The following is a 118,771-nucleotide window of genomic DNA, read 5'->3' on the forward strand; positions in this document are numbered from 1 at the left end:
AAATACTCAGACACTGGTATAGCAGGACACATGAGGAACCCTATCTGCAGTGGGGTCACAGCAGGATTCCTAGAAGATATGGGAAAATCCAGGCAGCCAAGAGCCTTAGCAGAAAGAAATGCCTTCCTTATTTTGTTGATCAAAATGGTTTTCCCCATCACAAGCAAGGATGGGCTGTTCTTTACCTTGACATTAAATCCAGCAGCTCTAGTACTTGTAAAGCAGTGTCTGGACTCTCCTGGGATTCCAACTTGTCTTCTGTTCCAGGCATTTAGAGGGATTTTTCCACAACACTGTTCTCCTTCATTTGGTTCTTCTAGCAAAGGAAAAGCATTTCTACCTTGACAGAATCACCAGGCACACATAACATTTTTCACTGTTACAAGATTATTATTTTTACAATGTAATGATTGTCCTTGTTTTGGATTTGCTACTGAAATATACTTATCCAAATTAATCACCATGGTTTTAATTTCAGTAAATTTTTATTTACCAAACTGAACTAAAAGGAAAACAAAAACTAGATGTATTTTTAAAATGGGTATCATTAAAAAGCCTATTAAATAGTAGTTCATGAATATCCATCTTCAGAGAGCAGTTTTTGACTTGCAGAAGTGATTGAGCAACTCAGTATAATTTGTAACATAAAACACTATTTGCATTTATTCTCTCTGGCTATTATCTATTTAATATAACCCTCTTTCAGCTCACACAAGGACATACACTTTTATACTATGTAAAACATGGAATTACATAGGCACTTCACACAAAAATAACTGGGAAAGCATTTACTCTAAAGAAAAAAATTGTCCTAAATCAAATTTTCTGATGTTGTATATCCACACTGAAGGTCATATGTAATTCAACTGCAGTTCATCTGAGAGTACTGCAGATGTCCTTATCTCTGAAAGGATTTGATTTTGGCATAATCCCATTAGTGGTAAAGAGTGCTGAAATCTGCTCTAAAAACAAGGGCCAAGTCTTCAACCGTATTTTACAAAGAGAAGTCTGCATTAGAAAAAACAATACACACACTCAGAAGCTGATGCAGTTTAAGACAAGTTGCAAGGAATAACATAGACTTGAAAATAAATGGGGATATACTGAAAGCTATGCTAATATCCCAATATTCTTATCCTCTCATACTTCTGCAATGACAATAATTAAACCATATAAAAATCAGATAAGAAAATTATTTAAATACACTTGATTTTGAAAAAAAAAATAAAAATAATTTAAATACTTTGCTCAGCCACAGCTGGCAGAGCACAATTAGCATTCAATTGTAACATATTCATCTTTTCTCACAGGAATGAAATCTAGCATTTTTTTGTATTTTAATTTAAATTTACTATTAATTTGTAAACATTCTGCTTTGCCTCTTTTGTCAGGGTCCTTTGGAAAATCTTTTGGCCAGAACAACAGGCCATTTTTTGACCTGTTTTTTTTTGATGCGATTTGCAAGCTGCAACAGCAACGATTTGTTTTGGAAAAACAATGGATTTTTAAATAATAAATAGTTATTTATCCAGAGTCAATCCCAACTCTCTTTTAAGTAAGGCAAATTTTATGGAAAAAGCAGTATTGTATTTTTTTAGATTTCCTTAAGTGTTGAGGGCTGGAAAGCAAAGAGGAGTACTGGGGGGCAGAGGAGGGATTCCATCCTTGAATACTAGGGAAAAAGCCAAAACACACCACTCCTCATGAGTCTTGGTTTGCTATACATTGATACCACTGTAGATAAAAAACTACTTAAAAATCATCACATTCCAAAATACAACCACCCATACAGTCAGTGCAGCCGACATTTATTTTCTAATTATTTTAGAGTTTCAAGTTCAAAATTTAGATTTAAAAATAAATCACAAGTCGTGTCTCAAGATACTACTTTTAGATAGGAACTAAAAAGATGTCAGAAAGCATTTCTGTCAGATTACATTAACTGATGAAAACAAAACCTTATTGATGGGCCAGTTATCATCCAAGAACTCTGCATTTTACTTCTCAGTATTTTCTCCCATTTCCACATACAGGACTATTATCAAGATGTCACACAGAATCATAGAATCAATAGGGTTGGAAGGGACATCTGGAATGCATCCAGTCCAACACCCCTGCCAGGCAGTGTCACCTGGAGCAGGTCACACAGGAGCTCATCCAGGCGGTTTCTGAACATCCCCACCAGGGACACTCCACAACCTCCCTGGGCAGCCTGTGCCAGTGCTCTGCCACCATCATTGTAAAGAAGTTCTTCCTCATGTTGAGGTGGAACTCCTTGTGTTTGGCCACTGCTCCTTTTCTTGTCACTGGGCATCACTGCAAAAGAGTCTGGCACCATCCTATTGACACCCATGTTTGAGATACTAACATGCGTTGATGAGATCACCTCAGTCTTCTCCAGACTAAACACACCCAGCTCTCAGTCTCTCCTAAGAGAGAGACTCCAAACCCTTGGCCACCTTTGTGGCCCTTTGCTGCACCCTCTCCAGTAGTAGCGCCTTGTCATTCTTGTACTGAGAAGCCCACAGCTGGATATAGCACTCCAGATGTGGCCTCGCCAGGGCTGAGCAGAGGGGGAGGATCACCTCCCTCCACCACAGGCCACTGTTCCCAGTGCACCTCAGGATACACCTCAGGCCTTAATACAAAGATGCTCAACCAATCTTTTCTCAATACCTAAGCCTTAGGTTACCACAGGGAGAAATCCTTAAACAAATATGCAAGTCTGGCCTCATGATTGAACTGCAGTGTTTTATAACATTGTGATGGTATTAAATGGAAAGTCTGCAACTGAACAAGTGACAGTGAAGTTACCTGCATGTGATGAAAATCAATTCAGAATCTTCAACATTATTATGGAGTAGTAATAAGCCGCATATATGAAACAAATGCACATGCAAGATAGTAAATGAAGTGGCAAACATTTTTAAATAACATCTTTAATTAAAGTTTTTGCAAAGGCAAAATATTAAACTTAAAATAGGTCTTAGTACATCAAAATACTAAGTTCTCTAATCGTATTCCAAGCATGGCCTTTGAAACATAATATCCTGTATATCACAGAGGAGCAACCTTGATCTGCAATTGTACAGAATGAATTTTACAAACATAATAAATATATTTACCCCCTTACACATAACAGTATATGTACAACAGCAGTTGACAATAGTAGCTCAGAACAGCAAAAAAGGATAGTCCCCCACTCCATAATCTATTGGTACCCTATGCACTCTGGAACATGTCTCATTGGATGACTGTACATATAGCTAACCCAAGGTAGTTTTTCCTGTTTAAAAAAGCTCCTTTTTTCCACAACATCTAATCCACCAAATAATAATTAAAAAACACACTGCATGAACTGCCTGAAAAGAGTAGACGACATGGAAACCAATGTACTGGTTTTTACACATTTCCCAACCAATCACAGCAATGGGAAAACGAGACTTTAATGCCAGACACCAATACAGAACAATATGCAAGTTTCTTCATCTTGTATAGTCACTAATCTCAAAGTCTGAGAAGAACTCTAATATCAGATGGGGGTGCATGGGTTGTGTGGGATGGCACACAGCAAAATCCCACGGTGCTGTGTAAGGCAGCCCAGTATCAATCCAGTGTGCATTGCCCTAAAACCACTGTTCATTTCCTGGACATCTTATTGCATTCTATCAGGAAGCTTCTGCTTTGGGGGAAATTCTGGGGGACTTTACTGTTTTTAAGGAGCTTTTACAAATTGAAGAGATTAAATCAATATGAACATTAGTTAACAAGGTGTCTTAACTCCTTCACTGAAATGAAGAAATTTTACTCTGGTAGTGTCATGTGGTGACATAATTACTGCTAACTATCAATAGATGAAATTATTTTCACAGACTCAATGAAGTTTACTTTAACACTCCTAATTGTGCAGCAAAAAGATAAGAAAATATTTATTTTAAAAAAATCAGTTACATGAGGCAACATGTTTTTTGCTCTCCTCCAGAAAATGTGCTTCAGAATCATGTACCAATCCTGGAAATAAACTCGGACCACAACTGTCACTTTAAATAGTGTTGAGGAAACTGAATGATGTTTAAATCCAAGTTGTGAGTACAATGCAGGAACAAGGAGTATGAAATCTCAAAGAAATCTTGTTGCTAACTAGCAACTGAGGGGGAATAAAAACATATTTTATTTAAATAGTCCAATAAAGTTCCTTATGTGACTAAATTCTCTATTATCTCCTTAAAAGAAAACATTTCATTTTGTTTTTCACTTAGATGGTTTTAAATGATTGCACACACTAAAACCCAACAGAATTAGCACAAAAAAGGTTGCTTTTCTGATTGAAGCACTGCAGGAAATTTACTCTCTCAGGAATCATTGTCATACTGGCAAAACAGGTATTCTGCAAACTGAAAAGGCACAAGACTCAATTTTGCCCAGTTGCTCTACAAGTTTCCATCAGCCATCATGGTTATATTTCTGAAGTTACCTTCCCCATTTTTTTTCCATCATAAAAAAGGTGCTCCATTATCTGTGCAAATTTTAACATAAGCCCTCTTGAAACCATTAATTGTTTCCATAATACTGAACTATTTAAACTGGAAAAAAAAAGCACTATTTCTAAGGGGGGAAAAAAAAAAATCACTTATGAACATGGGAATCCCTTGCCCTCTGAAAGGAATGGTTTCTTTTGAACCTAATGAAATGGTCTGTTCAATCATATAGTTAAAACCATGATTAAAAATTCAAGTATAATAATAAAATTAAGCAAACTACATTCTTACAGCAAGCTGCTACAATAAAATGAAATTAAAACATGCTTTTTGACTTAAACAAAGGAACACTTGATGTAGCAATAAGAGCACAGTTTGGTATGTGCATGGTTTGACTGGCTTTCCCAAAACTTCACAGATATTTGTATTTGAAGATAAAACCTATCTGGAAAGCATAACATACAATTAGCTTGCAAGAGGCTGTGCAGGTTCAGAAAGCGTCTAACATCCTTCAGAACAGACTAAGCTTAATTACCTTTAAAATTCAGCTACCCCTTTAAATAGAGAGGCTATGCAGCTTCTAGTATATGTACGTGGGTGAGAAATATCACCAAGTTGTATGAAAACGAAGTGTTGTATAAGTAAACTGGATTCTAGTAGTACAAAAAGGAATCTATAGCTAAAGGGGATGTTTTTTTCCTTTTACTGGTTTAGTTGTGCAGCATTATGGGAATTTTTCTGAAGTCCACTACTTAAGACTTACTGGTAACAGACATGGAAAAGGTGAGGGAAAAAATTAGTTGGTATATTATTGATTTCCTTGCAGTTGTACACAGAAGTGTCAACAGTGGTAAAAAAATAAAATATCTGCGTTGTTCAAAAGAAAGCAAACACCAATTAGTTTGAGATACCTTGAAAGCCCCAAGCTAAAAATGCAGTCTAAATGATGATTCCACTACTGAAGAATCGATTAGAAGAATCATCAATTAACTTTTCATAAAGCTTGTGAATGTAGATGGCTTTCTAACAACCATATGGCTCTAGATATAGCCTACAGGCAGTTTTAGTCATTATCAATGAGAGCACAGGTGTACAAAATCACAGCAATAAAACCTTTACAATTTGTTGTGATTTTTCTACATACTACTGAGACTACAAATGCACTTGGAGGCAAATGAATCAAGAGAATGAAAATTAAAGCAGTTGTTATGCACTGCTAAAATACACTTGTCTTCTTAAAATAATGTTAAAGATGTCTCATTCTCAAGCAAAAAATAAAGTCAGAAATTATGTCTGCTTCTCATGGTCTTATCTAAGTCAGTAAAAATTATCTTTGTCGTGTTCTTTTCTCATCATCTTTTCAAGCACCCAACAAAATGCAAATTTTTTTTGAAATGGTGAGCCACATGAACATTCCTTCCTCAACAGTTTCTGAAGTATAATGCCCATTCCCTCTCCTCATTCAAAAGTAACTGCATTTCCAAAAGCAGGGTTTGCAAGAACGACCCTATGCAAGAAGGAAAGTTCTTCAACTTCTGAGGTAAGAAAGGGAAGGAGGGGGGAATAACTTTGTTGCTTTTCACAAATTGAACACAAAAAACCCCAAACAAACAAACAATAAAAAATGCAAGTGAAAAAAGTGACTACACAAGGTTTAGTGCATCTGACTGCTTGATTTGCTGTTACCAAGACAGCCTAAAGATACGCACCAAAATCTGTGTTCTCAGAAGCTGTGCAGCTCTCTTCATGAAATTACATGCCATCTGGAAACTTTAGAGATTAACTGCTGCAGGTAACTTCTGGCTATACTTTTTAGTAAAGCAGATTTTTGTTTAAGAGTTGCAGCCAGGACGTTAGAATTTTTATGTGATTTTCTGTATTAAAAATTTAGTCATTGCTGTGGTCTGTTGAATTACTTGTGGGTATTTGACTACATACATAGTAAGCAGGTAAAGGAATGCATTTACTATGGCATTACCTAGGTATTGGATTCAAAGGGTCTCCAAACCCTTTTAAAAATGTTAAAAAAAAAAAAAATAAAAAAATAAATCAAGGGAAACTTGTTTCAATTCAGTGATGCTGAACCACCACAAAACAGCAAGAATATAATTAACAAGTTAAGCAGTGCGACTTTAGTGGGGGATGAGGTGCTTCAAATTTGAGAAATGCAGCCCTAGATAAAACCTATCACATGAAATTAAAATAATTTTGAAATATAAATCATAATTTTACCATTGTGTAGCTGCTAGGAACAATAACCTGTTTATGGGGAACTGCATTGAAAACAACAAATAGATATAATAATTAATGAGCATATCAGAATTAAAAATATTTTCCTTATACAAGTTATTTAAAATTTAACACCTTAATTCTTACCCCTCTGTACAAAGCTTGCACGCAGTTTAAGTAAGATTCTGACCATCCTCACTACCAAAAGGAAGTGTTCAAAGCAAAGATTTGTACACACAATAAGCATTTTCAGATTAATGATCTATCAAAGGGAATAGTTCCTTCAATCAGTGGAAGAAGTATTTCAAAATCTTAAATCAAGGGCAGGGGGGACAAAGCCTTACATGCTAAATACCAGCTGTAGGTACCTGTATGTAGAATTTATAATTAAGGTATTCCTAACACACAAAACCAGCTCCCAGACAATGCTATAGCTGCTACAGTCCATGGCTTGCTCATCTGAAGTAGTGTCTTTGTTGCCACATTTTACCTTTGTTCCAATACTTTTGTTTATTTCTGATGTGCAGATACACATTTTGATTGGAGTATACATCCAAGTCTCAACCTTTCCTGTGTTTGTTTTTTTTTCCTTTTACAGGGAGTTCTTTTGTTTTGTCTTTTAAAACTTCACCATTCTGCGTCCCCAATGGCTTTGGAAAATACATAATCTCTTCCATTAAGATTCATGATGCCATCTTTGAGATGAAATTTCCATTTGTTTTTACTTCTGTGAATCTAAAAACAGGAAAAAAAACATTAACCTATTACTCTGCATCAGAAATAGGTAAGAATGCATAAGTAAATTATAATGGCAAGAAAAATAAAAATAACTGTTAGACATACATTATTAAATTATTAAAAATACTGAGTGCCACATCCAGTCATTCCTTAAATTCCTCCAGGGACAACAACTCCACCACCTCCTTGGACAACCCATTCCAATATTTAACAACCCATTCCAATATTTAACAACCCTTTCTGTGAAGGCATTGCTCCTGATGTCCAGCCTACATGTTAAATTTAAAACTAAACAAAACTGAACAAAACTCAATCTAAAGATAGATGAGTAAACTTTGGAAAAATTAAAACCGAAAAACAACACCCCCCACCACCACATACTGTAATAACAGAGCAAATACTTGCAATCTATTAAGAACTGCATCTGCTGCATCTGAAAGAGCAAAAGATCACCTGATACTCAAAGAAAGCAAAGGCTTTTCAGAAAGCTGAAATGCTGTCCAAAAGGAAAGTTTATCATAAACTTTCACAGATGGAACAAAGATGTAATTCTATACCAAAGATGATCTAGAAAAAGTTAAAATATTACACAAATCATAAAATCAGGAAACCCTGCTGCAATTTTTCAATTTTCATCAAGCATAGGAAGTCTCACCATCTACCTTTAGTGCTGTAGAAACAGTAACATAGCACCAAGACAGCTATGACCATATCACTCTACTATAATTATTTTTAGTACTGTTTTAGTACTGTTTTCACTTTAAGCTGAAAAAGGCAGTCAGTGGCAAAAGTCAGAAACAAGGAAAAGTCTGGCTGATATACACTATGCCCTACTGAATGGCATTCCACAAAAATCCCTCATAAGAAGCATTTCAGCTGCCATGAGGTTAGAAGGAAGGTCCTCAGGTGAACAACTGAATAAAGATGAGAAAACACAGGTAAGAACACAGTTTTTACAGGGAAATGAGTTCATTCCAGCAAAGACTTGTGCTGGTTGGAGTCTACAATTTAAGAGCTCACTAAGGATCTGAAAAATGACAATGTACTGATGATACAAAAAAACAATTACTGAAGAGCTGCAGAACGATGTTACTGCCCTGACTCATTGTGTAAGAAAACAATAGTGGCATTTACGGCATACGAAGATAGCAACAATGGAGAAAAAAATAAATTTCAATTTACACAGACCAGACAGTAGAAGTGGTGGGTTTGAACTAACAATTACAAGTCAGGAATGAGATTCCAATGTTCTAAGACTTTCCAGTGGGGCCGTAAGCATACAAGAACTATTGCAGAACACTACTAGACCAGCAAATAAATTGCCTGTGCTCCTCCCTAAACCTTATCTACCCTTACAAGTAAGATACAGAAAATCAAACAGATCTGGAGAATGAAAGTAAGAGCAATCAAATGTTTGAACAGTACAAATTAAGTGCAGGTCTGATTTCAAGGATATGACTGAGGAGGGTTATGATGGTCTGCAATATAATAAACAGTACCAAGAAAGCAAACAAGAAAACACCCTTTAGAGCTAGGAAGTATCATACAAAAATAGAGGGTTTAAAATTGAAGCACTCCTCCACACATCACACAATACATTTATGATACTTCATGTCATAAGGCAAAGTTTCCAAGGATTCAAAAATAATCAAACTGATTTCTAACAAGTAGAGGAAAAGATCCTCTGTTGAGAAAGCACCTTCTCTTCCTCAAGAGACAGTTCACAGAAGGATGGTAGCAAAAAGCTCTGCATGAGCACTGCTACCTGTTGGTTCTTCTGAACAGAAGTTTCAAAAGCACCCACCGTCAGCTGATGCAGGACACTGGGTAGGAGGGAACTGCTCAGACCTAAGCTGATTCTATGTATTTTAGAGGCAAAGAGAATAATGATTTCTTGAAAAGAGATTAAGTCCTTTCAGAGTATGTGGCACTGGAAGTTAATAATGGACACTGTTCCCTACCAAGTTCCAATTTCTACCTTTTAAGAGAGTGAGGATTTAAGAGTAGTTCCTGTTGCTCAGCTTCAGCAGCTCCCAATAAGCTTTTCTGACTGCTGGTTTGAGGTCCCTCACTATTCCTTATAAACTGCCTCAAAACAATTTTGGATTACAGTTTAGAGGAGACAGATAGCTGGGATGTAGGTCTTAAAATCTGTGTTTAATCTGATGGCAAGTCTAAGCAGAGTCTGGGCATAACTGAAGACTTGCTAACACAGCCATTCTTTGCAACATAGGAGCCTTTATTCAACAAGCTTACACTTTTCTTTTTCTGCTTTAAAAAGGACTCCTATTCATTTCGGCCCAACTAATTGAGTACAGGAAAAAAAAAAATCCACATTAAATAATCTGTGTACTATCTCAGCCAAAAGCTTCTGATATCGTCTAGACACATTTTAGAAGATTCCGGCACAGATGAATCCTTACATATTCCAGGGAAAAGATGATCCCCTGTAATGACTAAATTCTTGCAAGACAGTTCAGCAGAATTTAATGCAAAACAAGCACTAGCATTCCACACTGCCATTTCATATAGCACAGTGCATACCACAGAAAAATGATTTTCCTCTTGTAACTATCCTATCATCCAGAAAAGACACTTTTAATGATAAAGAAACAGTTTTCCACAAATCTAAATCCTGATGACTGTACATTTATTGTGGCTATAAACAGGAAAAAACTTAACAACAGTTCATCTCTCTTGGTCCCAGAAGACTGTCCTTTTATTAAATGGCACAAAAAGACACTACAAATAAAAATAAAATGCAGCCAAATTTTTATGAGCTTTACTCATTACCAAGTTTAAAACAAACATGGTACACAAACCTGTTTTAAAAACAATAGGTAATTCTCATTTCCATTCACAGATCTACCTGTACTTAACAAAGATACTACTTAAAAATTATAATTTGATACCAAGAACAGAGAATGTAAAACTCCTGGATTACTTTCTATAGATATTTACCTTATCATACTGGCACACAACAACATTTTCTGTATCAAACAATTCTTGTCCTTCCTCATCACTCACATCATCTTCACTGTTCAGAGGCTCCTGAAAGAAACACATGGAAAAAGTTATGATGGTTGGCAAGATTAGAGCAGTTACTTTAATTATTAACATGAGGCTACAGTGCTGCCTATGAACTACAGGACCCAAAATGCAGTTAAGACGGGCAACATTAGGCTTTCCAACAGAGGGCTGATGCTTCCTACCCTCCATCCTGAGAAGATGCTCTTATGAATTTAGTCTGGAACTTCAGTGACCAGGCCAGATTCTGAGCACTGCAGCCTTTTGTCACCACAACTATTCCATTCTTGCTCCTTAACTGTAAATGTTCATACAAAAGAACGAAGCTTTTCATTTTTGTAAAGCATCTAAGCAGTGACATAAAGGTGACATAAAACGTGAACAAGCCATGGAGTTGCATTTTTAAGGGCACATAAGAAGTGATGTGACCATAAAACTCCATGTCTTGTTCACATTTGATGTACCAAAACTGAAAACAAATCTCAACATACACACTCTTATGTGAATAATGAACACTTCAACAGCTGAAACAATAACTAATAAACACAGGACAACAAATATACTTCCAAATATATAAGCTAAAGGAAGGAGATGGTAGTGAGAAAAGGTCCTAATTCCATTCAAAGTAATGCTACGTTTGATTGAATTTAAAATCTTTAAGGAAGTGACCCACTCAAAGTAGCTGCTGAGAAGCAAAGGATGCAAAAACCAGAAGATTTCTGACATGCTGATTATGAAATCTTAGTTTATTAAAAACTCCCTCCAGAATACTAGTATTAAGGTCAAGGAACACTTAATATTTAAGAATGATGACTTATAGTTAATATTAAAACATTCAAACTGACACCAGTGCTGAATGATATAATGGAAAAGTGATATGAATTCAACCTCTAATTTGTAACAGAAAAACAGTGTTAAGACACCACTGTATATGTACCACAGAAAATCTGATTATTTACAAGTTTTACCTGTATATCTTGCATGGGTGATATAGACTGTGAATGTTCATACTGGCATTTTAAATGGAATCTAAAGTAATTGGAAAGGCTGTAGAGAAGTTTGGAAGCAAGATGCATTTTAGGGACAGATTTAGGGAGTACCAAGCTTCCTGTCTGAGACTAAGTATCACTACTTTTAACTTAGTAGTGTTTCCTCACCCTTTACCCCTTTTTTACAATTTCTTATTCTTGTGGGGCTTTTTGGTGCAACACACCAAAACTCAGTAGGAACTACTGGCTGAAGTCCAAAGCCAAGCCAACTACAAGTCCAAAGTAAGCACATACTATTAAGAATGCAACAACTCACTTTTGTTCCCGTCTCATTTTATTTATTCAAGGTAAGATGTGTTTCTAAAAGATGTGTTATAATCAAATATGAGTTCTCAAGCTTGCTTCTGTGTAACAGAAAGCAATGGAATAGCCAATGAGATACAGGCAGACCACACCTGTTGGTGCCATCTCTGAACCAAATACTGCTTTCCCTTTTGTCAGTCTTAACACCCTGCTTTTGTACACATTTGGTCCCAAGCAGAGTTGACTATTTCTGTTTGCTCATGAAGGTTATATGATTTCATGATTGACTTCTCCATACCATCAAAAATATTCCTATTGAAGTGTTTTAAATGGTGCTGATCACAGCTGATTTTTGCTGCACCCCCCACACCCTTCCCAGCTGAACTGTTTGCTAACATATACCATTTCCACAACTTCAATATTGGAAATAAACAATCTGAAGTACAAGGATTAAAGTTACATTCTCAAAACTACTTAAGTAATTGTATTATTTGATACAGATAGTTTTCTTTAAAATACCAACAAAAAAATTGAAACACAATCATAACATTAAGTTTACCTCTTCTACTTGGCCATCTTCACCCCCATCTTTTTCTTTCTCTTCTTCTTCATCATCATCATACTCTTCCTCCTCATCATCTTCTTCTTCAGAAGATGTGTCCCCTGTTCCATCAACTTGGAGAACAAGTGGTGCTTGTGGTTGTGCCTGTTGTTGCTGTGGCTGCTGCTGACCAGCTGCAGGAATCTGTGCTTGAGCTGGTGTAGGGGCAGCCACTGTTGTAGGTATAACTTGAGTTTTATTTCCTGTAAACAGGATCTGCTGAGGCTGAATAATCACTCCTGTCTGCTGGGAAAGCCCTCCAGGAAGAGGAGCCAAAACCTGATGGAATATCATTGTAAGTACCGTGGCTGCTAACGTGACAGACTACTACATCAGACTCAAAATAGCAATTAAAGTGTATCAATCTGACTTGAACTAATTAAGGAAGAGTTACAAATATTCCACCTATATCAGGCACAAAATATTAATTTTAATCACATACCTTCTTGCTTTACTTGTTAATTTTCTGCATTTTGCATTGCTATACTTGAGAAAAATTTTAAAAGTCTATCCAGTCTAAAACATGAGCACAACTACCACAACAGAGTTCCAAACACATCATTGGAATGTTCTAATTCAAGTAAAAGATTGTTTTTTAAAATCTTCTTCATAAAAAAATTGAACTCTTACAAACTGTTAGTCATGCTTAAACTGTAGAACTGTGACACTGAGAATGAGACTTCGCTAAATTCAATGCTAACACAGTCTGGACACACAGCTGACGTCATAGGTAATCAATCTTCCTAAAACATACAGTACTCACTACTAAAATAACCAAGGAGTGTCATTTCTAGGTATTTTGTTCAGAGTATTATGTGACTCAGAATAATTCAATTAATTTAAAAGTATGTAAACTAGGATTATGCACATAATATAACTCATTGGGAGATGCACGGAAGAAATTTTAAACTGCATCCTGTCATTATCTGGCAAGAACGAAAGTGACATTGAAAACAACATTTCAAGATTGTTCATCAAAAAAAACCCACAAAAAATAACAAAAAAACCCCTACTACACTTGACACAACTTCTTTTTTTTTTTTTAAATTACACTGTTTCTGAGTTTTGTTCTAGTTCAATTTACTCACAAAAATGCAAGTTCCTTTAGTAATTATCATGTTTTTTTCTTCCAAGTGTACCTATCAAAAAAAATTCCTTTACCTGCTGAATAACAGGTGCTTGTACTCCACCAGGCTGCATTTGGGGTATAACTTGCTGCTGTAGAACCACTGGCTGCTGTGGTTGAATAATATACTGAGCTCCATTTGCAGTTCTAACTACTTGGAGGATCTGGCCTGTAGTAAAGTAAGTATCATATAAATCAAATGTACAAGTTCACTTTTAAAATTATCTTAGTTTAGAAACTTGTTTCCTGGAAGAATACCAAGGTCAATTAAAAGAGAGAAACACCAAAATGATACACTTTCATCAGTGAAAAGACAGCGTATAATGTGCCAGAAACAAGGAACAGGGTTGCTTACTATCCAAATATGATCATGAGGTATGCAATCCAAAAATAAATTTACTTTTGCAGACCACAGATTAATCCTTTAACACAGCACAGTATTTTAAATAATAGCTCCCACCTATGAGCATACCTCCTGTTTTACGAGACAGATTTTAGTGATGGAAAGATGAACTATTGTAAACCAAAATAGAAGTACATATATTTACAATATAAAAAATTCTATCCACTGCTAACACCATGATATTTCCAGGGTCCTGTGGAATGATGACCCTTCCTCAGAATGTTTCCCTTCTGGTTGCCACATTGCAAGAAACTCCTGTGTCCATAATTTTCTTTACAGTATTATTTGCATCTATACTTACACTTATTATCCACCTCTCCTTTCTGTTCCCACAATGCCTGCACTTGATTTCCTTTTGTTATCCTTTAGCTTTGCCATTTTATACCCTTCATCACTTAACAAAATACATCCAAGACAAACATACACTTGGAAATAGCCTGAAATTCTGAGAAGTAGGAGCTAACATACACTCCAACATTAGTTTTTCACATTTCTTATAAGAAAGGTGGAGTAAGAAGAAAGAAATTAAACTAGATAATCCTGAACTTTATACATGTCCCTCAGATAGATTTCCTATTCTCCCTTCACAGCAAAATGCTAAGCCCTATTTACTGAAACAGTTAAATGTACCTGAAAGAAGGGACTTTCCCAGCCCTAGTCTAAGAAATTACTGTAAACGTTCAAAACTAAAGTATTACTACAAAAGTAAAAAATTTAGGCTGCAGATTATTTTGTGCTATAACAAATATAGATGTGCTTCCTTAAAACAGGGAAGATTCTGATTTTTAGAACAGCTGCACATTTAAATTTTACTTCAACTATATACCATTAAACATTATAGTGTTTAAAACAGGAGGGTTAAATCCCAGGTGATTCTGAGCAAAGGTGAAATACTCTAGCAAAAGTAGCAACTAGATCTAGAACATGGTATTTCTCAGGCCTTTCTTTATTTCCTACAATAGATCTATAATCAGGTTTATAAAATCAGCACAATATGAAAGTATATGAAATATCATATATGCTGCTCATGAAAGTAACATTTATACCCTAAATGCATGGCATAACAGAATTTAGAAACAGTAAATATGAAATAAAGTTATCATTGCTAGCAAAATGAGAAATTCCACTTTGCATGCTTATCAGGAACGAAAAAACCTTAGGACATTACTCTTCTGAAGTCACAGAAGTAGTGATCCTACTTTTATACCCAGCATAGTACCTGAGCTCAGATCATGCATCACAAAGTTCAGAAATACACAAAGGGGAAAACTCCAACACCAATCCTTGTGCATCCAGAACTTCTCTAAGTGGGGAAAACACACAGATTCTAACATACAACACCTTGTGGTTAGGGCAGTACCACAAGGTTCATAAGAAAGTGAATAAAAAGCGCAGGAATAAAGTAAAGAGACTGCACTACCTTGTTAGGGTGGACTCCCAGATCCTGCTTTTTAACAGTAAATAACAAGTAAGGCCCAGAACGCTTTCCTTTTAAACTCCCTTAAAACTGTATTTGTTCTCAATATCCAGAGAGTTACCTGAATTTGTAAGTATCTGCTGAACTGGAGTAACACCAGCGGGGAGAGCCAATGTAGCTGCAGTGGCTGCAGCACTCTGAAATACAAGAAAAGCTTTTTAACCACAAACACAATATTAACAGTATTTCATCTCACAACATGCTGCCTGAACATACCCAACTTTTTATTGCTATTTATAGTGTTTGCACACAAGTACCTGCAGCTATTAAAATGCAGGCATTTCAACTGTACATTATACTACATATAAATTATTTTATTTTCCCTCTTTAATAGTAAGAAGACTGAAGCAAAAATCACTAAATATTACATCCTAATGCAACTCCATGTGGTTTCTTGGTTTACCTGCAAGCTCAGCAGATCCTCTGCTTTCTCTGCTGATCTACCAATACAGCACAACACTGCATTGCTCATCTGGCAACTTTTGTTACACTTGTTCAAAGCAGCTGAGGCTATGGGCCTACAAATCTGAAGAAACATAAGGTACTGAAGCAATGATTACGTTCGCCTATCTTGTTTTCACAAGGCATAGTAATCAGGTTTGCACTTTTCTTCATTCTGCAAGTGATTTGCATGCCAAGTCCCACATCACACAGCTCCTCTGAGTGAATCTACACATGCTGTGTACTGACTGTTCACAGAATGGCTGATTTTTTTTTTTTTCTCTCAAGACAGCTGGTTCAAAGAGAAAGTGGAACTATCAATGAGCAATGACTTGAACCTGTAAGGAAACTGAATTCCAACACATTTATGGGAGCTCCAAACAGAAAAATCTGTATTAAATTCTTAACCTGCAGAGGATGATTGAGCTCTCTAGAGGCCTCTCCATTTCAAAGGTCCAACTTCAGGTACCTACAGAAAGCCTCCCTTCCCCTCCTATAAGGGAACTTTGACCAATTATTCTTCGTTACTGAAAGGATTTATACTTCACTACCAGGTAAAGCACATATTCCTGGTTTAAAAGAAACAGGATCTCCCCATACTGTCTAGCCAATACAGTAGCTACAGCTGCCAAGATTAGAGATCATCACACAAAACTAAACTTGCTTGCATGCATTCTCACATCCCAGACAAAGGCAGATGAATGGCCTCTCATTACTCTCTGCCTTCCAAAATATTCAAAGTCTGTCAGATCCACTCTTTTATATCAACTTACATGTCTCTAATAAACACAAACAATATTTCCAAACTGATTGTAACTCTTTGCTAAACAGTTGTTCTCTGTGGTATACAAAGCATCAACATTTTAACAGGAGTAGAATTTAAAAAGTCTGCCGTACTCATTTTTTTCCACACCTTGAGATAACTAAGACAGACAAAACACATTTAACTGTTGGACTTATACAAATCCTATTGAAATGGTTGTCAAACATAATAAAAGGGTGAATGTTTATGTGCTTGTGGCTCATGGGTAAACCATGCTATTCAAGCAACAAAGTTTAGGCTCTTTTCTGTAGCAAGATCAGTAGGTAATGGAAAAGTAAAACCTAAGAGAAAGCTGTTCCAGCTTCAAAACTTGTTGCACCATGGAGCTTTACTTCATGAGCTTTCACTATAGAAGTGGCAAGAATGTAATGAATTCTGGTTGTAATACACATTAAACTTAAATTAGGGGTGTCTTCAAAATTTTGCAAACAACTTATTTTTCTTTAAATTAAGCAAGGGTCTTTAAAGCAAGATAAGATAAGCAATACCTAGAGATAGAGAGTGCAAGAAAACTGTAAATGATCAGTTCTATATGTTGTTACATAATTAGTGAATCAAATTAATGTGACCAGCAAAGATCTATGTGAAATGTTAAATCATCTCTCATTCAACATAAACTTCAGTTTCAGCATATTTAATGCTTTTTCCTGCATCTAGAAAATACGTTATGCTTGCATCAGTTAATGGCGGTGTATTGGTATATGAGCACATCATGGAGACTCATGCCAGCAGTATTCCAATTTCTGATTTTAAAAAAGTTTTAGTTAAACATATTTAAGCAGAGGATCAAAGTAAATCCTAGATTTATTACCTGAACCAAAGTTATAGATTACTGTTTCTAGACTGTAAGTGCACCAGCAAAATTCAGAAAGGTGGCAGACAGGTTTACCAGCATATCCTAAATTATTTTCAAGCATCTGATGACTAATAGAAATTTGTATTTACTGTTTAATAAAAACAATTTACGTAATGACAGTGTAAGCCTGTATAAACTTCTCCTCTTACCATGCCTGATGCATTCATATGTGGTATCAGCTTGGAATCTGGCACAATAACCTGCTGCTGAGGTGCTAGAAACATAAAAAAAATAAATCAGCATTTAATGAAAAATACACAATCTGCCCAAATAACATCCAAGCCAGAGTAACTTAGAAAGTGTATCACCCAAATGTCAGCTGAGCTTCATCACAAAAACAAATACTAAGCAGTCTCTGGTCTTAGTAAGTTTTACTCTCAAGACAATATTCAACAGCAGCTCTAAGGGGTGATATGACTACTTTGCCTTCACAGATTCTATTTCAAGGGCTTCAGTTAACTATTCTGAATCTATGTAAAGCAAGACTGAAAATGTATTTCTGAAATTAAAGGTATTAGTGAGATGTTGACAAAATTTATGACGCCCAATATCAGAGTTCTTCAAAAACAAAAATAGTTAACTCTTAAAACAGACTTAAGCAAGGATTATTCCAAGATGAAGAGTAACAGGATGCTGCAGTTAGCCCGAGCTATGCACAGTCAGCACAGCTGTAAGCTCATGATCTTCACTGTCTTTCTAATGCAGCAGAAGCAGATGGAATGTGATAAACCACCTCTCCCACAAAACAAAGCAGTTTTGGTGAGCTAAAGAAAAGAGATAGCTAAACTATACCAACAACCTGATGATTACCTGGAAGTGCATATGCTCAAGTCCATGGAACAAGCAGGGTGCCACTGCTATTATCAGCGACAGTAAACTTGGAAGTGACAGAGCAATTTGAATTTATTAATCACTGACAAACTATTCTCCATCTAATCATTTAAACAAATGACACTTAAGAATATTAGGAATAACAGTTTCTGGAAAAGATTCTGGGGTAGGAAGCTTCACAACCTGTACAGATATCTGAGGGCATCTCCAACTTTCAGGGAAATTAAGGAGGGCAGAAGATTAAGGAAATCTCATGAACCTGTGCCAGGATCAGAGAAAGGACAGCAGGAATCACCATGGTGATCATCCTGATCCCCCCGGGATTGCACCAGATCATGTGAGGAACTACTATACCATCTCCACCATGGAATAGGGAAGTCAAGTAATTCATAAAGCTGCATCTCTGTGATGGAAGTGCTTTGATATCCTAATTTCATTTAGTCTCCGCGCTGCCATTTAGTCGTAAGCCGCACCAACAAACCAGCTCTAAGTGTGTTACCACGGGCGGGACCTTGCCTCCCCCGGGAGCACGGGGAACAACCTCCATGCTGCAGCGCAGGAATGCGAACAGCGCAGCGGCGGCTGCTCCGCCACGGGGCCGCCAGAGGGCGCGGAGAGCGCCGCCCCGCCGAGGCCCCGAGCCTTTGCAGCCCCCGTGCTTATTGACGGGCCTTCATCGCAAAATTAATTCTACCCCAACATACAAAACTCAGTTATGTCTAGCCAAAATAAAAAGTACTGTAAGAAGAAAACAAGCAACCAACACCCATCTTTCCCTCCCTGTCAAAAAAGCGCCCCAAAGCAACCACAAAAAAACCCCAAAACACCATGGAAAACCTAGTCACACTAGTTCCATACTATGTTGAATATATGGTGGTTGGGTTTTGGCTGGTTTTGGGGGGGGACAGCAAGGGGTATCAACTCATATCTATCTTTCGTGCCTATGACAACATAGGTTTTCTGATCCCTGAAATCTGACAAGAAAACTGAAGTCTGACTACCACAGATAAATATTTTATGTCACAAATTTAATAGACTGAAAATTCAATCAAGCCTTTCATAGGTGGCAGATATGTTTACTCAGCATACATGCAGTAAAATCCAGCAGTATTTCAGTTTTCAAATAAAATAATTGCTGAAAAAAAATTTCACTGAATTATTTATGAATACACAAGACAGTTGTTACAAGAAACAATACTGTTACGCCTAGCAAAAATACACCTTGGTACATTTACATCGACACAGTGTGCAATATTTTAAGACCAAAAAAAAACCTATAGACTATAATACAAGTCTTTTTCATGTCCTAGCATTGAGTTTTGCTAACCAATAATGGTCTTTTTGAAATAATCTGCTCCTAATTACCACCTCGTGACTAAACTGTCAACTGCTTATGTATATTGGCTTGAAATTAGAGCTGCAAATGGAATTCTGAAAGTTGTGCATTCTGAAAGCATGCTATGCTATAGGAGACCAAAAGAAGAATTCAGCTTTTTTCAAGACCTTCTAAAGAATATGACTTAAACAACAAATCACTTTTCACCAAGACAGCTTTCTTGGCCCATTGAATAGAGGTCAAGTAGAAAGACAGAAAGTTAACCATCAGACAGCATCCCATCCTAGATTTAGAATATGCTATGGAGCTGGACTAACTTCAAAGTGTTTTGCCAGAGTGTTGAGAGATTAAGTCTGACCTTGCTGAGATGCTGGAATAAGGACCTGCTGTGGCTGAGACTGCTGCTGCACAGTCTGCTGCGGCTGAGGTGTGTGATGGTGGTGGTGATGATGCTGCTGTTGCTGCTGCTGCTGTTGCTGTTGTTGAACCTGCAATAAAAGCTGCTGCTCTTCTGAATGGAAGCCATCTACAGCCTTAGACTGCATCAGCTTGTTCTCCCACAGCTAGTTTGGAAAAGGAAAGAAAAATATCTGTGTATAACTTTTACTCTACAGGATTTGTAACAATATAATGACAGTACTCTAAAACTGAGTTTCATTGCTTGTTTTGTGCAAAACGTTTTCAGGCAGATACAGGCAAAAGGTAATTCCACACAGTTAAGAAAAGGAATTAAACATCCCTTGTCAGTCCAAGACTAAGCTTTAACGTTCTTTCTTTCTTCCAAGTGTGGACGATTCACAACAACCCTAATAGTAGCATGAATTGAGACAAACTGATAACTTTAAATAAGACTTCAAGTTTTCCATTTCTCTATGTTCTTTCTTTCTTACCTCTTTAATGACAAAAATAATTTTTATTACTGCCTTTCTCAAGCCATTTCTTCTTGGAATTCCTCAATAAAAGTTGCTTAAAGACTACTGCTGCCTACAACAGAAGCTACCAGTGTATCTAAGATAATGCCTCTCTACAATAATTTATACAGTTTCTAACACTATCAAATTCAGCTTCTCCAGCCCTATGGTTCTTTATGTCAGCTGACATGTCTCCAAATAAAGACACGCATGCAAAAAAGCAGCTCTTGTAAAAAGAGCAATACAAGTGTTCTGTAATACATTGAAGTCTAAAAGAGTACAGGCACCCAGGACTCATGATTCCAAAATTTGCTAGGGCTCCCTTCCTCTTCAATACTTCACTTTCCTTCTTCTCTCTTTCCTCATTAATTTTTTCTGACATAAATTTGCAGAACACATCTGTGACATAAATAGCAAAGCACTTCTTTTAGAGAGCTCATGTGTTTCCACCACGACAGGTTATGGTCTCATGGGAGAAGTCTCCACCCATTTCTGTCTAGTCAAATTCAAAATTTGTCTTCCACTCCATCCATTTTTCAATACTCAAAAAATATTGTGAATGTGGGACACCATATTCACTGAAGAAGATGAGACAAAAAGTCCCCTACTTTCCCGGTTTCCTTTCTTTTTGCTGTTTCGTTTTGCCTTTTTTCCCCCCTTGCTTTTACCCTTCTCCTTCAAAGAGTTTTTTTTACTCCTGAAGAATTTGGAGAAAGCTATAGAAGACCCACTTGAGCTCAGGTTAACATCCTACCTTTATTTTGGATCTTTAGTTGAAACCCACTCCATGTAAAACAATTCTGAATCAGAGCTTCAGGCAAGCATGATGCATAAAAAGTGTGATTTGTTAGGTACCAACCCCCCGAATGACAATACTTTTGAAAATGACAAACCACACATGCAAAAATCTGAAAATGTATCCAACAATGTAACTCTTCTTCAGAAAGAGAAAAACATCAAGCAGTACAAGCATTTTATTTTTCCCGCAGAGAAACACTTAGAACTGTCTCTAAAATAAACATATTTTTCCTTTTTTTAAAGATGCAGTGTTTCAGGGATCTAAGTAACACTGTATTCAGATGACGGCTGCCAGATTAGGGAAAAAAAACAGGGTGAATAGATCTGTCTATACAACAGTGCAATTCAAATGATATGTAGTTATAGATATGCAGATTACAGTGCTTAATTAACTAAAAATTAGTATTTCCACAGTGAACAACAGTAGCCAGATTTGGAAACTAACTGCTGTATTCGTCTATTAAAAATAACTTCTAAGTTAAACTTACTGTTTTGAGTTCCATGAGAACTTGTTCATCCACTCCTTCATCCAGAAAAACTTCTCTGACATCATTAATGACATCTTCAATTACAGACCTGTACAATTTAGGCTTTAAAGAAACCAGTAACTAGTTAGCACTGTTTTGAAGAAAATCTGTCACTTTAACATTAGACTTCCCCCCCACAAAAAACTGCATTTCAGAATACACCACATGTTTCCAAGTGACTGAAATATCCAGGAAGGTATAAATCAGGAAGAACAGCTCAATCAAGGTGAAAAGGGAAGGGACTGCTCACGACATTCTGTGCCATAACTACAGCACCAGAGTTATCAAGCCACGAAAAGTGTTAAAACAAAAAAAAAAGGAGATTATTTTCCATTCAGTCAACTTGTTTTCTATTGCAAATGTAGATCCTAAACACACAAAAATGCTTGGATGTGGGCAAAATGCATTAAAGAGCATTCAAAGTTCCAATGTATATTAAAGACAGGAAACTTGTTTCTGCTTACTGGTTTAACAGGCACCAAGTATGGCTCAGAATGATCTTGAGCTGAAAAACATTGAAGGCTCAAAAAACTGGAAGAATTCATGTGACTGTCCTGTTCTTTATGTATTTGTTTTCAGAAACTCCTTAAGACAGGATATTAAATTAGACAGACTTCTGTTTCCAATCACTACTTATGCTTTTACATTTCAAATTTTTCATGGGGAAATACTAAAATTATATTATTCTACTGCTTTCACACCTAAACTATCAAAGAAAGCGAATTGTCAGTTCACTTTAGGTTGCCAAAAGAGATTCTGGAGCCTCCATTCCTGCAGACACCCAAAAGGCATCTGGACATCATCCTGGGCTCTAGCTGGCCCTGCTTGTGCAAGGCGGTCGCAAGGAGACCTCTAGAGGTCCTTTCCAACTTCAACCATTTTGAAAATTTTAAAATGAAGGAACAATTTAAAATAGAGAATTTAAACACTTAACATAATCAATTAAAGCACAAAATTTAATTCATAGAACTACATGAGAACTGTACTATGCACATGCTGTACCATTTAAATAGTACAGCTCGGATTTCTCTTTGTATGTATGAACCTCAATGGCGTTTTGGCTAGGCTTAAAAATCTGTGCCATCTAATTGCAAGGTAGCACTGCAAGCTGCAAATTATGCTTGATCAATCTTACAGCCTGTGAACCACATATACTTCACTGCCCAAGGCTGCTCCTTGGGCTGTGAATACACCAATTTTAAACTATCAGAAAGCAGCCACAACTTTCTCTAAACTGTCATTCTCCTCAGCCCCACTGCCTAACTCCCTTAAGCAATAAATCCCAAATGATGCCACACACACCAGATATACACAAAACAATCATCCTGTACTGGTGCAGTGGGTTTGGCACTCCAGGAAGGCTGTGCCTCCAACACACGCACGGGAAATCTGCACCAAACACAAGCAGATAGTCCAGAGGTGTGAGAACCACACAAATTTACTTAATGCATTGAAGGACTTATTTTATGCACAGACATTTTCTTAGTGCATTCCAGAAGTGTTGAATTTATTTTGGATATTCTAAGAATTGTATTTCAAGTGTTATGGAATTGTTATGCCTAAATTATGGAATAACATAGGGAGACTAGTAGCCCATGATTTATTAATCCAGGGAAAATCTGAGTGGTCAATAAGCACAAAAAAGAAGCTAAATATCTTTACTTTTAGATGCAAGGGAAAAAATAAGAAAATAAAATTTAAGAAAATGCATAAAGATTACAAGGGAATAAAAGAACATATTTGGAACCTGGAAATAAGCAGCCTGATGGCTGCTTAGTGCATTATGCCCTTACTGTTCAAAAAAGCTCCACACTGGGGCATGCTCAAGTTATTTTTTTAACAACCCCAGCACCTTACTCCAAAAAAGAAAAAGAAGTGCAAAAATAAACAAAAAAATCCCAACACAACCCAACATATCACTCTATGCTATTGATCCCATTTTAGCTCTAAGACATGCTCCTGCAAATCCAGTAGCTGAAATATTATCATTCATCCTTTTGTTACTGGTCTTAAAAAAAAAAAAAAAAAAAAAAAAACCACCACAAAACCAAAACAAACAAAAACAAAACCAAACAAAAAACCTACTAAAAATTTCTGGCTTCAAGTAACAGAGTAAGTCTGCCATCTCTGACAACTACATTTACAGCACCTATGTCCATACCTTAACTTCTCCAAAAGAAACAAAACATACCATAGTGCAACCTTTCTTATTCAGGTTTTAAATACCTGATCTTATAAACACTGAAACAGATTTTCAAAGCCAGACTTCTCTTGAGTGCTAGTATTTTAAATCTGTGTAGTACTCAGAACTACCAAGCACCACTAAAAGGATTATTTTTCCACTTAATTCATAACAGATGCAAAATGACATTCTACTTAATAGCATTAAGTCCTATTATTTCTATAATTAAAAAATTGCATGAAGCTTATACGATTCAACTAGCAGAAATACTACTTAACCTATTCCATATATTGTTCCTTATTACATTAAAAGCATCTGTTACTTAATGCCAAAACCACATTCTGCAAATAAACATGCTTAACCTCAAGCATGTAAGTTACTTTATTTAAGTCAAGAGAATTATTACCTGTATGCCTCAAATTACAATCAAAATTCCTGCAGGATAGAGGGTGCATTTTCCCCTTTGATCCTCCTCTCCTGAAATTACCTATTAGGTCTAGTTTTGTAATAAAATAGATTTTACACAAACAGGCCCAAATAATTTCCACCAGTAGCTACTTCCTCCTATCTCCACAGTCAGGTATTTACACAAGGTTTATTCACAAATCCTTCTGAGTCTATAAAGCCCTGTAAGAAAGATACCAACATTCCGATACAACAGACTGACTCCACAGCCCAACAGTCTGCTTGGGAACTTCCTTTTTTTCTCTAGGTGGATAAGAGGAAAAAAAACAAATTGAAGCAGTTACTGGTTTCTAGCATCCAGCATTAGTTTAGCAAGACCTCAGAAAGGCAGGTTAAGAGCACAGATGTTCACTCTGTTCACATTGCAGGATCCTTCTGCATTACTTCCAAAAGCCCCAAACAGGACAGTGCTGCAGGGGCGGAGTGAGCTGAGTGCCGTGTGTAACCAGCCCACCAGCAGTCTGTACATGCATGTATGCCTCTGCATGAGCCTCACAGTGCACGGCATCTCAAAATGGGTCAGAATTTTCAGACATTGTCCTAATCATACAGGAATATACATGATACACTCATGGCTCTGTGATTAGAAGGAAGAAAAGGGAGAACAAAACATTTGCATGCTTACAATGAAATAGTGTCTGATTTTACCAATACACATTTATGTAATAATCAGAAATACCCTGTCCAGTTAAAATTCTCTTTTGTACACTCCTACTGAACATCCAGCCTAGGTGGAACATCTCTCACACTGGGGGCAGCAATGCCTTCAAGAGACATTCACAGTGAAATTCTGAAAAGAATTCTAAAGAAAGAAATTCTAAAGAAGAATTTCTAAAAGAAAGCACACTGTACTATCTTCAGCATACACAAAGCGTTAGCTTTAAGCATTATTTAAATGATGCTGAAGCTGTTTATATAAGCCATCTAAGACTCTGGAGTCGAATGACAAAACTATTTGCATACATTGCTTACTCAAAAATTAAACACTGAAATACAATTACTGAATAAGCCTAAAGATGGCATAGCAGGTGTGCTTTTCAGTAAGTTTCTGCATTCAGTCAGAGAAAGCAATGAGAATAAATGGAAACTTTAAAGATTGCTATTAAAATAATTGTGCTTTCATCTGGTTTATATTAAAGTGCCTCCCTCATAAAGAGTACATTGCTGTAAATGTCAAGCTCTTTTAAGAGCAAAATACTCAAATCGCTCTTCAATAAACACTATTCCAAGCACTTACTACAGATTAAAGACAACAATTAAAATTCCTGATTTATTAGATAAAACCACAAACACATAGAAGAGATTTGGAATCTACTATTTCCCCCTCCAGGAACATAAGGGAATGATTATATTTTACTTTCTCTGTGCATCTTGAAAAGAAAACTCAAGTATGGTGACACTGCTATGCACACACTCCAAATCCAGGAGCAACCAGCAAGCTATTTTAAGAAATGCCACATGCCTTTAGGGGCTTACACTTCCTACATTCCTTCTGCTTCAAGGGTACAAAAACTGCAATCCTCTGTAATTATTATCACAACACTTGGGATTTCAGCAATTTGTGTTTCCAATAACCAACATGTTATGGGGAGAGAGACCACAGCATGCTTTGGACATCTGACAACAGTTTGTTCCTGGTTGCTTCTGCAGCTCTCTCTGAAACATTGCTAATCTTTCTCCCAGCCATGCAGTTACCGCTATAAGCCGGCCACATGCAGCCAGCAGAGCACAATGTAAAGGTAACTACTTCTAGTCACAATTACATCAAAGATGTGCATAAAAAGAGTAACATATATAATCTATATTGTAAGCATTGCAATTTGAGTTTAATGTTGTTGTGGACTTTTACAAATAAATTACCTTTATCACCCGTAAAATCTTATACTATATATAACTGTTAACATCTAATATTTGTCCTTTATTACAGAGAACAGATTTCTAGCAATTCAGATATGATCAGAGATGCTGACGTGATGCCATTGACACATTAGGCTCCAAGTCCAGCTTCCTACTAAAGTCACATGGTTGCAGCATTTCAAAATGTTCCAATTCATGTCTGGCAACCCTGGGGTAAGCAAGGTACCTTCTGCCACTGAATGAGATTCAATTGATAGAATTGTAAGATTTTACTACTTAATTGAAGATTAACTGAAAGCATCTGAAGCAGGCTCATTTTAAGCTTGGCTTTTACTATTCCAAACATTGACACCTTTCAAAAGAACTTCCAGTATAGAAATACAGCAAAAGAAAACATGTCTTAGTAAATTGTTAAGTCAAAAATATTTACAAGTCCTCTGGACTTTATTCAATGTACACATTTTTTGCTATTAGATACTACCTTGGTCAAGGAATAGAAGCAAAACCTCTAATTTACTACACAGAAATAAACCCTTTCTTACAATAAAAACACAAATCAAGAAGCTTATAAACAAAAGGACAACTAAGATTCAAATCACACACATTCAATATGCATCCTGCTAAGTACCTGCCCTGTGTAACAGCTGACTACTTCCCTAAAATTTTCTGATACAAAAGCTAACAAAATATCAAATCAAAAGTACTTCCTTGCAATTGTATTAACCTAACTCACAAATAGGTCACAAACATTTCAGATTAGGAAAAGAAAACTAAGATGCTTTACGTTTTATTTTGTATATTTTGCAATGTATTAAATACTGTAAAGAAATTAAGTAGTGAAAATTCCAAAACCACTGCTCTGCCTGGACTTCAATAAAATATTTGTACACTTCAGGCACCAGAAACACACAGAAATCATTGAGCAGCATCTGCAGCGTATGACCCATGCATAAAACTTGAATATTAACTTCACTTTTGGGGAGACAGCTGTAGCCAGACCTTGGCAAAGTGCCATAAAATAAATACCACAACCCTCCTTGATAGACTGGGTAAGAACCTTTTAAACACTCCTTTCCCCACGCAGCAGAAAAGCTACTCTGAAGATTTTACAGGAGCACAGGAGCGTGTGCAAGCTACACGCCAAGGACAAAAAAACCCAAACCCTAAACAAACAAAAAAACTCCACAGCAAAAGCCAAAACCATCCAAGCAAAATAAATTTTAAAAAATTAAAAATAAAAAATAAAATCAAAAAAAAAAGGAAGGAAAAGGTGAAACAGATTTAAATGCAGGAACAGACGAAAACTGTCTTTGTGCGATGCGTAGAAGCAAAGGAAAGCCCATTTACACGGGCTAGGAGACACCCTCGCCCCCGCAAAGCACCACGGCTCTACAGCCCGGGGGCGACGGGGACGGGCAGCGTGGAGGGAAGAGAAGCGATGGGCAAGGCCGGCCGGGATCCGAGGGACAAGCCGCCCGCCTCCCAGCCTCCGCCGCGGACGCATGCACCTCCCAGCCCGCGCTCCGCGGCTCGCTCCCTATTTAAAGGCTGATGTGGTGTTTAAATGGAGAGGCGGTGACGTGGGGCTGGAAAGCACCTTCCCATCCTAGCAGAGTCTATATTAGAGAGCGGCAATAGCGCTATATAAACAGGGCAGCCACAGGGAGGAGGAACACAAGGAGCAGGGAGGCAGAAAGGCAGGGGGAAGCCATGATGGATCTGAGAGCCACAAACAAGGGGGCCGAGCCCGCCGCCGGGACGCCGGGTTTGTCTCCTCCAGCGCTTCGGGGCGGGGGTCGCGGCCGGGGGCGCGCCGGGGAGCGGAGCGGCGGCCGGGGGGGCTCGGTGGCCGCGCCGGTCTGTGTGACTGCTTGTTGCAAACCTCTGTGAGTACAAGTGCAGCAGCGAGCCACCCGCCAAGGTGCAGAAAGCACGAGAAGGGAACGGGGGAGAGGTCTGGGCTTTTTTTTCTTTTTTTGTTTTTTTTTTCCTCTTTTTTTAAAATAAATACTGCCTCGCTCGCCAGAGTTGAGGGCTTTCGCTCGGCTTAGCCGATCTGGCCGGACTGGGAAAAGTGCTTTTCAACCATCGTCTCCTTCTTACAAAGCAACATAAAATGGCTCCAGCGGAGCCCAGGCGGGCTTCCCCGACACCGCAAAACCGAAACCTGGCTCGGGCGCCCCTTCCCCTCATCTCGGGGCGGGCGTTAGCGCCCGCGCTCCTCCAGCTCTCGCCCCTTCCCCGGGCGCCTCCCGCCGGCGGCGGCGGTGCCCCCCGCCCGCCGGCCCTTCCTTCCCTTCCCCGCCGGACCCCCGGCCTCCCCGCGGGGCCGCCCCCGGGCCGCCGCCCCGCGCCCCCACCGCTCCGCTCCCGCCGCCTCTCTCTCCCCGCCGCCGGGCGCCACAAGTTGGCTGCCGCCGCGGGGGCGAGGCTGCCCCGCGCCCCCCGCCGCCCCTGCCCGCCGGGGGGCCGGGAGCGCCCGAGGCGGGCGGCGGGAGGGAAGGGAGTGCGGGGGAGGGGGCGGCGGGCCCCGCCAGCCACCTCCGCCCGCGCTGCCCCCGGGGCCCCCCTCGTCCCCCGACCCGGTCCTTACCACGGGGTTTGTGTTAGTCGAGCTCGCCATGTCCCGAGCCCCCCGGGACGCCCCCAACCGCGGGGGGGAGTCGCCCCTAAAACAATAAACCTGCCCGGCTGCGTCCCCCCAGCGCCCGCGCGTTCCGCCCCGGCTGACGGGCGGCCCCGCGGCCTGTGCCGGGCTCGCTCGCGGCCCCGGGGCTGCAGCCGCCGCGCTGCCGCCTCGCCCCTTTATATAGCGCGAGTCGAGCGCTGCGCGAGCGGCCGGCGAGCGGGGGACGCGGGCGGGGGGGCGCAGGTACCGCGAGAGCTGCCGCGAGACCGCGCCGGGCCCCGAGGCGTCACGTGGGTCGCCCCGCCCTCGCCGCCATGACATTTATCGAGGCGGAAGTGGCTGCGCGCGGCAGGCCCTATCGAGGCGGAAGTGTCTCAGTCTTTCTCCGGAGCGCCGTCCCCGCCCGGCTTGTGACGTCACGAGGTGCGCGCGGCAGGCGGCAGGCGGCGGCGAACGCGGGACAGAAAAACGGAATCCTTTAGTTTGGAAAAGATCTGTGGGACCGTGGAGTCCAACCAATGACCGAACAGTACCGTGTCAGCTAGGCTAGGGCAATAAGTGTCACGTCGAGTTTTTCCTAAAACACCTCCACGGATATTGGCTCCACCACCTCTCTGGCCAGCCCAATGTCTAGTCACCTTTTATGTGATAAAGTTCACCCTGATGGCCAAACCCCACCTCCCCTGTCCTGTTCTGGTACTGGTTACCTGGCAGAAGAGGCCAGTCCCCACGTGGCTACAACTCTATTTCAGGTGGTTGTAGAGACCAAAAACCTGAGTTTCCTCCAGGCTGCACACCCCCAGCTCCCTCAGCTGCTCCTCATCAGCCTTCTGCTTCAGACCCTTCACCAGCTCCTTCACCCTTCTCTGGACATGCTTCAGCACCTCAATGTCGTCCCCGAGCTGAGATGCCCAGAATTGAACACAGGATTTGAGGTGCAGCCTCACCAGTGTCAAATACAGGGAGAAAATCAGTGCCCTGGTCCTGGCCACAGTATTGCTGATCCAGGCCAAGGTGCCATCAGCCTTTTTGTCTGCCTGGGCACACACTGACTCATGTTGAGCTGCTGTTGGCCTGGGCTGGGCTGTGGGGACCATGCCAGGGCAGAGCAATGGGAGAAGGGCTGGCAGCCCTCACAGAGGAGCTGGCTCAGGCCCTGCTGTCCATGATGGTCACCACCTGTGCCAGGCTCTGCAGAAATCAACATGCTTCACCTCAGTCCCTGAGACGCTGCTCCAAGGCAATTAAAAACCACAACTAATCACTACAAGGCAGAAATGCTCTTGTGGGCCCACAAGAAAGGAGTTCATGAGCCCCACTCAGCACTGTGAGCTCTGGTGCCTTCCCTCACAAGCAGTTGATTAAAGGCTGCCCAGGCCTACGTGCCAGTGTTGTGGGCAGTGTGCCACCACCTGGGCTGGGAGCTGAGGCTGGAGCTGGCCAGGAAGAGGGAAGTAGCACGACCTGAGAATTTACAAATGTCCTTACTCAGGGTCTCATCAAAGCCCACAGGTGCTACTGATCTGCAGCATTGCTCTTTTAACAATTCTTCGCTGAGTGAGTGGCAACAGGATCTCCTATCTCTGCAAATGGTTGTTAGAGCTCTGCCAGCTGGCTTAACTTCCATTTCCCCCACTTTATTGTCTTTTCTTCCATTCCCTCTTTATCTATGGTAACCTATGAGAGGCATGTGATATGGGAAAATCATCTCAACTCTGAATTTTGTTCCATCAGTGTTAACCATTCCCACCTTGGCTCAGTCCTTGGTACAACTTCTGAACTCCACTCATCCCTTAGAGCTCCACCTGTGTGAAGTCTACTCAAGCATAAATGAAATACAACCTTGAATTTTGACTTGGCACACACAAGGCATTATAGGTTACATCTCTTCAACAATTGTGGTGGTGTAAACTACATTTGTTATGTAACCTTCAGCCTGAAGTCCTCTCTGTTAAATAGCCCTAGTAACAGGTTTAGGAACTCCTGTCTAGTATCTTTTGATGGGGAGGAGTTTGTTAGTGTGCATAGTAGGTACAGGAGGCTTCCCTTCTGGTTCCTCAAAATCTTTTATTTCTACAGTAACACACACTACCTGGCCTGCTGGAGTGCAGACTTTGTACAGGGACATGACTGGTTGGTTTAGAGTGTGTCTGCTAATTAAGTCAGTATTCACTGTGCACATTGCTGGAACCCTGGCTAAAAGAAATAGCATAGTTTACAAAGTTCTACCATCCTCACCTGTCCAACCTCACCTTTTTGCTGGAGTTTTCCACCTGCATAGCACAGCCAACAGGACAGAAGAGGATTTGCCCACTCAGAAGACCTAATTCATAGTCTGATGAATTAATTACAGAGATTGATTGAGATACTGGTGTTACTTGACTTCTGATAGCAAGGTAGTAGTCTCTTGGAAAAAGTTTGTACTTCACTGTGAAACAAAACTGCCAAAATGACTGGCATGTTACCAGGAAGGAATCAGGTTGCCCTTCATACCACTTTTCTTTTCAAAATAACTCTACAGTTGTATGGCTACAGTTTCCTACAGGAACCCCCTCCCAGTTTTTCAGAGTGGCTTACTAAATAGATAAAAAATTAAACATGTGGGCATATTAGCAGTAGTGCCTCAGTCTGGTGTCATGCTCCTTTCCATATTTCATCAGATTGCCTTCCCAGAAGGCAAGACCTACGTGCATAGCCCTCTCACAGTTTCTCAAGCACTAATATCCAGTTGTAACACAGCACTGCAAACCTCTGAGTGCCTGTGAAGAATATTGCTGAACAAAATCAAGCCCTCATGAGAAATGCCCATTGAGTCAGACTAATGGTCCATTTAATTCATGGCAATTCAGCTGCTGCTTGGGGAGTCAAGCGAGTTGGCCACTTCCTGCAGTCTGTTCACCCTGGCTGCCTGCTGTATGGATGTTATGGGATTCTATTTAATTTAGCATTTTGTGAGAGTGGCATAACATACATGCTTGTGTACAGTGCAGGAGCAACACTGATAGTCTGGGCAGCATCAGAAGGCATAAGCTACATAACAGCATTGCTTTTACAGTTATCTGCATTTATCTGCCAGCATTCTCCTTTGTTTGCTGGATAAGCATGAATCTTCCTAAGTTTGTGTGTTACCTGGTCTGTCATCTTTCTCCCTGAGGTTTCTACCACTGACAGCTCAGGGTGGCTTCACCAAGTTTAGCAATTACATCAGCTGTATTGTTGGGTGAGCACTTCTGTTTTAGCTATTGGCCTGTCTAGACTTGAGCCCCGTATGAAAGTGGACATTACATTGGAACAAAGATGATGACATTTGGGTAAACTTTATCCTTCAATGCAAAAATCATACCAAATGTGAGATAGTGCAGGGAAAAAACCACTTGTGCACAAGATCAAAAGCTGATCCTTAGTGTGTTAGAGAAGAAAATAATATTAAAAAGTTTCCACTCAATCCTAGACACAGTTGTATTTATTTATCAAATGTTTGAGACAAAGACAAACCATCTTTTTAGCAAACATTCTGCACTCAGACACGCATTGAGTACCCTGAATGATTCCTGGCCTGTTCAGAAGCATCCCTTGCTTCTCCTCAGCAGAGCAAATTACTTACTACTGCAACAACAGCTAAATTAAAACAAGAGGTATAGGATATGGGGATATCTGTAGTTCATCTTCTTTGTAGTCCATCATGGAACTTGTGAATAGGCAGCTGCAGGGGGTGGGGAAGGAAGAAATGAATTTTCTTCCGTATGACTTTTGAGTTGACCACTCTTCCATTTTAAAGTTCTTGATAAGTACTAATGGGTTGCTCTACACAGCATATCTTTCAAGAACTCATTTGCAAAGGGATAACTGATATATAAGTATTTGCAAATGGGGGAGGCATGGGATACTCTTGAATCTAGAAAGTCAAAGACACAAAGTGTCTGTGATTGCCACAGAAAACCATCAGCCAGCAACTGAGCTGGAAGAAAGAACCAAAAAATCTTGATGTTAAGTTAAAATACATTCAATGTAAGTTGCAATCTTAATTTCTATTTTTCCTCTGTTGTTTAGTTGTTTTTTTTTGGTTCATCTGAAAACTGTAAAAAAAAATCTGAAACTACTCTTCTGCCCCCAAAAACAGATCATGAGTATGCCTGATCTCCTGCACCTGAAGAAATCACTACCAGAGAAGTATCAGCATGCATTCATTTTAGTTTGAAATCATGTCTGATCACACAGTGAAGAACAGAGTACTTAGGTGTTGCTGAGAACAGTAGTTTTTAATTTCCTTCCTAGTTCTTGAAACAAAATAAAACTTGCTTTCTTGATGGCTTGTGATTATGTCTTACTAGCTCCCCTTATCTCTGAGGACAGTGGTCAAGCAAGGAAAACAAAAATTGGTCTTAACTATATTACAGGATGACAGAATTATGCTCCCTGTCAGCACACCATCCAGAGTTGTCATTGTCTTGTCTACATTGCCAATCTGCTCTTGTACTGTTGAAGTGTCCTGCTTTAGGCATGAAAACATTTTCACCCACTATATTTATTACACTCTTACCTTAAAAGCAAGCTAAGCCATTGAACACTTCAGAAGGCTTTGGCAACACATTAGTATTATTAGTCAAAAAGTAGACCTTCTCACCCAATCTCTGAAGTGGCATGTTTCCAGAAGAGTGAGATACACATTTAAACTTCAAATTGCAATAGCATGTGTTAAAGGATAAAACAGGAACATGCACTAATATCTGAGGCAGTCTAAAAAATGTTCTTAAGCAAAAATACATCTTAAAGTTATGTTCACACATTGTGAGATTAGAGCTTATTTTCTCCTCTAAGTCTCTCTCACTGCTTTCATTCACTGCACCAAAGACAGAATATAACTTTAAATAAAATTTGAGAAATTTTGTTTGTTTGTGAGGGGTGGCTATTTTTGTTCTTTTTGTTTCTTTGGGGTTTTTAAGTGTCCATACAGAGCTAAAACCAAAAAATAAGTGGCCCAAACCACAATCCAAAATGTTGGGCACAGGCAGAAGTTAAAAGCAGACATATCATAATGAAGCTTTTCTGCATGCAGCAAACCCTCAAGAGTCAGAAGGGAGGCTGACACATAACAAAACTTACACAATATGACTTTCAGACAGTGTTCAGGTATTGAATAAAAATTCCCTAATTAAATGGTATAAATATATATATATATTAATTGACATTCTCCTAATAGCCTTGCTCTACCATGATCTAGTAGCTGGAAGCCAAAACAAATAAACATGTCCCTTTTGCCTTCAGCAACAGGTTTTCCAAAGAGGTTGTTTTTTAGCAAGGTACAAATGGAATGAAATAGCTCACATCACCCTTACTGCAAGGCCCCTCTATTCTTCTAGTGGGACTGCTCTCATATCTGGAATTCCAAGCACAGCAATATGCCTTACCAAAGCACACTAACACCACTTTTAAGGGTCTAGTATGCGTAGAATTCAACAGCCCTCCTCACAGCCCACAGAGAGCTAAACCTTCTCATCCTACAGCAGTGTATTTTGCATCTCATGGTCTTGCAGTGAACAGACAATGTTTCAGTGAAGTCTCATCTTTGAAGTGCTAGAACAGGATAGGCCTTCAAGAAGGCTGAAAAAAGTCCCTAAAATTCTGAAGGGTAGAGCTTCTCTGAAAGGGTGTGAAGTAAAAGAGTGCCTCTCAGTTACACATTAAGCTTTTATTTCATTATTAGATTTGTAGAGTCTCAGGTCTGCTCTACTCTTACTGAGTAATTACTGAAGCAAAGTAGGAAATACGAATAATTTTCTCTTTAATATAAACTGTTTACTGCCAGAATACACATAGTTTTTTATAACAACTTACATATACCCCTTTCTCATTAGGGCATAAACTGGACAATAAAGTTATGCACTTAGTTATCGAGTCAGAGCTACATAGCTACCAACAGAAGAAAGCAATCTTCCCTGTCACAAGCAAAATACCCAAGCTGCAACTTCACAGAAGACTGATGACCAGTAACTATTCATTACTGTAGCTCCTGTCCCCATCTATTTTCAACAGATCTCTCACCTCTTCAAAGACTGAAGGACAGCAGCACAAAAGCCAGAGGATCAATCAGAGATTTTCTTCTAAAGCTGCCACTAGCAGCTGCTTGGCCCTCTCCTGCCAATGCCAGGATTTATCTTCTAGCAGAATCATAGCTCCCTATCTGACTTATACACAAACTCCATGTCAGCTTTTGCAGAAACCATTCCTTTTCTAGAACCACTCGTGTCTTCTCTGCTTAGGAAATTGTCTTTTCTCAAGGAATCATTTCACACCTGTGCACCGTGGTTCTTATAACAGCTGTTTCTAGTAAATTATCAGCTACAGCTGGAGGAGACAAGTAGGTCTTTTCCAGGCTCTTGCCATATACAGCATTTATTTTACACCTTAGCAGAGGTTTTTGTGGACCAGGGATTGTGAGCTTTTTCGTGTTTCTGGCTGACAAAACTACACTTAATTTGTAAAGGCAAAACTTAATTGAGACACTGACTCAGTTTTTCTCACGACCCCCGAGTATTCAGTGATAATGAGGATTTCAGGCATTAGTACTTCCTTCCCATACCACTGTGCTTTTTCTGTTTCTGTGCCACCACGCTCTGCTTTTGCCAGTTCCTTGCTGTGGTTTTTTTTTTTTTTTTTTTTTTTTTTTTTCTTTCTCTCCTCTTGTGCTGGCTAATTTTTAACCTGGATCAGTTTCCTGATCTGGTTCATAGGGCAGCTCTACAAAAGATGTGTTTAATGCAACTGAAAGAGCTGACAGGAGTAGAAATAAGTGACCAGAGGAGGAAATGCTTCAAAACAACATTGTTGCCAAATGCTTTGTCATGTAGAAAAGTCTCCAGGCTTCCTTTTATTGAAGAAGAATTGGCCATTACTAAAATGCACACCCTGCTTGCTGTAATCAAAGTCTCATGCTTGTAGCAGGAAGATTGCTGGTCTTAGAGCACAGACCACCCCTTCATTTTTCACATGTGCATGTTTTACATAGTGCTGAAGTCTCCACAAACTGGATGATTCATAATTTGAATACAGAGTACCAATGCTTGAATGGCTAAAAAAAAGTCCCTAAAATTCTGAAGGTTAAAGCTTCTCTAAAAGGGTGTGAAGGAGTACCTCCAAGTTACACATTCTGCATTAGTACTGAAGTGCTTTTGAAGTAGTAACATTATTCACTCAGACTGTAACTCTTATGAATCACAGCTACTCAGCTGTGGTGATGTTTCAGCAACAGCCAAAATATTGCTGGCTCTGATCTGTGACACCAAACAGCAAAGAAATCAGATAAAAAAAGGCCAGACTTAAAATACCAGTTAGTGTCCTCATACACAATGTCCTACTTTAGTGATCCAAAGCAGAGCTGTATGTAGCATGCTGATAAATGTTTTTACTGACTACTGCCATATATTCCAGCCATCAGCTATGACATGCAATGGTCCACAGCAGAACTGAATTAACTTTAGCAAAGTTATTCTTAGTATATACAAGCATCAGAGGATGAAATATCCATAGAGAAAAATTTGGAGAGTGACCTATATAGTGTGCCATTGGAAGCCTTACATAGCTTACATACCTAAAATGGAGTCATTCACCTGGGGTACACCAGAATACAGATACACAGTGTGTAACTATGGCATGGTGCTGGTCTGTGTGAGGGATAACTGATTCCTCTGGGAATGTGTGTTTGTGTAGCCTCAGCTTCTCTGGCACAGCTGGCAGAGTGGAAGACGGTACACAGGCTGCTGCTGCCAAGCAGAGATGTGCTGTGATGTATTTTACTCAGTTGTTTTTCCTTCAGCCACATATTAATGTCTGCTAAAAATGCTGTTGTGCAAGGCAGGTTTGTTCCACTTTAGATGCTCACTGCCTCCCACTTAATACTTCTCTTCCTTTGTGCCCAGGTGAGTGGCCTGGCAATCCACACCGGCTTCTGGGTAGCTGAGAATTTCATAGAGGTGATTTAAGGGCAAGGAGTCTACAGCTTTCATGGAAAAACCATAGGTTTTCACTGTCTGGGAGGTGCTGCTGGGTATCATCTAATGTGAAGTGAATGAGAGTATCTTCAAAGCCAAAGTGATAAGGTCTCTATCCACATCAGTTACATAAATACATGAGTGGTCAAAACAAGTCCTTTGCCCTGCTGCCAAAGCCAGATGAAGTTGGAGATGAAGCTGGAGGATGCAACCAAGTGGTGCAGAACTAGAAAGACACTTTGTTTTAGACCTGACAAAGCAAGATGACCAGCAGTAGTGTTTGAACTGTACAGCTTATTCTCTTTCCATTACTTTAGACTTCTTCTGCAAATGTTCATGTCCCTCCAGCCCACTTTCTAGCTATGGCTTTCAAGATAAAACTCACATCTCTTTCTGAATGGTGTGTCAGGCTATAAAGTGCTATATTGATATCAGTGTAAATTGCAAAAGAATGAAGGGCACAGAGCAGGCACACTCAAGGTCAGCCACCCTGCAAATGCTGTAAGTCTGCTAAGGACTTTGAAGGAATAAGATGTTATGGTTTGGGGAAGCAATGAAAGGATATAATATCTGCATTCAGCTGGGGGTCTAAAATTCCAAGGCAGACATTTAATGCTGTCTTGACTTTCCTATCATCTTAGAAGTATAGTCCTTTATTTAACTCTTCAGACAGCTTGATTTCTTAATGTTTGAAAAGAACTACCTAATATTGAAATGGAATGTGACAGGAAAGAAAAAAGTAATATCCTAAAATCTATAGGCCATGGGTTTTTGTGTGACTTGAAAATATCATGTCCCCTGAAGTATATCTTAGTAGCTCCTAGGTGGAGCTCCTACATGTGGCTGACTTGAATCCAAACATTCAGACCCAATTACAAAACATAACCACCCTGAATTACCACTGATTTTATAAAAAATGTTCAGTTATTCCCACATGAATGTTAAAAAAGAATCTCTCACTGAGGTAGACAATTTTTATTTATTTTTTTTTTTTTTTTTTTTTTTTTTTTTTTTTTGTAGAGGAGAATCCAGACATAGTGGGGTTTTACTAAGTTTAAGGAGGAGACATATAAGGAAGACAACTATAAGGAACTCTGATCATGGCTGCACTGTGAATGTTTCTCTTCCAAGCTGAAAGTAAAAGAGGTAGCCACAAGGGGGAGGCAGAACTCCTACTGCAGTATAGTAACCCCAGCAAAAAACAAAGCAGAGAAATACACCTTCAAATTTTCCTTCTTTGAGCTAAAACTGTCCAGTAGCCCTTGCATTGAGAACAATGATTGTTTGCTGTAACTCCTATGAGTGTAGACTCAATGCATGGTAAATACTAAATGGTTAATGTAAGCTGAAAATCAGTAACTACTATATCATTTTCTTAAACCTAAAATTTAGGTAAGAAACTACCTCAGGAGAGATTGAAACTGATTGTCATGTGCTTTTTTGTAGATGGGAAGGAAAAACTGCCCCCACTATTCAAAGGCATATAGTTGTATTTGTGCCAGGCTCTAATACAGAAGGATCATTTTGTTTCTGGAAGAATAGTTTTTATAACAATTTGCTTCTTAGAAAATACATCATAAGGATGTATTTAAGCAGTTAAATTTCCATAGCAACTCAGCAAACAGGTAAGAAATAGCCTCAAATGGTTCTATTATTTATCCTATTAAGGATATCCTATTTATCCTATTCACTGGGCAACAGGCTTTCTAGATTCAGTGAGCTCAAAAGAGAAAGCAGCTTGGATGAAGGGAGAGGGTAGGTCTGGTGTCTAATTCCTGCTCCAAGGACTATTTCCATAATACACTCAACAGAATTTCATAAACTGCAGTCAAGGATTGACAAACCTGGTCAGTACTCTAAATCCTTCTTTTCAGTCTTTAATTGTCTCCACCTCTGTATGGACCCTCTAGGTAGCCGCAAACAAGGAGGAGAAAGGGATCCCAAACCTCTTCACTTCCCAGCCATGCAGTGTTCTGACAAGTGCACAGTTTTATAGTACACAATGCTCATTGTGAGCACAGTAGCAGGTTGGAATCCTCAAGACAGGGAGAGTAGGGGAATACCTGGCTTGAAAACCCAAGCTGAACTTGGCTGTATAGAACTGTGGTACTTTAGGTCACATGCAGGAACAGTTGGTGTTTGCAGACATCTTTCATGCATATTTATGAGAGCTTCTGGGAATTTCTGTACTTCCAGAATAAGGCAGCATCTGCATGGGGGTTGACCAGACAGGATTAGTGGGGTTGGCTGCCAGGACTTGGACAGAGCCACATTGGCTTACCTCGGGGCAGTGGGGAGCAGCTGTCTCTTTTAAGAGTGTCCAGAAAATAAAAAGGTCAAATCTTTTTGTCCAATTGGTCTTTCCATCAATGCATAATTGTTTATATCCTTGCATGCCTATACCACACACAAACAAATGCTTTTGTTTTTTATAGAAATAGTTAAACATTATCTAATTACAGCATTTTTTGTTGGAGGTATTTGAAGTGCATTATGGATATAAATTTAAACTGAATATGTGCATGACTGTGCAGACAGTTAAGGACTACTTGGGTGAAAAGGCTAGTCAACATCACTGAAAAATTAATTTGTCTGTTGTCCTTTTCTCAGCTAAACATGGAATCAGCTAATCAACTCTTACACCCAATTTTGAGATCCAACTGGCTTACAACAGACCAAATTCTGCACCAAATTCAGAGTCTTGAAAACCAGTGATACTCGTGATTCATGAGGCTGCTTGGTGCAGCAGGCCAGTAGTCCAGGCAAGAACCTGGCAATGACCACTAGAGAGCAACAGTCCCTTCACTTCTGAGAAGCCACAGAGTGTGAGCACACAGCTAAGTGCCTTGGTGTTCCAGTCTGTGGTTCACTTCTCCTGGTAGGGCCCATACCACAGACCCCAATTTACCAACAGAAATGTCAGTCAACTCACAATTTCATCATGCTGTGTCTGCTGCCCTGAACAATTTGAGAGCTGATTATGACAATGTGGTTCACATCCAAATCTAATCCTATTTGTTCAGAAGCCATCCAGTTTTTCATAGTATTCATATTAATTTTTACAGTATTTGTTCCTTTGTTCCCAAGATCAGTATTTGCAGACTGGCACTCCCCAAGTCTGACTTACTGTCAGTTGTACTGAGCTCAGAGAAATACTCTGAACAGCAGTTATGAGTATCTGATTTTATTTGGCCAAGAGAAGTGCCCAGCTCTTCAGTCTGATACAAGGAATGCTTCTGAGAAAAACGACAGACTGAAGTGTGTCTCAGTGACTGAGAAAAGGGGAAAGATGCATGAACTGACACATGGCTTACTGGACTTTGGAAGAACACAGACAATCATAGCAGAGGGCTCTATGTACTCTAGAGCTTACACTTACTTTGCAAACAGATGTTCTGATCACAGGAAGATACCATCATTTCATGTACTCCTGGTTTTAGTGGTCAAAGAAGAGACCACTGAGCAGAGGCTTCAATCCTCAATTACTTTGTTTCAGGATGGATTTGTTCAAATGCTAGACCATCTTCCATATTATGTTAGTATTACTCCAAACTGTTATGTGGCTCAAGTTCTAGGCCTGCTCCATTTCCTTTGCAGTCTATTGTTCAATCTGCATGATCAAATGAAGTAATCTCTTTTCTCTATGTAGTCCCATTACTTCTAATTTATGTTGTCCATTACTCAAACTATTCCCTTTCCTCTTTTGAATTCAAGAACCTCTGATTTATCAGAATATACAGCATGTACAACTTGAGTTTCACAGTGAAAATGTGGATATGTTGTTTTATCTTAACATTTATTTAAATTTTCATGTAGTTTAAACAAAACATGACATCCCGTTTCAACTGATATAAAGAAAAAAAAATAAACCACTTCTACGAAGTTTGCCAGTGTATAGACTTACTTATTTTTACAAAATAAGAAGGTAGGAACATGTTACAAAATAATAATTAAACCAATTAATGTCAATAGTGCAAAGAATGAATTGCAAGTATGAAAGAGACAGAGAGGGAAGGAAGGAGGGAGGGTAGGACGGATGGGAGGATGGATGGCTGGATGTGTGGGGGTGGCTGGCTGAACAAAACAGCAACATTAGGAACAGCTGTGCATGTTATCACACAAAATTTTGTATCTTAGACAAGTCATGATGTAGATTTAACTTCAGTGGCAGAAGAGGGTAAGTATTTAATCCATAAGTGATCTCTGTGCACTGCAAATTCTGGTGCTGGTCAGTTCTAGAGGTTAATATAGCTCTGTACACAAACTGCTAAGAGTCACTGAAGGAAGTTTTTCACCATCTGGAACACAGGTGACCTATCAAGGATTTGATTAGTACACTGAAGGGCCAAAGAAATTACTGATAATTTTATGCAAGCAAAAGAGGAAGCACCTCCAGGCTGAACTTTATACACCTTTTCCACTTGCTTTCATGCTCCTTTGCATGCAATTGCCCTCTGTCCTGGGAGGTGACTGTTCAAGAGGGAGTTTAAGCAGCTACTAAATAATGTGGACAGGTGTTGGACATCCTATCAAGTAACTGTCAGCCAGCAACCCACCAGAGAAGGAAAACTTTTTCTGCAGTGTTTATAATGATACTTCTGTATCTGACTCCTTCATAGGATGACTAAATTTAAATCTAAATAAAAGAAAGAATAAAAATAACATCAGTCAGTTTTAGGATTTCTCAGCTGAATTTACCCATTTTCCTTTTCTAGAGGAGTTTCAATAGCTAAAAGTAAGAGACATTAACTAAAATAAGCCCAGCTGCCTGGAGATATTGCTCATCTTTACCCCTTGTGATCAAAGACCCTTTATGTTTCTAGGCAAAATTCCATACAATACCTCAAGTCTTACCACAGTACAAATATTAAAACCATAATGAGAAATAGAAAGAGAACTGAAAGTGAGAAATGCTTCAGGGAGTAAATGTATGCTTACCTTGAATGCACATTTCCTGCATAGAGTGTTTGAGTACTACAAAGCTTTCAAATATACCAAAGGACAGATCTTTCTTAAAAGAAGTAGTAATCTGAAACTAGTCAGACAGATTTTTCCACATGATTTAAAATAAAAATAAAAAAAAAAAAAGGAAAAAAATCACCCCACTACAGGCACTGCTTGTATCTAAATAATTCCTGCTACTTTCAAACTCACAAACTTCTCAGATTTTTTCCCTTCACTCCAATCAACAGTCTATTCAAATTGCTGCTGTACTCACATGGGTGAAGAGCATATGTACACAAAGTACATATGTGTCAGTGTGTAACACTGAAAAAGTGGCACTATTTAATCAATAAAAAACAGTGGAGACCTCAGTAAGGGCACTTAGGATTCCAGTGTTCAAATTCTCAATGATCATAATGGTGCAGGATTGAAAAAATAATTCAGTTTAGATACCTGGTTGACAGCAACAATAGACTTTCTAAAGATTTTGGTTATTAGCAGTCTTTCGAAAATTCAAACTACTTACTACAGTCCTTAGGGAATAAAGAAATAAGATCTTTTGAAACTCTGGCTGAGGTATTAATCCTAAATTCTTGAAAATTCAGTGGCAGGTACCTCTAAAAACACTCTCCAGAGATGAGACTGGATTAAAACAGCTTTCATATAAACCAGAACACTTTTCCAGTTTTGCCTGAAGAAGTTCATGATGACTGGAAGAAGTACTTCTGTGTACAACTACATAAGAAAGATGAGAGTCAGGTTTTTCATTCATTGATTCTGAATTAAAAAAAAAAAAAATCAGGAATGAAGTGGTAAAGAAATTAAATAAATCCATAAAACTCCAGTATGTTTATCTTTCTGTTACTGAAACACAGAATGTTCTGTGGCACAAGTATGATAGAGACTGAATAGTTTAACAATTCAACAGTGATAGAAAATTATATTCATTTTATTTTCTCCCCTCTTTAGGTGCACAACATAACTTTGCTAACTTGTATTACTTATTTGTGTTTCCATGAGCTGAGGGGCAATAGGCAAAAAAATTAGACACTGAGCCTGCAGGTCAGAGTAGAAATTCTCCATTTCTTTCACAAAACGTTCTCACATTTCCTCGGTAACATCTCAGCACTGTTTCAGCTTGGTGTTTTGTCTTTTTTTATTTCTTGATGGTGGGTTTCAGAAACTGTACATTAGAAGCTGCAGTGGAAAGCAGGAAGACCACCCAGAAATTTTTTGACTGCCTTTGAACAGGAGTGAATTTTGTAGAGGAGTTGCCATGCAACTCATCCCAGCCAGTCTATGCCAGAGCTGAGATTCAGTCACAAATTCAGCCCTGTGCTCCCAGATATTTTACAAACTACACAAATTATCATTAATAATATCAGAAATTTTAATCCATTGATCTCAAAATTCTTCATAAAAATTAACAGCATTCTTCCATTTACAGAGAGATGTTGCAAATGTTTAGTGTGCTCCAAGGGGCATCCTGGGCACAGAGGGCTGCCTGCAGTGAAGTATTACAGGCTTGTCAGAAAGTCCTAGAAGGACTGAGAGTTTACATATTCACAATGGTGCACCTGTGTAAGTATGTGTCACTAGGATAATGCAGGCTTGAACTGTAGGTGTATATAAAAAAGGCATTTATAAGTTCCCTACAATTTAATTTAAATTCTACCACTATCAGTGTCAGACTCAATGAAATTAATTTCACAATTTATCTGGGATTTTAATTGTAGTAATTTTTATAGGAGTCATGGGGTAAATCAAGAGTGTATTAATTTTTTATATTAAATGTAAAATGAAATAAATGTATAAAAAAGCTTTCATTTTAATTCATTATGATTTTAAATTACATTGCCAAAGTTTTCCAAATGTGTATTTTATAGTCAGTAGTAACCTTTCAAAAGATAAATGATTTAATAAATTACTTACTTTACATTTAATGTTACGAGACAAAATATTACACAAGCCATAGAAACAACTAAAAATGGGTACTTTTAACACTGTTTTATCTGAAAATATGTGTAAATGAGTGATTTATGTCTTCTGCACTTTCATTTAGAAAGAGGTTTTAAGACTTGCTATTACTTCCAGCTAAGTGGGATAAAAGTGGAGATAGAAGTTTGTTAATTTTTGGAAAGAGATTTTGGGGCCCATTTAGTGGGAGTATTATAAAAATACAAGTTACTTATATTCTAGGTTCAAAACAGAACATGAAAACAATATTGTGCTGGACAGACTTCCAAGGATTTTCAGGAAAATAAACAACATTGTCTGTTAAAGTAATTGTGTTCTGACATTTTCAATAACCACCATTTTACCCATCCAAGAAAACATACAAAAAAACCCCAAACCCAAAACTAAACCCCCATGTTTTTCCCTTAAATATCTTTCTAGGCAGGAATGATCTAATCTCAGCAAAGTCCCTCTGGTATCTCCACTATTGTAATACACATTCCCTATTGCTAGCAGCCACGACCTTGTTCAGTCAAGATACCAGAACAGCTCAGACTACAAAGTAAAAATTTTAAGAAATTGCAGAGGCTTTCTTGTAACTTGTGCAAACCCTGTGAAAACGTGCACAGTGACATGTTGTCATTCGAGGGATGAGACAGGAAGGGCTGAAGAGAGGAACAGCTCTGTGATCAGCTGTCCTGTCTGTAGTTCATCTACTTAAACACAGAAACCATTCTTTTTGTCTGAGATGCAGTGTATGTTGGTTCTCCAGAATAATGCTCAGGGTTTTCACTCTGTGGACCATTTCAGAAAGGAGATTTTATATAATTTTTTCACTTGATCCTCCCTGAATTTTATTTGGCAGTTCAGAAGGATGCAATTCAGTCAATGGCCAAACCAAATGGCATTGAAACAAAATGCTTAATGAGGCAGGGCAAGACTGTGAGATAAAGGCTGTTTTCTGGTGTGGCTGTGATGGCTGCCAGACCATACTTGGGTGCAGAACCTAAATGATGAAAAGGCAGAAAAGGCAGGTTTGACTGTAGAACTGTACTTATGCTGTTCCAGCAAAAGCACGTGGATCCCCTCCAAACAGCCACTGACCACATTCTTCTCAAAGTATGGATCATCACAAGGAAAAAAATTATACTCTTCAGAGCGTTATTTCAAATGTAGCAGTCCCGAATTTTTTAAAATATAAATATCCAACCCCTGCAAGTCCTTTCTTCCAGGTCTGTTTGACCACCCCTCTTGGGACTTGCAGACTGATCTTCCTTTACTGTGTAGCACATTCATTGACATTTGCAGTACTTTCTCCCTTCAGATCATCATTCAAGCTTTTTTTCTGCTCTATTTCAACCTGGTAGAAGAAAAAGAGGAAGAAAATTTGTAATGAGAAAGGAAAACAAAAGATTCACAAATCTTCCTCAGTGGTGGTTCTTATGCTCAGATGAAGAAACCCTTGGTGAACTGAAAGGGTTGTGAGGAAAAATAGACTGAGGATTAGGGAAACTTGGATTTCATTTACTATAAGGATTTTCAGTCTAATCTAAGCAATACAATTCAGCAGTGTCATGAAATAATTTCTAGAAGAGATAATGTCACACAGAGAACTCCCATGATTTTATATTCATTACCATTCCCAGTTGTACCCTGAATACAAACCCAGAACCAAATCTGCAAATCGGTGGCTTCCTACGTGACAGCAGAAAACCAGCCTTAATTACAAATTCTGCAAAGACTGATGTATAAAGCAAAGAGATTTTTTAAAATTATTTTGAGTTTGAAGGTACCCATGAGGATCATCAAATCCAACTCCCTGCTTCTTGAAGCAGTGCCTAACACTACCCCAAATATTAGCACACTCCCTGCTGTCCTCAGGTTCAGAGGTGCCCAGGCCTACAGATACCAATTTGTATTACAACAGGGCCAAGGGGTGTTTGGGTTCTAAACTTCCACATCTCTGAAAACTCAGGAATAATCCAATGTTTTAATTCTTAAAAGGCATACTTAGGATGATCAAATACCATCTCCAGGGAATTTAAGAAACTAATAAAAATATACTTACAATTACCAGTAAAAATATTTGCTATGAGAGTCTTTTCAGAATCTCTTATCATTGCACTCAAAGAAGGCAAGGTAGGATGCCAATTTTTCTGCTGAGTATTCAGCTAGCATGCAAATTTCCTGGGATATTTTGGCAGGAATATAGATAGTGCACTTTCCTATCTGGTCCTCTCTTTAGGGCAGGCAGAAGGAAGAAATATTTAAGCAGAGAAATAATGTGATTCTTCTGTCTGCACTAGGACTCCCACAGTAGCACTCCCACTATGAAGAGCAGCAAAACTCCCTGTTCAAACTCTCCACATCAGCTAATCCCCAGGAGCTGGCTGTGTGCACGCTCTTCCACAGGCAACTGCAAGCAAATTTATTCCATCTTTGCTGAGGGATAATCCACTGCTTGTTTGCCATGAATCAATAGCTGCACATGGGTAGCTACTGCACACAGCCTGGCATGTGCCAAATTCCCACCTTTTTTGTCCATGGTATTTTATTTGTCTGCCCATACTTTCAAGACAATGAAGCATGCAAAGTAACCATGGTGATTAGCACTGCTCAGTTTTACCTTGTAGCTGTAGTGTGCTGAATAGTTGACCCACTTCCTCACATCAGTCTTGTCCTCGACAGAGATGGAGCGAACAGCGGCTTTGGACGCAGAGGTGGCGGGCATGTCAAATTCCACATCGACGTAGCGGACAAAACTGGAAGGCACTTCCCGGTCAGAGCCAAGCTCTAGGTGACAGAAAAAGCAGTGAGGATGGCCAGAAGCTGGAAAAAGAGAAAAAAAGTCGTGAGAGTTGTGTCAGGTGAATCAAACACCTAGGAGAAAGCAGCATCACGAAGCTGCAGGAAACAGAGAATCTCTCTAGGTGAACTAGTTCATAGCAAGTGTCTTACCTGCTTCAGTGTGGTTGAAGTTACCAAAGGAATTAAACAAAATGCAAAAAGGATTGCTTATCATTCTAGTTTGCTTTTAGTGAGGGTATATTTATATATGTATATATATATATGTGAAGTAAATCAAGCCCTGTAAAGTAAAGGTATTTGACCTCTCGGTTCCCTCAGTATCTATCACATGCTAAGTACATCATGGCATATCCTGCTGAAATATTATGAAATGATAGAAAGGAAAGGAGGAATTTGGAAATATTTGATGTGCATTTGAAATTGTTATCCCACTTCTCAGCAGAAGAAAATCTATTGGATAAGGTTAAATAACATTCCTGTGTTCAAAAAGCAAATTTATACAAGGCTTCAGAATAACCATTTATTCCTCACTTGAACCCATGACAAGGTGGCTGACCATTAAGGATGGCAAGGAGAGGAGGTAATGTTTAGCTCTGTCATATGTAAATGACCCTTATTGTTTTTTCCTCCACTGTTTTGCTGGACAGAATTGATGTTTAAAAACTAAAATAGGGAGTTCTAGTCAAACTAAGTTGGCTTTTTCTCTGACTGCTGACAACTCCTTAAACTCTTGAACAAATAATTTAATGTCTCTGCCTCAGTTTCTCTATTTGCAAAATGAGGATGAAGGCCTTCACAGCCACACAGGACTTTCTGGTTGAAAGAATCCTATTATCTATGTTCGTGAAAATGAATGTATAAGTAAATTAATGGAATCCTTGCCTGCCCTTATTACAGGCTTTAGGATTTTTGAATATTTGTTCACTAGGAAAGTTCTCCATACAGATCAGCAAGGTGTACAGGACACAGACAAGGAAGGAGGAAGGCAGGCAGAGTAAGGAGAACTGAGTGGGGAAAGCCCAGAAGCTCCCATTGGGAAAAGCAGGAATATACCTGCTTAGCCCAAAGTCAACCTTGTTAAACTGAAGCCTGAAAAGCAAGATGTGGGATTTTGAAATATGACTTGTCCCAATAGGATGAAATTAGGCAGTCTCTAGAGGGCTTAGACATTGCAACATCCCACTTGACCTCTGAAATAGATCTGGAAATAAAAATTCTACTCGGTGTAAGTCTGGGTAAGAATTTCATCTAGAGTCAGCCTCATCTTTCAGAATGGTCTAGCCAAAGTTCCCTCACTGCTGGAAGGTCTGGAAACTAATGTATGTGCAGCAAATCCAGTGAGAGGCTGTGCAGTTTAGCAGAAACCAGGGACATGCAGCACCATAGCTGGAGCCAAGTTATGAATGAATGGGTGCAGTATCAAGCAGATATAGAAGCTCAAGTTCTGCAAGCATTAAAATACATCTGCTTTTCATCAGGATTAATTATCCCAAGCAAAGTACTGACTAACTTGCCCTGGTTCCAGAACAAGTCAGGATCTCTGTTTGACAGCCCTTCCTGCCTTTTCATACGTGGATCAAAAGCTGTGGTGCACAGGAGGCCTTCCTGGTGGTCCCACCCACCAGAGGAGAGCAGCAGCCCCAGAAGCTCTCAGGGAGATCACAGTGCCCTCCAGCATCACAGTGCTTTTGCTTCTGGCCAGTTCTTGAGCTTGGCTGTGGTGGGCACAGCTGTGGTGGCAGCACAATTCAGCATCTGCCACGGGGCCCTTGGTGACACAGCTCTACTCTCTGGCACTGCATTATGAAGATGCCTTAAACTGGCTCCAAAAATCTGTGTTGAGTACGGGCAATCAACCTCTAGTCTCAGGCTCCCCATCCATTCATTTCTCTTTGCTCACACTGCACCACTCTCAGCAGACTCTGCATTGTAATCCTTCCTGCTCACCTGCTTTGATATGCTTTTCTTCTCTAGTTTGCTGTGGGTTGCTCCCTCCTTCAGACTGGAGAACACCAGCAGCCCAGGAGTGGCTCTGTGCTCTGGTGCAGGCCACATCCACAGCTGCAGAATGTTCATCTTGTGCTGCAACACTCCTGAGCTGGCACATGCTCAGCTGCTTTTGGGATGGAGATGTGTGAAGGCATCACTGGGAAGTGTTTAGCTGGGCTTGAGCACACTGCATACCAGGTGCTTTGGAGAGCTGAGCTTTTACACTCTTCATAATTTCAACTGGACACTTGGTAATACCCCACCCCCTTCAAATACATAAAAACTGTGGAAGTTATTAATTTAAACCAGCTCAGTGTGGTAGATAAGAAGGTGAACAGATTAAGAAAGCTCCTCCACTGAAGCTACTGCAAAATTACCTGTCCCATCAGTGTTCATTACTGTCCTGGGCATGAGGCTCATGAGGCACCCCCTCTACTGTTCAACAGCCTCATTCAGACTGCTTTCTCTAATGGACAGGTACCCTTCTTAGTAAAATCAGAAAGAATCAACACACTGCTTTTGTTTTGCACCTCTTATCCTTGAGCTACTACCAGTTTGTTCTGACTGTCAAAAATCAAGTGTAACTGTGACTGGGGAGAATCTGTTCCAAATGACTCATGACACTCCAAATGTCCCAACGTGTTTGGGTTAAAAGATTTAATTTACTTCAGAAAGTATTCCAGGCAGCATGCCTGGGATCCACAGCCAAACTAGAGCAAAGTTCAAATCCAGATCCAAGGCTCTGCAAAGATGCTACATCCCTGCTTCACAGAAAGAGTGTTTTCCCACGATCAAAGACTATTTGGATGTTTCCCTAATATTCTACTGGTGGATTAAAAAAAAAAAAAAGAACATGTGAAGCCCAGCCCCAGCCAGCAGCAACTGGAGCTGTAAATAGCCTGCAAACAGGCATTCTTCATCAACTTTTTTGTTCATATTAGTTTTAAATATGAGATGGGCAATAAAATTTACCAATCTGTAAAAATTGACAAATATTTGCTATTTGGATTTCAGCAATGTGCTCAGTAGAATCCAGTCTACATTTTATCCTTAGGTCAAATCATAGTCAGAGTATGCACTGTCCTTCATTTGTCACATGCTTTTCAATGTTCAGTCATAAGCAGATACTTTGGCTACAAAACAATACAGACAGTGCTGATAACACTGTCTCCCAGAGTGAGAGTGCAAAGGGCCCCATCCGATTAGAAAGCACAGAAAGAAAAAATTTAGGTAAGAGTGCAAAGCTGCTGAAATAATTCTTAACAATCTGGGTGCTTAGGATGCTACAACCTGCATACAAACAGTGAGCTCAGTAGGGACATGCTCTCCTGTGGATGGCAGGGCTGGGGGTCATGCCCCTCACCTCTACACAGAGACTGCACCAGTCCACATTCAGGGAATGGAGTGAAGCACAGCTGGCTACCTGGAGACCTCTGGAGTTCTGGGATTGTGTCTGCAAGGGACTGTGTGTCAGAGCACACACTGTGGATGAACAAAGAGCCCCAAAATGTGTGCCTACCTATGTACTCCTGAGAGCATGTCTGGCAGACAGGCACATGTGCTGGAGCACCCGTGCAATGCATATGCCCCAAGTGGTGTGGACTCATTGTGTGGCCTCTGGAGGCAGGTGGAGATGCAGGCTGTGGCCACCTGCAGCACTTCCCTCAGTTCCAATGGGATGCCACTACCTCTCCTGCTCTAGAGTCCCAGACATCAAAGCATTTCTGTAGCAGACCAGATACTTACAGAAGACCCAGAGTGCTCTTAGAGGTGAGTTATCACAGTAAGAGTGTATAAAATGTGAGTCAGTGGAGTAGTTTTATGTTTAGTGCTTGAGAACTGAATCATTTATAACAACTTTGCAAATGCGTGAAGCTGGGTTATTATATGACTTGTGGATAGGGCTGAATACAGCCAAACATGCACAAGTCTGGCAGTTAAATTCCACATGAGTATCACTTGGCCAAAAGCATATGCTGCCCATCAGGCAAATCTAGGAAGGAGTGGGAATGAATGCTTCTGATACCACCTAGACACCTCTTTGTTTGCCATATACTTTGAGAAAGGAGAAGCGTGGGATAAAGTACCACCAATACACAGAAATAGTCCCTGAAGAGCAAGGTCAAATTTGAACTACACTTGGCCTGCCCTGTCATCACTTTGGGATTCCCTCCCTCTCACATACCTCATGTGTCTTGGCCAAGACAGTGCTTCCAAGGCTCTTCCTTTCCCTGAAATTACATCTGATCTGACCGGAGGGGTGAGGACACTCTCTTCCTCTCAGGATGTAAACAAATACCAACTGCCCTGTGTTTTGCATGATGACACTGATGGATAGATGCTCTGTGGCAGGGGTCCAACAGCAGCAACAAATCTGTAATGTATTTCCTTCCCCCTGTCACAGTGTATATACAATAAAGAGTCACAGTGGTAAAGAAGGAAACAAGAGGCACAGATCAGTATCTCCCTCAGCATAGCAAGGGGTAAGGCAACATCACCTTGCAGGAGGCAGTAGAGACAGGGGTTTTGCCTCTTCTCCTGGTTGGCTACTGGCATGTTCTGTGATTGTGTTAAAGTCTGAGGGCTTTTGTTTCCTCAGCTGTGATGTCTGTATGGTTCACTGAGATCTTTGGAGAGAAGATGCCACAGAAGGCCTAATTTCACAGCATCTCATTCCCTGAGCTCAGGCAGATGGCATATTGAGATTTTCCTCACAAGCATGTTATTGCTCATAAACAGCCTGGTTAATTTTTCATTGCTGTATTTCTCTCAAGTTTCCAAGCTCTGTCTTCTTACACCTCACTCTACAGCAAACCTGGAGCCTTCCCTTTTGTCAGTGACATCCCCCCAAATTTGTAACTGGTGGTGTAAATTAGTATCCTTAGGCTGAAACATGACCCAAATGATCAGGACACTTGGATTACTGTTTTGCTGACACTATAAGTCAAACTCAGGAAAAACATGTAGAGAGTGCCAAATCTGGTACCACAATGAATTTTCCTTCAGGGAATACTGAACACAGAAACCATCCCAGTCACCAAGATGCATTACTATAGCACTAAGACAAAAATACTCATTTGTAAAAAGCTATTTTAGATCAGAGAGATCAAGAAGTAGAATTCACTACAAATAAAAATAAACCTGAGCTGTTCAGCTTTACTGTGCACCATGGATGACAGGCAGCAAACAGAATGACTGGCAGAAATGGCCAAAGGGAACAGTAGCTTGCCTACATTATTTTAACATTTAATTATGACCATGCTACTTGGGATAGAAATATGAAGTGGGTTTCATGTTGGTATTCTCTCTTCAGGTTTAAGCTGTAATTCTCTGTCTGCCCTGATTAAAGAAACACAGCCACAAAATGGTGTTTGGAAATGTCTTTTTTTTTTTTTTTAATGGTTGAGCAATGTCTTCTGTTCTCTTACAATTCCCATTTCAGATAATTCAGAGGCATTAATTGTGGCATATGCTTTGAAATATATAGCACTGGCCCAGTATGCTTGGCAATGCATGGAAAAGATACCACATGTGCTGGAGCACATTTATCTGATTCTGTCATTCAGGCCCATAGCACAGAATCTTGTTTTTGCACGTTTCGTGAAAAAACCCTGCTTCCATTAACAGTACTGAGAACACAGATGTTTGATGCCTAGGTTTCATAATCTGAGAATCACAGAACCATTTATTGGAAAACATATTTAAGATCATCAAGTCCAACCATTAACCTAGCATGATTCTAGTCTATCACTAAATAATTTCCCTAAGTACTATCTAGTTTAAATACCTTCAAACAGAGACAGAATACATACTTTTGCATCTAGAAAACCTAAAACTGTTTTTATCATTAGCTATATTTGTAGTATATGTAAAACTATTACAATGAAGGGTCAGACAAATACTTCATGCAACTAACTTAAGCCCTTTGGTGTGCTACAGAGGATAATAAATCTCTCACCATTTAAACTCAGTATTTCCTATCTTTCAAAATGCATAACTTGTTTTAGTTATTCCTGCAGAGATGGTATGTGTCACTCACCTGAGTTTTTGTCAGGCAGTCGGTTTATCCTCCACACGATGGAATTAAAGGCATGCTCGTATTTGGCAGTTCCCAAAGTTACTCTCATTACTGGCTCAGAACCAGACAGACTGGTTGATCCAAAAGTGGCTCCCTTGTTCACCTTGGCTTTCAAAGATTTCTCCCCCAGGACACTCTCCCTGCGGAAGTTCTTCACCCACTCACTTGGCACGGGGTAGCGGATCATCACGTTTTCACAAGGGACCTGAGTTAAAGGGTCATGATTGGAAGAGAAGCCCGTGGACATCATCAGCCAGCTCTGCACCTCCACCTCAGCACCATTGATGCTGGCAGCTGTCCTCAGAGTAAAAGGCAAAGTTTTCTCAGCAAAGATGGTCCTGAATCTCATCAGTTCAAAGCGACAGGCATCCAAGGGGTTGAACAGGATAATACGGGAGTTATTAAACACATCCTCATCCACACATGAATGGAACCGGCAGCTGTATAATTTAATCCACTTAGTGGTAGTAGTGGGCATAATATCCTGCCTTGCAACTATTTCATTCCCTTTAATCAGGATATCATTAAGACCCAGTCTGCATTCTGCCAGACCAGAAAGGAAGCTGAGAACATAGATATGAGTCAGCACACTGTGCTGAAGAATCACACCATCTCCCTTGGCCAAGATGCCATGAAACTCATCCCTGACATCCACAGTGATTTCTTCTTCTTGATAATTCAGTCCCACTGTGCTCAGATCTGTTGATGAAGCTGGCAAGTTCATCAGAGTGTCTTGCACAGCAGTGATGAAGCTAAGGAAGTCTTCATAATCTGTAGTCCCAAGTTTGATAACTTGCTCTCTCTCTGCAGTGTGTGCAATGGCAGGCTTAGGCTGATACTTCTTTTTCTCCTTGTAGGTTGTGCGATCCAACCGCACGCTGTGTATCCTTCCATTCTCATCATAGTTCTGCAGTTTGCGCTCGGAAATCTCATGATTGATTTCCAGTTTGAGTTCCCGAAAAGGCTTCTCTAGTCCCTTCTCATAAAAAAGCTGTATACATCCACTGTTGGTCAGCTTGACATATATTGGTCCCCAGTGCCTGGATGACATAATGTTCTTCTTCTCTGGGATCCTCAGCATCATTGGCCATCCATCCTTTGGCTGAGCTGGTGCCAGGTTACATAAAGCTGCATCCAGATCATATGGCATCATGGGGTCATCATCAGGCAAGGTAGGACTGCTCACACGATCTGGGTCTCCAATCTGGAGCTGTTTGAGCTGCTCTACAGCATCCGTGTGGGTTACAGTTTTGTTTGCCTCATGGAAACTGATGGTATCGGGCTCTTGGTGGAGAATAATGAGAGAGTCTCTTTGGCTTTTGCCTGGAGCGCTGGAGACAGAAGAGCTTTTGGAACGCCTCTCTTGCTCCTCAAAGAACGAGCTGAATGGATTGATGGGTGAGGGTTGGACATCTCGAAGAGATTCATCCAGAAAGGGATTAGTAGCACTCCATGGTGGTGTTTCAACAGAAGGCAACTTGGTTAAAGAGGAGAGGTCTAGTTTTTGAATTTTGGGGAGGTCTCCCAATGTGCTTTTAGGACGTTCTCTTTTCTTTAAGGATGTAGTGTGATTAAAGTTAACATCTGGAGCCTGTGTTTCTGCAGGTGGGGTATCTGTTTTCAAGGGAGAAAGGCTCTGTGGTGAAAAACTGACTTCATTGTCATCAAAAGTCACCCAGCTGGGAAAGCGAACTGTGGTTGGTGTAGATGAATGGCCATTCATGGAGGTGTTGTTCAGCTGCCAGTTGACAGCCTCCATATCTATCTCTTCATCTTCCTGGAGAGATGAGGAATTGTCTTTAAAAAAAGAGGGGAGGGGAGGAAATTTCAGCTAATTATTCTGAACTTACCTAGTTCTTTCCTCATAAAAACCCCCAGAGTCTGCATGCCCAAGGAAGGCTATTCATATGTTAGGCAAGAGTAGTCAAGATAGTCAAATAGATAAGATAGTCAAAAGACTTGGCTAAAATGCTGAGAAGTCTGACAAGAATTAATTAAAAGATACACAGTTGAACACAGAGAAGGAATCCAGATATAAATATTAAAGGAATGACAGCAATGATTGTACTGATCTCAGCCCAATATAATGACCTAAAGGAGAAATCATATGTCACAGTGATTTTTTAAAACTTCCCTCTCTAAACTTTCAAGATGCATTTCTTCTCTACAGTTATCTTCTGTTATTTGCCTGGAATGTTCCCTCACTCGTTATTGTCTTCTTCCCTTTTCTGTCCTCATACTCTTTGCCCTAGAGAATAATCCAGCAGGAAGAGGAATGAACATTGAGGAAGAGCTCATCTCCAATCTGTCCCCACACACTTGTCTGTGCATTTGCCATTACCACAGAAGCACATGGGGTATGGTGACAGCACAGTAAAAGGTGCCCAGGTGTGATTTTTCCCCAGGATGTGTTCAGTAAAGAGACTCTTTGTTGTACCCAGTGTGCAAGAGTCTGACAGTCCTTGGATATCTCTGAAACATCTCTTGGAGAAGCTGTGATCTAGGGTTATATGTAAGGATGAGGAAAAACATGTTTTTGATTTGTGGTGTGGAAGCTGTCCTCATCCTCCCAGGACAGGGCACCTTTGACTGCTATTTTCCTACTCTGGGGTCTGACAAGACACTTTGTAGAAAACTGTATCACAGTGTGCTATTTCAGTCCCAGCTCTTCCCAGGATTGTTGTAGTGGTAATAAGGTGTTTTCCAAAATGAGTACAAATTCTCAGTGTTATGAAATGTAATGATTTTCTTCCCATTTTCTTCCTACTGAGCTAATGAATCAGTGTTCCTAAAAGTGAGCTGCCAGCATGAAATTATATTCTCTAGCTGCATCATGTTTGCTCTACATGATACAGCAGTGCTGGCATTTGTGCTTTTTGCTTCTCCCAGACATCCCATGTTTTACACAACTCATTGTTCTTCAGTACAAGTGAGAAGTAAATGTAAAATGTAGCATTGTGGTATAGCTGTACACCTGTGATTTGAGCATAATTTACAACAACAACAACAACAAAGTATTTTAAGTCATTATTTAAATTGCCATCAACTCCCAAAAGAGATGAGCTTGATTTCTGTTCTGCCTCAACCATAACAGACAATTTGAATTTTAATTTTAGCTACCATTTAGAATATGAAATAGGGAATATTCATGCTAGCTGAAGTGCTGCCATGAGCTCATTACAATCTCTTGGCTAACTTGATATTCTGGCCCTCTCATTCCAGCAATATGTAAGTTTAGCCAACCTTCTGATCTAAGGACAAAACACATCAACCAAGTTCTAAGGGTTATTACACTTGAGAATCATAAAGGAAGGTGAATGATACCAATTTGTTTTTCAAGCCATTGTAGTACAAAGCAGTAACAAGAACAGACAGTTTTACAGACTACCCATGCATTGGGTATATGAAAAGAAGTGCCATTGTCTCTGTTTCTCAGATTTTCTTCTCTACCCTCCCATCTCACTCCCAGCTTTACACAGTGCCTGTCTGTAGCCCCTGCTGCTGGTCACACCACAAGGGCAGTGGTGGATTCTTTATCTGCTAAAGTATTGCCACAAGGCTATTAACAGATGGGGGTGGGGGGAAACAACAACCCAAATAACTATTATCCACAATCACACCTGAGTGAGAAAGTAATAAAGAACCCAGGAAGAATAATCTGACATTGTTCTGATTCTCAGTCCACACCTGTCTATGCTTTCTCACATCTTTCCAGGACTTTTGGTCCAGCATGCAGCACCTTGAAGCAAAGGTTTTATGGTATTTCCAGGAAAACATTGCCTGTTTCTTTTAGGACTTCTAAAATTTCAGTGTTTTTAAGATGTGGATTGCTCAAGAGCAGACCACCTCTTCTCTGCCTGCAATTATAATTTCCTTGTGACAAGGAAAGAAAGCTTTGGTTCTCTTTAATGTATCACATTTTCATTTTTCGGTTTGGCTAAACCACAACCTGTTGATCACCAACAGGCAGCAGGTTGCAATATAGATTTGTAAGCACTCCTTAGACTTTTGAGTGTCTCTGCAAGTTCTGGCATGGAGAAGAGGTAATTGCTCACACAGGCCATGCCCTCTACTCTTGCTACTTAACTCACCACATGCAAAAATTTAACAGCAATTTAGTTCTCCAACACGTTGAACAGTTAGTACAAACGCTAGGTTTTATGGCACAGCTAAGAGACATTTCAAAATCACCACAGACTAAATAAGCAGCAGCAGAAGGTGCAAGATGAAACACTGAAGTCACAGATCTGATCTCTGTGGTTTCCTCCAATTCATTCTCCTCCCACTTGACTGACTTCTCAGGTCATGTTGAATGGATTCATCCTTAGGTAACTTTTCAATTCTTAATACTCTGCCAAATTACAACATCTCTTTGAACACAATTGTCTAAATTTAGGTCACATAAATCTGGCCTGTTTAAACCTAGTGTAGTTGCATCCCAAATCCATATTACAGTAGTACTACATAGACTGTTCCCAGCAGTGGCTTAGTGGCTACTTAAATACAATGGCTGTTGCTTGGTTAACTATTGCAAATTCATTGTAAGCCCTAAAAGAAGTTTAATTGTCAAAAGAAGCTAAATCATCTGAAGCTACAAAGGTGTTACATCATGAAGCTTCCAGATCTATTTAAAACACAATTAATTTCATCTAAGTTCAATTGATTTATCCCCATGAGTCTCTATAAAAACTTATATATTTCATTTTAAATGTAAGCCATCATGTAGATATTAAACTGAAGATGAAATACAAGAAAATGATGACTCAGCCCTCACAGCTAGGTAGCAGCAGCCCTCATACTGCAAGAAAACTGTTGAAAAGGACAGTCCTCTATGTACTATCTTAAAGGATCCTAGAAGTTTTTGTTGACCATTGTTTTTGTTTTCCATTGATGTTTTGACTTTTTCTAACAATTATCCCCTGGCACAGAAGTCTGTGTTTATGGGAAGGGAGGATTACTGTATTTGTGCTTACAGCGCTTCATTACCCTGAATTACTTGCCTGGTGTCTCCTCCACTCACATCACCCTTACTGCTTGGAGAAGAAAAAGAGCATCTTCCCAACAAACAAGACTGAACTAATCATTAAAGCACTGGTTTCACACTACCAGAACAGTGGTAGTTGCAGCTGTAAATCTCATTGCACTATGCAGGATGCTACCAGTTATTTTCCTCTTCTCTGTTTATCCAACTGGAGAAACTAATTAATTCAATCACAGCCCTTTCACTCTTACTTAAATAAAGAAAATGTTCAAGATAACAAAATTAGTTCGCAACATAGAACTTTCCTGAGTGATTTAATTTAAAAATACTCAGTATTTTTGTGTTATGTTTATTGAATAGTTAAAACTCTAGTTCATAAAAAAAATTACGTAGAACCAGTGTGTCAAATATGGTATGGAATAATTGAAAAAATATTTCAGCAATTCATAGTTTGTGTACAGTGAACTCCCCTTTCTCTTGTACAGACCTTGGCTGCAACCACAGTTTGATTAAAGTTTCTCATGTGTTCTGCAGTCTGAACCATGCAGTGCCCTAAGAAATCAGAATGTATCTGGCTATTCTTAAGAATAAACCAAGCACCTGCAACACACTGCACACAAAACTGATTTATGCAAATTAGATTTGTGCAGAGATATCCATATTCAGAAAATTTTCTGTCCAGATGTACTGCTTAGTTTTTAGCCTGTAAACACTTAGAAGTTAGTGTACTAATACTCCTGGACAGAATTACAGTCAAGAACAAGCATACAGCCTATTCAAAAATCACCAGAACATTTCAGTAAAGAGAGATACATAACTTTGAAGTGTAAGTGCCTGTGTCTCAAATTCATACCAATTTATCATTTGAACAGTAGACTCCAAATTAGACATAGTTCATGCAAGTAATGGACCAGGTTGTTAGTGTCTTGAACACATTGTAACATCTTTACATCAGGCAGGAATTATGTGTTAGAGGCAGTTACTTTTAAAAGGAATAACATTCTCCTAGTCATAGCTAGAAAACATTTAATACTCCAAGTAAAAGCACTGCTTATCACTGAAACATAGCTTGCTTTGTTGGGTCTTTTCCTCAGTAAAAATGGCTACTCTAAAAAGAAATCAAAGTAAACACTTTTTGTTCTCTTTATATACTTAAAAGAGTGGAGTTTTTCTCTTGTGTAACACAATGGTAGTGAATGGGTCTCAGAACTATTATAGAAAAATAAGCTTTTTGATTTAGCCCATTTGAGAGCCACAGATCAGGAAAGCTCCTGGAGATCAGTCCATGTGTTTCCATTATCTGGCCAGAAGGTGGTACATTAACACTGATATAATTGGAAGAAGTGTTCAAGATTTTTAAAAGATTTAGACAAGACTATGCCTGTTCAAAGAATTTACATGCTACATGTGACATAATACTAGTTGTTTATAACTAGAGCCAAGTAGTGAACAGATCTCACCTAAGTGGTGGAGAAAAGATTAAAACCTCCTTCTTCTACCTGAGAACTTATTTCTATTAAACAAACAGGTATATTCATAAAGTAAATGTCTTAGCAAGTAAGCATACCTACATGATTCATTACAAAGCACCTTCATTTCTACCCCTGAAGGCATGGCACAGATATGACTGACATATTTTTACCATTATGTCATCTAACTGTGTTCTCAGCAAGGTGTGCTCAGCCCAGAGGTTACCAAGACAGTGACTACACCCTAGGCTTAGTCACTGTTGCTGCCACGGGAATACTTACACTCCCAGTTTGGGTAGGCAAGACAAAGCCTGTGTGTGAAGGGACAGAGCAGAGCTGGGAAACACCAAGCTCAACCTGTTTCAGCAGAGATCAATATGAGAATGAGAGATTCTCTGCAGAAGAAAGAATCATGCTGCTTCATCTTTCATCCAGAAGGAGAAGAAGAAGCAAACGAGAAGAACAAGACACCCACAACATTTTTCAAAAGCGGTTCCTTTAAAAGTACTTTGGCAAAGATAAATGAAGACAGTTTTCCTCAAGTACTTTGGACTTTGCTTCTCTCCACAGATGTCTGCCTCTCTCTCTGATTTTAATCCACAGTACATACAAAATATCTTTCAACAGTGGAACTGCCACTGAGATGAGCCTATTGACCTCGTGAAGAAATGAGAATGAATAAGGAAAGAAAAATGTGTCTGCAAGTCTAGGATGCTTAATGAAGTTGGTGTTTGGTAAGCAGAATAAAAATGTAGCCAGCCCTATAAGTGCAAAGACAATCCCACTCCATCTTGGAGGATCTGATGCTACCATCCATTGAAAAAGTTCTACTTTGCAAAAGGCAATCACATAAATCTCTCATACATGGACAATATGTTACCTCATTATGCCATAACTTTTCAAGCAATATATCATGGACCAGTAACAAAATACAGAGCTTTTCAGACCTTGCTAGTTTTGTCTTGAGTACTTGAGATAATACCACATGGAACAAGCCTGACATTTACAGTGCCAGACTGCAGGTGGAAATGTATCAGCTACTGGATCCACTCAGAACCTGGGGTCCCAATGAACAACACAACCTTTGATAGCAAAGCATCACACTATGGTCTCATGCATTGAGTTATGGATTCAAATGGCTGCTGCAGTACTGCAAAGGAGTGAGGCCTGGCCCTGCTGAATAAATGTGAGAAATGTTCCCACAGCCATAGGAAAATCCAAGGCAGGAGACCATCATGTGTGTTGAGTGGCTGAAACACTGGGTTTGCTATTGCCAGTATATGAGTTCAGACACTGTACTGGTAGTGACCACAAATGGTGATAATCAGCTGATGACAAATTGGTAGTCAATGCAAAATAACTGGTTCTCTGATCCCTAAGTGGGCATGGCTGAAGGCAGTGTCACCCCAACTATCTGCTCAGTCTTGTGCTGATTCTTTAGCAAAAAAAGGCAAGTCAGTACCACAGGTTGAATAAGCTCAACCCACTGCTTACAAAAATAAACACTGCACATCATTTAGAAAGAGACAGGATATTTTACATCTTCAAAATGTACTACTGCAAACACTTCTGTCTCCTCACAACATTTAAAAATAGTAGCACTAACTTCCTCATTCCTGTGCCCAAGGCATTTCCCAGGATCAAGTTTTATATCATATCAAGTCAGCAGCTCACATCCTGTCTGCCAGATATGTCTGCATATCTCAGGTCATGCGGTCAAGAGGTAATCTCATATTTATACATTACCTTTACCCTGAGCAATATCAAAATTATTTACAACTTATGTAATTGCTGATATTTTTAATATACCCCAAAGACACATTTAGAAATTTCTAATGTAAGATTATGTGGAAATGTCAACTTCAGTTATGTATTTTAATAATTTAGTTACCTGGTGAACTGTGAAGATGAATGTGTTCCACAGACAACACAGCTGATGCATAGCTATAAATTATGGAAGATAGCAGTGCTCAAATTTTGCCTAACACTAACACTTTTCATCCCTGTAGCTTGTTATGCAAACATTTTCTATTTAAAATGCAGAGAAGACCATGTAATTGCATAAGAGTTGCCAGTTTGGCCAGTTCCTCTTGACTCAAAGCATATGTGAGCTCCAGGCTACAGGGAAGTTTTATGAGCTAACAGGTGAGGTGCTCAATGCAAAGGTGAGAAGAGTTATAGCAAAGCCATGTGTATCTGAATTTGTTGGCTTTTTTAAATTTTGGAGGAATTTTTAAAACACAACACAAAGGACTGAAGGTAATTGACCTGAAAAAGTGTAAGAAAACAGAAAGGGCAGCCTGATCTACATGCAGTGCCTGACCCACATAGATATCACTGAAGATGCACCTGCCAGCTCAACACCCACACCCTCAATAAAAAATAATAATTAAAGGTGCCTGAGAAGCAGGATGATGCAAAGGACATGACACAGGAATGGGCTGAAAAAGTCTTGGGTGCTAATCTGAACCATATGACTGTCTAAGTGACCTTCAGATAGCAACTTATGGCCTCTGCTCCACAAGTTTTCTCTCTGTAGCAAAGCAAAAATACTGACGTCATGGGAAGCGTTAATGGTTATTGCCATGTGTGTTTGATAAATAGGCTATCATAAGTCATGTGAAAGCCTGTGGGTTTTCTAGGAACCATACAGGATAAAGGGAATAAGCAGGAAAGCTCCTGTAGGGAATAAAACTATTGTAGAGGGTAGGAACTGTGGCCCTTGGCTGAGCAAAATTTAACTTATATATATGAAGTGCACTGGCCATTGCAAGCAAGTGTATCTGGATGAAAACAAACAGAAGGGTGCAGAAACTGGAGTAAACAGCTCAATGCTTACGTACTAGACTGGCTGTGAACTGCAAGGAGAAATGCTGGGCTTTTGCTTCTTCCTGTTTGCTCCTCCCATAGGCTGAGAAACAGGGTACTGTCCACACTATTTAGAGGCAAGAAGGATTCCACCAAAAAATATTGGAGGCAAGTGAAAAAGGCTTACCAAGACCTTGGAAAGAAAATGCTTGCAGATCATGAAACGCACTTCTTTTAGTCAGGTACCACTTCATTTGGCTATTGTTCTGTTCTCAAAAGCCATATTGGGCTGTTGAGGTGGTTGCAGGGCTGAGTCAGGATGCTGCACTGGCGGTTTTTGCCTCTTGAGGTCTTTAAATATGTGTTTTGGATATATGTTGAGCACAACAATTTAGAGAGACAGAATAGAGTTGGAAGAAATATTCCCACTACTGGTAACCTAATTCCAGCCTCCTTTGTAGTGACACTGATCTCAGTTTTTACCCATCCAAAAAAAGTGATGCTACAGGGGGTGTCTTGGAGAGTGTTGTGAAAAGCACAGCTGCACTGTCAGAGTTTGTGCCTGCCCTGCCAGTCTGACGAGCACAACCTCATCAACAACTTCAGCCAACTTTGGAAAATAACAGAGTTGACCCAGCTCACCCATTGCATGCATATAACAAAAGGACTCCCAAAGAAGGTGGAAGACAGAAAACTTGTCAGCTTGTTCATCCAAAAATGTTTTAATTAATTGTCCTCTTGTACAGCCCTCTGTCCAAGCCTGAGAGTCTTGTTGTCATCCTGTGGTGTTATCAGCAGGTCATCTCCAACCTCAAGGCAGCTGTTGACCAGCCTGGGAGGCTGCTATGACAGACTGGCTCGTTTTACGATATATTGCTGTGATTGATGAGGCCATTCCCCCTTTTCCACACTCATCTGCTCCAGGCCTGAGACTCCCTTAGCACAACCAGTCCAGGCTCCCACCATAAAACCCCAGCTGTTGTGCAGCTATTCACAATTGCAGGAAATCAACAGAACCAAATACTGGGCTGTTGCCTATCTTATGTAATTTGGAGTTTTGTTTTTACCTTTCGTATGTGTGTGTGTAGCTGCCACGGTACACAGGATTATTCAGGAACAGAAATGATCCAACAAGCAATTTCTTCCTTCCTCCCTTGGACCATGTTGGTGTGATTATAGTGAACAGAAAGGCATGGGACTCTTCAGTGTGAAAGTTTGAGCAAAAGCGACCCATACAAGAATGGGAAGATATAACTCATTGTGTTATCACAGCACTGTGGTGAGAAGTGAAGAAGAAACCTACACTTCAGTCCTCTGTGCTGATTTTAACTTCCCATTTTTCCATCTTTAACAGGCATCTTCAATCCAATACGATTCTGGCTGGAGGCAAAATACAGAGTATACAAGGTCCAAATTTCCATATGCTAGTCCTGAATACCTTCTCAGACTACTGATTTCTTTTATAGTTTTCAAGTTTTAGAAACTCTCATCACCATCCAGTCTTAGCTGTGTGTCCTATTTAATTTCCAAATGATGCTCACCATTCCTTTGTTGGGAATGAAGAGAGGGGAGGAACAGGGAATCCTGAAAATTTCTGTCCTGAGGCACCAGAAGTAGAAATCAGGCAGGGTGCTAGGGCTGGAGAGGGTGCAGTTCTGAGAGTGTCAGGACAATCTCTTTACAAAATACACCACAGAAAGCTTAGTGGAAATGGACTTCTGCATTCTGGAAATGTGGAAGGGACCTAACAGATCTCTTCAGGGCACAGGACAAGATTAGGGAGAAAAAAAAAAAAAAAAGAGAAGGCATGGACAGTGTGATAGGAAGCCTCACTGCCTCTATCACCAAACTGCTGGTTTGGTGGTGACGCCGGAGAGACAAGAGCTGAGCACAGAATGTGACCAATGTGAAGGAAAACAACAGGGCCCCCACAGCTGCTGTGCCCTGTAAACAAAGCTCAGCTTTCTAAAGGGCCATGTGAGATTTTGCAGAAGAGTCCTGAAAGAACTGAGGTCTGCCCAAAAGAAACAACAGGGATTAGAGAAATGAGGAACATGGGATAATAACGAGATGAGGAGTTTACTGAATTTAACCAAAAGGTATTCCGATTATAAAATATGTATTTTAATATATTCCTACAAAAATATCAAATGAACATTCAAGAAATAAATGGGTAACACTTAATGCATAATCAAAATGCTCCAAAGCAGTATCTTACATAGTGGCACTGACTGGTGGAGGAAATTTGGTAGGAGTTCCTAAGAAGAATGATATTGCTATGGACAAGAATGATTTCTCAGTTCACTGGTGAGCATTCTATTCTAACATTTCAAGAGCTGATCACGTCCTAGGAAAAGAGATTTTTTTTCTTCATGAGATAATGTTGCAAAATTGCTTCAGTATGTTATGAAAATGGGAGTGGGAGAAATTTTTTTTTGTCCACTGGTCTATTTGAATAAAGGACTTACATAAAATGTCAGAAATAGCTGTCAGATGAGAAAGTACCACCAGCAGACTTCCACTAGGTTAACAAGTCTAGAAGAAATATCTAAACTCATTTAGGAATGTAATGTATTCTGATCTTTTGCACTGAATCTCTTCAGTTTGCAGATCTGTACCACTCATCTAGGTCACATCAAGGTCAAATGGTGGAAACAAAAAGGCCAGTCATGTGGACAAGAATATGCACCCTATGGAAAGGTTTGAATTTAACTCCTCACATGGAATGGCATTTCTTGTAGGCTTTGTTGAGAAACACACATAAGAGCACTTGAAGTCACGAAGGAGAATTCTGTCTTCCCACTGGCTCCAGGAAAACATGTTTCTGCTTGAGACAAGAAATGAGAATGTACTGGGAGTGTGTTTATTTGAACCAGAATTTTAATGCTCTAGAAATGCTGACAGCTTGCAAGATTAAATCCTGTATTTACTAACTCAGCAGTATCCTCTCCCCTAAATTTCTCCATCATCACCACACCACAACATAAGGGGGTAACTCTAGAAAACAAGGTATCTATTGACACTTGGCAAATCCACACTTGAGCTCTCTGAGCTGGATCTAAACAAAACTGTACCTTGGGGCCAACTCTGATGATATTGGATATGAAAACTGGTTCACCCATAAAGCAAATTGAAACCCAGATCTCTCATTACATGATCTGAACAGTTGTCAATTGGCAGCAACCTGACTGTGCAGGGATAAAAAACATGCCACAGTCCTGTGGGTGAGCCAGTCTCCTTGTAAATAGTTTCAGGATGCATCAGGAAGCAATTACCAATTCCCAACGAAACCTAGTTATGATCCCTCTCCTTCTTCACCAACTACCACTTAGGAAAAGCCAGAATTATTTTTTCTCCTCTTTTCCCTATAGTTAAAACATAAATTAAGGGGATTTCCCGCCCCCCACCCCCCTTCCCTTTTAAACTTTCAGCCCTGTTCAGTCTCTTTGTACCGAGCCTTTTGTCTTCGGGAAGAGGCTATTTCGCTGGAAGCCGATGGAAAGACAACTGTCCGGCAGACAATGGAGCTGTCTGCAGAGCAGGCGCTTCGGATGGGAGAGCGGGATGGCTGAGCCAGAGGCATTCCCGGCCTGTTGCCATAGCAGCGGGGTGAGCGGGCTGCCCTCCCCGCCGGGAGCCGGGGCTGGGTGTGCGAGCGGGCCCCGGGAGGGCAGGGCAGTGCCGGGAGCGGGGCTGTGCAGGGACCCGGGGATGTGCAGGGACCCGGGGATGTGCAGGGACCCGGGGATGTGCAGGGAGCCGGGGATGTGCAGGGACCTGGGGATGTGCAGGGAGCCGGGGATGTGCAGGGATCCGGGGATGTGCAGGGATCCGGGGATGTGCCGGGAGCCGGGGCTGTGCAGGGACCTGGGGATGTGCAGGGAGCCGGGGATGTGCAGGGATCCGGGGATGTGCAGGGAGCCCAGGGCTGTGCCGGGAGCCCAGGGCAGTGCCGGGAGCCCAGGGCAGTGCCGGGAGCCGGGGCTGTGCAGGGACCCGGGGCTGTGCAGGGAGTCGGGGCTGTGCCGGGAGCCGGGGATGTGCAGGGAGCCGGGGATGTGCAGGGAGCCAGGGATGTGCAGGGAGCCGGGGATGTGCAGGGAGCCGGGGATGTGCAGGGAGCCGGGGCTGTGCCGGGAGCCGGGGATGTGCAGGGAGCCGGGGATGTGCAGGGAGCCGGGGCTGTGCCGGGAGCCCAGGGCTGTACAGGGACCCGGGGATGTGCCGGGAGCCGGGGCTGTGCAGGGAGCCGGGGATGTGCAGGGAGCCGGGCTGTACAGGGACCCGGGGATGTGCAGGGAGCCGGGGATGTGCCGGGAGCCCAGGGCTGTACAGGGAGCCGGGGATGTGCAGGGAGCCGGGGATGTGCAGGGACCCGGGAATGTGCAGGGAGCCGGGGCTGTGCCGGGAGCCGGGGATGTGCCGGGAGCTGGGGCTGTACAGGGACCTGGGGATGTGCCGGGAGCCCAGGGCTGTGCAGGGGAGCCGGGGATGTGCAGGGACCCGGGGCTGTACAGGGACCCGGGGATGTGCAGGGAGCCGGGGATGTGCAGGGAGCCGGGGATGTGCAGGGACCCCGGGCTGTGTGTCCGGGCAGGGCAGTACTGGGGCTGGGTGTCCGGGCAGGGAGCTCGGGGCTGTGTGTCCGGGCATGGAGCTCCGGGCTGTGTGTCCGGGCAGGGCAGTACTGGGGCTGGGGGTCCGGGCAGGGCAGTACTGGGGCTGGGTGTCCGGGCATGGAGCTCCGGGCTGTGTGTCCGGGCAGGGCAGCCGGGGCTGTGCAGCGCTCACTGCCTTCGCGCCAGGCTCCTTCCTCCACGGACCGGCTTGTACGGACAAGCCTGGGAGCTAATTACAGAATTTGAACTAGATCAAAATAACACACACCAAACACGTTACAAGCATTGCGTGCCTGGAACTGGCATCCTTCGGGGTCCACCAGAAACAGTTGGGAAAACACGGCAGGTCACTGGCTATAATCATTTCACAGAAAGTTCTGGCTGATCAAGGATGTTGAGTGGACGGTTTGCAATTTTAACATAAGGCAAGAACTGATTCTACATACTTTTTCTCCAGCACAGCAGGCTACAGCACAAACCATCAGAAAGTCATTCAATGGAAGCAGCAACACCTTCCCGACACAAAGAATAAATACAGGTAGCATTGGCAGCATTTTCCTCTGTAAACACAGTGTAGAGTTTAACAGGAGGGCAGCTACTGGAATCCCATATGCTTTCCACAACTTTTGGCTCTCAGCATCGAGTCTCCATAGGTAAATGTAGCTCTAGAGTATGTATTTTTAAAATTCACACCTGAGTCTCACTGTCCAAACTGAAAAGTTCTGGTTGCTTTTGTGATAGGCAAGACCTTTTCCTCAATGACCCTTGATGGAAGACAAAAAAGATCTGTTGTTACCTTCTTATTTCCCTTCTTACTCTTTGTAATGCTTGGGTACAGGAACTGAGGAAACAACACCAAGCAGACTAAGCAACTCCCTTTGCAGTCAGGACTAACTTTACTTTTGATTTGGTTGGAAGAACAAGGATCCTGCCTGCAGCAGCTGTCCACTACAGCAGTTTGTAAACTATAAGTTTTATGTAAGTACACCAAAGTCTGACTGTTTCTTCATCGTCTTTCTGACCTGCAAAGCAACCTGAAAATCTCTTGAGAATAGGAGCTCTCATGAGGGTATATGAACTTCAGGTCAGGACAGAGTCTCCTGGATCAGCATTCCTGACAGCATTTCAGTGATTCTCTGTTGGTCCCAGCTGGAACCTGTACATGCTGAGGCAGCTGCAAAACAGACAATAAGCTCAACAGAACAGCTTCCAGCTTTGGTAGTGCTCTGGAGTTCAGCTTAAATTTGGGAAGGAGAAAGTTCAGGTTGGTTCTTTTCATTTACATTACTTCATTCATTTCCTAACAAGGGACCACCTGGAAAGGGGATATTGCCCTGTCTGCCCATGGATGGCCAGATGCCAAGCAGATTGCACTACTGAGTGAATGTATTCCTCAGATGTCTGCACTTGCACGGTGCAGCAGATAAAAGATATGTAAAGCAGAACTCCTATATCCTGAGAGCAGCAATTTTGGCAAAAGGGAGCCTTTTTGCTGCACTGAGCCAGTAGGAGACACTTTGAGATGGAAATAATTTTTTACACCTCATCTACTGTTGACTGTAAAGGTGTTTTACCACAGATGGTATGTTCAGTAGTATGTTCTTAGGGATAGTGTGCATGGATTTCCCTCAGGTAAGGAGAGTCAGAGAGAAGTAGGCAACATTATGGGATGGATGGCACCTCTGGAGAAGATTTGGATGATTATCACATCTGATGCGATCTTGAGACTAAAAGAACCAATACAATAGGACTTAGGAAGAGAAAAACATGAAGGGGATGGGAAATAATTTCACTTGTCCATGTAATATGGTCTGATTCCTGGTGGAACATGATTTTATCTAGAATTCAGGAACACAGAAAAACTGAGAACAGTTCAGAAAAGATTCACAACAATATAAAGGAATAAAAACTCTACCACACACCAAAAGACAAAAGCTCAACCTATTTAATCAGCTCTATGGGAGGTTCAGGAACAATCAGTCTGTAAGCACCTACACAGAAAATTATAAAAGAAAAATTGCTGTGATCAAATAAGTGATACGTGGTAGTTGGTAGGCAACATGGAGAAACTGAGATTAAAAACCATGCAGAGGCAATTAACCACTGAACTGATTTACAAAAAAAAAAAAAACCCTGTTCAGTGAAGTCACAGGAGTGCTTTAGGCAAGTGAGATTATTCTAGTTCTCACAGGACCTAAGTCAGGGATGTGCTATGGTTTGTGATATGCAGAAGCTCAGCTACATGATCACTTTAAAGCTTTTTGACCTTTTAATCTGCATGGGAAAAAATACAGCAATGGTTATTTAAGCACCTCCATCTCACTCCCCTGTTGTGCGATGAATTTCAAAACAGCTGAATGAATTTTAGTGCTCCTCCCTCACAAAAAAATATTAATAAAACTAAATTAGATGTGGAGAGCTGATGTCAAATTGAGCATCTTGGAACTGGCTGTAAAAATGAAAAAATCAAATTACAAAGAAAGCCAGACCAATATTGAGAAGGCCAAATATAAACATATCTGTGAGGATGTCCTCACACAACCTGCTAAGTACTCAGACATACATGCTCCTACACATGATACTGCAGTACTAAATGGTATTGAAAATAACAGAGGAAATAAAATGTTTTTCATGAGATTATCCTTTCTTACAGAGCACAACTTAGCTGAAATTTGCTTTTTTGCACTTCAAAATTCGGTGCCTGATGTACACTTTTGTGTAAATCCAGCTGCTTATTCCTGCATACATGAGGGCAATACACTGCTTGTGCTTTCAACAAATACCGAGGCGCTGAAATCCCCTAACAATGCAGCCTTGACGAATCTGAATTGCTCACTCACCCACTGAAATTCTATACAAACAGCTCAGAGCTGTTAATCTCACAGCAAAACCTGCTTCCAAACCTTCCCTTTCTTGAACATCTCAGTGGGCACAGACACAGATTTCCATCATAATTTCAGTATTTGGAGAAAATTAGTACAGCTCTTTTCGTATGTTTCATTTTATCTACTACTACAAAGAAGCAGCCAACTTTTCCTCCGCCTGATCAGAGAGAAATAGCGTCCCACGGAAGTTCACGAACCAAGCCACTCTCCTCCCCCACATCCTCCTCGGCTCTACAGCACGGTGCGTTCTACCAGAGCAGTGGGCGCTTTGAATAAGGCACAGGAGGAAATTAAATGTAGTTGCAAACATAAAAAGTACAATTCACTTTTTAATCATTTGTTCTCAGGGGATGAAACGTCAACTCTCTGCCTCATCCCACTAGCAGCGCTCGGAGCACCAAACTCCGCCTGTAAATAAAACTTCCCCAAGTCAAAAACATCGTGCTGGAGGCTCCCTTGGACTTCATGGGCTGGAGTTGTTTCTCCCAGTCTCCCTTCTCCGTAGGATCAGCCATCCCTCCGCCTGCCCAGGCGCGCACCGAGCCCGCCGCTGCATTACCTTGCTGCCTAAAGCACTTTCTGCGCTGCTCCTCCTCGCAGCCCAGCGAAAGGCGCAGCTGCGGCGGCGCTGCCGGTGCCGGCTGCTCGCCCGAGGCGGGTGCGCTCCGCGGGGCTGCGCCCGCCGTGCCCGAGCGCTGCCCGCCCGCTCGGCCGGCCCCGCTCCGGCCCCGCTCCGGCCCCGCTCAGCCCGGCCCCGCTCAGCCCGGCCCCGCTCCGGCCCCGCTCGGCCGGCCCCGCTCCGGCCCCGCTCAGCCCGGCCCCGCTCGGCCGGCCCCGCTCCGGCCCCGCTCCGGCCCCGCTCCGGCCCCGCTCAGCCCGGCCCGCCCGCTGGGCAGGGCGGGGAGGTGGGGAATGTGCAGGTTGGGGGCAGGTCTGGCACACCCAGAAACGCGGGAGGTGGGAGACGGACGGGCAGACAGGCAGCGAGCGGCCGGCGAAACGGGAGCGGAACGGCACGTTAAACCCCGCCGAGCAAAACTCCCCAAGTTCTGGGTTTTCTTCCTCCGGTAAAAAAGCTGCCTTTTTTTTTTTTTTTTTTTTTTTTTTTTTTGACCAAACTAAACCAAACTGCCAAACATTTCAGCTTATCACCTAGCAGAAATGCAACAGGCTGCTCCCCAGCTGAACTACTGTGTCCCTTTAACTCTTCCATCACCAGCTGGCTTTAGGACTGGGATCTCCTTTTGTCCTCCCAGGTGCACGGTTTTGGATTTACTCCAGGCTGGGTAAATATAAAGATAACTTTTAAATGCAAAGCACATATCACGTTTTAAAGAACTCAGCCAGCCAGCCATTTCTAATCTTCTTGGAAACATTTTCCTATGTTTTTCAATCATAGACATGAGTCTCTCTCAAACTAAAGGACAGAAATTCAAGGATGGTTTTTGATCATTGGAAGGATATGAGATTCCAGTGCAGCCTTACAGATGGAAAATTAAAGGAATAAACCACCTGTTTTAAAACACCAATCAAGACAAATTTATGACATCAATAACAGGATATGTCCATTTGTGATAGCAGGAATTAGACTTAATGATCCAGGAAGCTCTTACCAGTTCTTGCCATAAAAGGAAGGAGAAGAAGACTCAACCTACCTACAAAGCAACCAGGTCCACCAACACAGAGTGCTCCACCTGCCTAATACACTTCTAGGTATTCCCAAATGCCCTGTTTTAGTCTGTATTTTTTTTTCTTTCCTTGCCCTTAGCTCTACCAAGCAGTTCAGGTGTGAGACTGAAAACCAGAGGAACAATCTGTCAGGGCCTCTGATAAAAAAGCTAGCATCCTTCTGCTCCTCTGTGACATTCCTTGAGTTATTCAGGTTTTTCTCATTTCCCCTTATTGATTACTACAGAAAAAAAAAATACATGTGATATTTTCACACACTGAGGAAAACAGACAGACTGTTTGAAGGCAAGGTTGTCTGGATAATTGGGAAGTAATGCCAAAAAGTACCTGGCATACAGAAAAGCTATTGATTCATCATTTACCCATTAAATTATATCAGTATAGAAATAATTTTAAGTACACAAAATTGCCCACAGAAGGTAAATGGCTTTATAGTTTGAATGGTGGAGTGTGGCAGCATACCAAAAATGAAAGGCCTAGCTACGATTTTGGGTGTTGATACAATGGTGAATGTGAATTAAATGATGAAAGCAGGTGAGGGTAGGTGATGGAATGAAAGAAAAGATCCCAAAACAACTAGTAAATTAGGAAAGGCCACATGCTGCCCTTACTTGTGTCAACCTATCTGTCTAGGCCTCTGCCAAGCTGAGCCTACACTACTCATCTGAAATTAAATAATTAATGGAAGAACTGGAACATTTGTTTTGTAATCCCCCCAGGTCTGCCAACCGTGAAGCTGTCCCTTATGCAACATTGTCATGCCTCATTTCCCTCCCACACCTTGTTGTAACAACTTCATGTAGCAGACAAGGCTTCTCTGTCAGTGCGAAAAAAAAGCTTCTCTCACAGAGGCTTAAAATTCCCAGGCTTAAAGCAAGTTGAGGCTAAAGCACAATGAGATGGAGAAATTAGCCCAAGGACAAACTGCTTGAACTAAAACTTTTAAAGGTGTGGGCTTAAACAAACATGCTGCCTGGAAAAGATAAAAACTCAGACCTGCTCTTGTGACTTTCCAGGTGAACAGTGTTCATTTTCTTATTTTATCCTTCCTCTCCTCAGCCAAGGGAAAACTCTATATAGATAGTTTTGTTTGCTGTTCTGTCCATTTCCTCAATCTTTTTGTGTGGAACAGCAGTGTAAGATGAGCAGGGAGATGAAGTCATCTTTCCCTAGACTCCCTCTTTTGTTTCTTGTTCCCAATTAGGGTCCATAATGAATCTGGCCACCACGACAGAGCACTGCATGGGGTGCTGGGATGCCACAGACATACTGAAGCAAGCTTGTTTCTCAGGAAACAGGTTTTTTCCTCAGAAGGTGGCAGACCCTTGACCTTTTGTCTAACACAAAAAAACCTTTTAAAATGTGCACATTCATTAACTCAAATTAGGGATAGAATCAGATTTGTGGGGAAATAAATAAAACCTGCTTTCCAAAAAAATACATGCACTATAGAGCTGTTATTATCTCTAAGCAGAATGTCTCAAAAACTGTCAACAGTCTTTGTGAAAAATGTAAAGGATAAATTCACTCCAAAATGCCTGTTAAGCTGGCAACTCAGCCTCTGCTTGGCTGCAGAAAGCCTAAATTCAACTCTGGTTTTCTTTACACAGGGGCTCAACCCGAACTTCACATCTCTCATTCTAGAGAAGGATCCTACCCACCCTGCTATTCCCAGTTTGGGTCCAGTCTGTCAAAGCCCCACCTTGGACCTTGATGGAAGCTCAGTCAAAATCCAGTGTGGCCACAACACCTTTCCCACAACCCCTACAGAAAAAATAAAACCAGCTGATAAATATTTTGTGTCCAGTTCAGCACTTCTAAGATTGTCCTTTGGATGTTTGACACCTTTCTGTCAGATAGTGTTGTAGATAGCTAAGCAATAGAGCTTTTACTGCTGGAGCCTGTTTGGCAGCCTAATGGATCTCATTGCACAGCAAATCGCTGAGGGATCTCTAAATTCTCCCAGCTACACCTGAGAAGGTGTAATTTTCATCACACCTCACATTCATATTTCATTTATTCCTATTCATGCCTACAAAATATGAAAGCTGTGTGAAAGTCTGTTTCAACTCTGTTTCCTGAGGCATTTGAGGCATAGGTAACAGATAAGGACTTGCTCTTGATCAGTATCTTGTCACTGCTGGCCTGTATTCATCCTGCAGCAGTTGAGAAAGAGAGAGGGAACCAAACCCAGGCTGAACACAATTCTCAGTCAGCTTGTGTTTATCATTTATCTTGCAACCACTGAATTCTGAACAGTTTCTATTCCAGGATCCTTTTCTTGGGAGGCAAAGATGGCAAAATTAAAGCTCAGTAGTCCAGAATGGGTTTCTGGAGTATCATCCTAGCAGGACAAGATGGTTTAGGTCAGCATATAATAAAAACAAAAACAAAACAAAACAACAACAACAACAACAACAAAAAAAACAAAACAACAAAACCAAAACCAAAACACCCCCCCCAAAAAAAACAAAAACAAAAACAAAAACAAAAACAAAAAACCACCATGTAGAGAAGGAAAGGCATCAAAATACATTAGGAGAAAAGATTAACTGAAAGCCAGATACTTCTCAGCTATATAATACATGGCATAATCCAGGCTCTAGTCAGAGCTAAATACAACTTCTCATGACTGAAAATATGAATAGCCAAACCCACAGATACCTGGGAAATCTATGAGACACAGACTCTGACATGTTTCTACTTGTTACAAAAATCCACATGCCTGAAGCAGGGTTTTGCCAATAAGTGTTTAAGATCTGTGAGAAGAAAAATATGTAGAGAAGTTCACAGGTCACAGACCACTATCCAGCTGTCCAGTTCTCATGCTGAGAACTGTTGAGAGATGCCTCCTTCAATCCTAAGGGTGTCCTAACCATGCCTGCCATTTAAATCCATTTGAAATGCATCCTTTCAGATGAATCTCCTATCACAAGTGACCAAGCCCTTCTTGGCCTCTGAGCTGTAGGCAGGAGCTCTGTGCCCCAAAGACAAGCTCAGAAGGGTCTGAGAATGCTCAAACATCCTGCTTGGATTCCAACTGACAGAAAGCATTTCTCCTGCTGCTGTGAAGCAATCTGTGCCCTGGCTGGGGAGACCAGGATCTGTGTGCACAGAGAGGGATGGGGTGGGTAAGGAAGCCAGGGGGCAACACAGGGCAAGACAGGTTAAGAGCCACTTGGTTGGGTTGGTCTGATGTTCACCCATCCCTTCCAACAAAAAAAACACAATTGAGATTTTTGTCTGAAGTCTTGCAAGAATTTACAAATAAGAGTATGTATACATGCACACCCCCATAGATACATAGAAATACAGATAATTATACACATAGACAGACAGAAAGAGAGAATATCCTGGCTCACCTACTGCATGCTTCCACTGCCTTGGGACTTTCAGGCACATAACACAGAAAGGCTTCAACCAGTGCCTGAGGCAAAAAAATCTGAAATCTTAACTCCTGACCACAATGAGTAGAAGGCATACCACTTTTCCAGTGCAGTAACACTGAAGGGAACAGAGATAATCTGGATAAGCAGCAAAACCAGTGCCAAAGTAAATGCATGATCCTAAGGATTTATGAGGAGGAAACACAGCTTAAAATTCTGGCCTTTCATTCTTCTAGAGAAAGCAAACTCTGACATGCTCAAGGAGTTACATATTTGTGAAACAGTTCCTAAGCCTTTAATGACTGTTACAAAAAGCTGTCTCATTTATATAATTTATAACTTTATCTTCACGTGGAAGACTTGTGTCATCTTGCCACATTACACAAAAGTCACATCTACTGTAACTTACTCCTGGTTGAAAGAAGAGGTGGTAAGCATCTGGACCACAGTGTTTGGAAGCTGAGAGAAGCCTCAGTCACCTTAATGTCAGTCATATTGCATAAGTTAGTTTCTTTACCCCAATTTAGTGGAAATTTTCTCCAATTGCATTTCCTATTAGGTTGCCAGCACACATAGTACAGAATGACTATGCTACCTGGGTGTAACCAGCTTTATTCTCACCTGCCACTCATTTCCATGAGACTGAGAGTTACATGGTTAAAATCACATTCTACTGAATCACTTGAGGAATGCTCAGAGTGACTTACCTCAAGACCAGTAGTTACAGCAAGGGACAGCATGACTCTACCTTGGCCAAAAGGATGAGTTGCAGAGTTACTAATTGTGTTCAGAATGTGAGAAGCCAAACAAAGGCTTTTCACATCTGAGGCATCACGGTTGATTTGTCCAGGTCATGGTCTGAATGGCTGATGGAGACAAATTCTCCTGCCCAGCAACATGCAGTTTAATGAAGACTTGTTCAGTCAGCCTTATTAGCAAGGAATTTTGCAGTGTCTAAGGAGGAAGGGTTGATATGCTTTCAATAGGACACAAAGGGTGCTAATTTCTAATCTCTGCTCCATTCTTTAAAATTCATAGCCAAATTATAAAGTATGAGAAGCTGAGGGGAAAAAAACCAAACATGCAGTTGATAAAGGCAGCCTTTGTATTCAAATTTCTGTGGGAGTAAACACAGAGTAGAAAATTATGTTGGAGGATCTTCACTGTTCCCACCATCTTACCTCATCACAGGAATTAAAAATTTACTTTATCCTTCTAGTGCTCAACAGTCCTGCCATTCATCAAAGAAGACAGAGATAGCACAAAATATGCCATGGCCATGGTTCATTGCCTTAGTGAGTCTACCAATTATTTTTTAACAGAAGTTGTATTTTCACCATTTTTACCATTTGCTCACTGTTTTGTACAAGTGTTGACTTGAAAATTACTTTAAAGTAAACTGTACTGGCAGACACAGCATACAGTTTTGAGACTATTACTGTATATTTACCACAGTGTTTTCCTCTTTTTAACCCTTTTGATTGCACAAAGTCAAAGTGGAAACTGACTTTATATTAAACACAATGCAAAGCCAGCTCCACTTACATGAAAAAATAAAAAATACTACATTTGCCAAACAGAACTGGGATTGAAGGCCTTTGAAACAAAAAAAAAAAAAAAGAAAAAAAACCAACAACAACAACAACAACAAAAAAAAAAAAAAAAACAAAAAAAACAAAAAAAAAAAAAAAAAAAAAAAAAAAAACAAAAAAAAACAAAACAAAACCACAACAACAACAAAAAAAAAAACCAAAAACAACCAACCAAACAAACAAAAAGAAATATATAGGGAGTGTTAAGTTCTTAAACTTTTCAGGAAAGATAGTGAGGAGTATTTACCTCCTGATAATTACTAGTTAATTAGATAAAAATGGTACAAGAACATATTTTGCACTTTCATTTCAGGTAAATGACAGGCTCACTGTGACTCTTGTAATCTGGCTGTATTATATGTCTCTCTAGACTATTGCATGGGGACTCTAGGTGGTTATGATGTTAAGCATGGAGACCATTTGCCTCCAAAACTTGTTCATCAACTTGAGTGGCGTTTTCCTAATTTATGCTAATTTAAGTGAAGACTTCTATACTCAAACACTATGTTTGAGTACAGAAAATATTTTTTTTTTTGAGGGGCGGGGGAAAGTTTTAATGAAGTTAGTAAAATTAAAATATCCACAACATTTTCATCCATAAAATTGAGTTTTAAAGACAATACGCTTTTTTAATGCAATGGTAGAAATCCAGGTGTAAGAGTCAAACTCCTACAGCACCATACAAAATAGAAAATGTGTAGGGAAGTACAGCAGCTTCAGATTCCTGTAAGAAATTATTGTCACTTGAATTGATGAAATTTAAATGACACTGCAGAGCCTTCTAGTAAAGCATTAATTACTGCTAGAATTGGTATGTATTTTCTCAAAGACTACCATTACCTCACTATTTTGCAACACTACTACTTCAATTATCCAGTTAACAAACAGAAATTTAAGTTTTGAAGTAGATTATGAAGAAATTCTTCTGCATGCAGAAGGGTCTTCTGCCAAGTAAAGGGGAATGACAGTCCCTTTACTCATTTTCCATTCCCTGCTAGAAGGGAATGCAGGATGCAGCAGGTCACCTACTAGAAACAAGCTTTTAAGCATTTAAGTTATTTTAAATTGGAAAGAAATCAAAGTAGAGCAGCACCTAGAAGAGAAAAATAGGCAGGGAGAGAGAAAATCCCACGGTGAAGACAGGGAAAAGGGACTGTGTGGGTTAAAGAGCATTTCTTAGTGCAATGGCAGCTGGGAGGCTCAAGAGCCACCTTGAAACCTTTCTGTGAAGCAGGAGATGGGCTAGAGCACGAGGATTAAAGATGTTCACTAAGAAATAATTCCAAAAGCCTAGTCATCAATCCTTGTATTTTCTTCCTCCTTACTTCTTCCCTGGAGAAAGATATCAAGAGGCACATAAGCTGGGTTTCCAGGTCTAGCAGGAGAAGCTTCCTGGGTCCTGGTCCATTGCTGTTTGACTTGAGAATGACCCAGGAATTATCAGGTTATTCTCAAGTGCCTCTGCTCACTGAGCAGTGACTCTTCTCCCTGCCATCTGATGAGGGATGGGTTGATTTCTACTGACCTTCTTTTCCTTTTATCCAGCAGACAAGGAGCTACTAGCTCTGGCAAAACTCTTCTCCCTTCACACCTGTTTGTTCCATTAGTTCAGGTTTGGGTTGTTCAGACACGCGAGACAAACTGGTTTTGTTCTGTGGATGCAGCTGGACTGTCAATCTCAGCAGAGCACCCTTTTGCACCAGCAGTCCCCCATCCTCTGGCAGACCTGGATTAGCTTGGCAGGGGGCTGAAGCCTCAGTGACCACTTTATAACATGAGTCTCTTGGCAACTGAATCACCTGGTGAAAGTAGGTCACACTTAAAACACTTTCTCTGCTTTTCTGTAACTCCCTTGCCCTCTCAATAGCCTCCCATTACTGACAGCATCACTGTTATGAAAACCCTCATGTCCACTGCCTCTGACTGCTCTGTTATTGAGATGCCATCTGTTGTTGATGCCTTATCTACTGGAGCACTGACCTCTCTTAGCTAAGCTGCCTTGACCTTTATGGGAGATCAGTTCATCTGATGCTGTCCATCTCTGGACACATACATGACTAATCAGGAAATCAAGGGCTCTGCATGATGTTTGAACTGTGCTGTGACACACAGGCTGGTCCCTGCAAGCCTGTGACACAGAACAGCCAAAGGAGCTGAAGCTGAGTCCGGTAATTTCAGACCAAGCAGAGATCAAAAGCATACCTGCAGAGTTTGATCACATCGTGGGGAAGCTCTTGCAACACTGGTTATACCTAAAGAATTAGCAGTGGCATTGATTTTAGCAGAGATGTATGGTCCTGGCATATGGTTGTTAAACCATGTCACTGTGTCTTCACTGTCTTTGCAGCCACGCTAAATCAAGGAGAACTGCTCATGTGTAATACAATCTGTATTTATCTTAAGGCCAGATTTACCCTGAAAGGCTGAGATCTACCATCAGCAAGGGCAGATCTGCGCGTGCAACAGTAAGTACAGCTCTGCTGAAACCTCTTCAGCTAAGCTTGTTTTGAAATACAGCCTTTAAAGCAGTGCAGTTTGGCAAGAAAAACATAATCCACTCACTGAGACGAAGAAGCAAGATGAGGACTGTGCAGTCCAATGACAGCATGTGCTGAAGAGACACACCAACACTCAAACAAGGGGAACAATGCACATGCAACTGCGTCAACAGAGTGAAATGCCTTTGTGTCTCCTCCTCCTTGGAGACGAAAAACTCAAAAGATTTGTGGGGAATCCTGCAGGTCTCCCAGGATACACCATAGTTCACACTAACAATGTGTTGCTGGAGGCAACCAAGCCTGAACAAACAAATCAGTCTGGGGGAGGAGAAGTGGTGGGTTCATGAAAGCAAAGCCTCCAGGAAAGCCCCCCTTGCTTCTTTTATGTAAACTTTCCCACCCAGATCCTAATTCTGGCTGGCTGGAAGGCCTGCTGCAGAGGAGGTGCAGTGACTGTCCCGCTGGTGAGCCAGCTGCCCGTGCTGGAGGCGCTCTGCAGTGGCTGCCGTGACAAATGCACCAACACCCTCCAGCTGCCTGCCCTGCCCGGGGCACCATGTGTCCGTGCTGGCATGTGCTCCTTTTCCTCCACAGTCCCTCCTGAAGACTCATGCCTATCACCAAGCATACAAATGCACGTGTAACAGAGGCAGGACACAGCAAGCACATACAGACTATCAGTCTGAATATAGTGCAAGGGTACTTGCCTGATGCACTGGCACAAACAGAAATAAGATCCTGGGATGTATCAAGGAGGCAATTCCTGAAGATGGGAAAACTAATATCTTGATATCAGGCTGAGGAGGAGAATGGAGAACCAGAATACTAAAGAGCTTGTCTCATTCAGTTTAGCAAATGAACACAAAGAGAGAGATAATTACCCTGTATAAATATATTAAAGTGCTTACACTGGAGAGGGCAAAAAGCTATTTGAAGACAATATTGGCACAGGAACACATGGATAGGAAATGGTCATGAATACATATACATCAGGGTCCTGGGAGAAAGATTTAATTTCTATTATCTTAAATGAATCATATTTAAAGCTCTCTGAAATGTCTTCATGTAAAAATACAGCAGCTTCAATAAACTGCTGACTAAAGTCTCCACTAAAAAAAGAAATAATTTCTATAAAGTCTGGGCTTGAAAACAATGAGTTACAGGACATATGTTGGCAGGATCTCTAATCTTTTAGACACTAAATTAAATGGCTGGATTTGGAGAGGAGCATACTGAGCTGAAGCTGTTTGAAAATTTTGTTCAACTGTAACAAGAATAGCTGGGACATGAGAATCTTGGAAACAGTTTTAGGTGCAAAACCCAGATCTGGACTTCAAAGAAAGTACTGAGCACTCTTAATAGTTTTAAAAAATTGAGTCCTAAGTGATTAGTTCAAATCAGCATCCGTGAAATATACTGCAGTACCACAAGGGTACTGACAAGTAAATTGGACTGGAATCCATGTGACAAAACCCAGAATCACAATTCTCATTCTTGCTAACCAAGATAAGAATGAAGAAATAGCATGAAGTCTCCTCTTCTTCTCATGTAATATGCACAATCATAATCCAAATACCAGTTTACACAAGCAGAGGATTTTGGTCTCATCTGTCAAACATGAGGACAATTAAAACCAAATTGCTTCTAATAACAGATGAACATGATTATTAAGATTCATGTCATATCTGTGCTCCAGTATTATATGGTTTGGTCAAGGCTAGATGAGGTAAAAACCAGAGATATTGAAGTAAAGACACAAACCAGCTATTTCCCTAGACTACTGTCATCCAACTCTGCTAATTTCTGCCTTGAAAGAACAGAAAGTGTTACATTTTTCCCCTAACAGTGAGGGTGAATAAAAGAAAAAAGGATGCAGAAGTCCTGATTAAAATGGACATTTATTACAAGTATCTAAGTGGGCACAAGAAAATAAGTTGTCAACATAGAAGCTGAAGATTTTACTTAAATTTTTCTGTTCACTATTCCTGTTTTTGGCAAATCTGCTTTCCATTTTATCCCACACTGTTCTTTGAGAAGATGACTCTATAACTGATGCCCATAGGTGTTCATCAGTTTTCCAATTCCTGTGATGCATAGTCCAGTGATCCCCCAAGCCTTTCTTAGGTTTCAGATGATAACACAGCAAGAGAGAAACAAGCAAATCCATGCATCTGGGTATTGTGAAATTTTTCATTCTTACTTGCTCTCTGCTAGTGCCAGCTTTTTCACTGGCTGTTTTACTCTGCCAGGTCCATTCAGCCCCTTCATAATCAGACAGGAAATTCCACACAGAACTGGGATCTCTAATCAAGATCACACACAATGATTTACAACTCTCTCTAATTGGTACTACTGCTGAAGCCTTGCTTGCTTCTCTGCCATGTAGAATCAAAGGTGGAAAATGCCAGTTCTCAGGTGGGTGACCTCTCCCTGTGGTGAATCCTGCTGTGGCTCAGGAGCTGCAGAACTGTGTTGACTGGAGTGCAGCCAGTGCTGTAGGACACTGGCTGTGGTGCTGAGCAGCACAAAGCTGGGACAGTGCTTCTCCAGAGCTGCTCTATGGCTACGGTGCCATTCCTGCCTCCTGTCAGCAGGACAGCAGCATGCTGCCAGGAACAGAATGCAACAGGTGAGAGGATGTCACTGAACTGTGCCACTGAGGTTTTCCACTTTGAAAGTGCTGGATGTGGGGAGATTTCTTGATGTTCTTCTCTCCCAGCAGCTTTAAGCTTGGAAGGCACTTAGCATCCTGCAGAATCCAAGCTGTTCCTCTGTGAACACAGCAATCACAGATAACTGCTGCACTTAAGCATTCTATCTCCAATTAAGCCTTACAATGAAATGTCCTGTCCAGCTGCAAAATCTCCTGCTGAACTCCTCAGGCTTATCATATCAGCATGCAGCTTTCTGCATTAGAGACCAACTGGGGCCAATGTAAACACTGTGGCTGAGGAATCACAGCCTTACAAACACAAATAAAGGGCTTTGTACCACCTAGTCTGCCTCACTGGCCTGAGACAAACTGCAAAGCATCTATTCACATTTGTTTTCTTGGGATAGTGCCTATAGATCAGGCAGATCAGAAGGTCAGTCCTGTGACTTGCCCCAGACTTCTCTGCTGTCCTTTCAGCTGACCTGACTATGTAAAAACATTGGTGAATAGGTGTGAAAAGAGTGAACTTCATCAAGAATACAATGAAGGCTCAGCATTTAGCTCTTCTATAATAAAGATAACCTTGCTACAAAGCCACAGTAACTGTACCTTGCACTTTCTAATAGCCATGAGAAGAAAACTCAGCACCTGAACTAGAAGATGCTCATTTAGCTGTTTGCAGCACAGGGCCAGTGACATGCATGACATCAGAACTGATTCTGTGCTAGCAAGCAGACAAGAAAATATTCAATTAAACAGAAAAATTATTATATTTCTATATATATAATATATATAATATTTAAAAATTAATTATATATATATGTAAAGTTTTTAATTATAATATTTCTGAGCAATACTGAAAATTAAACTCAGTTCTTTCATGCCGTCACTTTCTCCTCTCACACTTTGCCTCCTCCTTGTCTCAGACTTGTTTTTCTTAGAATGTGGAGGAGCAGGGAAAGCCTAGTTAATTCATGGGGGTAAGCACAATAAAACTCAGCCTAGCAGGCATTAGTAGAAGCAGACACTTCTGAGCTTTCTTCTAACTCCTTTCTTACTATAAGAGCAATGTTAAATCCTGTCCTCCTGATAGTTCTCATTGTTCCTGAAGAAAAAGCAAGAATCTGATAGTCCTACAGCAGTATCAACCAGTCTTCTTTGTGAGGCAAGGTAACAGAGAAGATAAATAATCAGTGTTATTTTCTGGGGCATAGTGGAGGCAGATATTGGATCTTTTGAAGTTAGCAGACTACATTTAGCCCCATAAGAGCTGGCAGAGCTGAGCTCAGTGACACCTCAGCTTGCTGTAAGTGTTATCACTAGGACAGTCCTTTTTGAAAAAGAAGTTTTGAAGGGATGGAAATGGCTGATCAGGGACCAACTTTGCTGCAGCTGATGTAAATTAGAAAGATATTATGCAAATATTTGCTCAGGACATGGTAATATTATAGAATGGCTTGGGTTGGAAGCAACCTCACAAATAATCTTGTTTCAACCATGCTGCCATGAGCAGGGACACCTTCCACTAGACCAGCTTGCTCCAAGCCCCATCCAGCCTGGCCCTGAACATTCCAGGGATGGGGCATCCACAACTTCTCTGGGCAATCTCTTCCAGTTCCTCATCATACTCACAGTAAAGAATTTCTTCCATGTTGCCAGCTCATGTTGAGCTTTTCATCCACCAAAACCCCCACATCCTTTTCCTCAGGGCTGTTCTCACTGCATTCTCTGCACAGCCTGCAGTTATGCTGGGTATTTCAAACTGTAGGGTTTGGTGCAGACATGACCAGGGGAGGTTCTTTGGCCTGAGACATGCAGGAGGCCAGACTGGACAATAATAATGACAGCACAGTTCTCCTTTCTGGCTTCAAAGCCTATGAATCAGATGACTGCACACCAACATTATTTTGTAATTCTCTCTACTGAATAGATACAAACAAACATTTGTTTACTGTTGCACCTACTCTTTCCTCATTCTAACACTTTCCCCTTCCTCCTGGCAGATTTTCTGTACCTTCCTTCCTGCCACAAGGATGCACTGAGACAGTGACTCTGGTCCACTGCTTTTACCTGCAGCCTTGATCAAAGAGCAAGATGGTCAGTCCTTATGGCAAAAGCTATTTCTACTTCACCTAGGTCCAGCTGCACAACCAAGCTGCAGGCTTCCCCACTGCAGAACAGGAATGAGGATTGAACACTAGGGCAGAGGTCATTGGGATACTGCAGCCAAGAAGCCTTGAAGATGAGCTAATTCTCAGTACACAGGTGTTTCTTGGGATCACAACACTTCTCCTGCTGTGAATTATCTAGACTTAGCTTCCCAGACCTGTCCCCCTAATTTATTACTCTTCAAGAAACCAAAAATGCATGAGAAAAATCTAGGATGACAACTAGGATATAAAACTCCTGAATTGCTAGTTGGCATTGACATGAAAAATAAAAAACAACCTGCCTCTGGTGATGAATCTAGCCCTTACAGGTTGGAGTTGTTTAAGAATATAGTTTAGGTGCTATTTGTTCATGGTACTCTGGAGTCCCCTCCTCCTTGAAGCAAGGGTTGGATGTTCCTCTCTGCAGCCTCTCCAGCTGGCTTTGGCAGGCTCTCATGTACAAGGTTTTCATGTGTCTGGGACTGGGACACCAGCACAAGCTGGTTACACAGCATAACTGAAATGCAGTTCTGGATGGAGGGTGGTAATCATCAGCATATATTATTTTCCCCCTTGCCATGGTAATTAACAGGGAATAGTTTCAGAGCTTCTAGCCAGCTCATGGCATTCAGTGCAACCACATTGCACAGCTATATAATCTGTTCAAAGTTGCTTGTTTGGAACTCACAGAACACCATTCTTGCAATCATTATATCGGGATTCAGTATCTAGCTGGCTACAGTTACAGAAGAAATGTAACAAGAACTCCAGCAGAAAAGCATTAGGAAACAGTTTCAAAAGTTATTATTTGCCCTCTATTACCTTCAAGAGATAGATGGAGCTGAGCGTGTCAGAATTGCCATTTTAAAGTTTTGGAACAGAAGCAGCAGAACCCTATTAAACAAAGTGTTTTACTTTGAAAATAACAACATTCTCAGAATTAGTTCCTTGTGCTATTTATGAACAGTCTGGATTTTGATAAGTTAGGGGTCTACATGCAACCTTCTACCTCCAAACATGCAGATGTTCTCAGAAAATAATAACACAGCAATTTCCTCAGTATCCCAGTAACCCCAGAGATACAAGAAAGTGCCAAAGAGAACAACTGGTCAGCAAATTGAACCGTTAACATCAAACATGGCATAGCTGCAGCTTTGTTAAGATACAAATCACAACAGAAACAGCACAACTAGCAATGATGCATCTAAAATTGTTATGAGGAAACATATGTCTACACACAGACATACACACATAGCTTTATTACATAATACAGAGAGATTCTATTAAGTTTATAATAGAAAATAGTTTATGAGCTATGTAAATATATATATCTTCTTTATTATATATATACTGACCATATATAATTATTTCTATTTTGTATACAAAATAATTTTAATTATATAGATAAAATTATTTTAAAGAAAAATAGTGAAATGCAGAAACCTAAATCAAGCTCAAGTGAGGTATTTGGGCACAACCTCGGAACAGATCCATAACCACAGCTACAAAAAGGCCTCTCCCTTGCTCCTCTGTCTCGCAGATATTTGGCCTTTTTCAAAAGCTGAGACAGGCATCTGCTACAGAAGGAACAAATACTTGTATTGTATCAGTAACAGAGATGTCCTGTGTTACTTATCTTGCAGGGCACAGCACAAAGGCCAAAAGTTCCCATTTCTTTTCACGCTCATTGATCCAAGATGAGCGACACGGCGAGCCATGGTAAGAACTCTGAGGCAAGGGCACTTCAGCAGCACCAAACAGCTTCACTCACACTGTGGAACTCCAGCTGTTGCAAAGTGCTTACTGTTATAACCACACAAACATGCCCATGTTAAATGGACAGTCTGCTATCACCTAGCCCACATTTATTGGCGAGCTGATGCAGCTAGAGTCCCTTGTGCTGACAAAGATGAGGACAATAGAAAAGGCTTCTTGGTGCCAGAGTTCAAACAAGCATAGGCAATGAAGTGCAGCACCTTTTAGCTGCACTTTAATAGAAAAAGCAAATCTTTTTTAGCTCTGCTCATGCAACAATACCTTCACCACTGTGAACACTTTTACAGGACATCAGTCTGCTTATCCCAACTCCTTCTGCAGTCCCCTGTAGCAAGGGTAAACTTTCAGGTTGCATCATTCAAGTCCCTCTCATCTTCCTCAGGTATCTTCCTAGGCCATATCTTGCATAAAAACATGCATTTTATAAGCTCAAGCCCATAGGTTTTACACTCAAATTTTGTGTCAGTTGTGAGAAAGTTAATTCCCAGCTGACTTTATCTGCTTAGAGCCTACCATCCCTGGACATCAAGAAGCACATTTCTATGGCTGGGACTTGTCTCTGTGTATGCCTGCAGTCAGACCTACCTCAGGCTTTAATCTGTTCCCACACAAAATCCTGTGCCCTGAGCTACCACAGACAGTTGATGTTTAAGCATTTTGCTTGCAGGATAAATTCAAGACAAGTGGTGAAATTATGGAACAGAGTATCCTTTTATCCTGTCCAAGCAATAAAAATTCACCATAGCTAAAATAGTTATTTTACTTAGCATCTGACCACGAGTAGAATTTTTCATGCTATTCTCATGACTTGGTTTTTCTCACTTGAAAAGTATTAAACCCAGATTGCTTTACAGACCTGATTCTTTGCCATTACTAAGTAGATCAAACATTGATTTATTATTTTCATAGGGCTTTTAGAAGTGAAATTAGTCTGATTTTATTTCCTCTCCAGCAAGCTTGACCTTGGACTCCTAGCTAACAGTCAAGGTGATTTCATCATTACACAAAGCATGAGGATTCTTCTCTTTGCCTTCATGGCAAAATATATGCCATTTCATTGCCTTGATGGAGCCTTCAAACTTCACTACAGACAAAGGCAACCAGCCCTTTGAGGGGAGAAATGCAAATCAAATGCTTGAATCAAGTCAGGTCTAAAGAACTGAATTTCTGGAGAGGAACAGAGAGGATGGAGAGAAGAAAATGATCATACATTTTTTGTCCACTTTTGCACTGCTATGGTGGGATGATGGTGGACTGAACAACAGAAAAGCAGCCAGAACTGTACAACAATTCAATGGCTGCTAGGTCCTCAGCTTCCCCACTTCCTGATGCCAGCAGCCACCTGGGGAAGTGGATTGTGAGGCATCCCAGGAAGAGGACAAACAGCACTTTGTTCATGCTGCCCTTTTGCAAACTCTACACCTAGTGACAGGATGACTCTGTGTATTTCACACTTCAAGTTCCAGTAGCACTAAGGTACTGGAAATGTAAGTGTATCTTATGTTTTATGTATCTTATGCTTATGATTAGTGTATCTTATTTTTTAACTAATAGCACAGCCTTGCTTATATTATCCCCATTTTTACTTGTAAAAAATTTTAGGTGACTGGAGTGAGTTTTTGTACTCATCTTACTAATGAAATTGTCAGTTTGTGACTGACTGAGGAAGATGTAGTAAGAAAGTTGCACACAAAGCTTTTGCTGAAGTATCAGCTTTACTTTGGGCCATGTATAGGATATAATCTCACATGTGTGACAGGCATATAGAGCAGCTCTTTTGCCTTTGACTTGCCTGTATAATGTGAAGTTACATATGGACTGGGCATCTCTCATTCCCTTTGCTCAGATGGAGACAGCCCCAGTGACAGCAGCCTATACCAAATCAACAAAATAGCAATATCCAGCACATACTCCAGCTTGCCTATTCTACCTTTCTACCAAAAAGTGATTCTCAGAGGTACAGAGAAGCAGAGTATTTCAAAATAAAAATGGTCCCACAGATTTGTGGTAACTTCATTATTTGAAAAAAGAGACAACTCTACTTATCCAAAGTAACTACTACTTCTCCACAAATCCTTTGTTTAAAGTACTGAGCCAGCACCTACCATGTTGCTGTTTATAAACTTGCCTAGAAGCCTAACCCAGCTTCACTGAACCACCAAATAATACTCTCTGCAGGTGATGCACACACATGTTTCTTATGGAAGGGACACATGACCTCAGCAAGGCTTAGCCCATTCTCACAAAGCAGATCTTATTTCCCACATATTTTTACATTCACCACCTGAGAGAAAACACATTAAATATCTCCCAGGTCTGAGCTATCATGACACCAGGGAATCACTTTTCATCACCAAACTGGGTAGTTACTGACCTTCCTCAGCTTGGCTTGAACAGCTTCCAACACAGCACAGGTGTTTCCTCCTGGAACTGTGTATATTTTTCTGTGTCCTGACTTGTCAGCTTTTTTATGCATTGTGAAAGTCAGCTTTGTCATTCAGGAGCTCCCATTCTCCATGACATGACTGGCACCACTGTGCTTTATTTCTCCTGCTTCAGATTACCCACAGTACAACTGAGGAGCAAAAAGCTACCAATGCCATTAGCACATTTTTCCACAATCAGGATTGTGTCTGAATAGAGCCCTACAATGTCAGATATAAGATCCTTAAATGGTTAAAATCTGAACCATCTTATGTCATGTCTTACACTCTCTCTGCATTTACTGTTCAGGAACAGTGCAAAACACCATGCAAAGAATGCCTCCAGCAAACTGGATCTGTGTCTTGGCACTCACTGAAACAGAGAGGAGCAAGCTGAATACACTGTTGAGAAAATTTGTGCATGGAAATTTAGGAAAGGCATCCAGTCTCTCCCACAACATACTAGTTCCTAGATAAGCTTAACTTGATATGGCTTGTGAAAACCAAAAAGTTTTGCTCCAAGTCTATCAACAGGTACATAGCTACATTTGGGTCTAACTTCAGGAGCTGCATGTCTGTGCAATGTAAAATCCAAGTGTGATTTTTTTGGAATTTGAGTAGAACAAAATGTTGGTCTGCCTAATCCTTGAGACTGTTCTGCTTTGGATCCATTCCCTGTGGCTCAGTTCTGAACAGTGAGTTTGAGTAGCATCAAAAAGATTGAGATGGAAGCTTGAAGGCTTCCTTCTTACCAGCTGAATCTGCTGCAGATGTTCTACCACTGGTCAAGTCCTCAGTATGAAGTGACTGCAGATCTGTGTAGGAGGGAGCAATGCTTGGGCTGCTGGTGTCCTCTGAGTTGGTTGTCCAGCTGCTCTCTGAGGCACGGGCTTGCCTCTCAGAAGAGTTGGAAGAGGGGGAAGTCCAGCTGGGTGCTTTTGATGCAGACACTGGTTACAGAAAACAGGTATTGCTTAGAAACATGCAGGGCAATCTACCCAAAGACCACAACTAGATCAGTGTGCTGGTGCTCTGTAAATACAAATTCCAACATCTACAGCAACACAGTTATTTTATAACACATGCAGAGCAACTTAGCTATTGCCTGGCACTGTTACCCTCCAGCACTACTCAGCTGTCTGCATTAATATGTACTGCAGGCAGCCATATGCTTTCCTGTTGCTCAAGAGAGAAGATGTGACTTTTCAGAACAAGATTTCATGTTTCTGACACGGCTGACAAGACCTGAATATGTTTGTTGTGCAACACAGTGGAGTTTTTACAGAACCACAGATTTTTTTAAAGTGGTTTTATCAAGCATTCCCTATCTGTGACACCCACTCAAATGCAGTCATCATCTCAGGAATGCTCTGCATGGAGGGGGAGTATAAAAAAACCTGAAATTGACCTGTTGATGCGCACTAGGAATGGCTTTGGTTTCTGAACATGCAGAATGTAGAGTCTCAACCTGAATATACTACTTAACATTTATGCTCAGTGTAGACCAAAAATCCTGTTCTACTCATTTGCCAGATTTGCATGTCAAAAAGTTCAGTCCTGCCTAACCATCACCTAGAGTTTACAACACAACCACACACATCCACTGCTATGAGTTTGTATTGTCTACTCTTCATATTGCATACTCTTTGCCCACAACATCACTTGAATGCTAGGAACAATGGGTGACTCGAGTAAGGAAATAATGTTAATAAAAAAGAAAGTTATGGTTAAAAAGCCTTACTGAACTAAGGAAAAGTGTACAGGGAGAGACTAGTTCTAATTTAATTTCTGCTTAATAACTGTTTTCTAAATTAGTACATGTATATTAAGCTGTTAAACCAACAAAGATCTTGATGCTCCTCAAATCTCACAGTTACTGAACAGCTACTGACACACAGATTCTCTTCTCAGTATGCAATAAACAAACAAGCCTTACTAGGTTGACAGATACCTTGGAAAAAAACAACAAATTAATGTTAGAGAAGATTTATCTCTTCATCCAAGTTAGGTGATGGGACACTTCCTCATTATGGAAACCTTGTGTGCATAGACAGAATATCCAAACAGTGCTCTCTGCCTTGCCTCTTGAGAAGTGTGGATTTATTCTGTATATCTGCACTGACAGCCTCAGGTAAGCAGGCAGTGGTATTTTGATATACAGCTGTGAACCTACTGCCACTGAATGGCTTCTGAGCAGTCATCCCTGAGGATGAGGAGCTGAAAGTCAGATCTGTCTCCTTATTGCACAAGTTGACAGCTGCTGTGTCAGACACACAACCAAAGCCCACCCCTCCTCCCTCCAGTAACTGCACACTGTGTTGTGCCTGTAGAGAAAGGATGATGAATGTATGATTATAATCTGTCAGTCCCTCTCTCAGTCCTTTTGTTAAACATGGCATGAGGCACCTGAAAAGCCAGCCTGAAAACTTCAGCTGAAATTGCTTTGACAGACAGAGCCCTTTATTGGGCACAGAGGACAAACTGAAAAGCTGAGCTCTGTACATGAAGCACTAACAGGAGCCAAGTTTTTTTTTTTTTTTTTTACAGTGTTCTTCATATCCCAGAAACAGTGGAATTATTTTATAAAAAAAAAATCTTTGATTCTCAGTTTGTTTGTTTTTTTTAAGTCAGTCACAACAATATGAAAAAACAGGCTAATTTAGAAACATGTAAGATATAATAACTCAAATACTGTCAACTAGTTTCGTGCTTTCCAAATCTAATTTTTATCTAAGAAGGCAATTGACTGGACTGATGTTGCACAATGCTCCTATACAAAGGAAAATTAATTTTATTCCAGGAAAATTGGGCCATCTTGAAAGAACAAAATTGTTTGCTTTTTTCCTAAAACCTTTCCTTCAACATGCATTTTACTTTTCTTGATATGCTTATTCTTAAAACAATTAATTGGCTTTTAATATGCAGATTTACCTTGAAGCATTCATTCCTCTTTGGTGTTTTGAGGACCTGTTCCTTGATCCCTACACAGTACTACAATAAACCATGCTAGCATAATTTCCTTTCTTATTACATAGGACTTCAGATTTTTCTGATTTTAGCACAGCATCACAGTTTCTAGTGACAGGTGTAGTTTCCAGCTGCTGATCTTGTGTTGCAAATTCTTCCTACTTTCAGAGAGAGCAGCACAAAGTAGTTAAGCTCAGATATGCTGCTGGACAGTCTCCCAAAGGACATGGTAAGAGTCCAAGTAATTTGAGCCATTTAAAACCAGACAAAGCTCTTGGGAAGAAGTGGGCATGGCTGAGTGGGATGGATGATGTAACAGATCTTGCCTTAGTCTAATTATGGTGACTAAGAATACCTCATTGAATTGAAGAGTGCAACTAACACTGAAAGAATGAGAGACTGTGAGCTGAAGGCCCATTGTGTGACAAATGCAAATGTTTTGTCACCTGCTGGCTGTGATCATTTACAGATTGTGTAGCATTTGTGATAAGAACATTTGGGTCAGCCTAAAAATCTCATTTTTAATTTGGCAGTAACAGTTTCACTAGGCTGATAATAATCATAACATAAATCAAATTTCTTCTTTTCCCAGCAAAAGGAAAACAGAAAAGGGTACACCACAATACATCATTTCTGTGACTAAATATTTCTATGGCCTCTCTCAAGAGTTTTTGCTTCTTGAGAAGAAATCCACATGATTTGGCAGCTGTTAGTTAACTATACACAAATCCCAAATGCAGAAATATTTTGAAACAAACATTTTGCTTAGCATTTACTCTGCCTGAACCTGGTAGAAGCGTTTACAGGAACATCCTAAATAAAGATAGTTTTCACAGTGAGGCTTACTGTGGGTGCTTTTCATTTCTGTACCTCAGATTTTGACCTCTTTTTTCATCTTCCAAACTCTTTGCTTGTATGTTTAGTCCTGGTTCTTGCCATCAATCCCCCGACCTCTGCTTCCCCAATAACATCTTCACTTTTCCCAGAATGAGGGTCCAGCATTAGCCTTGGTTTTCTTTAAAATGTACTTCCTATAGGAAAACCACTACATTCTAGCTGTCTTTAAATTGCTTTTTTTTTTTTTTTAAGTAATTTTCTGAGCACTTTGGGACAAATACTTGCTTTTGGGGGAGCCTGCCCCAAAATACTATAGCCCTTGTGTCAGAGCAAGACAGCATCTCTCTCCCCTAGGACCCATCCTCTTTGTTCTCATGGCACTCTGGAAATCCCACTTTGCAAACCCTTTCAAAATGTGTTTCCAGGCAGCCTGGCCATCAGCCTGTAATTATCTAGTCAGCTACTCAAGCAGAGACAGACAGACAGACAGATTTCCTAACAGGCTGGAGCCCTGACAGGAACACGACCAGGGGTGCTGAGCCTCCAGGACGTTGCTCCTCACAGCTGCCTGCACAGGAAACAGATTTCAAATGTGTCCATCCTTCTCCCACCAATCCTTCTGTTTGTACTTGGCCTTTATACTCTTCCCTCCCCCAGTCTGGGTATTTGCTATTGTTCTTATGCAGAATGTTTGCTACTGGAAATGAATAATTGCTGTCACCAGGGGCTTTCCAACTGAGGGTGTCAGTGTACACCCACAGAAAAAAATCGTGATCTGCACAATAATGGAGAACAACTAGGCTGAAGTTTATCCTACCTCTTGCTGTCAAATGTCCCTCAAAGTAAAGGGTCAGAAACAAAGAGCTGTCATTTCTGCTTTGCTTTAGAGGCTGTCAGCTGCACTGGTCTGGCCATTTATCATACAGGGTCCAGAAAAGGAGTGGGACCGGCTCATATGTATGGATTTTAAAATATCCTTAGGAAACATGTCCTTGGGCCCCTATACAGTTCATAGAATAATAGCTTCCCATGCAAGAATTACATGGAGTACATCCTGGTCTGTTAGGGGAACCACCCTGCTCCATGACTCTCAGATGCCAAAGCTAGTGTGTAAATATCCTCCCTCAGACATGGATCACACAGGACAAGCCTCTGCAGGGGCATAAATGAGTGTCTTCCTCAAAACTGCAATGTTTTCGGAAAGTCTACTTTACTCTCCTCATCTGGATATCCTAGACCTCTGCCTACAGAGGTGTGACTGTTCACACACACCAAGAGGCAGTGCTTTTGCTAAGTACATATCCTAAGACTGGGCCACATCCCTCTAAGGGTAGGACATCAAGTAACATATGACAAAATTTGTTTTATGGAAGTCTTTTTCTTATGATTAGCTTTATTAAGGTTGAGCAAAGATTTTTATTTTTCTATTAAGAAGATGCATTTACAAGTTTTTCAGTTAACAAGGATATAACATCATGAAGGAAATACCAAGTCAGAGCAACCAACAGCTCAATTGAAAAAGTACATGGCTGTATGAGTAAGCATAATGATCACAGAACCATGAAACTAGAGAGAGAAGTAGAGCACATCAATTTTACATATTTACACTTCATGGGTGCTCTTCTCCTTCTCTCCACATCACAAGGATAAATAAAGATTTACAACTAAGAGCCAACAAATAAAAAGAAAGTCAGAGAAATCTCTTTTAGCCTGAAGATTCCCCTACTTCTGCACAAAGGTCCAACCACATGGTCTCAAATGGACTAGTCTGTAGCACCCATCAAAAGAGCAGATGGAAAACCAGATGGGGTTTACCCAAGACCCAATCCAAAGCTGACAATCCAAGTTTTCTGACAGAAGTATTATTCATGTTACAGGGAATATTTGATGGACTCAGTGAGCAGAGGAAAGCTATAACTCTTCAAACTGCTTTAGTAAATAGCAGTCATAAAGTGGAATTGATAAGAGGGAATCTCAATTTAAACATGAAAAAGTAAACTATCGTGTTCTTGGGCAATTACTCCACAACCTCCTGCAAGGAAGGACAGAAGTCTGTTCATGCAGAAAAGCTAGAATCTCATATAGCCACATCAATTACCATAAGCTGATGAAGCAAGCCAGAGGATTTGCATGCATGTTTAAAGCATGTCAGAAAGAACTGCTCTATGCATGCAGTGGTGGAATTAAGGTAAATTTCTGCTGTCTTTGTAATGCTCCAGTTGCAAATCACAGCATCAAAAGACAGCAGGAAGTACTGATTAGCACTGGCACACTAGTTGTTGGTATCAATGAACTGCTGGCAAAAAACATACGAGAACTATGATCAGGTAAAGGCTATAAACACAGAGGTGATCAACCTTCTTTCAATTCCAGATTACAGAGGCAAATATGGCTTAGACTTTTTCAATGGCTACCCATACCTCTTTGTAAGAAATGTCACTACTGAAAACACCTCTCTGCTCTTTCCCTATTAATGCATTTTGGCAATCTCCAAGACTTAGTCAAGACATAGGTGGAGTGAATCACAAAAGGCTTTAATTTTCTTTACAAAAAGAAAATATTTCTTGTTCAATCCAGAGGGATAGTGTGAGCCCTTTCTGAAACTCTGATAATCTTAACTGTACTAAAATACATTACAAACTACTCAAAGTTGAACGTTTGAGAAGCTAGAGAGCAAGGCAAAAATCCTGTATGTTCTCATTGTACTTTGTTATCTTACTGGAACAGACCTCTTCATTGCTTTTGCCTCACCTGTTTGTGGGTGGGTTGATGAAGCACTGGTCCATGGTGCATCTTCAAACTGAACCCAAGCACTGATGGATGATGACAGATCAGTGCTGGGGGACACATGGTTACCAAGCACAGCAGAATCCACCTTGGGCTGCACAGCTGCCTCCTCCAGCTCTGTGCAGAAAAGGTCTTGAAATTCTCCATTTGCATTGCTGTTCTCTCCTGAGGATGTGTCTGAGGAATGAAAACATTTCACCGGAGGAGCCTCGGTGCTATCTAAAATAGAGACAACACAGAAAGATTTACAGGATTAACCATTATTTCACTGTTTTTTATTGAAACACTAAAATTTGCCATTAAATGTAGGAAATTTTCCTTCACCTAATGTAGTTTTTGGATTAACACTGGGCAGTTTTGCACTTGATTATAATAGGTGAGATTCCTCCATGGTTGGTTGGATACTGTCTTGAATTTGGAAGGACAAAACCTGTAGCAGATCTACATTACATGACACAAGGAGAGTAATTTGCCTTTTTGGTCCAAATTCTCCTATTACATGGGGTAGCAGGAGATAATTTTATCTCTGCACAAAGTGCTTCCATGTAGAAGGCAAGCTCTCCCATGCCAGATATATGACAGTAGCTGGTCTAAATCAAACAAAAGAAGTCTCACCAGTTTGAAAGAAAATCAGAGAGCTTACCTCGTGGGTGAACAGGGAGGAGCAGCTCGTCAGTGAAGGACACCCACTCGGACTGGTGGGAGGCAATGACACTTGTCAGAGATGTCATATTGGCACCAGGTCACTCATCTTCACTTGGGGATCATAAGGAGGAGGAAGCAGAATGGGAGTGATATGGTGAAGATGAGCCAATAGAGGGAAACACCTCCTTCACACTTTCTTTTCAACTGCTGTTAAAGCAAGAAAGAAGTAGATGATGTCTTTTAGAAAATTAAATGGGGGAAACTAGTGCCACCATTTTTTATAATATAGAATGTTAAAGAAATTTATGCACCACAGGCACAGTACTGTCAAAGCACTACCACCTTTGACACAGGAATGTCACCTGTGTCTAGAGAAGGGTTACACTTGAGCAACTCCTTCATATAAAGCAACTGAGGGTCTTGAAATATCTTCATGCTACAACAAATCATCACCAAAACCAGTATTCTAGTCCTTACCCAAGGAGCCATGCCTCTCATAATCCCAGCAAGAGCAGATGAGGATACTCTCCCAGGTTCAGCAAAATTTAATTATGATGTAACTTAATCCACTCCAAGCTGTCAATGTATCTTTGCCCACCTTGCTGCTTACAATGTCTAATCCCTCTCCATAGCAAGCAATAAATTGCACATTTCATTATCAATAACCTTTATGTAGCTGATTCTGAAATGAGGATGAGTGGCCAATGATCCTTATCATGGGTATAGACAGCTGCCCTCTCATCTAGCTGCACTTTCCACTCTGCTGCTTGACTGGAACTTCACATTTTGATTTTAAAAACCATCTTAGACCTTGTCCAGAGTTTAGCATGATTTTGCTGTAGCTCAGCAAATATTTTCACAGATGTGGAAACTGAATTTAGTAGGCCCTCCAATGGTATGCACCCCACACAGATCTGTGAATGTGCTAGATGGAATGGAGCACTGGAAATTGCTCTGGTTGTTAGCTAGTAACTAACAAAAAGCTAACTAACTGCTGGTCAAGTCCAGGCAGAGAAATTCTCTCTGACAAGCACCCATGACCACCTCAGTTTTGCAAACCACCACTTCAAAACTCTCAGAAGACTCTTCCTAAGGAAATATGCTAATTCTGTCCCCAGTTATCTCAAGCACTGAAGCTCTTGTTGCCATGGTATTGAAGTACTTGAAAATACTGAAATTCAGACCTGACTATTTGAAAGAGCTTTAATCAGTGTTTCTCAGCCTCCTGTCTCTCTAAAGGGTTTTTCAGGGTGGAATTTCATGCTAGTGTACAAGAGCAGATACTTCACTGAGACTTTTCTTTACCCTACATCAATTATATAAAACTAGGGGCTAAAAAGCAGACATATTTAAATGCATTCAATCTTTAAGAATTCCTGAAGGAGACAGATCATCAAATAGCTTCCAGTGTTATTATTCTCCTCCAGGACACAAAGTCCTTTGTCTGCAGAAGATAGATCAGCAATCAAGAAAGAGCTGAAAAGTTTGGAAGTCACAAACGTGCCTGACAACAAGAGGATTAGTGTTCAGTGTCTGAAGATAAATCTTTTTGAGCAGAATAAAATGCAAAATGTAGTTTCCTGCAAACACAAAAAGGGATTCCTAGATATAATCCTCATGGTTAAGTGCCTTAAGACTGATCCCCTTGCCATAGACTTTCCAGAGCCTATGGCCCCCTGACCAGCCACCCTGCACATTCTTCCCTTGTTACACAACCAGTTCCCTACTGCAGGAGGAGCAGAGGTGTTTGAGCCCTTTTCCTCCTCTGCCATGGCAGGAGCCCTGTCTCCATGCAGAGTGGGCAGGTACACCTGCCTGCCTTGAACAACATCTATTTTGGGTGCTGTTAATACAAACTTACAAAGCTAAACATAGAAGCAAGCTAAGAGGAAAAAAAACTCAGATGTTTAGGGTCATTTGGATGCCATATGAGGGAAGGAGAGGATGACCTTGGCATCTTGTTTCCCTCATGTGACCAATTAAGCTGTTTGTTTTAGGCTTGTTTAAATATCTGTAACTAAGTTTTCTTTTCCCAGACAACTGTATACTGACCTGCCCTTTCTCCTGGAAAAGTTCTGACAGAAGCACAAAGTGGCAGGAAATGAAAACAGTTTAGCCTGCCCTTGATGCATAGAGACTGTAGTAGAGCTAATTTTTAAATTATTTTTTTCTTTTTAATTTCAAGGGGAAGAAAGATATGAAAGGAGAAAAGAAAATGGACTGTTTCAGCAGTACAAATATGTGGGAGAATGATACCAACATTTTAAGATGGATTTCCTCTAGTGCCCTACTGTCCTGTCACAAACATAATTCTTAAAATAGTACTAGACAGCAAAACTAGCACTTTAAAATGAATAGTGAGGACTATAAACCCAGAAAAGCATCAGAATACTCTGCATTGAGGGTTACACAAGTTCCCTGTGACTGGAATTTTCTAGAGACTTCCCAGGTTGCTAAATAAGAGACATTGTGTTGACTTATCAGGGTTATCACACCCTTTTAGACAAGCAGCCTGAAAGAGAGGAAAGGCAGTCTGAGTAGCTAGTAACTTCAAAGATATTCAGAATAGAGGAATTTTGAGGATGCATATGTTAGTTTTTAAAAAAAAAAAAAAAAAAAAAAAAAAAGACAGGATTTTGCATTCTTTCAACATTCACAAAAAAGCCTCAATCCCATCCGCTGACCTAAATGCCTGTACAGAATTATGAATCATGTATAGCTAACACCTGTGCAAACTAGGTGGACAAAATACTTCATCCACTGATTAGTTTTCATCTCTCATTCACTCTCCAAAATCCTTTTTTGAGAAAGACCTAAGCCACTGCCACTGTGAACCAGTGAGCCTCAGCCAGCACAACAGCAGTGCCACTGTGCAGCGAGTGAACACAACGGTGCTGCAATCTGCAGAACTACTACAGAGCTAAATCTCTCCAGAAGAACCATTTGACTTGTGGGTAAACCTGAATCCTCTCTGTAACAAAGCAGTCAGCACCACTATTTAAACACTGCAGAGAGTACTTGTATGTGAATTTTGGAGTGTTCCTTCCTGTTCTGCAGACTTCTCAAATATTGCTGGCTATTTGTAGAGGAAGGAATTTTGGAACCTACTAGGACTAAGAACAAATGGATCCTTTAAACTCCAAGTGAGCTACAATTAAAGCAAAAGTTTATGCTGCACAGCCCAAACGAGAGCAGATGGAAACACATTTCTTGGAACAAGATATTACCAGGCCAGACCAGAATTATTTCTCTCTACATGAATAGGATTGTTTAGATCATTACTTCTGGATTTGTGTTATTTGTGCACTAAGCTTTTGGTGCTGAACTGGTTTAAAAAAACAGTAAGCTAATTTATCAGTTTTTTGATAAAAAAACTGTGACTCAGGAGTTTGATTATTTCCTTCTACTACAAAGTAAATACAAGGTAAAGCAGATGTTATACCTATGCATCCCAAAGATCCTTACCATCAATTCCAAGGCAGTGACTTGATCATGAGGCAAAAAAACCCTCTAAGAAGCTGAAATTTCTGCTTCAGGTGTCCATTTTTTACATTACAGTTTCACAGTGGTACATGTAAATCTGAGTGACAAGTAGGTAACAGTTATTTCCAGTTCTCCAGAAGGTAGAGATCACAGAGCTGGAACAGAACTCCTTGTCTCTTTAGTCCTCCCAGTGTTTTGATAAAACACATTATAGAAGCCCTTTTTAAAACTGATGAAGGTTCATTCTAAAATGACAAAACTGCTTTGATAATTAGAAACCTCTCATTTCAAAACTATGTAAACACAGTCTACAGCCATTTCTTCCTGTGACGTGATTATCCATCTGTCCAACTCCACTCTAGCAACAGATGAAAAGGAATATCATTGTCCTTCTCCCTTTATTTTGGTAAACCAAAACCATATATTTGAGAAAGCACATAATTATCCTGTGCCAGAAGTCTGACACTCAGCACCTTGTACAATGAGCCCTCACTTTAGGTGGGACCTTCACACACTATGTGAGTACAAACACAAACAGTAGTAATGTTGATATATAGAAATGTTTGTGGCACTATTTAGGTTTAGAAGTATCAGAAGTATCTGTAATTGCATGGTATTTTTGTAAACATACCATTCAAAGTATTTAATTGCTCATGTGTTTGGACAGAAAACTCAAACAGTTTCTCAGTAGATTTTCACTCTGCTTAGAAGAAACAAATTAGCACAGTTAATAATTTTAAGCACTAAGGGTCATTTCTCCAATTGCTTCAAGTTACATCCATAGGATGCAGGCTGCAGCCTGCTTTCTGATCACTACCCAGAGCTACTAGGTTACACTTATATGGGAAAACAGGAGAAAAAAATCAGGATAAAAATACTGAGAATAAAATTCAGTTGTTCACTTTTTTGTTTTCCAAATATAATATCAATAGCAAGATCGTGCTAAGTATATAGACTCTATTGCCTTACATGGCAGTACTATTGAAAAAAATCCTGTAATCCATACAGTGATTCTGTTCTTCTTCTTTATACACTCCCTTACAATCCCAGAAACTGAAGCATTCACTGGTTACAGCAGTTTGTATTTGATTTTGCAGGAGATCATTGTGGGAAAACAACGAGACAAGCTGTTAAATTCCACATAGAAGAGAAAAGAAACTAAGCCAAAGGGACAGTAAGAAAAGGAAAGACTCTGACCAGGGCTTTTCTTGTAACAAACAAGCTTCACTCCCACCAGGAAAGCCTCAAGGAAAAATAAGTAATTTTATCTTGACCAGGTGTTCGGCAAACCTGTACAGATGAAACTATTCTAGTAGCACGAACGGAGGAGTGATTGCTGCCTTGGGCAAATTTCCAAGTGAGAGAGAGCTCATGGCTCTTCCTCTCAGCTTGGCCTGTAAATAAACACTGACCATCAGCACATCATGATCTGAATAGCAAACAAGCTCCAAATTGGAACTCTGCTCTCCACATCAAAACCAAGTCCCAAGTACTTCAAGGTGGAACAGCATAAACAAAACACAGTGCTAAACAACAGGAAAAAAACCCCAAAACTATGAACTTGAAAACCCAATGAAATAAAAGAAGTGGATTTGGATATCATTTTTACTGGAAAAAAATAATTTACCAATCTCGCTCTAAATGCCTGAGGTAAGATTTCCTTCTGAATTACATAGATGATGACAGGAATAAAGTTATATTTGGTTGATTGTTGTATTTGTAATACTGACAATATTTTCTCTGTGCATACAGTTCTGCCAGCTTGTAAACTGCTCTGAGAAAGTGTCTGGTAAAACTCTTGTTTTAGATCTTAGGTCAATTTTACTTACTCTGATACATGCTTTTATATGAGCTCCATGACTTCAGATGTGTCTTAAGGAGCTCAGTCACTACCTGGTGCATGTAACACTCACACAAAAGTTCTCAATATGAAAGGAAGAATTAGGGCCCAAAGGGAGACAAATGGACATGCTTTATGAAACTCCTGCAGCCTCTCTGGGAGAAAGGATGGCTTTTCCCAATGTGGATTTCACCTAAATGAATGGTAACAAAAGCCTTGGCAGTGCTGTGCCTGCAGAGCCACAGCAAATCCACTTTGTGCCACTACAAGGTAAGTCATTAGTGCTGTCTCCTGGTGATTTTAGACAGAGATGGAGTGAAGGTGGAGTGAGGTACTGAAGGTGACTAGAGCCATCTGGCACACTGAGTGACAGAAAAGCAGACTGGGGATCTGTCTGAGCCAGGACCTAGCACAGCCACACTAATGCCCATTCCTAATTACTCCAACAGATACAAAGTGATCTGCCTAAACCCACACTGCAAGTCTGTGGCAGAAGCAGGGTTAAAGCTGAAGTGACCTGGCATGACCTTATTTTCTCCAGCACAGCAAGCACACATAAAACCATATGCCACAAAAACACATCCCAGCTTTCCTGGAAGCCCACAATTCAGTGACAGTAAGAGAGGAGAGTCTGTACAGGATGCATTGGTCAGAAAGTCATAAGCATCTCCCTTAGGAATATTTGCATCAAGGCTAATATCTGGAAGGTCAACAGCTGCTGTTTTCTCTGCACCAAAATTTATCTGCCACAGAAGCTCCTCTGTTTTCCACAGAGAGAGAAGACATGTAAAATGCTCCCCTGCAGGCTCTACCAGCATATTTAGGCAGTTCAGAAGGCAATAATGTCTCTCCTGTCAAGGCCATGCCTCAGAAATACTTCATGTATTCTGGATGCCTCATAACGAGAGACAGAGATTCAAAGTCTGATGCCGGAGAAAAATTGTATAACCTCTTCTATTACTTGTACACCTAAAACTTGAGAAATGTAGAAAGATGCTGTAGAAGACCAGCAGTGCAAAACAAAATAGCAATTTTTGTTTATTTATTTTTAGTATTAAAAGTAATACAGCAGGCAAAAACCAAGGGAGGATGTGAGACACAATATTTGACAGTGATAGTTCACATCACCAGTTGCATCAGGAAAACAGAAGTTCTGCATCTCAGGACTTTCATTATTGCTCACTCTGGATACAGGATTCATTCAAAGTGTAACTGAAGCCATGTCACTGCATGGGAACTTGAAGGACAACTTCCCAAACTGCCAAACTTTCAACTCAAACTAGAATCTGAGGCAACAATCAGTCAAATGCTCCTCTTACCATATAGAGCAACAATGCAATAAAACTAGACTGGGACAAGATCACAGAGGCAATGTGTCAATTTGTTTAACAGAACATTTGCATCTCTAAAATCTGGCACATTTTTCCACCCAGGCAGTATTGTACAAACAGGACAAAAAATAGAAGAATAAACCACTAATTTAAGGTTTTTCTTCCAGAAAACTAGAATAGTTCAGATCAGCAAAACTTTACTTTGTTCAGAAAACTTCTGTTGGTAATCATAGTAGGCAACAGGAAATCTAAATGCAGTAAAAGAGGAGAGGTTGCTAACATCCCCTTAGGAGAAGGTGGGTACAGGGTCCTTACTACTCTTCCTTGTTTTCTCAAGGCTTCACAGGGCAGAAGTCCAAAACAGCACCCAGATCCCAGACTTCAACACTTGCCCATTACATGTGTCACAGATTCTTCTCTGCTTCAGGATTGTGAATTTGCAATAGTCACAACTATTGCACAACACAATATGAAAAAACTGATGCTCCAATCCACAGTATGTGGAGGGAACTGTGTTTAAGAATTGATTTCTTAACCAACTATGTCATCACAGTCTGACATCACTGAAGAAAGCCATCAAGAAGTGAACACAGATCATAAAATCCTATCTACTTGTCCTTCTGTACTGGGACTAATGACAAAACAAACAGGGAAGGGAGTAAGCAATAATGAGTTTACTGGAATATCATGCTGGATGTTAAACACTCTTTTAGAAAACACACAATCTGGCTTGCTTGAAATGCCATTCTGCTCTGACAGACACTAACATTCCAGCACTGCTTATATGTATTGCAACAATTTACTGCATTTCAAGTATTCACCGTACAACTCAAAAACTGATCTTCCATCAGTAAAAGGAGGGCTAGCAGAATTCTTCCTGTGCCTCAATTTTCACCTGCTCAAATGAAATCAGGGCTTTATTTTCTGATTAAAAATAAGTGAAATGCTAGAAGACAGGTAAAAACACCTTCAGTGAAGATGGCTGGTACAATTATTTGCCATCAATCAGTGTCAGTTAAACTCTCATTTTGACTAAGACAGATGGGGGTAGAGGAAAAAAGAAACCCCAAACAAACCAAACAAAAACCTCCAAGAAAGAAAGAAAGAAAGAAGTCAAGCTCTCAAACACTAGCCACATTCAAGACAAGGGAGGAACTGAATTCTGTAGAGAGATGCTTCACTGGAGGCTGTATGCCTACAGAGAGGATGGGCATTGATCTGTCTGAGCTGTGAGTATGCACAGAACAGGAGAACAGATTCAGAGTGAGAGAAAAACACAGAATCCAACTGTGAAAGCATCAGGAAGACAAGGACTATTGAGGAAGCGATGCAGCCCTGAATGAAAGCAAAGAAGTTTCCTTGTGCTGAAAGTTGGCTCAAAAGGGTGATTAGGAACACTGAGCAAGAAAGTCATCTTCTGTTCAAGCCTTCTCTGTATTTCCATACAGCTAACAACTATTTACATATAAATAATTTCTCTATAATTGTATTTCTGTGTGACATCATTTATTACTTCTAATCTGTATCAGCAGCACCATTCCGATGAAGAGAGTTTAAAAAGGGATTTTTGTTATAAAGGAGATCCTTCTTGATTATTATAGATAAAGGCAACATTAAAATGTGAAGCTGTCTCCCAGTTTAAGGAAACCCTGCTTGATTATTTAAAACCAGACAAAACCCAATACTCTGGAAGAGATATCACAGGGAACATGCTTGCCGTAGCAGAAAATTCTTGTGATGATCCAACTGGTCTTTCCTCATTTCCAGTGTCTGAAGAGTCAAATGCAACTTAATGTAATGCCAGGAGACTGCAGTTCTTCAGGGCAACCCACAAATACCATGTTTGTTGTCACTCTCTATTTTAGACAGCCTAAATATAGCCCATTAGACATGATGGTTCTATTCCTTTAGCATGGCTACTCCTGTTTCAAGGGAATGAAAAAAACAGCTCTCGAAAAAAAAAAAAAAAGTTTGTGCAAAGATTGAATTTAAAGGTACCTCGTATTTTTTATAATATTACGAAAAATATATCTTAAGTAGAAACAGTTCCTGACAAGTCAAGTTCATACACAGTAAAAAAGAGTATGTTTGCAATTGTACTGTCTAATGCATTTGTGTCTAAGTGCATTTGTTTAGTTGTCAAAATGTAAGAATGCATAGTGTACTAGCATGATGTAGAACAGAGAGGGTATGAGAAAATCCAATTTTTGTTGTTTGGTTTTGGTGTTATTGAAGTTTTTGATGGTTTTTCTTTTACTAACACACACTAATAAGTGTTACTCTATGGTAGTACCCTGATGATAGTGCCTGTGAGACAGCCTCGTGCACTCCAAAAGAGGAATCCAAGATACATGGCCATGTATCAAGGTGCAATCTTTTAAGTGATGCAGAGGTACATGGTGTAAGTGATGCAGGCCCCTCTTGCATATGGAGGCAGCAAATCACTTGTATTTTATTACACTCAGTATTTTGATGAGGAAGCCACAACAGGGAGACAGTGCAAGTCTGATACCAACTGCAGGAAGAAGGACTGGTTGTACTTCATGCTACAGGGCATCAAATAATTAATACCAACTTATTGCACGGCTTCCATCATCTTTTAATCTGACAAAAATATCTAGTTACAAAGCATGCTGGTTGTTAAAAAAATGTACAGTATTATAGACCAAAATTCATATTTACCAGCTCCCACAGAGTGGGACAATGGCTAATCACTCAATAGTAGGGGCATTATTGTCAAAGTAAACCATCAAAACAGGAATAGCAGGGAGCACTGCATATTGTGTGCATGACAGGTGTGCAGATACCCTGGGAAGGTCCCTGGACCTCAAACCATTTGCTGGAGAAGCTTCTGCAGTGGCACTCTCTTGTATACCTAGCTTGAACCAGTGGGACACAAGTGCTGTAGCTGTGTGCAGATGCTCAGGCTACACAGAACCAAAACTAAAAAACCCCACTATTTATACATGCATGGGGGAAAAAAAATCTCCAGTTTTCACACAGGCATAGAAATATGATTCAATCCTTCAAAATTCCATGTCTTGAGAATATATAATAATTTAGTTGGATACACCAAATCAGTACTGGAAAAGAGAAGGGGAGGAGAAAGGGGAGGAGAAATGTGCAGCAAGACATTTCCATGTTCTTTCCTTCTCAAATAGCTGATAAGTATTTTATTATTTAATCGTAGAATCATAAAACGCTAAAGATGAAAGGGACCTTCAAGATCACCCAGTTCCAACCCCTGTCATGGGCAGGGACACCTTATTCAACCTGGCCCTGAACACTGCCAGGGTTAGGGCATCCACAACTTCTCTGGGCAACCTGTTCCAGCATCCTCTCAGTAAAGAATTTCTTCCTAATGTCTAACCTAAATTCCCCCTATTTCAATTTTTATCCACTGCTCCTTGTCTTATCACTACAGCTCCTAATGAAGAGGAAATCATGTAAAGTTTAACTGCAGTAGGTGACTAGCCATTCTATGTAGCTAGAACTGTGCTCTCCTTCTGCATTATGCATGTGGAAACTTAGAGAGTAAGAGGAGAGTCACGTGGTAAGAGAACTGAAGTCCTGAACATATTCCAGCTCTCAGCTGGGCTTGGGTAATGCTGAATTCCAAATTTTTAGACAAGAATTTAATTCATGTTACGTTTCTGAGTGCTGTCAGATATTGTGTAACTTTCTTCTTTCTGGTTAATGCATGACCTCTTCTGTGTTATGCAAGAGCTTTAGTAGAGCAACCGTGTAAAAAACCCCACAAAAACACAAGATCAAAAACCACCAAAGAAGCCCCAATATTTCCTTTCCATCCAAGCCACCACAAGTTTATAACAGGTTTACTGTTGCCTTGAAAACTCTAGTGTAGTCAGGAAAACAAAGAAAAAAGGACTTTATGAAACTTCACTCACTTCATTGAACAAAACAACATAAAGCACTGGGGATGGATGCTGGGCACTCAGGCCATACCAGCAAAGCCTTTCTTCATTAAAGGTTTGGAATCTGAATATCCTGCCTGTGCAGCCCCTCCTAGATAACACTCCCAGCAGTGCAGTGTGTTGGACAGCATGGCTGCTTTCTGAACCTGCTCTGGGAATGGAAGCAATGCAGTCAGGTCACCCCACCTCCCACCCAGCCTTACATAGCCAAAAGTGACCATGGTTATTCTGTTCCTCAGCCCACAATGAGTCTCAGTAGCACAGCAATATGATAGGTGGAAATATTCATGGCAATGCTAATGTAGTGTTACTGCTCTCTTGGCAGCTCTGGGGAGGCTGAATCCAGCTAACCTCTGGCAAGGGCTGCCATACCCAGTGGACAAGTTTTGGCACTGGGATACAGACAAGTAGATTTTAAAATATTTGAGGTATTTACTTCCTCCTTCATAAAGGCACAGGCCCACAAAGGGACAGAGACACTCTGTTACCAAGACTCACTCTGCCAGAGCTGTAAATTTGACACATAATTCACACACACACAAAAGCATGTTAGAAATTACTGAAAAATAGCAGAATTGGAAGAATTATTGTGGGGTTTTTTTTGTTTGTTTTTTTTTTTTTTTTTAAAGACAAATTTTCTGAAAACAAAGGATTATTCCTTGAAAGTTATTGCCTGTTTCAGTGTCACTGAAGAGCTAATGTAGCTGTTTGGAGCTGCAGCTCCCAAAGGTCTCTGGCCACCCTCAATCAGCCTCAGCTCCAAGCACATTCGTTATCAATAGCCTAGACTGGATATAGGGAGAATCTGCAAACTTTTTTGGAAAAAAAATAGTTGAATGCTGGTATCAAACTCTGAGCCCACATATAGTATATAACTAATGTAGCTGCCTCCATTCAGAAATATGGGACAATTAAACTGCAGAGGTCAGAGATGTGTTATTTAGGAGAGGAAAGCCCAAATCTGCCAAATTTATTCTATCTGTTTTATCCTCTTCAGTGCCACTTGAGATTCTGGTTGTGAATGCCCCCAAAAGTAACCCATGGACCTGAGATCTCACTCCTCATGCTAAACTTATGTACTGGATAAATGAGGAAAAATTTGGGAGCATGCACCTGATGTTTCTAGCATGTATAATTTTTATATATAGAATATAAGCTTTAGCCAGGTAAATACTTGAACTGTGGTGAACTTGAAACAACCCAGCAAGGATCAGAGAGAAAGGAGAATTTCTGTTGGCAAGTTTCTGTCATTAGGAGCAGCTGGCAACTAAACAGCAACTAATCATTAAACTTCCTAGGCCAAATTCTTCCTTACAGCTATTCAATTGAAACTGCCCTATTAGAAAATAAACAGGCCTTGTGCTGCGGAGCTTGACCAGCTCTGGTTTCAGTTTTGCAGCTAGTAATACTTTTTCTCTTCAAAAATGCTTAGTAGAGGCTTTTTCATGCATTTCCATCACCCACACAACCACAAAACCACCATGAAGTTCTGCAAAATAGTACCTTCTATTCACCAGAGGCCCCTGATTCAGATAGCAAAATTACTGTATCGTGTAGCCACCCCCTATTTCAAAATTAAATTGAAGATAATTCCTTCATTTCATTTCACAGCTGGCAAACCCAAGAGCCCACAGAGAGAACTGGTTTCTATAAATATTCATGTCTATAAATGCCAACTAAAACTTGGCCTAAAAGAGCATAATGAATTAAGAAACAGCTCAGCAAAAATACATCCTTTCTCTCTAGCTCACCAGGCAGGTCTGCTCTTGGAGCAGGAGCTCCACTTTGAATCTCAGCTCTGAAGCACACTGTCTGCTCTTTGAATATCAGCATAGTGTTGAACTACTGAGCACCACTGTAGGATCCTGAAGCACACTGGTCAGTTCTGCCCTCTGTTTCAAGCTGAGGAGTCCTGCTGAGACATTTAGTTCAGTTACCTTAACAAAGCAAGATGAATCACACCTCCCTTAACTCCAGACACCCCTCCAGACATCTGAGATAATCACCTGATGCTCTGCCTACAGTCATCAGAAGGAACACAACACCTCCACAGGGTTCTTTGCCTGATCTGTTTTCAAATGAGGTGAATCCCTCTCCAAGGAGAGTATGGTGACTAACTCAAACTTGTATGTCTTTTTCACACCTAAGAGTGCAAACCTCAAGGAAGTCTTACACACATTTCAAGACATCTCACTGTGGCTGACTGACAAACCTTAATATATCACTGCTGAGAAATATTTTCAGTATTATGGGAAATACTTCCTGTCAAAACAGCACCTATTGAAGGATTTTTGGGATTGATGAGAGTAAAAGCTCTTTAATTTTATGGTTTCCCTTCAGAAACTGTACCTCTATAGAACTGATGTATAAGAAAGCTGTACATTCCAGTAATCTTCTTCTTTTAGATTATTTCCTATTAAAAAAGCACTATTTGTTTCTATGTTTATCTAGGGGACATATTGCCCTAGCGTTGATGTCTGCTATTAATGCTATTAATGCTTTTTTTGTGGTTTTTACTTATAATTTTCTCCAAAATGATCCTGTAGACTGAATTTGCATTAGAACTTGGAGCATTAAATGAGCTCCTCCTTCTGCTCAGTTTCATCCCAAACAGAATCAGTTTATGTGTTTCAAGATGCAAACTGAACTGCAGAAATGCAGGTAATCAGGCCATTGATTTTAAAAGTGAATTCCTGCTCTAAATGTGTACTTATGTATTTGCACACATATTTTTTTCAGAAAAGACAAGAAATCTGGAACACTGATATGTGCTTCATGATATTGCCACAGGATTGCATCTTTTCAATTTTTTCAGTCACAATTTCTGCAATTTTACCTCCCTTTCAGTTTTGAAAAAAATAGGACATTCCATATCATTCACTTTACTTGAATATTTAGAAGACAGTGAAAATTGATGGCAGAAGTCCATAGGGGATACATAATCCCTTCCTGGGAAACAGTCTTACCTTATCTACCAGACACCTGTAGATGGATTTCTGGCCCTGTTTAAGGTCCTGGTAAACCTTCATTCCCTACAAGGAGCAAAGATTTAATCCCTGAAGTTTCCAAATGTACAAGCTGAGTCGTAAGGCTTCTAATTTCCTAGGACTCAAATTCTTGTGGTCATAATTACAGCTACAGTCTTGAAGACAACACATGCTCAAAGCCGACACGTACAAAGACAGGCATTCCTTCCTTGAGGTTAACCACTTGTGAAGTTATTACATCCATTAGCAGGATTCACAGTCCTGTAAGAAAACATCCGTCATGACAGACTCCAAAGAAAAGCACCAACACATCTGAGAACAAAATAGTCTGGTTTTGCAGTTGAGTACCTTTTTTTGTGTGTGTGTGTAATGCAGCTAATAGTTCAGACAAATTGGCCAAGAATTGCCTTTTGAAGGTTGTCTTCTCCTAGCTGACCTGCAGAGTGAGTCTAAGTGATTGTCTTAGATAAACACAACTTCTAGATTGCAAAGACTGTTAGAAGATTGCCATCACCATTTGAATTCTTATAGTTCTATACCTTAGTTCCTAATGATCTTTTTGGTTTTCCAGCTTCCAAAGAGAAAGCTGATGGCGCTGCAAAGACGGCCTATGACAGGACTTCAACAATTCAAAACTGATTCTGCTAGCTTACTGTACAAAGCCTCAGTGCAATACCTGGGTTAAAAGCTGCATGAAGAAAGGGTACTACCAGGAGCCAAGTGTCAGAGCAGGAGAATCCACAAGCCATGACCTTATAGCTGATGCCACCTTGGAAACTGTCTCACTGACTGGAAAAGTCACTGCTTTGGGGGCAACAGAAGCCTTGCAGAGCAAAACACCTTGAGAGGTTTGTAACACCCTTAGATACCACTTCTCATCTTCACTTGCTGATGCCAGACTTGAGATAGCTGAAAATTACAGACTCCATGAACATGATGTATTTAGCCCACTCACAATATGGTTTTAACCCACACACAGTCTGGGTTTCTCAACCAGGGAACTGCACCAGCTGCTAGCTCTTAACAAGATAGCTGGCAAGGCAGCACAAACTCGACATGGGGAGTTGGGCACTACTGAGATGTAGCTGTTACCTTTTTACCTTGCCTCCCTTGGGTTGTAATCTAAATCAACCACACAGAATATTAATTATGCCACTATGAGGGAGTAAGGGATACAAGGAACTCAAGTTAAGAAAGCTTGCAGCTAAAGAGCAAAGTATGCTCTTCTGTTCTTAAAGATAATGAAGGACACAAATTATAAGATCATACAACTAGTCAGAACTGAGATACACTGCATCATGTGAGAGAAATAAAAATATGACCCTTTTCTCTTACTGGAAAGTTTAAAGGTCATGCTCCTGACGACACTGATATTTTAAAAATAATTTAAAAGCCAAAACTATAAAAGAGCAGAGATCACTAAAGTTGCCAGCTGTATTCCTACATATGAGGAAATCTGTATGTTAGATCTGCTAGGGAGTTACTGTTACTCACTTTATTCTTTAAAGCATCATAGGAATATAATGAAAAGCCATTAATAATATACAGGAAAGGTCAAAGATTTACCTGAAAAAAAGTATGATATAACAAAGTAATTCATAGAAAACACTGCTTTAAATTATAATCAACTGAATCTGAAATTTTTTGGAGAAGAGACAACCTAACCACCAGGAAACTAAGTATTTAGTAAAGTCTGATGTGTTGCATAACCCCGCATAACACATCCCACGGAGATGTGGGAAATTTCTCTTCAAGCTTTTTGGGGCTAACACAAACTTTATCAAAATAAACCTATTTATTTGGACAATATTAAGGCAAAGCCCAGATCTCACTTGTCTGTGTAATGCAAGGTATGTTTCTTTCACCTTGGCAGAGAAAAGAAATAACAAAATCAGTCACATGCCAAAAGCGAACACAATCATTTTTCCAAGCAACCAGTAGTTTGAAATTTACTTGCTCAGACTAGTAAGTTTGCAAAATACACATTTCACAGAAGACAAGAATGATTCATATCTGATTGACAAGTACAGAAATGCCAAGTTTGCCAAATTTCTGCCTTACTAAAAGTACCGTCAGACCAATACTGCAATATTATCCTAAGGATATTTCCCAGCAAAAGGCACAACTAAAAGTATGAGAAGCCACGAGCTGCAAAGCATCACCCGATCTAGTCAAGCAATCAAGCGTTTTTTAAACTTTTGTGTCTCGGGAAACCTGAAGTCTCAAAAAGATTAAGGCATGGGAAAAAGAATCAGAAAAGTTGAGGCTGATTACAAGCAATGAATCCACAAAACAACAAAAATCACCAGAGAAAAATGGAGATGCAGTACAGAAAGAATGTTTAACACATGAACTAAACAAAGAAGAGAAAAAGCTGATCGCATATCAACACAAAAATCCACTTTGCATGGAAATATGTAATTTGAGCATTTTAAACCTACAATTTACATATCGTATTCAAACGCGACAACAGAAAGATGAGCGAGCGATTTTTGTTTGCCTTGCACTATCCGAACCGCAGGCAAGCGCTCCAAAAGCAGCACAATTCAGCGGACCCAGGCAAGAAGAAAACCCAAACCGTGAGTAATTACTCGGAGCAGCTGAGGGGTAGGTGGATACGAGCAGCTTCCCTGTGCTGCTGCTAATGCGCGTTAACCCTTGGGCAGCCGGAGGGCACCGAGCCGCTCGCCCGGGCACAGCCGCGCATCCCGGGGCGCTGGGCCGCCCGGCACCAGCCCCTCCGCGGAGAACGGCCCGGAGGGGAACGAGCTCCGAGGGGAGCGGCTCCACAGCGGTACGGATGGTCCGCCTGCGAGCGGAGCCACGACCGCGGCGGGGAAAGGGCTGGAGCGCGGAGGGGAACCTCGGCTCCGTCGGGGCGCGCAGCCGAGGGGGCCCCGCTCCGCCGGCAGCGAGGGGCGGGCGGCAGCCCCAGCTCCGCCAGCAGGGCCACCCGCCTTCGCTTTAGAGTTCCAGTTTGCGATGTCCTCCGCCCGCCAGCCCCGAGCCGCGGCCCCCTTCCCCGGCGCTCTGAAGGCAGCGCACGGCCCCGCGCACCTACCGGCGGGCGCGCTGCTCCCGGGCGCTGTGGGCGCGCTCCCGGCCCGGCCCGCCCGCGCCGCCGCCATCGGGCGCTCCCGCGGCGGCCGCGCCGCAGTGCCGGGCCCGCCCCGCCCCGCCCCGCGCGGCCGCGCTCTGCCCCGCCGGCCCCGCGCACAGGTGGCGGCGGACGGGCTCCCCAAAATGACCCCTTCGACTCTACTAGGGCATCGCTTCTACGTGCCATTCAAAGGCGATGGACTTTGCCGTCTCCGCTCACCCACGGGCAAAAATAAATAGCAATGTGCAAATAACAGTCGCTAACGCAAACAAAATAGCCTTTTGCTCGGGGTTAGTCAACAGGCATGCTTAAATACAATGCTATTTATCTGTAACTGGTGACTTCGTGTACACACTCTTAGCACCAATTAACAGGCAACGCACTTTTTTTTTGGACCCTGATGAATTTCATGGATTATGGATTAGGAAGGCATAAGAAAGTTAATACAATGTCTATGAACCAAATTGTGTTCAAGCTGTTAAACTATAAGAGCATTACAAACCTAATAATATCAACAGTATGATAATATTAATCTTATTTCTGCCTTTAAATAGTTCAGAAAGCAATTTGCATATTGAAATATCTTTATGGAGGAATTAACATCTAACCCCAGTATAATTCCGAGACTCCAGCTGAAGGGAGCTTATGCAAAATGAACATGTGCATCTTTAGCCCAAACGTGAGCACAGATGTGTACATTTACATCCATTAGCAGATTCAGAGAATCAAGTCACCAAAGACCTTCGTAAAAATTGAACCTTGCAAGCTGAGAACATTAACAATTCTTAAGAAACACTGTAATAACAGCCTTAATCAGTAATGGAGACTGACTGCAAAAAGAAAAAAAAAAAGTTGCGGTTTTATTCTTCTCCGTGTGAACTATGAGGTTTTTTTTTTTTTTGTTTTTTTTTTTTAAGTGCAGACACTGAGAAAATCTCCAATGCAAAGTGTAAGATAACCATGTAATTACAACTGATGTTACACTCCAGAGCGCAGCACGTGTGGTTCACCGGATTGTTTTGAAGGAGTTTCCAAAGGGGGTCCTGGTGCAGAGCGGTGTCGGGGAACACAGTACAGAGAACATTCGAACCGAAGCCCAAAGCCCCGTGGCACAAGCAGGGGACATCGCGTGTACCAAAGCACCGACACGAGTGCCAGCTAGAGGTGACTGAGAGAAAACAGCATACAACTTGCACATTCCCCAACGAGACTTGAACTCCTGTCTTATCCAGCAGCAGATGTCGATTGCCCAGACAAAGCCAAGCACCTGGAAGATGTTTGTTGAATTATCTGCCATGGGCCCAAATCGGTTTAGGCTCACACTCATTTACATGTGTACAGGGTAAATTCAACAAGGATATGAATAGTTCTACTCAGGTACAACTAGTGCCTTTGTTTCTTCTCAGGATTGTTTAATGAGCTAAAAGAACTACAGATTAGTTCTCACTGTTTCCCTTTATCTTTTCCATCTTTAATAAAGCCAGGATCCAGAATAACATTATTGACCTCTGATGTACTGTACTGTGAAAGATCCTGGCTAGAAAGACTTGAAGGCCATCAGTCCTTCCCTGGTTTTGGTCAAGTCCTGAACCCTATTTCTTCTTTTGCTTTTTAACTTTTCACAATAGTATTTGAACTTACAGTCACAACAGCAGCTACAAACACTGTCACGAACAGTCCAACAGTGGCAGTAGTTGCTGTATCTTGCACTGCTAAAACACAAAGCATGAAATGTCATCAATCAAGTTGAAATTAAGACTTTTAGGACCAGAAATCCGTTTTCCATCTTTGCTTTCTTTTCACTCCAGAACATATTTACTGATAGCCTTTAGATGGTTTAAGGGTTAAGGAAATGGGATATTTCCTCATTTAAGAGATCATTAAAGGAAAAAGGCTTGCATATAATATATTACACTTTCTAGCACTTTTTCCTTTTATGTAAATTGAAGTTCCTGTATTAAGCATCCTTTTAAAAAAAGGATTTAAAAAAATTTAAAAATTACAACATTTAATTCTCTTACACTGTTTATTCCATCCAAATTACAACATCATTACCATAACATGACAGAACTCTGTTTACTATTATCATTTGGTTTGGACTTGCAAGAAATTTTTGCTTTCTATTTCTGAAGTTCTTTTACTCTGCAATAGAAGGAGTAGCAGGTAACATACCCGATAGAGGTTCTTATATTTTTCAAGTTCTCAGAATCTAAATCAGAGAAAATATTTTCCTGCAGTGGTCAGGTAGTTAAATTTAATTTCCATTATAGGTCCTTTCCACCAAAATATTTTATTACAGCAGAGAGTCAAACCCAAAATTATTCTATTTAAATAAGTATAATTTCTGGTTGAACCCTGCTGTTCCTACAATAGAAAGAGAAGTTAGAATATACTTGAGCATTTATCCCCACCAGAGTAAAGACATAGGGGAAAAAAAAAAAAAAAAAATTAAAAAAAAATAAATATCAAAATACCAAACATACTCCAGAAAGTCTGATTTGCCTATTTCAAATAGCTTGGGTTTAAAGAACAGAGATTATATTCTTCCATTTTTCTAGCATATGACAATATTAACCATATTAAACAAAAATACAAGATTCTATTCTTGATATTTTCACTGGTGTTGAAGATATATTTATGGTATAACTCTACAAGGTTAGAGAAAGTGAAATTGTATAAACACATGTACTGAGTAACTAAAGGCTAGAATGATCCCAATTCTAATTTATTTTGAATATACACATCACCTGACTTTTTGTTCTTTCAACTTGACAGCTAATTAGGGTTTTTTATGTTAATATTTAATGATAAAGATATTAATAATTCATTATATCCTGGAAAATGATGCTATTTTCTTCCAATACAAAACCATGATTCTCATACAAGCTTTACTGCAAATTTAATTAAATTTGTCAGTTAACAGAATTCAATACATTTCATCATATTAAATGAGGCAGTGTTCCTTAACCCTTGGTGGTGTGCAACAGAGGCTCAATTTAGAAGTGGATATGGAATATGGAAGCATTGAGATTTTCTTTACTTATCTGGACCTGCTTCCACAATTAAGTCTGTACTTGACATATTTCTTTAGACTGTATCACAAAGTCTCACAGGAGTGCTACTTCTCAGCCAGTGAGCTGCTATTGACACACAGAGCAGTGAAAGAAAATAAATGTGTAATGCCAAAAGACTGTTTGCTTAGCTCCCTACCTCAGACCTGTGCACACACCTGAGTGGTGTTTGCTCCAGCTGCCACAGCCCAGCCAGGAAGATCACACACTTCAGGAGAAATTTGTTTAACTGCATGCTTTAGTCATGGCAAGATCAGTTTAAAACCAATATTGCTGGGACAAATGCACTATTTCCAGCATGGCAGGCCATCACCTTCACTTCCCCTTCACAGATGACATTTTCCCCACAGAAGGGCATTTCTCAATGACCAGACACCCTTGTTTTGCCATCTAGCAGCAAAAAAAATTACCAGTATTAGCAGAACTTGTTCTGCCTGCCATCTGAGCAACTGAAGAATTTGTATAATAGCAGTGCCAGGATTGTAATGGCTAGTGGAGAAATCCGGAAGCATCAAATGCTTAATATAAACATAGAGAGAGCTTTATAAAGACTTATCAAACATACTCATTTTATGTAATTTGAAAGCTTTCTTTTCTGTAACTGCAAGAAAGTCTTTATGATTTGGCATTTAGAAATTCCAATGAGACAGTGGAAATAAATATTTTATTTGCTGTGTTTAAATATGGACTAGTATTTTAAAATGACAGAATATTGTTTGTTCTAGCACCTTTCACAGTGCCAAATGAGATTAATGACACACTAGATCTGAAATCTTAAAGGGGATTTATTTTTAGTTTACTTTTCTATTAATTTTCAGTATTTACTGTTTCAACCCCCACATTTACCATAGAGTTTTTCAGTTTTCAGCCAAAGGATTATTTGCAAACTGTTTAAACAGGAGAGCTGTGTTTCATGACGCTGAACTAGTATAACCAGAAACATCTAGAAGTATTTCTTATCAACCTATCTTTTGGAACTGAACTAAGAATGACAAATGTAGTAAAGAGTAAACTCTTTGGGGTTTGTAATCCCAAACATAATAATTAGGCCAATTGTTTGCAATTACATGTGCAAAAAACCAGAAGTATTTTTTGTGTCTCTATGGAACTATTCACTGAATATGCAAGATAGAGTAGGCAAACAGTTAATATACAAGATTCAGTTTGTTAGTTGAGAGATTACACCAGTGAAGAAATCCTTCTTTCTTGCTGTTTTCAGAAGTTCCTACCTACTTGCAGTCTTTGGCTTTCAAAAAACTGGACTCCTAGTAGGGAACTCAGAACACTGTTAGTTTAGCAAAGAGGCAGGAAAAGCCAACACAGCTGCGTGCAGTGAGATCATCACATTTATCTCACTGGGTCTGAATTCTCTTACTAGAGTCACCTCCCTTCTGTGCAATGTTTCCCAGATTTCAACAACCAAATCAGACACAGAATTATTTGTAAAAAACATGAAAACCTTTAGTTATCCAATTACAGCTGAACATTATCATAACAGTGGATTCCACAAGAAAATGTATATGTATATTGGTGTGCCTGTTCTTCCTAATGGACTGTTTAGTCCTATAACCTAGAGATGAAACTAAACACAACTTGAAAAGAATTAACTCAAGTCCTCCTGATCTCACAGCACCAGCAATGAAGGTAACAAAATCACTTTGGAAAACTCACCAGGCCATCAGCCTTTGAATTCAAAGCTTGACGATTGTTCAAAAAATATCTTTTTCATAATGCAAAGTTATAACCCTTAAACTGGAACATTCCACATATTTCTTCAGTAATTTTAACATCAGGTATAATAATGACTTTATGAAGTGTGTTTGACTTTATCACATATCCCTTTTTAATACTAGCAATGCAAATTGGCTTTTCCTTTAAAATTGCTGTTGACGACATCTGGGAAACTTTCCAAATAGTAGTAATAATAATAATAAATTATTTAGAAGCACCTAAAATGCCATTAATTAATAGAATTTCAGTATATAGCAAAGTCTGGAGCCTAACAAACATTAAAGTAAGATTGAACAGAAACAGATAACATAAAATATTTTCAATTAGAGTTTTCAAGCTATTTGGATAGCACCAGTATTGCATCAGATGATCTCAGTGAAAAATAATTTTTAAACATTTCTTCATCACCTACTGCTTAACATTTTCATTTATTTTAGTAAGAAAGATTTTATACTCTAAGAAAATATGGATTTAACTTTGCAAAAGAGGCCACTCTCCTGGAAGCTGTGTACATGATATTCCAAACAATGCTGGGAGACAGTCTGGCACATTTTAGAATTATTTACATACTATAAAAAGTTTTAATAGTCATGGGAAGGTAATTATTTACCAGGTCTTACCAGAAGCTACAGTGATTTTTAATTTTGAACTTTTGCTCCACAAATATGAGAGAAATAAGAGTACTGAATTATTTAACTTTTTTAAATTTCTGAAGCTGCTGCAACCAAGGACTTCTTATATCTCTGTATATGTGTGTGTACATACATGTGTCCTCTGAAGATATGACAGTGACTCCAAGTGTAGAAGTTAATCCATTCCCAATCTTTGAGACCTCAGGTATTTAACAAATCCAAGTTGCCATTATTGTAGCTTTGTGGCTACAAATACACATCCCAGGTACCACATTATTTCCCCCCCCAGCAAATGCAGTTAATTAGAAGAAAAAAAAAGAAAAGTTGGTACTGATCTTGTGCAGAAATGGAGCCACATTTATAACAGATGGGAACTGGAACAACAAATTTTACAGAACAGCCTGTGTTCAGGAGGAAAAATGAAGAAAAACAGGCATATAAAAAAATAAGGAAATATAGAAAATGACTGGCATCAGAATTGAAGAGCTATAATTTCAGTATTTTGCAACACAAAAAACTGATATTCTTCAAAGTTTAAAAAAAAAAAAATCAGGAATTGCAACCCATGTTATATGGAAAGCTGAAAAAGTTGGATACCAAAGAAATGAAAACATGAGCAACTCATCATGGAAGCCAAATGACATCTCTCTTACTGCCTGAAGTGCAACTACAATGGTACTCCATCTTCACTTAGTTTTCTTTCTGAAAATAAAATCTGAGACTACATGTTACAGTTTTCATTATCTGGAGAGATGATATACTGCCCTCCCTCATACTTGGCTTTAGAAGAAGTTGATTACAGTTGTCTGAAGACTTTTGACAATAAGTAAGCTATTTTCCTCAATCATTCTTTAAAAAAAGGAATCAAAGTCATGATTTAGAAAATCCATTAAGATAATGACAATTTAGAAAAGAGGAAGAACATTTTGTCATTATACCAAATATTACATTCTAATCAAACAGGTCTTGTAGGTATAGAAACTATATTCTCTAATAATATTTTAATTGGTTTTACTCTCAAGTCTAAAATATAGAGAATACAGCAGTATCAAAACCAAACAAAATATACTAGTTTGCAATGAACATTATTCTGGAGCTTTTTAAAATAAACAAACAACAGAAATCCTCAATATTCTCCCACACCACATGACATATTTACCTGGTACTCAATTCCCTGTGCAGAACACAGCTCCACATTGACTACAGGCTACAAATAAGCTCAAGTACCTATACATGACCCCACCTCAACTGAGTATGTCAGCAATCATATCTCCAACTGGACTTTTTTGGAAGGTGAGGGCTGACCTCACTAAGCTTGAGCTTTGTTAGTCAAACTCAAGCTGGGTTTAATACCTGCAGTTCTGCTTTTACCTGAAACAAGTGCTATTGGCAGGAGCAGACAACATGGAAAGCCTCCAAATACTTCAAAAAACTATGTAATTTAGGCTGATGCTCAGGATCACTTACCTATTGATGCCTTTCCTAGCCATTACTGCTCCCCCACTGTCCTCACTTTCCTTCTCTCCAATGAACAAGCACACTGGAAAGCCCACCAACTTAATGAATTTAACAAGGGATGACTTGGTTTCAACAGGTGGAGCCTGAAGGAATGAATGGGTCAAAAATGGCCTGAAAAGCAAACAGATTTGTCAGCTTGGAGTAGTCCCTCCCCCAGTATCTGCTCCAACTGACTGAATTATCCCTGC

General features: G+C 40.4%; 2 protein-coding genes across 6 annotated transcripts; both read right to left on the bottom strand.

Moving 5' to 3' along the window:
- Window positions 1–2,921: 2,921 nt before the first annotated feature.
- On the bottom strand, window positions 2,922–29,271 carry GTF2A1 (general transcription factor IIA subunit 1). The gene is made up of 9 exons (XM_056491988.1): window positions 28,992–29,271; window positions 21,856–21,957; window positions 20,017–20,221; window positions 17,641–17,705; window positions 15,433–15,508; window positions 13,527–13,660; window positions 12,324–12,644; window positions 10,407–10,496; window positions 2,922–7,442 (listed from the first exon to the last, which is right to left on the bottom strand). The coding sequence occupies exons 1-9, from the start codon at window positions 29,019–29,021 to the stop codon at window positions 7,335–7,337; spliced, it is 1,131 nt and encodes a 376-aa protein (XP_056347963.1). The 5' UTR covers window positions 29,022–29,271; the 3' UTR covers window positions 2,922–7,334.
- An 11,521-nt stretch (window positions 29,272–40,792) lies between these two features.
- Window positions 40,793–111,664, bottom strand: STON2 (stonin 2). Of its 5 annotated transcripts, none has more exons than XM_056491983.1 (7): window positions 111,593–111,664; window positions 94,954–95,162; window positions 94,275–94,529; window positions 88,472–88,669; window positions 52,752–54,587; window positions 46,542–46,744; window positions 40,793–45,275 (listed from the first exon to the last, which is right to left on the bottom strand). In XM_056491983.1, the coding sequence occupies exons 2-7, from the start codon at window positions 95,039–95,041 to the stop codon at window positions 45,192–45,194; spliced, it is 2,664 nt and encodes an 887-aa protein (XP_056347958.1). In that variant the 5' UTR covers window positions 95,042–95,162; window positions 111,593–111,664; the 3' UTR covers window positions 40,793–45,191. The 5 variants fall into 5 exon arrangements, with proteins under 5 accessions (XP_056347958.1, XP_056347960.1, XP_056347962.1 ...); XM_056491985.1 differs by having other exon boundaries at window positions 111,123–111,602; XM_056491987.1 differs by lacking the exon at window positions 111,593–111,664 and adding an exon at window positions 111,123–111,558 and having other exon boundaries at window positions 46,542–46,708.
- Window positions 111,665–118,771: the final 7,107 nt, after the last annotated feature.

The sequence above is a fragment of the Oenanthe melanoleuca genome, chromosome 5 (assembly GCF_029582105.1).
Source record: "Oenanthe melanoleuca isolate GR-GAL-2019-014 chromosome 5, OMel1.0, whole genome shotgun sequence".
Lineage (NCBI taxonomy): Eukaryota > Metazoa > Chordata > Aves > Passeriformes > Muscicapidae > Oenanthe > Oenanthe melanoleuca.

Excerpts from the sequence above, each read along its gene's own strand:
- GTF2A1 (XM_056491988.1), bottom strand. The coding sequence starts at position 29,021 with ATGGCGAGCTCGACTAACACAAACCCCGTG. Across the intron at positions 15,509-17,640 it reads ATATGAATGCATCAGGCATG|AGTGCTGCAGCCACTGCAGC; the intron begins GTAAGAGGAGAA and ends CTTGTATTTCAG. Across the intron at positions 7,443-10,406 it reads TTGTGTGCCAGTATGATAAG|ATTCACAGAAGTAAAAACAA; the intron begins GTAAATATCTAT and ends TCCTGTTTTTAG.
- STON2 (XM_056491983.1), bottom strand. The coding sequence starts at position 95,041 with ATGACATCTCTGACAAGTGTCATTGCCTCCCACCAGTCCGAGTGGGTG. Across the intron at positions 88,670-94,274 it reads ATCAACCCACCCACAAACAG|TGTCTGCATCAAAAGCACCC; the intron begins GTGAGGCAAAAG and ends TTCTGTAACCAG. Across the intron at positions 45,276-46,541 it reads CAGCACACTACAGCTACAAG|GTTGAAATAGAGCAGAAAAA; the intron begins GTAAAACTGAGC and ends TTCTTCTACCAG.